The following is a 144,179-nucleotide window of genomic DNA, read 5'->3' as shown; positions in this document are numbered from 1 at the left end:
TGACTGAGAGAAGGCTTGCCATTTCCCCTCAGACACACTAAGAGAGACTATCCAGAAAAGGAAGGGTGATGTTACAGTTTAACCAATGGCCAATTGTTGATCCACTCATTTTTAAAGTTACTCTGTAAGTCCTGACGGTCCAACGGGGAGGCATAAAAGAGTTTGTGATGTTTGCTATTAGGCAACCACAAAATACATACAAAATCCATTTAAACACCCCAACTCCAAACAGACTTCCATTTCTTTAGTGAAGTTATGTTGTTAAATGAGAATACACTACAGAAAGAAAGTAATTTAACGGATGCCCAGCCTCACCATGTGAAAGCAGGTACAGATGTGAAAGAGTGTGCTGCACTGGCCACTGTGCACTGGCCACTCCCTCCCAGACTTCTGCTGCAGAGACGCAGGAGCAGATTCTCATGGCTTTTCTGCCTTCCTTCTCACCGTTTAGATTGGGAATGGGGGTGGGAAATGTGGGTTGTACAATTCAAACATGAGAAATATTAAAGCTCCCGTGTGTGTGTGTGTGTGTGTGTGTGTGTGTGTGTGTGTGTGTGTGTATTTACCAGAAAGAGATACATATCCTGTAACAAAATAGGAAGCTATTTTTCAGAAACATTTTGTAGGAAAAGAATGACCTAATGAAGATAAAAGAGTCCTTGCATATGTCTGTGATGCCCTTATGGATCTAGGTTCTGTTTTGACTGCTGTTTGCAGACTGTCTCAGGCTATAGCTTTATTAAAGTAGCCCTTTTATTATCTGTTGCTTTATGTTTATTCAGTCTTCACTGCACTGGAGTGCCTCCATAGCAGAAGTGTCATAATTGAGGATATAAAAGAAAATGGACTATAAAAAGAAAAGAGGCACACCTATGAGCAGATGCCGAGTATGGGCTGGCCTGAGTTGTCACTCTCAGTGTGAATATCTCTATAAAAGTGTACTTTTATATATAAAAGAGTGTGAATGTCTCTATAAAAGATGTACTTGCTTAGTCTTACTTGTCTCCATAGGTAGGCTGCAGCATCCTTTTCAAGGATAGTCAGTCTTAGTTTTCTTTCCTTCTGGCTTACTGTTTCTATTGCAGTAACAAAATGCCCTAAATACCTTCCACTGGGCCCTACTTTCAAAGGATTCCCTACTTCTCAAAGCATCACACCCACACCAGCATCTAGTACCCAAGCTGTGTGGAAGCTACACCTTCCCAGGGAAGCATTGGTCATGAAGTTACCATGTTTTGCTTAGCTCAGCCCTTTTCTGTATCCTTTCCTTGTGTCTGTGATTTCTGCCTGGACATATTATTGTTCTGGCTTTCAAACAAGCAGTGGTTTCTTGTGGAGAGGATGGTTATCATTGTATACTTCTTAAATATATAGACTTGATTTTAAAGTAGATTTGAAATTTTCTTCATATGTAAAATTTTATGTATTGTATTTTCTGTAACAAAATCAAAAGTAAGACATTTCTTTAGAAACAGTATGAAAGGACGTATAGATTCCAGAGTGACTCACAGTGGCCTTTCTGTATTTTCGTATTTCTGAAGCATAGTTCTGTGGAGGTCACTTCGGTTATGACTATGAAGACATTGAGAGTTCCTCTGTTTGCTGGGATCCTGGATAAGCTTTCCATTCAGGTCATCTCCCCACTCTGACCACAGCCATCCCTGTGGAAGGGCAGGTTCTGTGTAAACCCTTCACCATGTGATAGAAGTAGGGCTTTGTAACCTTACATTAGTGGTGATGGAGCCTAGGAATGAAAGCAGGAGAAGCAGTGTCTGCCTTAAGGAATAAGTCTGCCTTTCCCTTCTTGACTCCTCCTTTGTTTTCCACTTGTGACAATGACTAAAGCATATCTTTTCTGTAGAGCTTTGTCTTAGTTCTTTTCTATTGCTGGGAGGAGACACCACAATGAAGGCAGCTTATAGAAGATAGACTTCACTGGGGTTCTGAAGTTCTAAAAGGACTCTCATGGTCTTCATGGAGAACATTGCAGCGGTTAGGCAGGCAGGGACAGTAGCTGAGAGCTCACATCTGATCCACAAGTAGGAGGGAGGGAGGGAGGGAGGGGGGGGGGGGGAGTGCGTGTCGGAGAGAGGGAGAGTGAGAGAGAGTGAGAGAGAGAGAGAGAGAGAGAGAGAGAGAGAATTTTTAAAGCATGGGCTTTAAAACCTCCAAGCCCACTCCCAGTGACTCATCTCAAACAAGGCCACACTTTATAATCCCAAACATTTCCACCAGCTACGGACCAAGCATTCAAATATATGAACCTATTGGAACCATTCTTTTTATTATTTTTTTAAACTTTTTATTGGTTCTTTGTGAATTTCACATCATGCTTCTCAATCCCACTTATCTCCCAGTCTGTTCTTAGCCACCCTCCACCCTTGCCACCTCCTCCCAAAGGAAAACAAAATAAATTTTAACTAAATAAATCAAACAACAACAAAAACCCCACATCTTGCTGATTCAAAACACCACAGTTGCCGAGACAAAATACCCTGGGGGAAAAAAAATTAAGCAAAAAGGTGTTTGTTTTGGCTCACAGTTGGAGGATGCAACCATCACATGGCTATGAGGCAGCAGGAGGAAGATGACAGGTAGAGAGTGCTCCTCTCTGCCGGTTACTCTGAGTGCAGGGCATGCTGCTACCCAGAGTGGGTGGGTTCCACCTCTGTAACCTAGAAGATAATCCCCCGTGAGCATCCGTCCCAGGCCAACTGTCCCAGGTGATTCTAGAGCTCATCAGATGGATTTGTGACTTATGACTGACCATCAAAGGCCTTTTCCTTGTTCTCTTGTACATATTTGTCCTTACTGCTTTCTATCCCTCTCCTTTTATACAGATTAGAAGAAGGGGTGGGTGAGTGAGCTGCTCCCATTGGAGCAGGCAGGCAGGACTTTCTTATAACTTTTCTTCCTTTGTTTATCATTCAGGTAAGCTGTGTAGACATAGTGGTTTGTATGTGTATCTGAGTCATCAAACATACAGCAAACAAATTCAATTTTAGCAGTTCATCACATTGATTCTTTTCTGCTATTAGTACAAATTATTCTCCTAGTCCAAACTCACAGTCTGTTTTTTATTATTAATTTTGGACCATTTATATTACTTGTAACAAAGTACTTCTAAGTTGTTCTAGAAGGTATTTCAGGATGCTCTGAAATGAATGTGGCATTCCTTTCTTTAGGAGTTGCCCACAGCTTATATCACCATGGGAAATATCCTAACGAAGGTGTAACCTGCTTTCATCTTAACATTTGCTGACATTCTAGGACCCAGATATCTGCACCCACTGTCAGCCAGCAGCACCACAGCGGCCTGAAGGCCCTGGGTTCACACTTGATCCTAATTCCTCCTGATTTCAACACAGTGGAGTAATAACAGAATTCTTTTTAAAGAGATACATTATACAACTAATTGCATGTTGACCTGATCTCCACATTTTTTACTTGATTATTTTAGTATTGTAGTGGAGCAGCTTAGTTCAGCGTTGTGTGTCTTTCAAGTTCTTCAAGTCTCTGGGAAAGTTGTAATGACTCAGTCTGTCTGCGCTTACATTTGGAAATGGAGTTACAGTGCAGAGTTCCTGCTTGGACCTTTTATAACCTCATGGTTAATGTCCTTATTTATATGATGATAATTTAACTTTGCAAGCCAGTTGTTTCCTTTATTCTGTGGTGGTGGATAATTCAAGTCAAAAGTGTATTTTTCAAGCATAGATTTTTTTAAAAAACATTTATACGTTGAGGACTATGTAGAAAATAAAAGGCAAGTAGAAGAAAAAAATAAGAGTACACTTAAAGAGAGAAACTTTAAGAAAAATAGGTTGTAATGATAAAAATAGTCAAAAACTCAGTAGCATTATTTTTAAAAACCAATAAGGGCAATTTTATTTAAATATTTTCTTTAAAAAATAAACATAGGAAGAAAAGGAAAACACAGTACGTCTTTGCGCCTCATTCTGTGGTTGTGAGAATGTCTGAAGCTTCAAGCAGCAACTTGTGCCTGCAGCTGTGGGACTCCTGCCTTGACCCCAGAGCTGCAGGCATCATGATTCCACCCAGGTTCCCTTCTCACACCTCTTCCAGAGCAAACCTAACTCCTATTTTTGTTTGTTTGCCACAACCAACACCATTGTGACTCATTCTTCCTCCACTTTAAAAAAATTACCTACATGGGAACAGTATAAGCTATTTTCCATTCTTTGAAAGTGGTTACTGAAATCACACTTCCATTTTATATAAGTTCCCTAATTAAGTTAGGGACTGACATATGGTTGCAAATAATGAGCATGGAAAACTTTGCCAGCTAGTATCTAAAAATCCACTGAACCCTCAAGTCTTCATCCCTGTCTCCTTTCCTCTGTAGATTTGACCTGTGATGGGAGCAGTAAGTAAAAAGCATTTTATATACTTTGATGTATGTACATAAGGCTGAGTTTTCATTGGCCAAAGGCTGACTAGTTCTTTAAGGATTGCTTTGTTAGCTATCTAGTAATTGTGTTCTTGGAAAATTTACATTAGATAATTTTACATTCAAATAATAGTCCTTTCCTAAGACTTAAATTTTGAATTTCCTAATTTGTTACTCAAACATCAGTAACATTAAGCACGTTAATGTTACTGATGTTTGAGATTCTGAGTATGTGAGCCAAGAAGGGTTGCTAATCACCAAGGCATGATTGAATAAGCAGTTCCTTAATTATTGTGGTTGATTAAGTCAGGCTGGATGTAAAAAAGTAAGATTTCCTTAATGTCTTAAAGAGACATTAAGGAAAGATTCATGTAATAAATACTTGGGTTATATAATCATGTTTCTTTATTGTCTAATCTTCCTAAGAGGAATCTTTTCTTTCTTGATGTATCCAGAATAACATATTTTTCTTTTTATGAGTTTACTGAGTACTCAGACATTTCAGTTACCTTTAGAGCAACCACATGTAATTTAATCAGAGTTTATTGTTACATTTAATTTCATGATTTTTTTTTTATCTGCTCAGCCCCTGACCTTTGTCCTGAGAGTGATTTAATGGTTCATCTGCTAGCTCTGCTTTAGAAATACCCTTTCCATTTCTGTTTCCTTGCAAATTTCCATTGGTGAATCAACATTTTAAACTATTAACTTCCATCAGCATATTTTCACAAATAAAACCAATTAAAAATAATAGCAAACTTGAGTTATACATTCCTCAGGTATTCTTCTAGAGTGTATTTGCTGTGACTCTTTGTTCAGCCAAAGTAAATTATTTGCCTTCTTTGAAATAACCAAGAATCTAAACAGATAAATTAAACATTGTTGGGAGATGTTAGAAACATATACACCAAGTTGGTTCTGACAAACTGAGTTAGAATTCACTGTATGTGTGAATAGATGTTTGAAACCAGAAGTCTCATTTCTTAACTTCGTGCTTTATACAGTTCCATACTTTCTGAACTTCAGGTTTCTCTTAGCAAATGGGGATTAAATAGCCTACCTCAGAGTCTCACTATCATGTTGTTTTGAGAATATTATAGAGTAATATCTAAGAATGTGCTAAAAAAAAATAGCACTGTTGAGTACCCCTTATTCTGTTAGAATGCCTATATGTATCTTTTAAATTTTTTATAAAACTTAAATATCAGTTACTTTGGGGTTTTTATTTGTTTCATTGTTTTTTGTTGTTGTTGTTTCTGTTTTTGTTTTGTTTTTATGCCCGGGTAACTGCCAACATTTTTTATTTGCCCTTTGGACTGAAGGTTCTTGTAATTTTCTTTTTTGAAGTGGTTTCTACAGTATAAGTGAACAAGTCTTGGCTGCCACCCAACAGTGCCATGCTGACCATGACCTCTGCCATATACCATGATAAGAACTGATTTGTCCTTACTTTTGAAAATAGCTGTTAGCAACTGGGAATAGGCTTGGTTGGTTCCACACACAGGAACAGCAGGGTTCTAAGGCGCCACCATCCTCAGCCTGCCTGAGAATGAGGAACTTGGTGTGCGAGGCACCAGCTAAGGAGAAAAAAACTTTATTAGCTTAGGATCATGGATGCAAGGCAACAGAAGCTTTGAGGAGATATGAAGTGTTCCCTGTGGCTAGATGTGGTAGGTAGGGCACCAAGGGAAATCCATTTTTAAACTGTGAAGGATGCAGAACAGAGTGTTTATTTCTAAACAGCTGCATGCTAGTCACCTGGGAGCTCAAGATGTGTAGTCCCAAACTACTTCATCTATGGATGAATCAGGTTGCTGTGGTGAAAATGGGCACCTGGAAAGCGCAAGAATGGCCAAGATGTGCTGCAAAGCTAGGCCTCCCTGGGTACATGCAGCTGTGGCCTCTGGTCTTTTACTATATGATGCTGTTTAACAGACTTTAGCACAGTTCATAAGGTTTTGATGATTCCCACTCTGAAAACAAAGTCATTCTTCTCACCAGACTTGTGTGCTACATTTTAATGAGTATACACTGTTCTTAGTTTTTGTTGTTTTGTCTTATGGAGTCTAAATTTCACCACTGGTCTATTTTTTACATATTTATGTTATTTTTACTACTTATTATAGATATTTACTTAAGAATTTTAAAATCTTTTGTATTTTTTAACCTTTTATGTTTAAGGCACAAAATAAAGTTATCTTTATAGATGTTCACTAGCTATGAGTTTTGTTGATTCAGAATAAGCTACTGAGAACCAGTTTGCTTTTCCTGTCTAGTTTTCACTTTTCCCCATTGTAGTAATGAACTGTTGCAAGCACATCAGAATGCATAGACTCCGTAGGAATCTGAAGAAATGGATGGCTTAATTCTACCTTAAGCACGTTAATGTTACTGATGTTTGAGATTCTGAGTATGTGAGCCAAGAAGGGTTGCTAATCACCAAGGCATGATTGAATAAGCAGTTCCTTAATTATTGTGGTTGATTAAGTCAGGCTGGATGTAAAAAAGTAAGATTTGAAGTGTACGGAGGGGACTTTCTAATTGCTTTGGTTATCATTGTTGACAAGAGCCAGAGTTTTTGCCTTTATATTTTGGGGCATTTACCTAAGTTTACATAAATTTAGTTGGTCACAATATTTTTAAAAGGCATTCAGTTTTTGTTTGTGAAAAAAAATGTGTTTCATAGTCCATGTAAGATGTGTGTGAAAATACAGAAAGTGAACTGATGCTCATTGGACTTTTAAAGAGCACTGCTGTCACAGGATCAGGATCGTAAATGAAGGAAATGACAGCGTCTGTGTTTGACTTAAGTTATACCATTCATTCGATCATCCAGTTTTGTTCTCTTTGGTTTTTTGTTTTGTTGTTTTGCATTTTCTTTTGTTTTGTCTTCAGCCATCATTTTGTCTGATCATCTTCAATCCTAGAGCAACCTGAGAGCAGCAGTGCCACTGCTGAAGCGGGCATCCTTGTCATTCCTGAGATTAGTGTCACACATGTGTCCGGAGAGAGGACCGGGAATGGGGAAAAAGGCAGAGCGCTAGGAGACATTGATGCCCAGCATATGCAGGGTGTGCAGGAAACAGCCACAGACCCTAGAAGTGAGAGCAGAGGCTTGCCCGAACTCAGAAGGCAAAAATCTGTAAGAAAAATGATGGAGGATGGAATGTCCACAGCTGGCAGAGTGCAGTTTTAGCAGACGCTTTGTAGCCGCAGCCCAAGGTACCTTGAGGCAAGGGCACCGTGCATGCTACGTGAGCGACAGTTGCACAGTCACAGACGATTTGCATGTCATCTGATAAAGTGCATGAATTATGCATCATAATTTCTCAATGACCTTTAATGCTCTTCAGAATAATCATCCCCATGTGGTCGCAGGAATTTGTTAGAGAAACTGAGGCAAAAAATTGCTTCTGAAGTAATTTTCTGCTTAAGTTTTGGAACTAAAATGATTTTTCCTTTTCTTAAATATGAAGGGTAATGTATATGGACTGTTAATAAGTTTTGAACTTGTGATATTTATAGTATATATATGTACATATATTTTTTTTAATTCTGAGAGTATCTAGAATGGAGAACACAACCTTCTTAAAAATCTCTTTGCATATACTTCTGTTTTAACTTAAGTTTATTGGTAGGAGCTATGATACAGAGGTAATCAACAGCAATTGATGTTTAATGTCTGACCTTTCTAATTGCTTCTGCTCTTTGCATGCATATAGGAGGATTCTTCATAAAACTGTAGTGTGGGTAGCTTACAGCATGCTTGTGGTTTAATATACTCTAAATCACTGTCATTTAATAACAATGAATGTTTGACATTTATAAAATGTTTCAACTTATCCTTTGATTTTTGTTCTGTAATCTATTGCTTTAAGAAATTCTGCTAAGATATTGATTGAAATATAATTGATTTGGTATTACTCTTTTAAAAGTTACTTAAGATACTTAATGTTAATTAATCTTTGTCATTTCTTTGTTTAGGAGATACAGAATTAACAGGTCAAGAAGAACTGATGGACATAACTGAAGTTGACGAGGGATTTTATTCCAGGGCTGCGTCTAGCACCAGCCAGTCGGGTCTATCAAACAGTAGTCACAATTGTAGTAACAAGACAAGTGTAGGAAAGAACCAGAGACGGTCGGGAGGAAGCAAAGCTGGAGCAAAAGAGAGAGAAACTGCAGGGGAATCTTGCAGAGATCACTTTGCTCGCAAACAAACCCAGAGAGCCCAGAGTGAGAACCTTGAGCTTCTCTCTCTGAAGAGACTGACCTTAACCTCCAGCCAGTCCCTGCCCAAGCCCAGCAGCCAAGGCTTAGCTAAGACTGCGGCCACTGTATTTAGTAAATCCTTTGAACAGGTCAGTGGTGTCCCAGTCCCACGTAGCCCTTCTCCTGCCATTGGCTGTGTTGCTGGGGCAGATGCCCATAGATTTTCTGCTTGTAGTCTCCAAGAAGAAAAGCTTATTTATGTGTCAGAAAGGACTGAACTTCCAATGAAGTGTCAAGCGGGCCAGCAGGGGCCTCCTAGTATTAGCATCACTTTGTCTGCAGATTAACTTCTAACTTACTTCTCTCCTAACTAGCGAAGCTGGAAGATGGCTTTGCTCCCTTATGAAAGTACTGAGTCCTTTGTGCCTGGTCCTGGCAGGAGCCTGGTGTCTTCAATTCAAGGCTCTCCTTTGACTATGAAGGGAACTGTGTTTAGTTTGCAGTAAGCTGACATGTGGTCTTATTTCTTGGGTATTCTTCTCCCCTTGGTTTAAGTTCTTTATACTTTTATTCTCCTTTCCTGTTACTTGTTATTGTTGGTTACATCCTCAGTGAGGTTATTTTTAATACCTCGTTTTTCAGTGGTTGTGTATTTGCCCTGGGAAGTCAAAGAGAGTCTCTGTGTTCGAGGACTGGGCTGTCGAGCCCAGGTAGAGGAGTGAGTCCATGAAGCCATGTTACTAAACAGGCGTGTGAGAAAACAAAGCCCTGAGAGCCGTGGGGATGTCATGTGCTGTGGCCACATCATGCTTAGGATGGGGACAGTTTGTTCCACACTGCAAGTTGCTTGGCAGGACAGTTGGAAGGGGAAGCTGGGAGAATTTCTGTTGCAGTCCTTAGAATATTAAACAGCAAAACTGAGACTGCTAGTAGATGACATTCTGAAGTGTTTGATCTGATTGCAGGGGTGAAAGTCCCTTTCGGTTTCTAAAGTGTAACCAGCCATAAAGCCAATGGACTGTGCTGCTCAACTTTGGAAATCCTGGCTAGTTTGTATTTTAGTGGTCAGAGAGCACACATCACAGAAGACTTCCTGAAAACCCCTGTAAACCTTGTAGCACAGCTCCCGAGATACCAATATGAAATGTTTAATAGTGAAATGTCTGTGAATGAAGGAAACGAGTTCATTTTTTATCTAAAATATGATGAAAGAAAATACAGTAGATGTGGACAGAGGATATTTGTGCATTAGCTTAGGGTTGCTTGTGTTTGTTCTTAAATTTAACATAAGAAAAAGAGTGTGCTTCTTGTTTGTGAGCTTTAAGTGTTCCTGTTATAATGTAGAAAGAATTCAGCTACCACCCACTCCTGCCAACCTAGCACTAAGAAATGTGGTAAGGCAGAAGCTAAACTCTGCTGAGATGGACGCACAGACTTAGTGCCTGTGGTCTGCTCGGTTGGCCGACGCTCCTGTGAGGTGCATGTGCTGTGGTGCTAACTGGGACTGAGAGGAGCAGGTCAGTGAGAAGGCCTGGGACACTGTCTGCTTCATGGCTTCATTGACTTAGCACACCAAGGCCTTCTTTCTTGTGGTCCCTCACTGTGCCCACAGAACATGGCTAGTGTACCCTCTCAAACCCTGTGGGTCCAGCTCATGTAAATGAGAAAACTCCACGTGTTTCAGAGTGCAAAGCGTTTACACTTGAGATAGTGTAAATGCTTACCTCCTAGTTTAAACCTGATTATCCAAGGCCCTTGCTTGTTAGCATAAAATAACATTTTAGTTTCAGTAACAGAATGAACTGCTGGCTTAAATTGTCCTCAACACTTTTAAGGTAACTAGACAGTAAAAATCAATAATTGGAATAATATAATAGTAATCTTGTATACAGTTGAAATGTTTGTGAAATGTTTGTAAAATGTCACTGTGAATTTCCTGTTGTCTTTTTGTAAGTCCTTAAAAACTTTTTTAAAACATAGTTACTAACAGTGTTGATATTATTAAGAAGAAATTTAAAAGATTGTCATTAGGCAGGTTGAAGTGCTTGTTAGGCACAGAGTCAGTTTAAAGAAACAAGAGATCAGAATAATAGTCAGCTATCATAATGAAACCTCATTTTGATATTGTTGTAGACATTTGCTACTTGTGTGGTCCAAAGACCATTAGTGTCGCCTAGTATCTTAATAAAACTTTAAAATTTCAGGGGCAGACCTAGTAAATCAAAGCTGGCATTTTAACAAGGTCCCCAGTGATGCTGTACATTTGTCTTTGTGAAGACAGTTTCAAAGTGCTAACTACTTGTTTAATATGTAGGCTCCGCAGTGGTCTCACAGTTCTCAAGCACAGGTGTATTAGATACTAGATTGTCATAATTGTCATATTTTTTGATAACCAAGTAGCTTTTTAATAACATTGACATGTGACTTCTTAGAGGCTCTCATTTTAAATTCCCACTTCTCACTTGTTTCTGTATAAAAATGTGGCATCTTCTGCTTCGCTTACTGGTCATAAATGAACCCAGAGCTTCAGATTCAGGTTTTAAGTAGGAAAGCCCCCCTTTGTTCTTGAGTTGTTACATGTGATACAGCACATTTGCACATATGTCCGTTCTCTCTTACAAAATCAGTAACAGCTTACACAGTGGAATGAGTCTGAAGTTTTGTTCCAAATGATTTACACCAATTGATTTTCTGGAGTGGGGAGTTATGTGAACAATAAAATTCTTTTATACTACTTTTGATACTATTTCAAGAAAGAATTGTGTACATCGGAGGCTTTCATACCAGCTGTTAAAGTCGAATGCTGTTAACTGTGGCAATAGTTGTTCTAGTTACTCTTTCCTACTCATCTTTCAAATGTGAGAAGTTGTGTGGCTTTGTATTTGAGTTTTTATAAAGATGCTGATAGTGTAGGCATCTCATGGACCCAGGGGAATAGCTTTTACCAAGAGGATTCCACACAAAACGGGGTCTGGCACCCCATAGTTAGATCTAGATAGGGATTCTTGAATTGACCTAGCCCTTGCACTCCTGTGAAGCTGTGCCTGCCATGAACCTCTTTCTGCAATCCAAGTGAAGAGAAGAGAGAAGCAGAGTAGACTCTTCCAAGGATCCCACTGCTCAGGTGCTACCCTTCCTCTTCCAGGAGCCTCAGGAAAGCACCTTTGAATGGCAGGGACACTGCCTGAACTCTTTAAGTCCATCTCTGTAGCATTGAAGAGCAGGAATCCCAGAACAACTTGTTTGTTTTTAAAAAGGTAGTGTTTCATTGCCCTTTCAATTATAAACCAACAACTCTGCAGATATCACTCAGTTGTAAAAAGTTGAATTAAAGGGAAATATGTCTTTAAATCAAAATAGATTTTAAAAAAATCCCAGTTTAAAGGGATTTTTGCCTATTTTGAACTATCATAGTTAAAATGTTGAATGGTAAATTGTGGAGGAAGATACATACTCTAAAACATGATTTTAAGCCAAGAGTTAGACTAAGGCAGCTTGATGTCTACTTGACCTCCATAGAGGAAAGTGCACCAAGGAAGCGTAAGTGTTGTAACTGAGAAATACTGAAACACAAAATGTTGTTGCTGAGGCATTGTAGGTAGAAAGTAATGTACAATAGTGTCTTCCCAGCCCAAGTGAAAAGCTAAAACCCCAGTCCTTTAGTGAGCACAAGTTTACACTTGGACGTTTGCTGCTGAATGCTGGTTCACTGGGTAATCGAGATGTATGCTTTAATACTGCTCAAGTCTTTACCAGAAAGCACTCATGGGCTACCTTCTGGACTTTGTAACTTGCACATATCCAAGAAGACGGAGTGTGAACAATCTGAAGATGTTTTATGTTTTATAGTAGAGTGCTAGTGGACATGGACCTCAATGGTTGTATTTTCTGGGCCCCACACTGTCTCTCATTGGAACTGACCGTGTGCCTCTGACCTTTACTTCTGATCATGTGGTAATGCTAAACTCTTCTCACAAATACACTTGTCACTGTATGCCTAGTGTTTACATTCCTAAGAATAAACTTTGGATATTTTTATGTGCTCTTTATGTTTTTAAAGTATGAAATAAACTGGAGTTGAGTTCTTTAAAGTTTTGTACATTTGTATAAATGTTCTCTATATGCAGTACTTCATACATCAAGTGTTTCTTGTTTTGTTGAAATAAAAACTAAAAAAAAAAGGTGTTTTTCTAGATCATTTTATTCACTAAAAACTGTTATAAAAATTTGTGAACTTCACAGTGGGGCACAAGAAAGTAAGCTGTGTGGACAGAGCCACAGGGAGCTGTTGGGGTTGGCCCGTTGATAACCCCCACTCCTGGCTTTACACCCCAGGATGAGGAACTGGACAACCTCACTAGTATCCATCTAAAGCTGAGCTCCAGGGGCCTTGACCTGCTGGCTGATTTGTTATACCAGAAGCATGGGCAAAGTGAACAAGCATGAGCACAAGCCTTCAGTGCAGGGGCATGGAGACAGGGAACAACAAGTTGGGTTGCTGCTAGTTTCCTGACAGTGGGATACATCACAGTATTTTATTTCTTGGCTACAGTAGGTCACAGTGGCATTCCTGATCTGCATGTGTTTACTGGAACCAACCCCATTAGAAAGGAACTGTTCTAGTGGGCAGTTGGTTGTACAATCCCAGCTGATCTAAGGAGTACATTAGGAAATATTTTCTAAGCTACTCTTTGAAGACGACTTGTAGAAACCAGCACCTGACGACTTAAAGATTATTACTGTGCCTGTGAAATCTGCACTCCTAGTGACTTCAGCGTCTCTGACACATAGCTGGCTCCCCTAGTACAGTTTGACTGTTAATATCTGCATGCACATTTTATAATCATTAATCAGGACTATAGTCATTCCATAATTTCTCTTGGATTATTACTGTAGGCCTTATATAGAGGTTGATTTGTGACTTAAGTATTCAAAACAATGTTTAAAAGGAAATAGCACCCCATTTTACAAAAGGGGAAACTGAAATGCTCGGGCAGTAGGTGCCCAGGATTGCCAAATGCTGGGGATCATGCCCTGAACATAGGTCTTAAAACTCTTTCTTTGTTGTCACTTAGTCAAATAGGATCCTAAGTACCGTCAAATGAACATGTATTTCAAATTCACCTATTCCATCTCATGAGGTTAAAATTTAAAATAAAACACAATTTTCATGAAACTAAATGATGCTATGTTTTGTAGAATATGAGATAATTGTATTTCATTGGCAATCAGAATGCTAGTTATTGCTATATTAAAAGTATACTCATTTAAATTAAAATAAATGGTTCTTTAGGTTTTTTTTCAGATTGATAGATTGGAACTAGTATTTGCATTTATCTAGAGAATTCATTAGTGTCTGAGACAATTGGTGGGAAAGTAGATTGCTACAAATGAGTTAGTGAGCAGTTGAGTGGAATCTTTACCCGTGTATTCTGACCCTATATCTCTTCTACTCTGTTTTGCATTATATTGACCCAAATGAGTATACATTAAAATGCAAGGTATTCATTGTAGCATTATTTATAAATGTCTCAATTAATCCATATACTGGAACATGACATACCCATTAGAATACAAATGTGTGTGTGTGTGTGTGTGTGTATATATATATATATATATATATATATATATGTGTGTGTGTGTGTGTGTGTGTGTGTGTGTTGTATATATCGAAAGCCCATTTAATTATGTTGAGTAGCTGATGTGTATGCATATTCTATATACGCAGTTTACATGTGTGTTTGTTAATATGAAGGAAGAAATTTTATCTCAGAATGTCTAAAGACAGGCTTAGGGGTCAAGAAATGGCTCAGCAGTTAAGTGTGCGTGCTGCCGTACTATAGGGCCTGAGTCGAATTCCTAGCACCTACATCTGGTGGCTCAACCAGCTCCAGTTCCAAGGGATCTAACGCCCTCTTTTGGCCTCTCTGGAGGTCAAAGGACAATGCTCAGGGGTTGATTCTCTTCCACCATGTGAGTCCTGAGGATTGAATTTGGGTCAGATTTGGCTGCACATGCCTTAGCCCATTCATATCTCACTGGCCCAACAAAAACTTCTAAAAACAACTTCTCTCCTGGGGATGCTTGCTGGTACTAGAAGAAATGCTTAAGATATAAGCTTACTGTTGCTCTTCTTATTGATCCAGGAACCTAAAGATTGGATGACAGTGCTGCCAAGTCATGAGAGATACCTGAGAAAATGCTTGTGCCTTAGGTTAGGTCAGCGGTTCTCAACCTGTGAGTAATTTATCAGATATCCTGTATATCAGATATTTACATTATGATTATAATAATAGCAGAATTATAAAATAGCAACAAAGGAATTTTAAGGTTGGGGGTTACCATAGCATGAATAGCTGTTTTAAAGGGTCACAGCATGGGCTAGAGAGATGGCTCAGTGGTTGAGAACACTGGCTGTTCTTCCAGAGGTCCTGAGTTCAGTTCCCAGCAACCACATGGTGGCTCACAACCATCTGTAATAGGATCTGATGTCCTCTTCTGGTGTGTCTGAAAACAGGTTACTTATATACATAAAATTTAAAAATCTAAAAATATAAATGTAAAATAAATCTTTTAAAAAGGGGTGTGTGTGTGTGTCACAGCATTAGGAAGGTTGAGAACCACTGGCTTAGGGCTTTAAACATCTCTACCACAGGAGGAAACTTGAAGTAAAGTTAAAACTCTCCCACAGACACAGAGAGAACTCAGGAGGCCTTCACTCATCCCAGTCCCAGGGGAGGTGTGTGCTGCTGTCTAGCACTTGAAAGGCTGAGGCATGAGGAAGGACATCGAGTTCACAGTCAGCAGCATCTGCATACATAGCAAGACTGTCTCAGACCCCTCCCCAGATCATCTCAATTTCTGAAACCATGTTGACACTCCTCTAGCTGCTGTTAAAACACGCCTACTCCAGAGGATTGAGCAGTTCATCATCATGTCTAGGTTTGCAATTTCTCAAAAACAACACTTAACAGGAAGGAGAAACAACCCGAGGTTTTATAGCAATGCAACACTAAGAAAAATAACTGCATAAAATTACTTGACACCCAAGTTTGAAGCCATTGAACTTTTAAGTTAGGCTTTGGCTCTGGTCTGGAAACAGCTTTCTAAAATGCTCCTGCCTTCTCTACTCTGCAAAATGCTTATACTCAGCCATGGAACTTATGCTGAATGCCTTCTTTGGGCATTCAGTACAGACCCTTTAATAGAGTAAGGAAGCGTACAAGACATAACACAAGCTTTGGACAGTAAGTGGCTAATAAGCATCCCTAGCTGAGTGTGGTGCTGGCTGAATCAAGTATACAGGTGTGGAAAGGAACCTTGGCCTTGTTTCCTCTGGATCTCACCCTGTGCATCCCTTTGTTGTTCCCTTTATTGACTTTGAGCTCTGTTGTTTTGCTGTAATAACTAACCATGAACACCAGTGTAAGCTGAGCCCTTGGAATCCTCTTGTGAAATGTGAGGGTCTGCCAGTGCAGAGGATAGTCTGAGGAAGGGCACGTATTCCACAGCTATTTCTTCCATTTGGAATTTGCTGGAGTTTGGGCACAAACTAGGGCAAAGGGTCCCTGAAAAGAGTCAGTGTTAAGTATCAGAGAAGCAAGCATACTATAGCAATATCACAAAGACCTAAAAGCAAAGGAAAGGCCATCAAACCAGCCAGTACTTTAGAAAGCCAAGATTCCAGGAAGGGGAAGACTCAGAAGCGAGTCTGGCCTTGGTGGCTGTCCCTTGAAGTGGCTGTCCCCTCATATGGATGTGTTGCTGTATTCCTCAACTGCTCAGAGCAGAAAGACTGATGAAAGAGGAGAGAGAAGCAGAGAGATACAGAGACAGAGAGGTTGAAAGCCAGACTCCTGATACTGAATGGCCAAAAAGGGAAAAGTCTGTACTTAAGGACCCCTCAAGAGGAAAAAACAAGTGTAATTGTCAGAGGCTCACTTAACACTCAGAGCTGGGATAGAGCATGGTGCTAAGGCACAGGTTCAGCGTGTGCGAAGCCCTGGGTTTGATCCGCAGCACCAGAAGACCACAACAAACCCACAGAAAAACCTTGAACACCAAAGACCTTTACCCTAGAAACTGATGGGTCAGAGTAAATTAAGCCTTATAAAGTTGCAACCTGGATCAAGTCAACTGAATTATTGATTAGACTAATATAGTCTACACATCCCCACTCTCTTCTCACTAGGACATACCATGACCCCTCTTTGTAAAATGTGTCATACACAATTCCAGAATTATATAAGAATTACAAATCCTGAGAATCTCTGAGGTGACAACAGAGTTAAAAATGGATTCACAAAGCTAGGTGTGGTGGAGCACAACTGTAATCCCAGAACTTAGGAAGTTGACACAAAAGAATCAGGAGTCCCAGGCTAGCCTGGACTTCATGGCAAGGTCCAGGCTACTCTGGGCTTTACAGTCAGGCCCTGTCTCAAAACAAATCCAAAAAGAAGCTGATCCACAGATGACCCAGCTGTTTGTGTTGCAAGATTTGAGTGACATCACATAGAGAATCTTAGGAGAGTACATTTTCCAAATATGTTTTTTAAAGGCATTTGGAGGCTAGAGATGTTTCAGTGGTTAAGAGTATGTGTTACCCTTACAGAAGACGAGTTCAGTTCCCTTCACCTACATTAAGAGACTCACAACCACCTGCAACTCTAGCAGTGGGAGATCCAATGCTCTCTTCTGGCCTCTGCGGATACCTAAAGATACAGGTGTGCATGCATACACACGGTGCACATGCACTCTCACACATATGCATGTACCTTAAGAAAATAGTAAGTCATTTGGAGCAAGGCATGTTGCTGCACAGCCGTAATCCCAGCACTCAAGAGGATATAGAGCTGAGGTGGACTGTGCTACATAGTGAATTCCATCCAGATTGACTTGGATTACATATTGAGACCCTGTCACAAATCCAAAATAAAACTGGTACAACCACAATGAAAATCAGTGTGATGGATCCTTAGAAAGCTAGAACAGCCATGTGAGCCAGCTTTACAACTCCTGGATATTTACCAAGGACTCTGTACCCTACTTCAGAGATTCCAGCATATACGTGTTTACCGTGGCTGTGTTCACTATCTGGGAATAAGCCTCATTATCCATTAATGATATGTTCCAGAGACTTTAGTCAATAAACAAGAATAACATGAAATTTGAAGGAAAGTAGATGGGTCTGAAAAACATTATATTGAGTGTGTAGCCTGGATCCAGAAAGACAAATGCTGCAAGTTCGCTTTTATAGGCAGGTCCTAGCTACAAGCTTTAGAGTAGTCTGCTAAACAGTGAATACTGGTAAAGGCCTGGAAGGCAAAAAGGGGCCGTTAGAGTAATAGAGTGTACAGCAGAGCACATGACCATGACAAGAGGGGGCAGAACGCTGTGGGCAGAAGGGTCTAAGCAGGGAAGGGTGAGGGGATAGAAAGGAGGGAGAGGTAACTGAAAGTAAGAATCTGCGGAAAAGCTATACACAAACTTTCTATTTTATGTCTATTAAAAAATATAATCTAAAGACAAAAAGTTGGGTCCACAGATAAGCTGATAAGCCATTAATGTTATCAGAGATGGTTAATTAAAACTGATTAATGAGTCATGAGGACCAGAATCATGTTGGGGGGGGGGGAAGGTTCATATGTATGCATGTATGCTTTGGAGGCCCAGAGGTTGACCTCAGGTATCTCTTATTGCTCTCCAATTTGGGGTGAAGAATTCCTTTTTTAAGGGGCAGGGAGAAGCAGGAAAATTAGAAAAAAAAATGGTTAGATTTAAGAAATCTAGCTTTAGCATTTGTTATCCAGTCTCTGTATGCTTAGAAAGTTCAGGGCTTAACTCAAGCCCTGATTGGACCCATCTGAAAGACTGGATGAAGCAAGTCTCTGGAAACAGCATCAGGTGAGACAGGACCAGGCAGGGAGCTGGAACAGCAAGTCACTTGATAATCCCCAAGGTTTAACCTTGTCAGAGCTGCATCTTAGTATTTCACTCTGTAATATATGAATCTTACAACCAAATTTTTAGTTCTGTAAAGATATTTGTACGGATTGTGCAAGGTGCACAGATTGGCTAAGGATGAATTTTTGCTCCTTGTTTGAGCAGGGGAAAGGCAACTGTCTTTTTTATGAGTTAGTTTGATCAATAACTAAATTGTAATAAATATTCATTCATGCCATATGAAAGATGGCATTAAGAATTTTAAGGATTCTTTAACCAACATGATTTATTGGCTACATTTGGCTGAAGTTTTGGCTAGAAACATTTTTATTTCTAAGACAGTTTCAGGGCTGTTCCCATGTAGAGGAATCAGCAATTCATGTTATCTGTCCTGTTTGGTCTTCTAGAATTTTTCTTTCCTGTCTGCAGTCAAGATCTTCAAGGGGTCTCTCTCTATCATGTCTGATCCAAACTGCTTTGGAAAGGGTCTAAAGCCTTTTCTCCTTTCCTGTTGACACAAATACAGAGCCTCTCTCCACGAACAGTGTGTCCTTGGTCCAGCAACCTGAAATCAATTAAATCAATTCAGTAGCCTTTTTTCTTTATGCTGGTCTACTCTGACCTCTCTCTCAGACGATTAGTAACGTCATTAACACCGCCAAACTTAAAACCACCTTCATTTTGATAATTAAAACAACTAAAAACAATTAAAACAATTCTAACCAATTATTACTATTTGTTGAGCTAGGGTTTCTCTCTATCTCCCTCCGTGACTTTGTTTCCTACATTTGAGATCAAAGGACTAGATTTCTTTATTCTTCCATGTATACTTAAAAACCCTTTAACAATTACCATTATTTCTCTCTTCTATCCTTAAAACAATTAAAGCAATTATTCATTTATTTCTCCCTTCTTTGGAGATTCATAACTGTGAATATATAATTATATCCCCCTTTTATATAACTTGAATTAATATTCTTTCCTATATGTTACCATTATTTCTCCCTTTTATCCTTAAAACAATGCAATTTTCCTTTGGTTCCCCCTTCTAAAGAGATCAGTATCTGTGGATATCTAAGTGTATCCCCTTTCTCTTTATAAAAGTTGAATGAACAACCTTTTCTATGTATTTAAATTCCATTAAATTCCTTTCTATTTTCTCTATGAGCCTATTTTTAGGCCAATTTATGGATCGATATCAGCTGTCAATTCCAGAATTCCTTCAGAATCTACGTTCAAAGAATCTGGTTGCTTGCAATTTAAGAAGTCTAAGTATTTAGTAGTTTTTACTAACTACTAGTTTTCTGAGGAGAAGGTCCTCAGAATTCCTCATGCTGTCACCCCAGAAGAAGCATCATCATCTGAGTTAGGAAGAAAAACTGCCATCAACTCTGGGCTTGAGAATTGCCAATGGCCTTCTGTGAGACCAATGGATGTACCTTTTTGACACTATCGCTATAGCCAGTCTTCAGATGCTATCTGAACATCCTTTTGGGAAAAAACAAAAACAATGGGGATGTGACTGCTTTGCTGAAATGGGGCTATGTAACCAGAAACATTTAGTTAGGATAGACTTAAGGACGTAGTATTGGGACCAGAAGCATTCCAGAAATTTAGAGGTGAAGGCAGATATAAAAACAGTAAGTAGTATGTGGTTTTAGTGGTGAATGATTTTGTTGCCAAAGCCATTGCTAAAGTTTATGTTTGAAGCATAAAGCATGCCTGTAATAAAAACAAAACAAGACTAGTCCCAACATACCAATTTATGACTAACAGTAAACAAATGAGCCAAAACATAAGCATAAAACTCCACTTTCTCAACAATGCTTTCTATTACAAGATTCTCTTCTAGGGTTAAGGCCTTTGAGCAGCCACCAAATTGTTGGCAATCACTAAGATCCAGGTACAATAGGCTGCTTATAAAGGCTGTCATACAAAAGTGTCATGGATATCTGCCTCTCTCTGCTCATGAAGTCAAAATGGTCATAAATGGGCACTTTATACACTAGTTACTTTACTACTGTTAGGAAATGTTGTCTGGGGGCATCATTAGAATAAAATCAAGTACTCAAAATAGAGATGACCAGAAAGACAAGTACCAGCTATATAAGCTACCCCAACATAATAAACATTCAGATTAGCACAAAATAATGAAAGCACCATAATTTCTGTAAGTTTTGTTTGTTGGTTGGTGACAAGTGCTTTAGAAGTATTTAAGCCAAGCATGGTGGCTTATCCATTTGTTATTTCAACATTCAGAATGCTAGAGCAGGTATCTTGACATGAGTTTGAGGCCAGTCTGTACTATATAGTAAGTTCCAGCCAGCCTAGGCTACAATGTGAGACTCTTGTAAAAGTAACTTTTATTCACCAAATGTAATTGTCCTCTCAGAGGCTTACTGGTGAATAACCTCACCCTTTGTAGTTTTTTTCTGAACTCTGGCTGGCTGGTTTAACTCAGCTGTTCTGACTCAAACTCCTCTCTAAGCTGACTGATTCAAACTGGCTTCTCTCAGCTTCTTATTGAATTGCTCTACTTGGAAAAACTGCCTCTGAATCTACAAACTGAACTATACTGACTGCATGAACTGAACGGAACTGAATGGAATTGAATGGAGTTGAATGAACTCAGCTGCACTAAAACTGAACTCCCCTGAACTCCACTACCTTGCCTGAAGTCAACTGCACTGCACTGACTGAACTGCCCTTCACTGCTGACTCACTCTGCACTGCTCCTAAGTCTCCTTTCTTGTCTGTCCTTATGAATTTTGGGCGTACCCTATGTTTGACTTATTCTGTCAAATCTTTCTCTGATTCGTCATTTTGTCTTCCCCTCAATTGGACATTACTTTCAAAGATGGGTGCTTCCTTCTACAAACTAACTTTACCATTGTTGTTTGGGATTAAAGGTGTGTACTAAGGGCATGTCTATATTCCAGGCAGATGGATTAAAGATGTGTCATTCCAACCAGATTGCACAGATCTAGAAAGTCTTTGGATTTAATCCCTTGCCAGAGAAGCCATGCTGCTGGATAAAAATTCCTTTATAGACTCTATCTCAAAAGAAAAAGAAGAAAGCCTGCTCTTAAAGTTTTTTGTTTTGTTTTGTTTTGTTTTGTTTTGTTTTGTTTTGTTTTGTTTTTTTATAGAAACTTCAAACTAGAAGTTAACTAAAAGTAATTGGCTGAGAAGAATGGGAAACCGGGCAGTGGTGGAGCATGCCTTTAATCCCAGCACTTTGGAGGCAGAGGCTGGCAGATTTCTGAGTTCAAGGCCAGCCTGGTCTACAGAGTGAGTCCCAGTACAGCCAGAGATACACAGAGAAACCCTGTCTCGAAAAAAAACAAAAAACAAAACAAAACAAAACAAAAAACATTAAGAGAAGGATGCGACATTGTGATGATATATTTTCTTGCTAAAATTAACTGGACAGATACAAGAAATATGCGTATGAACACAAATACAGAAATTTAACTCCTTTTAGTAACATGTTCACGTCACATTTTAACATTCTGAACCTTGTACTTACACATGTGCTTCTTTGGTAACTAGTTTTTACTATATCTGTCTGTTTAGGTCCTTCATATAAAAAGAAACCTTTTTCAAATGAGAGAAAGCAACAATTAATGGGGTGCATTATTATTGTTGTTGTTGTTGTTGTAAGACACAACCTCACTATATTCTCTTGGCTAGCCTAGAACTTGCTATGTGTATCAGACTGATCTTGTGTAATGAGAACTCACAAAAGAAATGGAATCAGTGACAGGATGATCATGGAGAAGATGTAGGTGGATGAGATATAAGAGTAGAGGTCTGGGGGCAGGAAAGAACTTGATGTTAGACAGTCTCAGTTCGGAGGAGTGAGAGAGCCTGAAGACCAACTTCAGGTTCAGTAAGGCACTAGGACTCCAGGCAGTTCACACGCGCTGTTGTGGTTTGTTCCAGCACAAGGATACACTAAAACCCAGCCAGTGGAAGGGACACAGAGTCCAGAAGTCCCCATGTGAAGCCTCCTTTCTCCTCTGGGTCAACTTAGCACACAGCTGATGTCTCCTGCAATGGTGTGAGACAAGATGAAGACTTGTCAAGCAGGATGGCTCACTCAAACTGAGCACACAGAGTTTTTACCACAGTGAGTTGCAAAGCTACTGTTGACTGTCCCCATAGCTTTAGGCTCTGACATGTCTCCAGAGTGAGCCAACACTGTGTGGTCAAAATCACATGATGGAGGGACTAGGGGTCACTTTTCAGGAGCTAAGGACAGGGCCTGATCTTTCTTTGGGGTAATAAATGAGCTCTTTTCTCATCCATGTCCAAAAGTTCTGACTAGCTGGGAAGGTAGTGAGACCCAGATGAAAACACAGTGGGCTAACAAAGAAGGGGAAATACCACTAAAGGAAGACAGTCAAAAGTATGCATGAAATTAGCACATGCATTTGGGCAGAGTGGTTTTACCATTGTTTCCCTGAGTAGGAAGAGCAAGAATAAAACCAAACTCAGAAGGGGGTTGGTGAAGAAGGAGGAGGAAGACTCAGCCTAGTGTACTGTGTGGTAGAACAGAGGGCTGAGTGTATCACACCAGTGCCAGGTCAAAGCATGTGATTTCTTACATTGAAGAAATAATGGAAGTGGGAGTTTCAAGAAAACTATAGAGCCAGGATGTTGTAATAATAAATGATTAATCCTGATGGCGGGTTTGCTACCCGCCTCAATGGTTTATATTCCTGAATGAAAGACACACACACACATACACAGCCTTTATATTTTAATATGCCTTATGCAGCACAATAGCCAGGCCACTGCTTAACCTCCATGCTGTTAATCCTGAGTTATTGCTTACTAATTCTATGTTCCATTTTGGCTGCTCCAGACCCACTCTTGACACTCTCTGGGCCTTGCTTTCTTAGCCTAGAGCCCAGGGTGCTCTCCCTGCTTTTCTAGCCCATCAGCCTCTGTTTCACACCTCTGTCCACACTCCCCACTGAGCATCAGGCATCTCCTCTTCTCCTACCTGCTCCCAGTCCCCAAGCCTAGGAAATCCTAAAATCCTGCCTTTGTCTGTCATCCCCAGCTATTGGCTGTTGGCATCTTTATTTACCAATCAGAAACAGCTTGGAGCAGGTTCCCAGAAGCTACATGCAGACACTCATGCAGACAGGTTTTTTGAGGAACATAATTAGCATGTGTAATACAAGTAGCTACACCAGGAGTCATGTATATTCCTATAATCCTAGCTCTCAGAAGGCTAAGACAGGGTGATTCCAAGTTTGAGGTCATAGGCTATGAGGTACCAGGTAACAAGACATAGAAGGACTATTGCAAACAAAACAAACAGCTGAATGTTGGCCAAATACCTGAAATCCCAATATTAGGGAAGTAGGGGAAAGAGAATCAGGAGTTCAAGGTCAGCATCACCTACATAGAAAGTTCAAAGCAAGCCTGCACCATATAAGACCCTGTCTCTCATTACCTATCAATCTGTCTTTGTCTGTCTTTATGTATCAACTATCTTTCCTTCCTTCTTTCTTTATGTATAGATATAGCTAGAGATAGAGATAGAATCTATATATCTAAAGAAATATTCAAGTTGGTGAGATGGCATAGTGATAAAGGCCCTTGTCATGAGAGTTTGGTAACTTTATGTGCATCTGTGTGTGTGTGTGTGTGCGCGCACGTGTATATACACGTGAGGTTGTGCGCAAGTTTGTTGAGAAATAAAAGAAAAAAGAAGCCAGCTAATGAATCATGGGTGGGGCTTCTGAGTAGCTAATAAAACAGTTAAAGACTTCCAACAGGCCTCTCTGTCTCCGCTGTTTGAAGTTACACCTTATGAAATTTGCATAGCCCAGCAACACATGTACTGTAATTCCAATCTCACCAACCAGTACTTCCAAACCTTGGGTTTTATTATTTTAAACTCTTAGTTTAATAGATTTAATAGATGTGTAATAGGTTGTATATTTATTAAAGACTCTCCACAAGGTTACCCATTTTACATTTTGCAAACTAATGTCTGTAAATCTGTATGAGTTTGGTCACATTGACAATAAATGTGCCAATTATATGCTAAATATATACATATACATATGTAAATATATATGCTTTCTTATCAGTAATTTGTTGTATATTTCTGCTCCTTTCATTACTTTTCTTTGGATAATTTATATTAGTACAAATTTTTCATGTATTAGGCATTTCTGAAAATGGCCTCTTTTTATAATGTATCATCATTTTTAAATAGCTGAAATAAATGCATACCACTTTGTTTTCCTAATTTTGATAATAGTTTAAAAACTATTATCAAACTATTAAGTGATTAATGTTACCTCTCAAAGGTTTCTTTGAGAGTTAATCCAATTTTTGTTTGTTTGCTTGTCTGTTTTTGAGCAGGATCTCATGTTGTAATCCAGACTGCCCTGGAGCTTCACTGTCTAGACTTATTCTCTCAGTAGTCTTCCTGCCTCACCCTCCCAAGTACCAAGACTGTGGGCATGACCCACGTGTCTGGCTTGATCCATCAAATGTGATGGTGTAACCCATGCTCCATCCTTCCTCTTGAGTTCTTCCTGTTTCACTTCTTAGCTGTCCACATAGGCATGTTAGATGTCCTCTGCTTGGAAATGAGTCAGTAACTAAGGCAGTGAGTGCCACAGCCACCATTGCGTTAAAAATGTTGACAGTATGTGACTACTGATATTACTCCTCCTTACCACCACACTCACCTTTAACCCCATCACCATCATCATCACCACCCTCAACATTAACCCCATCACCACCATCATCACCACCATCATCACCACCATCACTGTCACCACCATCACCAGCAATAGCAGCAACAGCTCTGGATATGAGTTTTTGATTAATCTTACTGAAAAAAAGACATAATGCGTTTTGTCAAGAAGTAGGCTAGAGACTGTAACTTGCATTTAATGAAATTAATGAACATGATATACCTTACATAGTTTTCTGTGTAAGAAAAGGACATTTGTCTTCAGGAGTTCATTTCTCTCTCCTCTTAAAGTTTGTATTTTCATGTAAATAAACACCATCTGTTAAAATGTAAAGTTACGCCTCTTTCTTTCTTTCTCTCTTTCTTTCTTTCTTTCTTTCTTTCTTTCTTTCTTTTTCTTTCTTTCTTTCTTTATTTCCTTCCTTCCTTCCTTCCTTCCTTCCTTCCTTCCTTCCTTCCTTCCTTTCTTTTTGGAACAATGCCCTGCTGTGTAACCCAGGCTGGTGAAGTACTCACAATCCTCCTGAGTACTGATGTTACAGCTGTGGGTCACTACACTAGGCAAATTGTGACATTACTAATCATACCAAGAAATATTCAAGTTGGTGAGATGGCTTAATGATAAGAGCCCTTGCCACAAAAGTTTGGTAACTTGAGTTAGAGACTCAAAATCCCAGCTGAGGTAAATGGTGAGAACTGACCTCACTCACATTCATGGGCTGTGGAATGAGCACACACACACAAACACACACACACAAACACACACAAACACAAACACACACACTACAAAACAAATAAAACAAAAAATAAAAACAAAAATTCCAAGAGTTTGGAGAGATGGCTCAATGGTTAAGAGCACATGTTGCTTTTACAGAGGATCTGGATTTGATCCCCAACCCTTACATGGGGTTTCATAACCATCTGTAACTCCAGTTCTAAGGGATCCAATGCCCTTTCCTGAACTTTATGAGCACTAGGCACACATGAGTTGCACATAACTACATGTAGGTGAGACACTCATGCACATAATAAAACAATAAAAAGAAAGGAAGTAAAGAAAGAAAGAAAAGGCCGGGCAGTGGTGGCGCACGCCTTTAGTCCCAGCACTTGGGAGGCAGAGGCAGGTGGATTTCTGAGTTCGAGGCCAGCCTGGTCTACAGAGTGAGTTCCAGGACAGCCAGGGCTACACAGAGAAAGAAACCCTGTCTCAAAAAACAAAAAAAGAAAAAAAACCAAAAAAAAAACCCAAAAAAACAAAAAACAAACAAACAAACAAAAAAACAAAAAAAAAGAAAAAGAAAGAAAGAAAGAAAGAAAGAAAGAAAGAAAGAAAGAAAAAGAAAGAAAGCAAAAGCACAGCCCAGTGGCTATGACTTGTGGATCAGCGGTAGACTGCTTGCACACACAGCATTGGAGAGCAATAGATTCAGTGCCCAGTGGCAATGAAAACAAACACTCTATAATTAATATATGTTATGTTTAATAAATAGACACAAACATTTGATATATTTTATAAAAAATCCAAAATGCTGATGCCACATAAAAGTGTGTATATCTGGCACATGACTGGGCATAGCGGCATTGGTCTTTAGTCCCAGCACTTAGGAGATAGAGGCAGGCAGATGGCTATGATTTTGAGACTAGTATAGTTTTCATAGAGAATTCCAGGCCAGCCAGGGCTACATAGTGAGAGTCTCACTATGTAAATAAATGACCTTATAATAACTTTAAAAATTTTCTCTACCCGAGTGTGCTTTCTGTTGCTGTGACAAAAGTGACCAAATCCAATTTAGGGAGGAAAGGGTTTACTTCATCTTATAGGTTACAGTTCATTCTCAAGGGAAGCAAAGGCAGGAACCCAAGGCAGGAACCTAGGAGCAGGGACTGAAGCAGGGGCCATGGAGGAGTGCTGCTCACTGGCTTGCTTTCATGGCTTCCTCTGCTTGCTTTCTTATACATCTACAGTGGGCTAGGCCCTCCCACATTAGTCAGCAATCAAGAAAATTCCCCACAGAATATCCACATTTTAATCCAATCCTTCTATTTATTTCTTCTTCTCACATCTCTACTGTGTGTCAAGTTGAAAAAACTAGCCATCACACTTTTTGATAATTAAAAAAAAAACTGTTGTTAAATTAAATCCTTGGGGTGGGGATACAGCTCAGTGGTAGAGCACTTTTTATTTCTGTCCTATGCTAAATGAGCAAGGCTCAGTCCCCAGGACCACATGCACAAAAATAATTTTTTTTTTTTTTTTTTTTTTTTTGGTTTTTTGAGACAGGGTTTCTCTGTGTAGCCCTGGCTGTCCTGGAACTCACTCTGTAGAACAGGCTGGCCTCAAACTCAGAAGTCCACCTGCCTCTGCCTCCCAAGTGCTGGGATTAAAGGCATGTGCCACCACTGCCCGGCCAAAAATAATTTTTAAAGAAATAAAAATATGGTAGTTGGAATGAAAATGTTCCCCATAGGCTCACAGGGAGAGGCACCATTAGGAGGTGTGGCCTTGTTGGAGTGGGTGTGGCCTTATTGGAGGACGTTGTCACTGGGGGTGGACTTTGAGGTTTCAAATGTTCCAGCCAGGGACAGTGTCTTCTCTCTCCCCCCACTGCCTGCTTATCTGGACATGGAACTCTCAGCTACTCTCCAGCACCATATCTGTCTGTGTGCTGCCATGTTTCCTGTCATGATGATAATGAACTAACCTCTGAACCTGTAAATGTTTGCTTTAATAGGAATTGCTATGGTCATGGTGTCTCATCACAACATAAGAATCTCTACCTAAGACAGAAATTTACTTAGGTACCAGGATTGGGACTGGAATATTATTTGTTTTTTGGTTTTGTTTTGTTGTTTTTTTTAAAGAATGATATTGAGACTTTGGATTAGAAAAGCAGTTGAATGCTTTAAGCATGGTTTAATGGCCATCCTAGTAGGAAAATGAAAGACAGAGGTGCTGAGAGTGATTTGAACTATGGGGGCCCAGATAATAGTTTTTAGAGGAGAATACTAGCATGTATAGAACCTCCTGAGGAAAGCAGCTAACAGGGAGTGGAACCAGCCCAAGAGAAAGAAGTGTGTTGCAATCAACAAAGCTGAAAGGAGTTGAGGAACTGAAGACCGTTTTGACATCAGACATGAGATGCAGAGTTTGGAGCTTGCCCAGGCTTGCCCAGATGCATCTTATTTCCTCACTGTGCTCCCTTCCTCCCTTTTGGGATGGTAATGTATATCCTGCACCATTATATGTTAGAAGTGACTTGCTTTTTGATTTTGATTTAATAGAGATTACAGATAAGAGATTGCCATCAGTCTAAGAGCCTTGAAACTTTTACACGTTGTTGAGACTTTGGTAGGCTGTGGTGACTTTTGAAGTTGGACTGAATGCTGTTACAAACTGTGGTTTGTCTACAAGTCTATGGGGGCCTGGGAGTGGAATTTGGTGGTTTGAATGAAAATGGTCTCCATAGGCTCACTAGGAGATATGGCCTTGTTGAAGGAAGTATGTCCTTGATGGTGAGCTTTTAGATTTCAAATGCTCAACCCAGGTCCACTGTCTCCTTGCTTACCTCCCCCCCCCCATCTTTCTCCTGATGCCTGCTAATCTAGATAGAACACTCAGTCTCCAGCACCATGTCTGCCATACTGCCATACTTCCCACCATGACAACCATGGACTAAACCTCTGAAACTGTAAGCCAGCCACAATTAAATGTTGTCTTTATAAAGGATGCTATGATCATGGTGTCATTTCATAGCAATAAAAACCCCAACTAAGACAGCATACACCTGTGATTTCAGCACTTTGGAAACTGAGGAAAGAGTTTGAGGCCAAGATAGGCTATGTATGAAATCCTGACTCTAAATAAGCAAACAAAAAATAAGTAAATAAGTGAAGATGAAGTTAGATAAAGGTAAAGATGAGATGGCTAGATAAAAAAACACACACACACAACAAACAAAACAAAAACAAAAAATCCACACAAAATAAAACCAAACCAAAAAAAACAAAATGCACACAAAACAATCAAACAAAACAAATAAAATAAACCCCCCCCCAAAAAAAACCCAAACAAACAAAAAACCCACATATACAAAACAAGTAAAAATAAAATAAAAGAACAAAGCACACAAAATACTCTGCTCTTTAAGATGAGGTCTTTTCCTCCCAGAATGGCAGTGAGTTCTTTCTCTCTGCTTTTCAGGAATAAGAACTCAAAGATAAAGTGTATGGTGATAATTACTACCCTTCCTTTAGGATGTGACAAATTTTATGCTTTATTTACTGGTTTTAGTTTTAGTATTGGGTTTTTGAGACAGGGTTTCTCTGTAACAGCCCTGGTTGTCCTAGAACTCTCTATGTAGACCAGGCTAGCCTCCAATTCACAGAGCTCCACCTGCTTCTGCCTCCCAAGTGCTGGGAGTAAAGGTGTGTGTCACAATGCCTGGCTTAATTTTTAATACTTTCTGTCCTTTTGGCCTTACCATGCTGTTTAATTTATCTTATCAGGTTTAATAATATGTTTGAGGTTCTTACAGCTGTCTACATCTAGGTAGAAATTAAAAATCTATTAGAATCTAAGGAAATTATAATTCTCCCATTTTTCCTTCAACCTCTTATAATAAAGTAAAAAACCTTCAAACACTGAAGAAACGTGGCTTCTGTGTCTATACCTTCACTCAGTCTGGCTCCTCCCACTTTCCTGTCAGCTCCCACATTGTGAAATATCCCCAAGAGCGGAATCGTGTAGCTCATGAAGGACCTCACTATGTGAGGCCTCTGTAAGGATCTGCAAGTTTGAATCTTAAGTATGAAAGATTGGTGTTTCTGCCTTTACTTTCCAAGGAATTCCACAGGCAATCAATGTTCTTTGTTCCCTGACTGCAAATTCACCACTAAAACCATGTGGCCTTGAGTTCACTCTGTGTGATGGTGGACAGAACAGTCAATTCTTTTAACAATGGTGAAGGCACTTGTATGTGGCTTTAACTTGGATTTTTACAATTCTCAGTATCAGTTATTCATGCTTTCTCACCATTTTCTTGATCACCCAATCATGATTTGTCAATTTTGTGTTGTTTCTATTCGGGGGCAACCAAATGCCATGAAATTCCTGTGCCAGTTTTTACATGAACAAGCATTTTCATTTGTCCCAAGAGTGCCCAGGAGCTGGATAGAGCTGCTAGGCTCTGTGTAACACTATACTTCCTTCCGGGGAGTTTTGTGCTGCACTCTGGTGTCCATGCTGCTCCACGCTGGCCGCAGGCCCTGGCAGTCCTTCCACCTAGCCGCTAAGCCAGCACTGACACTTCTGTTCTTGAGGCCCCAGCACATTGCAAGTGGTTTTGCCATGCACAGCACTTTTCTGTGTTTGGAGCTGTGTGTCCCCCATGACCATTGCACTGGACATCTTTCAGTCCTTACCTAATGACTCTCCTTTCATTGGCTGCTAAAATCCAACATCTTGTTCTTCCCATTGACTTTGCATATCTTTGTGTTTTCACCTAAGAAACTGTTTAATCTGAGGTAACTGTGTTTTCTTCTAGAAGTTTTATAGAAGTTGTATACAATTCAACTTAATTTTGTATATGATTTGGAGGATCAGTGATTAACCCCCACCCCCATAAATAACAAGCATCTTCTGTTAAAAGGTTACTTTACCTATTGAGTTTTAAGTGGCTTAGCATTAAAAGTAAATGTGACCCTGTGTGGGGCTCTATCTAATTGATCTGGTCTGAGCTTTCTACTCCAGCAGTCCCTGTTATCAATCTTTTGCCAGTAGTAACTTGTTTTCATTACTGATGCTCAGGGTCACATCCAGCTTAAGGCTGGGAAGGAGAGACAGAGTCCAGACACTCTTTGATCTCAAGGCTCATCACTATAGTGACAAGCATCAGTCTATAACACATGCATGGGGTATGACTCTGAAGCAGGTGGCAAAGGTAGCCTTCACAGACAAGGCTAGCAATCCATTGTTCACTCACCTTGTCTCAAGTGGCAGCTCCTTCCTCTGGATCCTCTTATCTCAATGCAGACACAGTGTCAGTCAGTTGTCCTCTGGTCAGAGAGCAAGACAGCATGACAGTCTTCACTAGGTCTCTGCCTGCCTGCTGCCAGCCTCTGTTTTCATTAGCTACAAGAGGCAGCCACACTCTAGCTAATCACACTCCAGCATTACATCATTACACACAGCTGGCCTGAGCTGGCTGCTCCTTACTGTAACATCCACCCAAGTCCTGTTCTTATTTCTTATTTACATTCTCTCTACATTCCATATCCTGAATACTCACAGCACTCAAGGTCATGAGGCTACACAAGGGCACGCAGGCCAGGGGTACCAGAGTCATGCAGCACCTTTTCTGTATTAATCAGTTTTGCAAAGCTTGGAATAGTGGCCTAATCTTAAAGTAACCTCTCCAGTCTTGGTGGTAGGTTATACCTTTTGCACTTGTTAAATTGTGATTGGAGGAGGAGGGTTCCATGTAATGTAAGCATTAAGTTGAAACTTAATTAGAGGCTTAATTAGAGTCTCTCTTCTAAAAATGGTTTTACCAGTTGTCTAGTACAATATGCATCTAATGTTTTTGGATAATGGGGTGATATGGGAAATAAACTCTATACCAGTCTCCATGGAGCAAGGCTTCTGCAGATTCACCATCACGTATGATCAGAGCTTTGCACAGATCATGTTGACAATGGCTGCCATTGTTATATAGACTACAAAAATGGAGGCTATGCAGTGGATTGCATAACTGTCTAACTGGTTCCTTATATAGTGGGTATCTGGTCATTGGCAAGTTGAAGCCAACGGTATTGCTGTTTTGCTCAGACAACTATAAGCTATACTGGGGGGGGGGGTTGTCTGTGTACCTGCAATGTTTCCTTCTCCTCCTACTGGGTGGCACATGTATGTTGTAGTGCTGTACATGCAAGATTGTGGTTTTCTCCATGGTGTCCATAGTTGTGGAAGAGTGTCAGTAAGCACTCAAGGCTGTCTGTAATATTGTAGGCCCAACACCATTGTTTCTCACCTTGTTTTAGGTCTGGGAATTTTTTAGTTTTAATTCCATAGTCCCAGGATGGTGCATTGTATGGCATTTGATTGCCACACCATGCTAAATTAGGGAATTTTACTTCGAATAGCCAATTAGTTGAGTTCCATTCCTGTCTTTAAAGTTTCATCTAGTTTTGCTTTCAAGGAATTGGGGCATCTGTTCCCATATGGCTTGGGCAAAGGTGGCATCCCTAACTGTAGGGGCCAGGGTTAAACAGGTATACTAGGGCAGTGTGTCTAGTTCATTGGTTTGCATAAATTTATTGTAGTTGTGGTGGTTGTGGGTTGGGTGATTGACTATATATCACCAGAATCATCCTCATCTACGTCTTCTTCACAGTCATACTCATAAGCCTGTTCTTGTAGTGCTAGAGTTGTGTGGTTATACTGATAACCAATTTCTTCCAGGCCATCTTTGGTTGTGGGTACAAAGTACAACTGTAAGAATGTGGAATCGTTGGCCACATCATAGTCACAGGTTGCTTCTGTTTTTATGCCTATAAATGTGGTTGAATAACCTTTTGATGTTTTATAGGTGTTGTATCTTAGTTGTGAGGAGTTTCTCCAATGGTTATTGAATATAGCTCTAGCATGGGAAATATTGGTATACAATTCATTATGATGGCATTTTAGTGGCTTTTGCTCATGAATGTTAGTATCGTTTCCATCCTCATTGTCTAACATGTAGGTCTTAAAGGGATGTGCTGGTTTAGTTGTTTCTCTGAATTGGTTACATTCTTTAAACTATCCATAAATTAAACAATAAGAATATTCCTGCTAAACAGAGTGGATGCTACTAATGAACTGTGTCCAGTATCTCTCATCTGTCCAAGAACCTGGTAATTTTTTTAATCTGGTCCTGTAATAGTGGGGTAGCTGGTGGCATTAAACTTTCTTGGGAGGGAACATTGCAATATTTAGTACTATGGTGGCTCACTTTGTTGAGTAGTGGTTTCTGTGGCTCCCGTGCTGACCATTGTGCCTGAACCTGTGGTGCTTGGTATGGAGCTGGTGGCTCCTGCATTTGTTGGTGCACTGGCTGCAATGCTGCCAGTTGTATTGTTGCCTGATATTCTCTGACATAATCCCCAAACAATAAGAGTCACAAGCATAGTGGTGCTAATATGCTTGTGGCTATACTCATCTGTGGGGAGGCCATAGTAATTATGGCTGTTCCCGCTGTTACTCTCAGGAGCATATACATGATAGGCATGCTGAGATGTTTCCACAGTCAGGTTAGTATTGCTGTTATCCAGTATGGTGCTTGTGAAGTCAATACCAATACCAGGAGGATTGCCAGGGTACCTTAACTTGTTTTATGATGTAAGAACCCGGTCCAACAAATAGTCCAATTGGCGAATTTTATTCCTGCCAACTTGGTGTTGGTTATGTTTGTCCCTTGACTTGTTATTTGGTTGCACAGTGTGTTGGAAAATTCACCACTGGCACTACAGTATAAACTATAACTATTGCTAGGCTTGTATAATAGAAGCTTTTACATCACGTTCTACTAAGATACATAATGTATCATGCAATATTTTCCAGTCTGGACAGTTTTAGGTTGGCTTTACCTTGTGTAATCCAGTTTTCCCTGTCCTTGGGTAACCACTTCTTTTTGTTTGTTTGTTTGTTTGTTTTTTGTTTTTTTTGTTTTTTGAGACAGGTTTCTCTGTGTAATCCTGGCTGTCCTGGAACTCACTCTGTAGACCAGGCTGGCCTCTCAGAAATCTGCCTGCCTCTGCCTCCCAAGTGCTGGGACTAAAGGCGTGCGCCACCACTGCCCGGCTTGGGTAACCACTTCTGCTGCTTCAAGTGTCTGATCCTTCTTATTCCTATGAATGCACTTATAGTCTCTAATTAGTACTTTATCCTCCGTTGGGTAATTTATATCTGTGCTTTATTTAATTGCCTCTGTATCCAGGGTTCCCTATTCAATCTTGGTCTAATGTTTAGTTCATGTATGCACTTCATTAGTTCTTGTGCCAGGGAGCTACTCTTATCTCTACTTGCTTAGTGTTGAGGAGGCCATTAAATCTTTCAATCAATCCTGCTGCTGTTGGCTGATAAGCCATGTGATGTTCCGATTGTATACTCATAATCTTATAAAAAAATTTAACCTTGCTCCATGTGAAATCCTTTCCTTGATCAGATTGCATAAAATTTGGGGTCCCATAATGGGAAATCCAATCCCATAATGTGAGTATGGTTAAAGTTGATTTGGGTGTGGTCTGGTTTTGGTGGATCCTAATCCGGTGCATATGTCTCCCAAGGTGCGTGCATATGCTCCTTTCCACTGTTTTAATGGTTCTATCAAGTCTATTTGTAAGGTCTGAATGAAATTCAGCCTATGCCCCATGTTTTCCTTATAATTGTGTGTGAGTCTGTATTATCTCTTGGGCAATGTTTGCATTGATTTATTGCATTCTTAATCCCTTTCCATTTCTATCTGAAAACCAATGGAATGTGGCATGTGTTCCTGCATGCCCAGGGTCTCATGTATTTTTTAATATTTCTTCAGTGGTAATCTCCAAGTCTCTAGTTGATATCAGATTCCATTCTGCATTAAGGCTTAACTTGTTGGAACCTATCTGTTCTGCCTTCCAATTTCATTTTAATCTACCTGCTAGGCTGGCTAATTTATTCACTGTATCAATATGTCTATATTGGTCACCTTCTTTATTATTAGTATGGGTGTGCACAAGATATACATGTGCCTTAACTTCTTTGGCTATATTATATAATTCCATCCAAAATTCCTGGGACCATATATCTTTGCCTTAGTTTTCCAATCGTTTACTTTCCATTTTCCTGACCACATGGCTATACCATTGGCTACACACCATGAGTCCATAAACAAATGTAGTAGGTTTTGTTTTTCTTTGAGGCTTTGTCTTGCTCCTAGCATGGCTGCTATTACTTCTGTGTGCTGTACAGATTTAGCTGTTCCTTGTCCTATGATCACCATTCCATCCCCTGGTCTATAAGCTGCTGTCTTCCACAAGACCATTTTCTGTTTAGTGGTTGTGGAGCCATCCATAAACCAGGCATTAACAAGAGAAGGCTGGTACTCTCCTGTTCCCTAATACCCTCCTGGTACCTGTTTCTGGGAAGGTCTGGCATTTGGGATGATTGATAATCCCTGTGGAGTCATAGGGCAGTTGGTCTGAAGTATCAACTGTGATGCCTTTGGCACCGACCCCTGTGCAGACAGGGTAGCAGAGCGAAGGAGCTCTACTAAGCACCATTTCCATTGTAGTATTTTCCTCTCCATGGGTAGACCGGCCCAGGCTTCCTCTGATGCCTTGATCCAATCTAGGATCGGTAAGGTGGTTCTGAGTATTACTTGGTTGTTCTGCAGCATGCTGTGGCAAGGTGTTAAGGCCTCATATGCTTTCCAAATTGTTTTCTCAAATAGAGAGAATTTGTTTTCCAACCATGGGAAGCATTTACAATAGAAGCCTACTGGCCATTCTCTACTATTTCTTTTTGCAAAGATATTCCAGTTTCCATACTGTTTTAGATACGTCTAAATATACTTGATCATCTGGTTGGATGCATTGTGCCTTAGAATATTCCCTTACATATTCTAGCACTGTTTCCACAGCTTGTTCTTGGGGTTTATCCCAAATAAAATCACTTGCTTTTCTTGTAATATTATACAAGGGTTGTAGAGTGACTTGTAAATATGGTATGTGTTGTTTCCAATATCCAAACAATCCTATAAGACATTGTACCTCTGTTTCATTTGCTGGTGTTTAAAGATGTTCTAATTTACTTATGACTTCTGTAGGTATTTTTCGTCCTGTAGTGGACCAAAGAACTTGATCCAGGTTATATCCAAGAACTTGATCTTTGTATCCAGTTCTGATACCTTATCATTATTGATGGCACAACATTATCTTTCAATACTTGTATAGTTTGGTCTACTGTTTTTTAGGGTTTTGTTAATGTTGTTATTGTTTCGTATATATTGTAACCATATATTATGTTGCCCCTAAGAATTGAGAATAAGAATATAAATGTTAGATAGCTAATTGACACAGGCACTGATGTGAATATATGTACAGGACTACCAGACGTTATACAAGGAGTAGCAGGAGAATCCATAGTACTAGTGTGTAAGTTAGAATTAATGGTGTATGACAAAATGATTTCCATGGATTTTGCATGTTGCATTGCACTGGAAAATATTTTAGGCTTCTCAACAATTTTAAAAATTTACCCTAATTTTCTAAATTTTAAAAAGATTGCCAAAATAGAAGATACTCAAGCAGAAGTAAGAATAGAACCTACCAGCAGTTAAACCCTCATTTACCCCTTTTCTTGTTTATTATCAGAAGGTCATCAACATATGAATACAGTTAGGTGCTGGTTTGACTTTATCCAGTGACCATCTTACAATGCCGTGGGCAATTATGTATCCTTGTGGTAGTCTTAGACACTGGTACTATCTTCCTTGCCAAGTGAATGTGGTTATTCTCTGCTTTGTGGGTACAGTGGTATGCCACAGAACACATCTGTAGTTGTCAGTCATTTTGATGCTGCTCTCTTAATCCTTATGAAAATATCATCTGCATCTGGCAGTTTAGGGCACAATTCATTAATTCTCCTATAATCTACCATCATTCACCATTTACCATTTGGTTTTAAAACTGGCCAAATCGGACGCTTCAAATTGAAGCTTTGAGTTGGTTCAATTACTCTTCCCTTAGTGGGTTTCAATGGTCTCAGATATCTCCTCATTTTCTCCTTTAATTGGGTAAAGGAGGGTTTAACTGCTGGTAGGTTCTATTCTTACTTCTGCTTGATTATCTTCTATTTTGGCAATCTTTTTAAAATTTAGAAAATTAGGGTAAATTTTTAAAATTGTTGAGAAGCCTAAAATATTTTCTGGTGTAATGCAACATGCAAAATCCATGGAAATCATTTTGTCATACACCATTAATTCTAACTTACACACTAGTACTATGGATTCTCCTGCTACTCCTTGTATAACGTCTGGTAGTCCTGTACATATATTCACATCAGTGCCTGTGTCAATTAGCTATCTAACATTTATATTCTTATTCTCAATTCTTAGGGGCAACATAATATATAGTCTTTATGGTGCCTGTCTTGATTCCTGTCGAAAGGTATACGTGTTTGCCTTCTTATAATGGGGCAGGCACTGATATTTCCTTTATGATGGCCTTCTGTTCCCTAAAAAAGGCTTAAGTTTGTTCCTTCCAAAAAAAAAAAATCCTATTTTGTGTACCCCTTTATGGGGTTCTGTTTACAAATGGCATTCCAGGTTTTCTGCCAAAGGATCTAATGTTTGTAAATCGTCTGAAAAATCTGAGTGTTCTCTTTAATTTAAATGGCATTCTTTTTATATTTAATGTTACTACTTTTTCTTGGTCTAACTCCCTGTATCATTCAAAAAGATTCAATTATCTCAGAAACAGTTCTGCAACTTAGAAGTGGTCCTGCCAAATTAATTCTGTGTGGTGGTACTCCCTTAATTAAAATTCTTTTGAATTGTGGTATAAACGGAGCTGCCTGTGGTGTAGCTGCTTCGTTATACATAAACTGCAGCACTCCTAGTTTTCTCACTAGCTGAAAGGCCTCTTGGAAAGTGCTCCATTTTGCTGCTGCCTCAAGTTGTGTAAGGTCTAAAGATGGAAATGTGTATCTCCAGGCTGTGGTTATCTGGTCCCAGAGAGGGTGTACCTTGAGCAGTGTCTTCTACTTGCTCTAAAGCATCACACAGAGCTGGGTTTTCTACTGTATTCTTGATTTTTCCTCCTCTCTAATTCTGACAGCATTATTGTGTCTGCCCCTTTTCCCCACAGCTTTATCAGACAGGATGCATCCTTCATTCCATTCTGGGCATATTCTGGTCTCAACTGACTTATTCCTTGAGGAGTCTATGGTTTAATTTCTGTTTGTTGCTCAAGCTGCTCCTTATTGTTACCAAATACTGTGAATCTTCTAGGTGTATTAACCTTGGAAGATGTCACTGGGAGTGACATGGCTGTCTTGCCCCAGGCACTAGGTTAGGTCAGCTTTTTTAAAGGGATTGTCCATGCCCCTCCCCCTTTTCTTAGTTATATTGTTGGCTAGCCGTTTGCTCATTAGTCTGTTTTTATTTATGTCCTCTATGGTTTTCATCAGAATTGCTGAAACTTCTTTACTAGCCACATGCTCCAGCAGTGGCTCTGCTCCTTGTGGACTTGTTAGAGGTAGCTCAGTCTTCACTTCTTCAAACCCAGCTTTCCTTTTGGCTTATTCTTTGTTCTAAGCCATTCCTCTCTGGTGTGCTCCGTGGCATCTAGACTCACTTTCATGGCTTTGAAACCACTAATTAGTGTCTTCATTCTTGTGTTATATATGCTAGGGGGCAGTATGGGAACTCTGGCTTAGCTCATTGGCAGTGTTGTCTGGAAGTGCAGAGAAGCCTTCTATGGGCGACTTAAGCTGAGGCTCTATAGGTGCTCCATGCTCCCTATGGCGGTGGTAGATGAAATACAGTCTTTGGTTCCAAACTGTTTATTGGTTGTTCACCGTGGAAAATGGATGCATACCAACTTCTCACAGTGGACCAGAGATTAAATACCTTTTGCAGGGAGGAATGTCTGGGAAGGGAAGGCTACACCCTCAGGGCCTTTAGGAACTTCTAGCATGGAGCTGCTCAGGTGTGTACCTGAGTTTCCAAGGACTCAGACCTACTCTACCAAGTTTCCTAGCAAGGTCCACTGTCCCACAAGCTGTCCTCTGGTCAGAGGGAAGGACAGCCTGACACTCTTCACTGTGGAGCATCAAGGTCTCTGCCTTCCTGCTGTGAGCCTCTGCCTTTATTGGCTATAAGCTAGCATTACATCATCACATAGTCCTTCATTCTTATGCTACACACACAGGTGACATGAGCTAGCTTCTCCTCGATGTAACATCCAACTCAGTCCTGTTCTTATTTCTTATTTACATGCTGTCTACACAAAGGGAGTCTCAGTTTTGGCTTCAGCAACCCTTGGTGATTGCTGCTTTCAACCAGGCATTGTCTCATCCTCTCTCTTTACTCCGTTTTACTGACTTCTATTCTAGTAGATATTATCCCCTGCCTTCTTTGGGCTTGCTTTTCTGATACTTTCAAAGCTTACAGTAGAATGATTGTGGCCTGAGAGCTTCTCTAACAGGAACATTTGCAGCTCTCTGGGCTGGCTAGTTGTATGGCCACAAGCTAGTCATCTGAGAGGAGAGCACTTCAACTGATAAAATACCTCCATTGAGCTGCAGGCAAGCCTGTAGGGCATTTATTAATTAGTGATTGATGGGGGAGGTTGGGTGGGGCCATCCTTGGGTTGGTGGTCCTGGGTTCTATAAGAAAGCAGGCTGAGCAAGCAACAGGAAGCAAGCCAGTGAGCAGCACCCCTCCATGGCCTCTGCATCAGCTCCTGCCTTCAGGTTCCTGCCCTGTGTGAGTTTCAACCCTTTGATAATGAACTGTGATATGGAAACCCTTTCCTAACCAAGTTGCTTTTGGTCATGGTGTTTTATCACAGCAATGGTGACCCTGCCTAGGGCACTGCCCGTTGCTCTCCAGGCCTTGCCTGGTCTGCATCACAGACAATCTTATGTGTTGGATGCTGACCACTCTGTACAAAACAGTTTTTCAATTCTCTTCTAATTTTTCTTTAAATTTCTAAATATTTAAGATTTCCTGGATATCTTTTAAGACTGATTTCTGTTTTAATTCTCTTTTTCTTTTTGGTACTAGAAATCAAACTCAAGACCTTGAACATTTTAGGCAAGCTAAAGCTGCCCCTAAGCTCCAGCTCCAGACCCTAGATCTGTTTTGATCAGGTAAATAACTTGGCTGTCAATGCCATTAAAGTTCTTGAGATCTGTGTTATGGCTTAATAAATGTTCTGTCTTGGTGAATGTATGTATTTCTAAAGAGAATATTTATGCAGTTACTAGATGTAAGACTAAATATGATTATCTTAGTGTAGTTTTCAGTATTACTCAAATCCTGTCTTTGCTGAGATTTTTCCTCCTTGCAAGCCCTGCCCATCTGGGCTTCAGTGCTGACTGACTGGCCCTTGTACCATAACTGTTGTGGGTGAGCAATGGTTGCTGAAATTTCAACCTCAGCATGTTTTAACACAACTTCACTTCACTTTATTTATTTATTTGATTGACTAAGGAGAGGAATACTATCTTCCTGGAGTAGTCAGAGGCAATATTTTACTATATTTTGTTCAGATGCTCCAAAACTATGGCTTGTTTTTGATTTGTGGTAGAGTGTCTTTTTAAATTTTAAAATGTGTGTGTGTGTGTGTGTGTGTGTGTGTGTGTATGTGACTGTGTGTATATTTGTAAGTCTGTGAATGTGTGTGTGTGTGTGTGTGACTGTGTGTATATTTGTAAGTCTGTGAATGTGTATGTGGGAAGTTTTTTTAAGTGTATGTATGTGAGGGGAGATGAGTTTTGTGTGTGTGTGTGTGTGTGTGTGTGTGTATGTGTGTGTGGTGTCCCCAAGTGTGTGGAAGTCAGAGGTCAATTTTGGGTGTCTTCCTCATTCTTTATCTTATTTTTTTTTCTGGAGGGGTTGTTGTTGTTGAGACAAAGTCTCGATGTGTAGACCAGTCTGGTCTTGAGCTCTCAGAAGTCTTCCTGCCTTTGCCTCTTGATAATGTTGTGTGCAAACACACTTGGCCTCCACCATATATTTCAAGTTAAGGTTCTTACCCAGTCATCATTCTTATCTAGAGGGCTGTCCATAAAGCCCCAGGGATACTCCTGTCTCAGCCTCCCAACACTGGGGTGATTGACATGTGACTGACACACTGGGGTGACTGACAGTTGCTAACAACACTGGGGTGACTGACAGTTACTGACAGCACTGGATGACCGACAGTTACTGACAACACTGGGGTGACTGACAGTTACTGACAACACTGGGGTGACTGACATTTACTGACAGCATTGGGGTGACTGACAATTACTGACAGCATCTTGCCCTTGTTTACATGAGCGCTGGAGATATGAGCACAGGTCCTCATGCTTGCATAGCAAACCTTCACTACCAAAATCATCTACCCAGGCACCATTATTTGCTGCAAACGAAACTGAATTTTGTGGACTAGAGCACTTGTTCTTGCAAAGGGCCCAGGTTTTGTTTCCCAGTATCCACATGGCAGCCCACAACCATCTCTAATTCCAATTCCAGGGGATCTGACACCTTCTTCTGACCTCCTCACATACCAGGCATGCATGTGGTACATAGACACACACACACATAAATGCATACATACATACACACATATACATACATACATACATACATATATACACATATACATATAGGTATACATAAAATAAAATAAACAAACCTAAAAACATTGTTTTTCCATGATATTTTGTAAGAGAGTAGTTTAGTTTTATTTTAGCAGATCAGAATTTCTCCCAATAAGGTTAATTTGCTGTACAAGAATTAGTAATATTCTCAATAAAAGCACAGCAATAAAAGGGAGTAAAAGACATAAAAACCCAAACACCAAGAAACATCCTGGATATCTTTGAGTTAATATATTTTAGTATAGTATAAATAATGCATTGGGAAAATATCCTTTGTCAGAAAAGGAAAAGAATTGATATTAGCAAGTCTAATTAAATCCAAGTTGTTTGGTCTGTGTAAACAGCCCTATGATTTGGAAGGCATATTTCCTACTTTGTCATCTAATAAAGGCTTGTAACTCTTTAATTCTGCTTATTGAATTACAAATTATCTGGGGCATAGACTGCATTTCTTATCATGTTGAAAGCTTGCATGTGCAGAGGGGTAGGCTGCTTAGCTTTATGATTTACAATGTAATAAAAGCATGCACAGTACACATCTTAATGAATTTCTGCAGCCTTCCAAAGAGGTGGTGAAAGGGAGACGTTCATATATTATGAGTCAAGAAGCTGACAGAACTAATAGCTACAGTAAAATATCTCAAGCTCCCAGGTCTTCAATGTTAGAGATGACTCTGGTATTCCATGCAGTTTCCTCTGGGGCCTAGGCGTCATAGATTCCCTAGAGTTGGAACATGAACAACCTACACACAGGACTTCCTGCTGTCTGTATGCTTCCCAGAGGGATGACATGGGAATTTCAAATGGGAAAAGCATTTGGTGTGTGTCAGATCCTAAGGAAACTCCATTTCCTCAAATTCAGGCAGTTAGACCAAAGGCAGCATTCCTCAGGAATTTGTGAAGCCAAGTTCCTCTCTACCAAAGGAGCCACTTCTTTTTTTTCACTGGAGGGAGAGAAAGGGAAGAGAGAAACAGCTATTTGTGGTGCCTGTTAGCATCCAGGCTCCCCGACTGTCACAAGCATCCATTTCACATTTCAGAGCACATGCTAATATCATGGCTCTCCTCTCCTCCAGCTTCCCTTCCCCCAACTCCCCATCTTCCCTTATAACCTATGAGCTCTCTTGATCTCTCTCTTTTGCCCTTTTAATCTCTCTCTCTCTCTCTCTCTCTCTCTCTCTCTCTCTCTCTCTCTCTCTGTGTGTGTGTGTGTGTGTGTGTGTGTGTGTGTGTGTGTGTCCCTCCCATGGCCATATGCAGTCTACCATTTTCTAACTCTGCTCTGGACTCTCCCAGATGCCTGTAGCTGTGCACTCCCTATTATCTACAATAAAAACTTTCCCCTTAGCCATACTATGGAGCATCCATGGCCTCAGTTTATACACTGTGCAGGACTGTCCCACCTAGACACCAGCACAGGCCCTCCTGCACTGTGTTCCAGATACTCCCCTTTATATTGCCAGATGCCTCCTGGAAGGTGTTCTGAGTCAATCCTGTAATACTGCTCTGACAAATGGCAGGATTTACAGCCACAGGACACAAGTCTTCAAAATGCTCTGGGGACATTTTGTTGCTTTGCTTTTTGTTGTTTGAGTTGCGGTTTTCTTATGTCATTCTGGACTGGCCTGGAATTGACCAACAGAGCCCCCCAAATGCCTCTAACTCACAATCCTCCTGTCTTGGCCTCCCAAGTAGTGGGATTACAGCTGTGTACTACCATGCTCAATTGCTGTGGACAATCTGAAGCCACCTCATATCCCACACCTTGGAAACATATATTTCTGTGTTTTTAAAAGAAAACAAACTTCCAAATTGTCACTACACAGCTGTCTCTTTACCATAGCTTAGGGTGAGACTGCCTTCTTAGGAGTGGTCCTATTTTCCTGACTGGTGGTCCCTTGACCAGGTGATTGGCCTAACTAGATTGATTATGTATAGTTAGGACTCCTCCCAGAAGACCAGTTGACCTTAATGGATCCTGTTGACAAGTTTCCCTTAATGGATCTTTACTGCTGCTGGGTCATGGTGGGCAAAGATTAGAGAAAAGGTCTACACTAGGCAGAAGAATCACATCCACGTAATAACCACAAGCGTGACATTCTCCCAGAGTCCCTGCTGGACAGAGTAAGCCACTTCTACCTCTGTATTGAGCTTCAGAAAGGCACTGTGAAATTCCTCTGCTAAAATCCTCTTGTTGTCTGGGGCTGGAGCCATGGCTCAGTGCTTGAGAGTACTGTTGCTCTTCTAGAAGACCTGAGATCATTTGATCATTTCCCAGCATCCATGTTAGGTGGCTCACAACCACTTTAACTCCAGCTCCAGGGTACTCCATACCCTTTTTTCTATCTTTGAATATACCCTAAAGATCCATGTGGCCAAATAGGACTCACATTCCCTGGCCTCATAGACATATCTGACCTTATCTACTCTGCCCACACTGTGTCGCAACAGCCATGTTGTCTCATTGTCTTTATGGAACAGAAAAAAACTTGTTCTTACCTTGAATACTACAGTTGCTGTCCCTCCCTCAGTCACAACTCTCTTTCCTCATCTGATGTCTGACCAAACCTCCTCTCCTGGAGAGCTTGTTCTTTCCCACCAAGCCAAACCAAGACTTCCATCTTTATTCTCTTCCCTTGGCTCTGCCTTCCATGTTACAGCACTTGGTGATGTGCAATATAATACAGGCTTTTTAATTATGCTGTGAATTGTTTCTCTCTGATGAGAATTCAGTGCATGAAGTATTCAAGTGTCCATCCTTTAGCAAACTCCTTGGCAGCTACAAGCTTCTTAAGTATCTGTTGAATACATGCAGCTTAGAGAAGTGAGACTGGAGTTCAGAGATAACATGGGGGTAGATTTATATTCTGAACTGCCAGCCTGAAATTTTTAAAAAGAGATGGCAGAGTTGGAGAATAAAAAATAAGAACAGGGTAAGACATTTTCCTCTGTGTCTGGAGTGCCCAGTAGAATGTCTCCCCTCCCCTCCCCTCCTCTGCCCATTTTCTCTCATCTCCCCCCTCTCTCCTCTTTCTCCTTTTCTTTCTGTCCCCTCCCCTCTATTGTTTCCTATTGCTTTAAAAGTTGTGCAACAACCATAGAGAATTGTACAGAATGTATCTAAGGCACAGACACCTGGACAAGGTGGGAAGCAGTAAGGATACTGGATACAAAGTCTACTTCTCTCCTGGGCTTTGTAGCTGCCGAAAAGCTCTGTGGTGAAACCTTTTGTAGTGACAAGTTTTGAGAACTCTAGAATCTCATGGTTTCTACACACACACACACACACACACACACACACACACACACACACACGGAGAGAAATATTGTAAGAATGTGTTTTTGTTTTAATCCCAGGTGTGGGTATATGGGCTGCTTTGGACTGTCCACAACAGCAGACTATGATTTGCCTCGTGCTCTAGCAGAGGCATGGTTTTTCCAGCTGCAGTTAGTTTCTGCAACTGTGTGACATTTGGAATTCTGGGAATTTTTCAGAGGGTATATACATACTAGATAGAGTCCTGATAGGCAGGGTGGGTGGCTGTTCAGGGATACTGGTTGTGGTTGTTAGTGGTTGTGCTCAAAGAAGAGACAAGAAGAAAGAAGTTAGATTCAAGGATCTCAGTATCTTCCTTTCTCCCTCTCTCCTCTCCCCTCTCCCCTCTCTCCCCTCTCTCCCCTCTCCCCCCTCTCTCCCCCCTCTCTCCCCCCTCTCTCCCCCCTCTCTCTCCCCTCTCTCTCTCCCCTCTCTCTCTCCCCTCTCTCTCCCCCCTCTCTCTCCCCCCTCTCTCTCCCCCCTCTCTCTCCCCCCTCTCTCTCCCCCCTCTCTCTCCTCCCTCTCTCTCTCCCCTCTCTCTCCCCCCTCTCTCTCCCCCCTCTCTCTCCCCTCTCTCTCTCCCCTCTCTTCTCTCCCCTCTCTCCCCTCCCCTCTCTCCCCCCCCCTCTCTCCCCCCCCCCTCTCTCCCCCCCCCTCTCTCCCCCCTCTCTCTCCCCCCTCTCTCTCTCTCCCCCCCCTCTCTCCCTCCTCTCTCTCCCCCCTCTCTCTCCCCCCTCTCTCTCCTCCCTCTCTCTCTCCCCCCTCTCTCTTTCTCCCCCCTCTCCCCCCCCTCTCCCCCCCCTCTCCCTCCCCCTCTCTCCTCTCTCCTCTCTCCTCTCTCCTCTCTCCTCTCTCCTCTCTCCTCTCTCCTCTCTCCTCTCTCCTCTCTCCTCTCTCCTCTCTCCCCTCCCCTCCCCTCCCCTCCCCTCCCCTCCCCTCCCCTCCCCTCCCCTCCCCTCCCCTCCCCTCCCCTCCCCTCCCCTCCTCTCCTCCTCCCCTCCCCTCCCCTCCTCTTCTCTTCTCTTCTCTTCTCTCTCTGTCTCTCTCTCTCCTCTCTATCCTTTTCTTCTATCTAGTGGTTCAAGGTGAAACTGTTTAAGAGGGGGGTGAAGTAAAATGTGGGAAAAAGAATCCAGAAAGTAGCAAAGACAAGCAGAGAAGAAACAAAAAGGAAGAAATGAGATTCATAGATCTCTGTCTCTCTCTCTCTCTTCTCTCCTATCTAGTGATATGGTGTGAAACCAGGGGGTGGGGATAAAGGGCGGGAAAGAGAACCCACAAAGTAGCTAAGTCTATCTACAGCTCTTGATGTCTGATACCACAGGAAAGAACTTCATGCCACTAAGTGTACCCTGCTGACTTCAAAAAGTCCTGTGGTAAGCACTTTGAACAAATTAGTCCCAGGTCAGTTGAAAAATAACTGAAGCCTCTAGAGTAGCCACAGCTGTAGCCTGCCCCTTGAGGCTCTGCCCCATTGCTTTAGAGTCTTACTAGAATCTCGCTTGAACTCTGCCTGGTGCTGTATGGTTTATCCTTTTCTCCTCTGCACCATGATTCTCAAGTGGTTAGCTGTATGTTGAATGCCTAAACAGTTTTCAAAGTTAAGTTATACTCATGGAAATGGCTTCTCTTTTTGACTAGGAGGAAACAAGGGCAGCCGGCAGAGCCGGCCCAACATCGATTCGGACACAATCTCCTGCTGGAATCTGCAGAGCCGGTTTAAGTATGATCATAGTGTCCAGAAGTCTGTTTCTAAAATATAGAAAGGCAAGATGACAGCTCTGAGGATGCCAGTTTTGAAGAACTTGGAATCCTTTTATTTTGCATTAAATCTCGGGCTTATCTAGCTGGGTTTCATGGTGTGCACAAGAGAAAGAAACAGTAATAAAAATGGCTTCCTTGATGTGCTGGTGTTTACTGACATCTGTGACCCACACCAGGTCTTATATGTTGTTAGCTAGAAAACCAGCCTAGCCTGTGAGAGATCTAAAGGGGGAGGGGAATTAAGTTATGACCAAAAGCCAGGCAGTGACTAGTGTTTTTCAGCACCTGAAGTAGAATGAGTTTCTATCTGAAAACAACACTTCTAAAAATCTTTCAAGGTTGTTTACCTCATTCCCAGGGACAAAATAAGGTTATATAAGGAAAAGGTTGGGAAAGGCTCAAAGCCACGGAGAGTGTAAGAGAGAAGCTCAAAGAGCCTCACAGATCACCAGCCTGTATGGAAGACCTTCAGCATGCAGCAGCAGAGATCTCAGGCCCGAGACCTGAAGGACCACCCAAGTTGTCAGTACACATTGGTCCCTCCCCAGGACTGTGTGTATAAAATTCATAGTTCTGTACCTTTTAATACATCTGGAAATCTTTTTGTGGGATAGCATTTATATATAAGTACCTGAAACAGAACTAAATCTTAACAAAGCTTGATCCTGCTTAAGTGAAATTAGGAAGATGGAAAATTATATCCTCATTTAGCTATGTCGTCCGTTGCTAAGAATGGTCTTGGTCTCTGTGTAAACTTGTTGCTGTTCTAACAGAATACCTGTCAGAGATAACTTCCTGTAGAAACAGTAGGTTCCTGGCTTCAGAGATCTCTGTCCACCATGTTGAGGGCAGTATGGCAGAGCCCAGCAACCACATCAAAGTGGCCAGAATGCCTCAGCTGGCAAGTTTTCTCCTCTTCCCCTTACCTGGGCCCTTGGAGGGGCCTTGCTCATATTTAGGGTGAGTCTTTCACACCAATTTTATTCTCTTTCGAAATTCACAGAAGCACCCAAAGTTGTCCTTTGCTGTTCTCCTAGGCCCTTTGCAGTCCAGTGTTAAACTAATATACAAGCCACTCCTTAAAACATACATTACTGGCCTTGCAATGCGCGCGTGTGGTACATACTTAAAATACATGGGGCACAAAGTAAGCACCACCATTCTAAAAAGGAGGAACAGCAGGCAGACAAGGGTGAGACTAGACCAGAGCAAGACTGAAACTGGGAGGGACAGAAGTTAAGCCCTCTAGATTTTCACAGGACACTGGGCACAATGCTATGATGTGAACTTCACATTTGGTCTTTGTCTAGTTAAGTAGTCCACTTTCCTGGGCTCTGAGTCAACACTGTGTCCTCTACTTCCTGTGTCACTTCTCAAGGGCTACCTGAAAGGATCCTGACCTTTACAGGTTCCTTTTGAGCAGAAGCCTCTGTGACTATAAAACTAGCAGCACTCAGATGCCCAGTTCTGTATCAGCCTGTGCAATCCTTGGGCCCTTTGGGTAGTGTTGCAGTGGCCTCTGAGTGCCTAGTTGGAAGATGGGGTAGGGGGTTGTATATACATGCTCAAGGAGTTCAAGAGCAATCTGAGTTCCCCAGCACTCTCTCCTCCATGGAATCTTCCAAATGGGCCAAAATGTTTGCATCCTTGAGCCAGGCATGCTGGCATACACCTCTAATCTCAGCATTCAGTGTCATGTTGATGCAGGAAAATCATCATGAATGAGGCTAGCTTACATAGTTCTGGGCCACCCTGGACTACATAGTAAGACCTTCTCTCAATCCCGTCCACAGAGACTAAGCCCAACTGCAACAGAAACCTTTCATGACATCAAACCCGTGATGTGTGGGGTCCAGCTAACCCCACAGATGTCTTCAAGGCCTCTTTCCTGTTGTTGTGAATCTTCAGCAACCACATCTGCCTTGGCCCCAACTGTCCCTGCTTCTCCTTCCTTGGAACCCTGTAGATTTCCATAGCTTTCATGTTGTGTATTATTCTCACTGTAAACTTGGCTAAAAGCAATCATCAAAACCTACACCATAGCCTGAATGCTGGGCCACCTTCAATGCTGCTTTGCCAGATTAATTATTCCACTACCTTTCAACTCAAAGCTTCCAACCATCTCAAGACACCAGGCAAAATGTAGACAAATTCTATGCCAGAATCTAACACTGCTGGCCACTAAATCCAATTCTTAATTGAGTTTCATGTCTATCTGAAACAAGCATAGGCATTGCATTTTGGTCTTCTTAACTACCACCATAATAAACCATGAAATTGAGTGTACAGTGTTCTCCATGGCTTCCCTAGCATGCCTCTCAGGACTGTCTCAAATTTCTCTCGCAAATTGGTTTCAAGGGCCACCAAGCCACGGTGAGGTTTAGCCATGTAATGGCAGTACTTCTGTATGAATGTGCTTTGTAATTCAGACTGTCTCTCATTGTGGCTCACAATTTCAGAGGTGTCAGTCCATCTTGGGTGGCTGAGAAGTGTGGAGGAATAGAACAGCTCATGTCACAGTGGCCAGGAAGCAGAAAAGAAAGAGGAGGATGGGATCAGGGTGGGCGGAGACTGCCCACACAAATAGGCTTTCTCACTCCCTTTTGCTTTATCTAGGTATCCCAACCCATAGGATGGTTCTGATCTTCCCCTCTTGGCTAATCCTCTCTGAAAACTCCCTCACTGATTTACTCAGGGAAGTTCTTCCTAATTCTCCAGGCATCTCTAAGTCCATCAATACCAAATATTACATTAGTGAAAAATAAAGCACATTCCTTTTTGTTTGTTTGTTTTTGTTTTGTTCTGTTTTTCGAGACAGAGTTTCTCTGTGTAGTCCTGGCTGTCCTGGAACTCACTCTGTAGACCAGGCTGGCCTCGAACTCAGAAATCCACCTGCCTCTGCCTCCCAAGTGCTGGGATTAAAGGCGTGTGCCACCACTGCCCGGCAATAAAGCAAAGTCCTAAAGGAATTACTTCATTAAATATACATATGTGCAAAAGAAGTTTTAATTCAATCAAAAATGAAATTTAATTTCAATAGCTCATTTGTTTGCATTTAAACAGAGCAAATTTAAATTAGTCCACTGTTATTTCTAATGTAAAATTAATAATAAATACAGTGATTTATCAGAAAATGAGCATATGCGTATCAGCAATGTACATAGAACAGTTTTGAGAATTTCAACCCAACACAGATTTAGGGGCTTAGAGTATTTCTGCCAAAGTATACAAACATTCTAGCTTTAACTCACTGTGAACCCAGTTCACATTAAAAATAACTCACAGCCTGTAGTCTGTTCTGTCTTGACGAATCACAGGCATATGGCAACTTTATTCCACAATTCTTTCTCTCAAGTTTTAAGGTTGAAAAGAGAAATTAGACAAAGCCATAGAACTGCTGGTGTTAGCAAGGCACTTGGGGGAGATCTGAAGGGCTTCAGAAGAAAACAACAAACCAACCAAACAAACAAACAAAGCAAAAACAAAACAAAAAAAAACCCACAAAAGCCGTTTGACTTAAAATACCCCAATTCTCTCATCTGCATGCCATTAAAACCATTATTTCTACCAGGTATGGTACATGCCTGTACTCACTTGGGAGACAATGACAGACAGCAAAATGGCAAATTCAAGGGCAGCATAAGCTATGCAACCAGACTCTGTCTCAAAAACAAAAACATGGTTTTAATTCCAGCATTCAGGAGACAAAACCAGCTGAGTACAAGTTCAGGGTCAGCCTGGTCAACAGAGCAAGTTCCAAGGTGGCCAAGGGCTACAAAGAAAAACAAAACCAAACCAAAAAACAAAAACAAACAAAAGAACAACCACACCAAACAGTTTCCTCCAAGAACTCTCTAGAACAAATAATCTTACTCCCTTGGGGACTATGAGATAAAGAATGGACCAGTGTGGAGGCCACTGTTAAGAGGTCGAATGCAGCTGGTATTGAGTACAAGACTCAGAATGTGAGTTGGAGACAAAGGGGTTGACCTTAGCTTCCCCAAGGGCTTAGCACCAAAGTGTGCCTGAATTCAGAGGAGGCTGTGAGTGACCCATGTCTTACCTACTGCAGTTCCAAGGTGGAGCTGGTTTGAATCCAAAGGTTTACCTTTTGCTCAAGTCTTGAAGGCTCTGTCCCCAGTGCGGCAGAGCTAAGAGGTAGGGTGTTTGGGAGGCGACCAGCTCGTGAAAGGGCTGAAATCACCATTGGCATCGTAGTTTTAGGGACTGCGGAAAGCAGCAGAGACTTTAAGGGTTGGTGCATCTCTGGAGAAAGTCTGAGACTGGGCATGTGCCCTGGATGGGTCTAACTGCGCCTGGTCCTTTGGTCTTTCTCTTGTTTCTCGGTTGGCATGAGGTGATCAGCTTTCTCTCACTGTGATGTATTGTCTCATCACAGGTCAAAGGTCACCAGGCCAAGTAACTTTGGGCTGAGACTTCTGAAGGCTTGAGCTAAAAAATATCCTGCATCTTGTACATTGCTGACCTTGGGCTTTTCATCACAGTGACCCAAAGTTAACCCGGAAGTTAGAGTGAGAAAGAAGTTGACTTGACCCTTCCTCATCCAACCCTACAGCCTTCACAGTTAACAGTTCCACAGTCCCCACACTCAGGCTCATTGTTTGCATGACTGCTCTCCTCCTTACTGAGACAAAATTCACAACAAAGTCAGCCTGAGTTTGGCTCCACAGTTTGTAGCAGAGCCATGACAGCAGGAGAATGAGGCAGCTATCGACAGCCTGGCAGCTGCCAGACCCAGGACCTCAGCCCACGGAGTTTAGGCATGATCTTCCCACTTGATTTGGACTAATCTAGACACCCCGCACAGGGGTTTGGCTTGTAGCTGGTTCCAGATCTGGTCAAATTGACAGTATTAACGATCACACTGCTCGTTCATACCCTAACAGGCCGCTCTCTCCCAGTTACTGGTGAAAGAAAATCTCCTTTTTGCGATCAGTCATGGTGCTTTGTATGGTCTAAAAGCAATGATAAAGAATGAGAAGAAGGGAAAGGTTACTGTTGTTTTCCCCCTTAAATGACTAAGGAAGCAAACTGACAAGCAACTTTTAAAGGTGGTATCAGGATTCTTCAACAGCACATAGACACTTTTTGGTGATGGGCTGGGCAGCAAGAGAAAATCTCTGTAATGAACATACCCCACAGAGAGACAGCATTGATGACTAAGACTTTAAAGCTTTGCAGACCATTTTCTTTAATATTTCTACCTCTGCATGTAGTAGGTGCTCAATAAATACTGAACCAAAGACTTAGTACACCCTTTTGGGGCACTCAGACCCCTTCTTTTTATCACATACTTCTCAGATCTGTTCTCTAATACCCTTCAAACAAACAACCCAACTACATTACTTAATCTGGGAATAAATCAAAATACCTTGACTCTTGGAATGTAAACTAGGCCCACATCATATTGAGTACTCTGTATGAGTTATGAGAATGACGTCAGACAGACTCTCTGAACAAAGTGTGGAAGGCGTGTCCTTGGAGTGAACTGTCTCCCTGGGGCTATAAGCTTTTGCCCACTGACACAACTTTCTTTGTTTTGATTTTTAGAAAAGATTGGTTTTCTCTCTATCTCAAAACCTAAAACAGGGACTAGCAGAGCTATGTGGGAATTTAGAAACATGACCTCTCATCAGGAAAACTGAAGCTTGGAGTGGCTTAAGGAGGAGCTTGTGCTCTGTCTCCATTTAGATCTGGTAAAACCAAACAGTAGCTGGCAGTCTCAACAGACTGAGGGATGCAAGGAATGGTGCTTCCCACTGCTGATGCCAGCCGTCATGATGAGGGGGTAGAGACACACGTGGGAAAGAATCCATGAGGCAGAACTGTTTATAAGTAGTCACCTGGGAACCTCTCCAGACGCTGCCGACCGACATTACAGAGCAGGTGGAAGCTGAATCATTTAGGATATCCATAGCGCATGTTCTTTTCTGCACAGGGCATGGAAGAATGGACCTAGGTTTAGGATGGTGACCAAAGGAGCCTCCCTCGTCTGTGTTATTTGGGTATTTGTAAGGTGGCCCTGTGCATCTACGACATAAGTATTAAGCTCAAATGCTAAGACAATATTGTTTATGTCCCATGCCACACCAGTGGCTTTGTTCCTGTCACCGTGGGCCTGCTCTGTGGAACTCATCCTGTTTATATTAACCCCTCATCTTTGGGGCCTGACAGACAGGGAAGGAACAAAGGCTGAGTCATAAGCTTACTTTTCTGACTCATTGCCACACCCCCTTCACACTGACTGCCCTTTGATGAATTGAATGCAATACTGATGATGATGATGATGGTGATGGTGGTGGTGATGATGGTGGTGATGGTGGTATGGTGGTGATGGTGGTGATGGTGGTGATGATGGTGATGATGGTGGTGATGGTGGTGATGGTGGTGATGGTGGTGATGGTGGTGATGGTGGTGATGGTGGTATGGTGGTGATGGTGGTGGTGGTGGTGGTGTGATGATGATGACTGAATGTGGATACTGCTACTAATAAACATTATGTCCTAAGCTTTTTCAAGCACTAACTCCACCAGACACCATCTTCCCATCTGCTCTGCAGCACCATTCTTGAGGTAAGCACCGTTATCATATTCATTTTAGAGTTGAAAACCCAAGGCTTAAAGAAGCCAGCCTAGCTGACCATGGCTGTGTATGTTGTGGGTGGAGAAGCCCAGGTCTGAACTCAAACACTCTGATTCCAGCATGGGGCCAGAAGAGGGCCTTCCCTAGAGCAGTGCTGTCAATATCTGCAGGAGGAGTACACACACACACACACACACACACACACACACACACACACACACACACTAGAAGACAGATGCAGACTGGGAAAGACAAGGCTCTGGAGAACCCCACAATCTGATCTGTGCTCTGCTGTGCATCTTTGGGTACCTTTAACTTAAGTTTCCATTGTCCCTGGGTTTCTAAGTCAAGGGCACCATTCTATTAGGCAATGTGTATGGGGTGGGATTTTTAAAAATTATTTATTTGTTTATTTATTTACATCCCCAAATACTGGACCACTCCCAGTCCCCCTTGCAGAGTTGCCCCCTCCCCTTCACCTCTGAGAGGGCACCCCCAATATATCCCCCAACCCTGGTGCATCAAGTTTCTACAGGATTAGGCACATCCTCTCCCAGTGAGTCCAGACATAGCAGCCCACTGCTACATATGTGCCTGGGGACTCGGACCAGTCCATGTATGCTCTTTGGTTGGTGGCTCAGTCTCTGGGAGTTCTCAGGGGTCCGGGTTGTTGATACTGTTGGTTTTTCTGTGGGGTTGCCATCACCTTAAGGACCTTCGGTCCTTCCTTCCCCTAACTCTTCCATAGGGGTCCCCAACCTCAGTCTAATATTTGTCTATGGGTATTTGCATCTGTCTCAGTCAGCTGCTGAGTGGAGCCTCTCAGAGGGCTGCTATACTGGGCTCCTGCCTCTGCAGGCTGTCCCATGCAGACCAGCCGGGATAATGGGACAGGATCTTAACTGGGGAGTAAAGACTGTCTACTACCACATACAAGGGTTTCCCATCCCTGGTTTACTTTATGTAAAACAATGACAATAAACATCCTTTAATGGCAATGGGGCTAGCCCACTTCTTGTTTTTTCTTTTGATTTCAGTTTGGATGTCAGTTTTACTTCTTAGTGCTAAAGCATAAGGTAACACACTTTGAAATGATTCCTATGTCTTCCTTTTTTTCAGGAAGCTGGCCATCTCACACTAAATTATATCTTCCTCTTTGTTCTATCTCCATCCATATTTGAGGATTTATTTTATTATTTCTATGGTCATGGTCAAAGCATCCATGTTTTATCACTAAAATTTTGAGTTAGATGACAGGAATCAGAATTTAACTGCATTTACATACACTTATGTATATACGCACATAACACATTCAATATCATCTGTGTATGTTTCTATAATGAATCTATCATAAGAGAAGAGTCCCAAGATGTCTTCAACTAGAGGAAAGATGTGAAAACAGATAAAGGAGGTTAATCAGCTGGCTGCTGTCGGGAGAACCAACCAGGACTGTTCCATATCCTGAGCGTATTAATGCACTGAAACGGTGATTTTCTGGATGGTCAAACATCAGGAGCCATGTCTTAGCTTACTTGCCTGTTGCTGTGATAAGTTGCTAACAAAAGCAGATTGAGGAAGGAAGTGCTTATTTTGGCTCATACTCAAAGTGCAGTTCATCGTGGCGTGAAAGTCAAGACAGCAGGAGATTGAAGCATCCGGTCTCTCCATGTTCACAATGAGGAAACAAGGTGATGAATGTCTGCTCGTGCCCAGCTTGCTTTCTCCATTTTATGCAATCCAGAATCCCCTGCTTAGGGAATGATCTCACCCACAATCACAGTGGCTCTTTCCCACTATTGCTGAAGACACCACACACTTAAGTCACAGAGCATAGAAGTATCAATCTGGTACCAGCCTGGAAGGCTCATCCCTACTGGTTCTTTTATGGTGCTAGAAGGTGCTGTATATGCTACGTGAGAGAAACACAGTCATCAGTGTTACCAGCTGTGAACCCCGTGAGCTACAATAATAACTGTCTGGCAAGATATGCCAACTGTTCGAGTAATGGCATGAATGTTATGGGAGTAACCAAACACTTTCTGATTAGGTTTAAGGCCCACTCCACAAGACTGAGCTCAAATGTGGCACCACTGACAGAGCCAGCCTGAGGCTAGATAGTAGAGGAGAACCTTCACTATTATTCTTCTAAATATACATAGTGTTAAACAGTCTGCTAAAGACATCTCCTTATAACCATAGCTAAGTGAAGTTCTCAGGCTTCATCAGAGAACCTTCTAGTGACAGTAGAAAGTGCAGAGAATGAGAGATTGTGGAGCAATCAGCCCTAAATGGGACATTCATGTGGCACTCTCTCCTCCTAAGTAAGGCTCAGGGATCAATGTGGAAGATGGTTCAAAAGAATTTTGCCAGAGCCAGAGCCAGAGCCAGAGCCAGAGCCAGAGCCAGAGCCAGAGCCAGAGCCAGAGCCAGAGCCAGAGCCAGAGCCAGAGCCAGAGCCAGAGCCAGAGCCAGAGCCAGAGCCAGAGCCAGAGCCAGAGCCAGAGCCAGAGCCAGAGCCAGAGCCAGAGCCAGTGCCAGTGCCAGTGCCAGTGCCAGTGCCAGTGCCAGTGCCAGTGCCAGTGCCAGTGCCAGTGCCAGTGCATGACTAGCAAAGCCCAACGTTTTCTTGACAATTTGGAAGCTGCACATATAAACTGTGTAGTATACAGGCCTGCACAAGATCAAGGCAGACAAAACATCACGGATGTGGGAGATGGTCAGGAAATCCCACCCCTAGCTGAGGCACTATTGGCAACTAGTGGCTGTTGATACAGAGCCTGTTTTCTCCAGGGAGCTATTCTGGGAGAGTGTGTATGTTACACACACACACACACACACACACACACACACACACACACGCAACCTGCTGTTAATGATAGGAGAGGTAGACTCTCAAAACAGTTTCATTTTCCTGATGACTAATTATGGTAAACACCTTTTAAAATATTTATTGGCCATTTGTATTTCTTCTTTTGTAAACTAGCTATTTCCAACTCCTGCCTAATTCTGCGTGGGGAGACCCATGTTGCTGCAATACCACACTGGTATCTCCATATGTCTTGGTAGTGTTTTTCTGGGTGAAGCGAGTCTGCTTCCTCCTCTTCCCTTCCCTGTAATGTACATGTACATTCCTCAAAGATGAAGCTAGAACATGTTCTGTTCCTTCTTAGCTACCTCTCCCCCAAGTCACTCTTGTAAATACAACAAATGGGGCCCCTTCTCTATGTCCATCTTTTGGCTGAGGTCTAAGTTGGGTGGACATATTGGCTAAGAACCTCACTACAGTTGAAGTTAGGTGTTCCCCTTATCAGCCTGCAAGACTCTCCTCTCCCTTCCACTAAGCTCCCCAGTCATCAGGAGTACAGCCCTTCTAAATTGAAGAGTTTTGGCAAATGCATGCTACTTATTTCTAAAAACAAAACCATTTATGTTAAGTTAAAATGTTTGCAGCAAAAGCTAAATACTGTGTTTTTTAATGTGTTAAACGTAAGCCTTTTGCAAATCTTATTTCTTTGTAAGTGTTGGGGTCCAGGAATTGCCTCACAAACTACACAAACACTGATCTCAATCAGGCAGTGATTGTTTATTGAGCATTTGCCCCAGAACTGATCGACCAGGGACACAGTCCAAATTCAGGAACTGAGTTAAGGTCCTACAGGGCTTTTTAAGCCTGAGATCTACAAACATTTGTGCCAAGTTGCTTTACCAGTCAGGATTTAGGGATAAGGGATTTCCTTAGGAACATGCCTTTGTTGCACATTTATCCTGTTTCCACTGGTCAGGGTATTCAACTGTGGTGGGACATTCCTTGTCTAACATTCATGTCTTAATTTGTATACCAGGATGGGACATGTCTAGCATTCATGTCTCAACTTGCCAACCAGGATATCAGTTACCAACATACATGTCAGTTCCCAGGGAGAACATAAACTTTACCTGACCCCTACCCAAAATGAAAGTCTTATTCCAAGTAGCTTCTTATATTGGTGCAGGTGTCTCTCTTATGTTGGGGTCCATCCCAGGGGCAGCTTATACCATAAAAGCATATACACGGATGCAGGAAGTGCTGTTGGGTGGTTGGTTTGGGTCCAAGCTTATTGTGGATAACTATACAAACCAGATCTACTGACTTCTATTATGATTGGTTTCCAAGAGCATAGAACATAATAGAATATGTAATCAATCTTGGCTTTAGAAAGTTTCCTAGTAATAGCAGAAACATATGAGAAAGTTTCCTTATGATGGCAGGCTAGCCAGGTAACTGTCACCTAGGCCTTAGCATTTTACCTAGGTCCTAACAGTAAGAATATTTATATGACATGAAAACTTTCTAAGGAGTGTGTATGTGCCTGAAGGGACTCTCTTAGGTAATTATTGAAATGAATCAAGGCATCCCATTACTCAATACTGAATGCTGGGGATAGAACAGACATTTTTATTGGGCCCCAGTACCTTGCAATACTCCCCATTGTATTGTGACCCAAAGACCTGGAGACTGTGGTTTGAATCTAAAGCCCCCATAGGGCGTGGTTTCCGTGCTTTCTCCTGATGGCGATGGTATTTTGGAAGCTCTGGAAACCTTTAGGAGGCATAGATGATGGAAGGAGGTGGAACCTTTGAACTGTCTACCCACCTCCTGATTCCACTCTCCTCCTTTGCTTCCTGCCCTCTGTGATGTGAACAGTATCTGCTACATACTTCTGAGTTGTGCTTTGCCTACTACCATATTGGACTAAAACCTTCTGAAACTATAGACCAAATCATCATCATCATCATCACCACCACCACCACCACCACCACCACCATCACCACCACCACCACCACCACCACCACCACCACCACCATCACCATCACCACCACCATCACCATCACCACCACCATCACCATCACCATCACCACCACCACCATCACCACCACCACCACTACCACCACCACCATCACTATCACCACCACCATCACTATCACCATCACCATCACCACCACCACCATCACTATCACCACCACCATCACTATCACCATCACCATCACCACCACCACCACCACCACCATCACTATCACCACCACTACCACCACCACCACCATCACCATCACCACCACCACCACCATCACTATCACCACCACCACCACCACCACCACCACCACCACCACCATCACCACCACCACCACCACCACCACCACCACCACCACCACCACCACCATCATCCCTGCCCTTAAGTTGACTTTGTCAGGTTACAGCAGTGTTAAAGTAACCATCACATTCTCTAGTTTTACATCTCCCCCAAAATACTGTGCTAAGAGTAACTAGAAATAAATATTGGCTCCTGAAATTCCAATTTCAAACTGGAACTCTTTAGGTTTGGTTGGTACTACTCTCCCCATGGAAAACCAGTTCAAAGCCTGTGGCTATTGTATTGTAGTGGGATTCATCTGGCCAGGGGCTGCCTGCTTAGTTGACTTAGGGGAGAGTCCAAGCATTTTAGAGTCAGAAATGGGTGGGGGAAGGGTACTAGGTAACCTTGTTCTGGGAAGCCCGGGAAGCTGTGGCTCTCCAGAGGCAGTCACTAAGAATGACAGAGGTCTTGTGACATGTTGTCGACCCTCCTGACTCTACCAAGGACCAGCTATTTGCTTCTAAGAAATCTCTGGCATATTTCCAAGTACCAATAGGCTTTTTTTTTTTTTTTTTTCTTTAAGAATCTATCTAGGTTTTATATGTTGAGAACATTTGAGCATGTCTTTGTCTAAGCTGCCAGAAGTAGCTGAGCTCCAGGTATCCTTGTAGTTCACATACCTGTAGGCCCAGAAGGACCCCCACCAGAGCATATTATGCTGGACAGTCAAGGGAGGCAGAACCTGCTGGCCTCTCTTTGCACAGCCCATGGGACACATTTGCACCTCCAGAACTTTCTGTACAAAGCAGTGCACGGTCCCTGTGTGGTTTAGAAGTAGTTCACATGCAGTCCCTGTGTGGTTTAGAAGCCTTGCACAGAGTGCTTTTCTGCCTTTGCATTTTGTGTTCTGGTGAGAGACTTGAGCCCTACCGCTGTTTGTGTTTGGGAAGCAAAATGCCTCAGTGTTCACCCTACTTAGAAATAAAACAGGCATTAGCAGAAACAAGCATGTTCCTCTTGTAGACAAATGTTAAGGGAAAAGAAGCTTTTATCTATAACTTTCATTAATTATGATTCACGGGCCTTAATATATTTACCCTACTGGAAATTTAAAGTTGGAAAAAATAACCTGTTAAAGAAGGATAAATTGCATAGACTGTGAATTCTGGTTGGATGGCAATGCAGATAACTTGGTCAGAATCTATCTTTAACCTCTGTTTATGTTTAAATTTAATTTAATAAAATTAAATTAATCTGTTGAGTCTCTCATTACTGCTGGATGAATGTTTCCCCAAATAATAGGCTTTGAGCATTAATAATTAATAATAACAATAAACTGCTATGGTCTTATTTGTGTATAATAAAGCCCTTATAATAGATCACACACTTAACTCTCCACAGTGACATGAGGGTGATTTTTACTGCTGTAACAGAATCCAGTTGGAATTAAGCAGGTTTCCAGCTTCCAGTGCACAGCCATATTGTGGTCACTGGAATGTACTTCTTATATTTGAGACCTGTTTTCTCTTAGCAGCTAATTATGGTGGGAAAATTGACCAATATTGACAATTCCAGAAATGAGGAAAGATGGACTAAAGCCTCAGACAACAGCACGTGAAGGCAGAGATAGGTAAGTCTGTAAGTCTGCTAGCTGTAGCACCCATAAAGGGGGCATCTGTGCCTTTGTGTGGACAACACTGCCACACTCACATCCATCCAGGCTGCAGTCACTCTGAACACAGCAGCTGGGACTATGCAAAAATGAAAGACTAAAAAACAAGCAAAGATAATCAAATAACATTTGTCCTTTTATGTAAGACTAAACAAGTGATTGCTTTTACTAATTTAAATGCCACAGCACAATTAGCTTTGTTTTCCCATCTCTTTCTTCCAAAGTTTGGGCTAATTCTACTTTTTAATTATATTCATAAACAGTGCTGACTGTTCCTTATACATAATTAGTGGTATAATTACCCCTAGCACAGCATCAAAAACACCGTCTTCTGGTCCTGTTTTCATGTTGCTGTTGGGAACTGTAGCCTGTGGCTGTGTGATCAGGAAAGAGTCCACACTCAGAGAGGGCACCTAACTCTGCATTAGGCATTCAAAGTGCTTTCTGTGGCTATCTGTCCAGATGGCTGGCTGTGTGTCCTTCTGAGAAGAGCATGCACTCCCAAGAAGTGCATACCACCCTCCCAAGTGGGAACTTCCTTGCTCAGTGCATGCAGTCTGGAGATTAGTTACAGCCTTCACTCCAACCCTTTCACAAATTGTCTTTGGGCTTCACAGGGACTCTTTGGGCCCCAGAAGCCATCTTGCACTGGGAAGTGACTTTAACCTCATAAGAAGTAGTGACTTTTCCTTTTCTCCTTAGAAGGAAAGGTGAAAATTTTCCAAGACCCTTTGTCTCATTTACATGACAAGTCTCTCCAACCACAAAATCACAATAAAGGAAAGTGAATCTGAGCAGGTTCCCAAATGGTGTCAAAGAACTAATATCATCTGCAGAAGGTAAGTGGGTTTGAAGGAAAATGTTTTCAGGAGACAACCACTAAGGGAGTAGAGCACCATGTCACCCCCAACCTATTCTCCACATTAGGAATGCAAAGGTAGTGCTCATAGATGGCTCAGCACTGAAAGGCGCTTGTGTCCAAGCCTGACATGCTGAGTCCAATTGCTCAGACCCATGAAAAGGCAAAAGAGAGAACTGACTCTCCAGAGTTGTCCTCTGACCTCCACATGCACTACAGGCATGTGATATCTTCTCTGCGCTCTCTCTCTCTTACTACTACTACTGTAGAGTGAAAAATTATAAAGACCATTTTATGAAATAAATATACAGGCTTTTTCTTTACCGTAAACCTGAGCAAGAGAATGCAGGTTCCAGAAAGCGGAACTGAATGTAAGATTTCAGGCCATCAAGCCTCAGGGAAAAGAATCCACCTGTGGGTGAGGAAGGCCCGAAGCAGGAAGACACATTCCTGACCACAAAAAAAAGATACAAGTCATCTAGGTGGGGCTATGGCTGGAGCAAGTGAGAAATAGTTAACCTGAAATAGTTGGTAATGACAGGGTAGGGCACAGTGACATGGTAAAACTACATTCTTGAGAAGAATGAGTGTGCAGAGTAATTTTCACATGACTCTAAATCATTTAGGGTGAGTTCCTCTGAAATGTTCCACTATTTTTATGTTATGTATCCTTGACAACCCCTCACCCCCCTTCCCACTCCCCTGGTTTGTGGTTTTCCCCTTTAAAAACCCTCCTAAGACTGACTGGCTTCGTCAAACTCTACTCCTGCGGGAGTGTGCAGTTTGACCACTGGCTGCCAGCTCTCTTCCCTAATAAACCTCTGCTGATTGCATCCAGGTATGGTTTTCTTGGAGTTTGTGGGTGGTCTGGACTTCCCGAGACTTGAGTAAGGGTCTCCCGAGACTGGGGGTCTTCACTACTACTACTATAGGTAAAATGCAAAAGTACACACAAAGCATATTGGGAAAATATTAGAAATGTGTTTTATAAAAAATATAAGGAGAAAAGGAATATGTTTGGTGGATATGCAGTCAGGTGTGGGGGAAGGGGGTGTCTCTGCTGGCCCATGCTGAGATATCCCTTCCCTCTGAGGGACCTGAGGGACAGTATAGTATATAATAGAGTTTATTCAGTAAATGGGGAGGGGAGTTCAGAGGGTAGTAGAGACAGAGAAAGGCAGAGAAAGAGAGAGGAAGAGAGAAAAAGAGATTGGTAGTTTGGGAGAGAGAGAGAGAGAGAGAGAGAGAGAGAGAGAGAGAGAGAGAGAGAGATTGGTTGGTCGGTTGGTCTGCATTTCCTCAGCAGACTGGCTTTTCACAGTCATGACTCCATGGTAGGCAGCTGCTGGAGTGAGAGGCACAGGCCATAGTGGAGGACAGGAGGTGGTAGGGTAGAGGGAAGAAAAACATTCCTCTTGCACCTGAAAGCAAACTCTTGCTGAGAGGTCCCAGTCTGTGGCACCGTCAGAGTCTAGAACAGTTTCTACCAGATCTCAGCTCCCAGGCAGTCAGAAATTAGACTCACCTAGGAAGACTGAGTCCATTGTGATTCAATGCCTCTGGCAAGGCTGCATTGTCATGCACACATACTGGCCCTTTGTTACACAGAAAAGGGGGAAGTGATGGCCATTTGTCACTTCCTGAACTGAATAGACGCCCCTTTTCTTAGAAAGGAAATGGTGTTGCTTCACTAGATAGTGAAGTGGTGTTAGATGAAACCAAAAGCTAAAGTCATGCACAGTGTCCTTGTTGATGCCTGACTGCAGATAACTGGGGCCCAAAAGGAAACTTGGGTTTCTAACTGTGAACCTAATGAAATGGACACTCACCCTCCACAGAAGCCACCTTTGTATCATTTCTGTTGGAAATCCATTTCCAAATATAGTGAACTTTTAAAGTCTGTTTTCATTGTGGTAGACTCTACAAACAGAATGGAGTCTGTTCATTCAGAATGGAAACTATTCCTGGCCTCAGCGTTAGCCACAGTTGGTCAAGCGTCTTCTAAGTACAAGGCACTGTATTAGGCGGAGTATGTTCCTTCATTTATGCAAGAAGAATGTTTCTGGGTGTTCCACAAAGCCCTAAACTAAATCTGAGTAATTTCTTTAACTAAGAGAAAAATGAAAGTTTCACTAATCATTCTAATCTCCCTGTCCATCCCAAGTAAGCTTACAACTGGAAACTCATGACACTTGAACTCTTTTAAATTAATCATTTATTTATTTGTGTCTGTGTATGTGCATGTGCATTTGTGCCCGTATGAATGTGTATCTGTGTGAGTTCTTGTGCACCATGTGTCTGTGTGGGAACCCTTGGAGGGTGAAGAAGAGTGTGTTGGATACTCTGGAACTGGAGTTGCTGGCAATTGTGAGCTCCCATTTGGGTGCTGGAAATTGAACCTAGGTTCTCTGCAAAAGCCGAAAGTACCTTTCATGGCAGAGGCAGCTCTCCAACCCCATCTGGGTTCTATCTATTGACCATAACAAGAGCCACAGTTAGATCTCTAGATCTGCCCAATGCCCCCTTACCTTCACTCTTTTTGCTAAAAGGTGCAATACACTCATTGAACAGGTGCAGGGATGAATTATCAGATCATTACTAAGCACACAAGCATTGGGAGGGTGCAGAGGAGACAGTCCTGTTGAGCAGGCAGATGGCCTTTGTCACCCAGCTTTTGCCTGATGGTCTAGTGTACAGGGTTCACCTGAGGTCTGTCCTGGTCTGTAGTTGAGCACTATCACGAAGTTCTGTGCTCTTCTCTGGAAGCAACAAAGAAAAGCAGCTGACAGGACTCTAGGCTGTTCCTGCCCTGTGGCCATTTGTTGTCTGAATTATGTGTAAGAAACCCAGTAAACTGAGGCTGGCTGCGCAAGTCTCAAGTGAGCCAAGCCCTAGAGGCCAGGGTGGTGTGTTGAAGTTCAGGCAGTGAGTTCATCATGGAGAAACTAGAAAAAATGTGTTAGAAAGAATGGACACATCACAGCAAGGGGCTGGAAGAAAGTAAGACCAGCCAGGCAGAAAAGGAGCTTCAGAACTAGTTAGCCAAGAGCCAGCTTGAGTTACAACAGAGTGTACAGGTCTTACTGTAGTTTGTTCATTCACTAAACAAATTCTCCTTAAAGTATAGGCCATGTGCCAGAATCTGTCCTAGGTGCTGAGAATTTGTCTATGAACTTTTCTCCTCGGGGAGCTTACCTTGTAGCAGGAAGAGCAAATTATAAATATGACACAGAACCAAATTACATAGTGTAGTGTAGTATATATAGAATTATGTAGTATATTACTGACAGATGGTAAGGAACTACTAGCAAAGGAGATGGCAAGTGTGTAGGTGCTGAAGTTAGAAAATAGAGGTTCTGTTAAAATGAAAAATTCAAGCTAAACGTGGCAGTGCATGTTTTTATCCCAGCAGTCAGGAGGCAGAAGCAGACAAATCTCTGAGTTTGAGGTCAACCTGCTCTGCAAAGTGAGTTTTAGGATAGCCAGCTACACAGAGAAACCCTGTCTCAGAAAGAACAGAAGGAGGAGGAGGAGGAGGAGAAGGAGGAGGAGGAGGAGGAGGAGGAGGAGGAGGAGGAGGAGGAGGAGGAGGAGGAGGAGGAGGAGGGCAAGCAAGGCTGGTAAGGTCTCTCACCTTAGCTGGACAGCCTGAGTCACATCTCTGAAATTCACATAAAACTGGAAAGATGAAACTGACTCCACAGGTTATCCCCCGACCTCCACATGAGCTCCTCATATGATAAAACAAAAAGTTCAGCTCCTTATCATAGCAGTCTCATTTCCTGTTCTCAAAAGCCACACAGTGCTTTCCCAGCAGTCAATGGGGCCACATTCCTACCATTCCAGAAAGTTCCACTGGTTGGTATTGGTGTAGAAAATATTTTCCCCTTCCCTTCCATCTACCCCACTTCTTCTCTCTCTTTTTTTGGGGGGTGGGGAGTGGTGGGGCGGTCAGGCCTTAGATTGATCTCAACCTGGTAGACTCAAACGGGTTTCCTGCCTCTGGCTCCCAAGTAGTCAGAACTATAGACCGGTGTCCCATGCCTTTCAGCCTGGGCGGATGGAGATGACCTACTGGGAAGATGATCTTGGGGTAAGGAGTTGAAGGACTTAAGGTTGATGGAGTCCAGTGCATGGCTAGGAGAATTCCAGACAGGGAAGAGCAAATGTAAGAGACAATGTTGTTTCTGCAGCTGGGAAGTCATCAAATGGAATGGTGTGGTGAAGGATGAGCCAAGAGTCAGGGTTAGGGTTAGGGTTAGGGTTAGGGTTAGGGTTAGGGTTAGGGTTAGGGTTAGGGTTAGGGTTAGGGGAAACAAAACATTTTGAACTATTGTGAGGACTTCAGGTTTTTCTGGGTAAGATGTAAATGTTGGAGGCTCGAGCAGGGGAGTTCTGTCGCTTGCTTTCCTTCACCCTGGCTGCTATGATGGGGACAGATGAAAGTGTGCTGCAGTGAAGTGAGGGTAAGGTAGGGAGGGACCTCTGCGCTCATCCCAGAGAGAGACAAGGGCACCCCCTTCCGTTTCCCTGTGCTTTCTTCCTTGGGCCAAGCCTTCTACCTCAGCCCCCTGTGTGGGGGGATTCCAGAGAGAGAGCACCACACCAGTTTCTCATCATCCATAATTTGCACTTCACCCCCTAACCTCGAGATCCTCTTGTGCCTCCGTCTCCTCCAGACTTCTGCAGCACCGTCCTCCCCACCCAGAGAACTAGGTCCACCCCAGTCTTGCTCGTAGCTCAGCTCCTGTGTGCTTTTGGAACTGTTCAGGAGTAATGTCCACTGAAGGCACCTGTACTACCTCTCCAGACTGGGCTGGCTGAGGCTACTATGCTTTTCTATTATCCAATAGGCCACAACTTTTAAAGTATGCAGTAACTGTCTCTCAGCACTTGAGAAAGGGGGCATAGCTGAATATTTTACCAGTGTCACTCAGAACAAGGAGAGACGACTACTTTAAGCCAATGGTGGGAAAATCGGGGTTATTCCCTAATTTGTATATATTGCATGTATTTTCTGTTGCCTGCATTTTTATTTAGTCTAGGGAACTTTCTGAAAGTATATTAATGCTAAGCAACACTGGAAAATTTGCTTTGAATATATGTTCATTTTAGATTTAATAATAGTGATTGGAATGTCTATGTTTTAGGAGCAACTTTGATCTACCTCATGAGTCCAAGATTTTATGTAAGCTGTGCCTTATCAATATAGGTAAGATGAATTATAAAATTAATGTTTTATACTGTTAAGAAAACTTACATTAAAGGTATTGGAATGTCCCAAAATAATGGGTGTAAAATATAGGTGTTTGTTTCAAGTAAGACAGGCACAGTGGTGCACACCTTTAATCTCAGGATTAAACTAGGGAGGCAGAGACAGGAGGATCTCTGAGAGTTCGAGGCCAGCCTGGTCTACAGAGTGAGTTCTAGGACAGCCAGAAACAGAAGAAACCTGTCTGGAAAAAAAGACAACAAAAACAAACAAACAAAACAAAAAAAAGAGGGAAAATGTTTTCAATGACCAACTGTAGAATGAATAGAAGAAAATGCAAAAAACATATGTATAAAGCACAATTCTAAAAAAAAAATTATAAAGTGGGCAATGTGGAACCCCAGGGAATAAGGGCATAGCTGGCTCTAAGCCACCTCTCTGGGACCATTCTCAGCTACACCCTCCGCACCCTCAAGGGCTAGCAGTGAGCCACATCACCCTCAAGGACCAGCTGTGAGCTGCATGGCACCCATCCTTGCTATGTTTCTGATGTTTCTTTTCTCTGCTGTAGACAATCCTCAGTGGGATAGTCGTTTTGTCTTTGAGGTTTTTGTAGATGGACTCCTACAGTGAACATTCTCTCTTCTTTTTGCTCACTATCATGTTCATGATAATTACATTGTCAGAAGCAGCCCTGAAACACTTCATTACTGTGCAGATTTCCTTGTCTAACGTAGTGTAATTCACTTTATTAGCATTTCCCAAAAGCCAGCTTTGGCTCCATTGGCTTTTAAAATTAATTTATTTTTAATATTTTATTAATTCTTTGAGAATGTCATGCCACGTGTTTTGATATTTGCCACCAGATTTCCCCTTAACTTCTTCCAGATCCCCTTCCTGCCCCCAGGCTTCATATCCTCCTTTTTGTGTGTCCTCATTTTCATTATATTTCCATTATATTTCATTATATTGACTAAGTTTGGCTCTCTCCTTTGCTCCTTCTCTCACCCACTTCCTTCTCTCCCTTCCTCTCTCCTCCCTCAGTCTTGCTTCCTTCTTGCTTTCTGTGCTTGAGACAGAAACCACTGCCTTGTTCTCTCTCGAGGCAACTGCAGCAGTTCCAGCCTCCAGCTCTTCCATTTCTCACTTTTGTTCAACCTTTCCTTTGCTCTCTTTGAGTTTCATTTGCTGTTTATTTTTTTCACTTTTTTTTTCTTGTGTCAGGCCATCAGCGCTCTCTCTCTCTCTCTCTCTCTCTCTCTCTCTCTCTCTCTCTCTGTGTGTGTGTGTGTGTGTGTGTGTGTGTGTGTGTGTGTGTGTGTGTGCGGGCTCCCAGGCTGGCCATGAATTCACAATCTTTCTACCTCTGCCTCTTAAAAATTAATGAAATTACAGGCATGGGACATCATGTCTGCCCCCTTTCTACCTTTCTAACCTTTTTTTTTTTTATTATTATTTTAATTTATGAATGCACTGTTGCTGTCTTCAGACACACCAGAGGAGGGCATCAGATCCCATTACAGATGGTCTTGAGCCACCATGTAATTGCTGGGGATTGAACTCAGGAGCAGTCAGTGCTCTTAACCACTGAGATATCTCTCCAGTCCCCATTTCTAACTTTTAAACACATGTAATTTGCTTATTAAATTTAGCCTTTCCTTTCTAGTAGAAACACAGAGGATACAAATTTTTTCTAACCATGCATGTGACAAGTTTGTTATATTTTTGTTAGAATATGTTATTATTTCAACCTATAGACTTGTTAGAAACTAATTTATAAGCCCATGGGAGTTTTCTGGCTTCTTCAAATAGTGATTTTTATCTTAATTGCTTTTAGGTCCGAGAACATCAAGATGTCTCACCCCATCTTACCCCCATCATATGTCTAATTCCACGATGTGCTTCATGTACCATATTCTGTACATGTTTTTCATAAAATCTAGCATTTCTTGTGCAAGCTTTACATGTCTTTATTTTCAGTCAAGACAATTTCTATGTGTAAAAGATACACCCTGTACTGAATATCTAACCTCAGTACTGGGAGACTTACTTGCTTAAATGGAGATCTTTTAGTCTTTAGTGATAATATCTTCATAAAATCTCCCTTGCCCAGAAAAGACATAGGCTTTCCTAACTGTCCTGTCCATGACTAGTCAGCATGGCTACTTTTGGTCACAATCAGTGGACTTGGATAGACAGATCATAGAAAAGCCAATTGTTTTTATTTTTTATTTTTTATTTTTTTTTGGTTTTTCGAGGCAGGGTTTCTCTGTGTAGCCTTGGCTGTCCTGGAACTCACTTGGTAGACCAGGCTGGACTCGAACTCAGAAATCTGCCTGCCTCTGCCTCCCAAGTGCTGGGATTAAAGGCGTGCGCCACCACCGCCCGGCAGCCAATTGTTTTTAAACCCTGAGTTAGGTCTCAGAGATTAAGTCCAGGAGAGTCAGATGCAGTCTTAGAATTTCATATTCTTTAAATTAGCTGGAACTCAGGTTCCTTTTGTTTGTTTGCTTGTTTGTTTTTTATTTTGTCTTTTTTCTTACCAGATATGCTTTCATTCACTTGCAAAGTTCAGCTCTGGCTTTGGTTGGTTGGTTTGGGTTTGGTTTTAAATTTGTTGCAGAGGCTTTAATGCTCATGGAACCTGCCTTGAGCCCTGCCTCAGCCTGGGACTGCTGAAGGAAACAATGAGCCTGGTGGGTACATGCATGAGGTCAGACATAAAGGCTCCGCATTAGGTGGTGACACAGCTGCGATCTGCCTCCTAAAGCCAACAGTAAATACCCATCCCTGGGGGAGTCTGTTTGCAGTTGCTCATGTCTTGGTCTTCACTCAGAACGATGGCCGAGTGGTCCTTAAGCTGGTGTTTGCCTACAGGAGGAGCAAATCTGACAAGGCTGCCTCACAGGGTGTCTTCCCTCTCACACCTGTGCTGTAAGAGTTCATGCTATCAACACATCCAGGTGTCTGTCAGGAGGCGCTCTCTACCTAGCTGTCTCACCATGCCCCTTTCATCAGTGACTCCCAGGCCCCTAATTTCTGAATTGGAACTTAAATCCCACAGAGGATGAGACAGAGGAACAGCAGAGTCATCTGCAAGGTACAATTAGCATTGCATCTGGTCTGACAGGGGAAAGAAACAAAATGGGTTTAGCTTAGACTTAACACAGGACATTTTCCTCTCAAAGGTCACAGGCTCCCTTTACATGTTCCTCAAGCAGTCAGATAAATGATCATGTTCTTTCCTGGGCCAGAAGGTCTATACTTGACCTCCCTCCAGCCTCTTCTTCCCTCCTTTGGTAGGTGACCTGCTATGCTGTGGTGGTTACCCTAGTGGCTGTGGCAAACCTGCACATTACCATCCACAGGGGCTGAATTGCAAGCCTTACAGGGGACAACACAGGCCAGCTGTGGGCAGTGCCACCCTCACCAGTTGGATGGGCAGAGGAGGTGACAAGCCATTCGGAGCTATGGGAAAGGCAATAGAAGAAAGTCTGTAGAAGAAAGGCATTTGGATCCAAACAGATCTGGGATTGAATTCAGCTGAAACCTGTTATCACTTTTACCAGCTACACATCCAATTGACTTAACCTCTCTGAACTTGACTTTCCTCATCTGTAAGCATGGTGCAAATACACAGGCACGCACACACACACTTGCATGCGTGTCCACGTACACGATTATTTGCTCTGAGCTCACTTTGGGAAAGGAAGTATTTCATGAAACACAGTTTTTTAAAGTGCTTAGCAGCCGGGCGGTGGTGGCGCACATCTTTAATCCCAGCACTTGGGAGGCAGAGGCAGGCGGATTTCTGAGTTCGAGGCCAGCCTGGTTTACAGAGTGAGTTCCAGGACAGCCAGGGCTACACAGAGAAACCCTGTCTTGAAAAACCAAAAAAAAAAAAAAAAAAAAGAAAAAGAAAAAAAAAAAAGTGCTTAGCACAGATCTGCACAGACGTAACGCCCAAGAAGTGACCATTGCTGCTATCACCTAATGCACAGGTAGACTATGTTTCTGGAGGGAAGATTTTTTACTTACAGACATTATGGAGCCATTTTATTTTATTTGTTTATTTTATTTATTAGAAAATAAGTGAATGAGAAGATTTCTAAATTCTTGCCAGTGATAACCTCCCACATTCCCCACAAAAAAGTATCCCCCAGTGTGACCTTTGATTATTGCTGATGGTGGTGATAGAAATCAGTTTTGTGTAAATTGGGGAGTACAACGAAATGCTCTGACAGTGGGGTGGTCTGACGGCTTGTCTTTTGCTTCTATTTACGAAGTACGCTCGGCTCCTGGAGCAGTGTGGTCTAATTGCCCACTTAGAGCTGAAGATCTCAGGCTACCCTATACTTGAGCAGTTGTAGTGCCTGAGTGTTGACGGCCAAAATAAAGGAAGCTATTGAGGAGTCTAAAATTTGTGCCTTGCAGAGTAGAACCCCTTATCATGTTTTCCTTCCAAATCGCTCTTATTTAGATGTACTGCAGCTTCAATAATGTCACCCAGAATAAGAAAAGCCGGGTGAGACTTCAGTGTGTCCTCTGCTTGGGGTCAAGAAACCCTTCCTTCTCTCTGTTAATTTATTTTAAAGGACTTCAGGGTAAATTTTGGCTCAAGTTTATTACAGGTTAGAAAATGAACTTGCATTTTCCTCAATGGTGGTAGAACCCATAAGCTTTGGAGTCAGACAATCTGGATTTTGAGTCTTGGCTCCATCATGTTCTTTCTCTGCAACCCTGAGAAAATAGTTTCTTGTCTGTGTGCCTCAGTTTCCTAGTTTGTAAAACGGGAGGATAGTTGGCTTCTTAGAATTGTGAGGGTTAACTGAGATGAGTATAGGTATAAGGTTTGGGACTGTATGCCTGACACAGAGTACGAATTCTACCCATTTGCCTCTATCCTCCTGTGACCTTCCTTCCCACGCCACTGTGCTGGCTATAAATTGGTGGCCACCACTGTTATCAGCATTGCAAGGACTGTGGGTAGCCCACTCTCTCTCAGTTTACTAATCTGATCATTCACATCCATGACAGCTGGCCTTGCAGTTGTTATTCAGGTGGAAAGGGCCATTGCTAATCTGCAGACAAACCTGCTGTCCCCATCATTGACCCTGGGGACAAGCCCAGGGAATACATGGTGTCAAGGTCAGCAGAAGGAAGGCAGCATCTATCCACCGAGTCTCAGTGTTTCCCTCTCCCCCTTGCAGGGAAGGACACAGAAGTGAGACAGCTGGACCAGGTAATCAGTATATTTGCCCCCAACCCACAGTGAGCTAGGTGATAACATGGGCATCTCATGTGACTGGGTGTGGTTTCATTCTCAGATGGATCTTGGTTTCACTTGTACAGGTTCTATTTCTGTCCAGTGCTTATCAGCTGTAAAACCCCAGTATCAGACATCAGGGTGCTTCCTTAGAGAGGCAGCAAGATGCTGTGCCCATCCAACCTGATGCAAACTCAGACAGAGCTCTAATCTGTCTACTCTTTCTATGCTACTGTTTCATTTATTCTTTTCAGGCCCCATGTCTAACCACATTTTTTTTTTTTTTTTTTTTTTTTTTTTTTTTTTTTTTTTTTTTTTTTTTTTGGTTTTTCGAGACAGGGTTTCTCTGGTACTCCTGGCTGAATGGATTTCATCAGGATACTGTGATATTTCGGTAGTGTAGTATACACAAAGCCTGCTTGTATCTCCTCTCACACAGTAGGGCTGATGCTGATGTTCTCTGTTGTTCATCGTTGTTGTTTGGTTATCATCTTTGTTTCTAGTTGCCTGGCAGTACACTCATTTGTACAATGAACAGCTCCCACCTCTTGCCCCCTTGCCTCACTTTCCTTCAGAGCCCTACTTGGCTCCTCTAGACTTTGCAGGACTACTTCTTTAGAAAGAGTAACCAGTGAGTACCTGTGCCGATTTCCAAGAGCTCACATTTTGAGCATGTTACAATTTCGTCTTCACATTCCCTGAACTAGCTCCTCCCTTTCCCTATCCTCTGTGCCGTCGCTTGGTTCTCTCTTGAGCCCATCTTAAGACAAGACTCTAGGGTAAAAAGTGATCTGTTTACAATGGATCTGGGTAGTGGGGTGGAGAAAGGGAAGTGGGACAGGAGAGGGCAGGAGAAGGAAATGGTATGAATGTATGACTGTAGGGAGAGTGGGGAGCCTTCAGAGACTGTAGCATGTACCTCAGGACTGTCCCACTGAAGGCCAGGAAGGTATTCATCCAGCAACTCCTGTCACTCATTGGTCAGATTTGTTCCTTAGGGTCTTACAATACCACTGACATTCCAGCAACTGTAGCAAGTTCCAGATCCCTGAGGAAGGAAAGATAGAGGTACACACAAGAACCATTCAACACAGAAGCAAAGGCACAGAAGCTAGGGGCACACAGAGAAACCGTCCAACACAGATGCAGAAGGAGGGAAGCCAAGGGCACACACACAAACTGTCCATCATAGCAGAGGGAGGGAAGCTAGGGATACACACGGGAACCACCCAACATGGAAGCAGAGGAGTCTGTCATGGACAACTGAGGGGGTATGGTTGTATATCTAGTTGAAGCTTATCTGGATTTATTTTAGGTGAAACAAAGTTTAGGGAAGCTATGGATAGATTCATCAACAAATCCAGAGTCCTGGAAAGACTAAAGGGCCACAATTCTAGCCTTGAAGAATAACAGGCCACAACCAAAGGGCTTCTCTACTGTCTGCAAGACACATAGGCTGCTCCACACATACTGACAGGCAGTTGCCCTGGCTGGAAGGTTTGGCTTTCCTCTACATGACAGTTCTGGGGTTTGGCTGCATTGCTATGGGGTATGCTGACACACAGGGCATTGGAGGCTCCCTGCTCAGCATTCTCACAGCCCTCTGGCCTAGTAGGAACAATTCCCCTTACCTGGCTTTGGAAGCATTATGACTTGGTCACCAGAGGAATCATTGCCAGTTGGCTCCAAGTAGGGAAACTGACACTCTATGTGTTTTCTGGTTTTGTTCTCCTTTTGATATGGCTACCTTTTTCCTCCCATTAAATAAGAACTCCCCTTCCAACCATGAGTTGCTAAAAGATGACCAGGTACATGTTTATACCTTTGGAAGGAACCTAAACCAACCCAAGTACAGTCCTGTTTGATGGTAGCAGGACCCCGAGCAGCCTGAGTCTTACATCTCTGCCATCTTGCTCTTCTCAGGTGTGATCCTGGCAAGAAACAGTGAGCAGTGGGTCACATGGGGTGTGGGGTTCTAGAGCCTGTGGTGCTGATAAGTGATCTTAGAAGCATTGGTCTCCCCACTGAAACACTGTATATATTTTCAGAGCCAGTCATAAAAAATGTGTTATGTGTGAAGATAGGCTTAACGAGTAAAAGCTTGAAGATTTGGGGAAGTGGAGGCACCACAGTTATTTCCTGGAATGTCAGGCAAGTGTGTACTGCAGATGGCATCTATAGGAACGCTGTGTTTCTACTGAACCCTTCTCTGTAGAACAGGGATGAGGCAAGATGAGAGATGGTAAGGACATGGGGGAGAGATCAGGGTACCCCTTCTCTTCTCCAGAGATGGGGGTGGGGTGGCCAACCATGAGTCTCCTCTTTCTTGCACAGCTGTTAACTGCCCTTTGGTATCATACCATGCCTTTCATACCTAGCAGTAAGAACATACCTGTTTTTTTTTGTTTTTTTTTTTTTTTTTTTTGGACGTTTATTAAAATGGAAATAACTAAACTTTGGTCCTTTGATGCCTGAAAACCCAAAAATGTCACCATAGATCAATGGTGATGCTGACAAAAACCAATCAGCAATACCCTGGCTCTTGTGATTACACCCACAGGTGTGGGAAGAGTCTGGGAAATGGAGACCTGTGAGTAGGTCTCCAAACAGGAAGTATCATTTCTTTGCCAAATTAAAAAAATTTCCAAATTTAAAGTCATCACAGTCAAAGTCCAGTTCAGTCCCTGTCGGGTCAGAAACTAGGGGACATGGAAGATGTGAAGCAAAGACCCAGTTTCCTGTTCCTTTGCACAGACCTCCCCTGGATAGTACTTTTTTTTTTTTTTTTTTTTTTTTTTTTTTTTTTTTTTTTTTTTTTTTTTTGGACTTAACTAAAGTGAAATCTTTGCCTTTTAGGGTATTGGCGCATCACCTTCTCATCTCTGGACCTTGAGGGGGATGGGACTGTAGAGTGAAAAATTATAAAGGCCATTTTATAAAATATGTGTAGATTTTTCGCCTTACAGAACGTGGAACTGAAAATAAGATTTCAGGCCTTCACATTCCAGGTGAAGGACACTTGCTGGATTACATTCCCCAAACCTTGCCCAAGGCAGGAAGGCATTCCTGACTACAGATAAAGATGCTGCCACCTAGGTGGGGCTATAGCCGGAAGATAGTTCATCTGAAATAGTTGGTAAATGGCAGGATAGGACACAATAGCATGGTAAAAACCACATTTTTGAGAAGAATGAGTGTGCAGTGATTTTCACATGACTCTAGATCATTTGGGCTAGATTCTCTGAAATGTTCCACTGTTCTTGGTTACCCCTCCCTTGGTCTTCCCAGTACTATGTTCAAAATTTGTAAAACAACCAATCGTGTAAGCGCGTGAAAATGCAACCATTCATGTGTAAGCACGCAAAAATGCCTTCCTCCCCCCATCCCATGCTATAAAAGACCCTTTAACCCACCACTCGGGGCCAAAACCCTGCTCTTGGAGCTAAAGAGCTTGTCGTTTTGACCGCTGGCTCTTCCCCTAATAAACCTCTGCTGATTGCATCCAGGTATGGTTTCTTGTGATTTTTGGGTGGCCGCAATGTCCTAAGACTTGAGGAAGGGTCTCTGGAGTTTGGAGCTCTTCAGGACCATAGGACTGGAATAGTTCTTGCTGAGCTTGGGAACACTGAAAGAGAAGAAACAGATTTTGCAGGTTGCTTCCAGAGGCTATAAATGGGCTAGCCATGGAGCCTTGTTCCTTTAATGTCATGTATATGCAGGGAAAGAAAAGTGTGCCTCCACTTCACTTCTAAACCAGTTCTTGCTGGGTATGGTGGTGCATACCTTTACCCCATCACTTGGAAGGCAAAGACAAGACAATTTTGTGAGTTCAATGCCAGCCTGCTCTACGTAGATCTAGGATAGCTAGGATTACATGGAGACCCTGTCTAAAGCAACAACAAAAAGCCAGTTTTTTTAATCCTGAGATTATTTGACCCTCAAGTACTTTGAGTGAGGTACCTGACAGGTGAGTTATTTTTATTTAGCTTTCATTTCTACCCTTCTATCACACAAATGAAAGGAGGCTGGCCAGAAAATATTTGTGTAATACATAGTACATTGTGAAAAGTATTTATTTGATTTCTTTTTTGTTTGTTTATTTGTTTGTTTTTTTGAGACAGGGTTTCTCTGTATAGCCCTGGCTGTCCTCGAACTCACTCTTGTAGACTAGGCTGGCCTCAAACTCAGAAATCTGCCTGCCTCTACCTCCCAAGTGCTGGGATTAAAGGTGTGCACCAACACTGCCTGGCCAAAAGTATTTATTTGAAAATGGAAAAAGAAACATTCCTAGCAACTCCTGCCTACCAGGATGATTCAACTTAACTGAGGAAAAGGAAATGGTCACATCTGAAAAGGCTGAAAGCAGAGCATGCCATCTGGGAGTGTGTTTAGTGCTCCAGAACCCTGGCCCCAGCAAGAAGGTCTCTTACTATACTCCAGATGAGGATTCCAGAGCTGTCTTGACTCTCTTGGGGGACATTCAGGACCCAGAGCCTCACTGCCTGATGTTAGCAAGGCACCTTGGTCTCTGTTTGCTGACCAGTAGGTGGGACATTGACAGTGGTGCATCTGTGAAAATAAAATTTGAAAGCAGCGTTGAAACAATAACAAAATTCATGGTCAGCAAAACCCACCAACAATTTGTTAAATTTAGTCATAATAAAATATTAAGTCCCTGCAGGGGCAGGGTGACCAAAAATAAAGGCATGCAAGGGCGTGCCCAGACAAGTCCAAACAAGCCCAAGTGAGTAATGGGCTATCTGGTGTTTACTTCTCTCTCCCTCCCTTTTCTGGGAGGTCCGAGGTTCTGCAAGTTCTGCCAGTTCTGCAAGTTGCTGATGTTTGAAATATCCAATCGTGTAGCCGTGCAAAAGTGCAACCAATCATATGTAACCGTGCCAAATTTTCCCGCTCTCCCCAACCCCTACCGATAAATATCCCAAGTTTCCTGGGTCCTGGGTCGGAATCTCTATCTCCTGCGTGAGATATGTTCCGGCCCGAGGGCCCTCGTCATTAAACCTCCTCTGCAATTGCATTAAGATGGTTTCTCGTGTGTCTTTGGGTTCGTGCAGGTCCGGACTTGGGTGAGGGTCCCTGTTTGGGGGTCTTTCACATCCCCATCAAGCAGGTCTTGAGATAACTCCTGTAGGCACAGCATTTATAAAGCTATAGGGCTTTGCAACTGTTAACTCTTATCCTTGGTCATGACTAGTGTCATGACTATATTTTAGTGCTTTCATGAGTGCTGTGATATGACAGTGGAGTGTGGAGTGGGCAGCAAGATACAGGGACCCCTAGGCTTCCTGACTCCTCCCCCCAATGCCCTCAAGTATCATTTACACTTATTCCCATTATGCAGACATTTTTGGTGTTGGTCAGTGCTATGATACTGAAACCATAGACATTAAGAAACCACTGCCCAGGAGGACACAAAGGCCTCTGATAGTATGCTCACTAAAGTCATCCTGGGAGTCAGGATCAATGGCCCCCTCGCTGGGTACAGCACCACACACGGGGTCCATCTTAGGCATTTACTCAGTAGGCATTTCTACTCCAAGAGACCAGCAGCAATAAAGACCATGACAAAACACAGCTTAGAGGAGGAAAGCGCTCATGTAACAGCTTACAATCCATCACTGAAGGAAGCCAAGGCAGGAACCTGGAGGGGGGGGGGGCTGGGGGGGGGGACTGCCTGCTGGTGTGCTCACAAGGCTTGTCTGCTTTGCTTTCTTATACAAGTCAGGACCACCTGCTGAGCAAGGCCTTCCACATCAATCATTAGGAATTCAAATGCCGGAGACAATTCCCCCCCCCCCCCCCCCCCCCCCCCCCCCCCCCCCCGAGATAGGGTTTCTCTGTGTAGTCCTGGCTATCTTGGAACTCACTCTGTAGACCGAGCTGGCCTCGAACTCAGAAATCCACCTGCCTCTGCCTCCCAAGTGCTAGGATTAAAGGTGTGCGCCACCATTGCCCGGCCATGGAGACAATTCTTAACTGAAACTCCCTTACCCCAGATGACTCCAACTATGTCAAGTTGACAAAATCCCCAACCAGTACAAGTGGCTTCCCTTTTAAAAGTGTAAGCATTGTAATTCTTCATGCCCTTATTTTAGAACTAATTCTCAGTGTATAATTAGCCCACACTTAACATTGTACCACTGCCGCATCTTTCTATCTTTGGAAGCACTTCTTGCTGAGGGCCAGGGTGGGGGAATTAAGCTCTGGACCACAGCCCAGCACTGGGGGATGTCCTTTACCAGCAAGCTTGGGGGGGATCTAGAGGCCATGTGGTGTAACAAGGATAGCCCAAAGGGGTAGGGAGAACATCAGAGCTGGTGGTGGGTACCATAGCAACATAGTTAGGACAGCCTAGCCTGGGAACACCTACATAAGCAAGGGTCTGCAGAGATAGACAACAGAGAGCATAGAATATTATTTCCATATAATTGTTGAATCCAGAGCTAAGTCCAATAGTTGGAATAAAGGCAAACAGGAGATCCCGCAGAGTGCGTTGGAGAAGAATCAAGAAGGTAGTTGTCAGGGAAACCAATCAGGCTAGAAGAAGCTGGAATGTTGGTCTCCAAAGAGGAATGAAACTGAACACCCAGAGAAGTTGTTGCAATTGAGGGGCAGCATCATCTTCAGCACAGTGGGTGGCTCTGACCCTGTTGGAGGATAGAGCATCAGGTTCCCAGGCTGATTCTGAATCATATTAGAATGTAATCTCCTTATGGAGTTGAAAGAGGGAAGAGAAGCCTGACCCTCCTTTCATCTCAAGGGTGAGCAGGAAACACTGGCCAATACAGTCCTTGCAATGAACCAGGGGATATCTATTGATTAACTAGTTTCTAAGTAAGTGTTGGGCTATATAAGGTCATCTGGAAGTGAAAGCATTATACCTAGCCATAGGGCCCCCTTAGGGCTCATACTTCACACGGAACCTGTCTGCATGCTAGGAATAGCCTGTAACATATGTACCTAGGCAGGTAGGTGGGTACCAGGTGCCAGCCTGGGCTCATTGACTGGGTTCTGTCCCTCGAGAGGAGATAAAAAAGCCAGTGAGGGAGGGTGAGTCAGGCAAGGTGGTCAGGGGAATCTTGCAGCCTTGAATGACCAGCAATCAGCTTGCTTCAGGTTTCACAGACAGACTAATGATTATCCAAGAAGTACAGACTATATCATTTTATTTCTAGATGTGTGTTTGATATTTTCATTTCTTGTCTGACGTCACAAGTTCAGTCACAATTGGAACAAATTTAGTTTTATTATCAGTCCTATAACTCCAATTCAAAGAATCTAAAGAAGGTCTCTGTCAAAGCAAACACATTTATTATATGGCAGCCTGCTAAACTCAGGCAGTATTTGCAGTTTTAAAACACTCCAGACAGAGAATGTCTGACCAAGTCTTTTTATGAATGGCAAATACTAATCTGTAGCTTCTTATATCTTATCATCATCTATACTATAAAGTAGGAAAAGGCTATTTTAATCAATCTATCTTATTTTAATCAATTCACTGAGTTCTCTTCCTCCAGGTATGGCCTGTATGACTCCCTATCTTTAAACTACGTTTCCAGAGAGCTCTGAGTGTGTTGTAAAATACACTTAGAATCTGTTACTAAGTATTCTGGCCTGTCAGAGTTTGTTAATTGTGTCTGTTTACTCTGTACCAAGGATACTGTTTGAGATTGCTTAGGGGCATCCCAAGAATATTCCTGGAGTCTTGCCCTCATTTAGAAATTCCTAGCTTTTGCTTCTCTGAACTTATCACTGTCTCCAGGGCATAAGAAAGACTTCAATGTCTAGACGAGGCCATTTCTCTAAAAACAGAAATAAGTTTAGGACTTCCGTAATAAGACTCAGACATAATCTTCTTGGGAAGGTGAAGTATAAAATGAGTCATAACACAGAAAGTCCACAAGCATGCAGCATAGATAGAGAGCAAACCCCAAAAGTTAGACAGAATGACAGGGATCGAAGTGTTTGGCTCAGCTGTGCTGGAACCGTGCCGCAGCTGTGCTGGCTTCATGGCTTTCTCCATTGCAGTGGCTATAGCTGTGCCCGGTGGCATGCCATTTCCTAAGACTGAAAGTTCCAACTTCTGCACTAATGACACTTAGGATCAGCCCTCCTTTGTGGCAGGGACCCTGTGGGAGACCTTGTAAGACCTGTCACTACTCACTAGATGCTGCTAGCCACGTTCTACGCCCACTTGTGATAATCAAGTGGCGGTGGTGGCGCACGCCTTTAATCCCAGCACTTGGGAGGCAGAGGCAGGCGGATTTCTGAGTTTGAGGCCAGCCTGGTCTACAGAGTGAGTTCCAGGACAGCCAGGGCTACACAGAGAAACCCTGTCTTGAAAAACCAAAAAAAAAAAAAAAAAAAAAAAAATCAAGTGTCTCTAGATGTTACCAAGTAGTCCCCCAGTTGAGAACTCCAGTTTAGAGGGCCGGGTACACACCTTTAATCCCAGCATTCAGAAGGCAGAGGCAGGCAGATCTCTATGAATTCAAAACTAGTCTGGTTTACAAAGTGAGTCCAGGATACCTAGGACTCTGTTACACATTGGAACCTGGCCTTGACTGAAGTTAATGAAATTTTTGTGTTCTGCCTCCCATAGGGTGTGGTAACGCTGCTGGGCACGCACAATGTGGAGTGCTAGACTGCATTTATCCTGTGCCACCCTGGTACTGTCTAGCGAAGTGCTGATACACTGCTCAGGGTATTGGAAAAAACAGCCTAAGATGTGGGAGGCCGAAGTTGGGGTCCTGACTTCCAGGTGTCCAGTTGCTGCTGGAAAGCAGAAGAGCTGAGAACAGAGAAGCCCTGTGGGCTCAGGATGTGGCTGGGGCTGGGAACTCACAAACTCTTGGACATCTTTGCTGGGTCACAAGGAGTTGGGAACGGATTTGGGTCAGTGAACAGAGGAACCTGGGGCCTGGGGTAGGCGAACTCTGGCTTGGCTCAGTGGTGATGAGTCCAGGAGCATAGAGGGGCCGTATACACAGAAGGCTGTTGAAATTGTTTTGAACTTCCTTTGGTCCTCTGAGGGGAGAAATTGTTTCCAGTTTCCATCTGTCCTCTTATTAGAATCCAGTGTTTTGAAAAATAATTAACAATTTTACCCTTAAATGATGCTTGGAAAAAAAGCAAAACTTCAGTGGACACCAGTCCTCCTGTCTCCTGATGAATTACTTCAAGTTTTTCTCAATTTAGGAAAATGTTGGCTGTAAGACTCTCTCTGTCTTTCTCTGTCTCCATCTGTGGGGGTGGCAGAGGCAGGCAGGGCAGACTTCCTGGCTGTCTTGGACACACTTTGTAGACTAGGTTGGCCTCGAACCTGTAAGAGCCCGCCTCTGCCTTTCAAATACTGGGATTAAAGCTGTACACCACTATGACTGGCTAAGATTCACATCTTTTTTTTTTTTTTTTTTTTTTTTTTTATTAATGATTCTAGCTTTTGCCAGGCAGTGGTGGTGGCAGAAAGAGGTGGATCTCTGTACATTTGAGGCTAGCCTAGTCTACAGACCAAGTTAGAGGAAAGCCAAGACTAAACAAAGAGAAGCTCTTTCTAGAAATGAAGCAACAAAATATTTTGGCGTTTAATATAGAGAGACATGATTTGTTTAGCCTTATTGTCTGTAGAACTTTGGTAAGGAAGGCCAGTTGGGTTTTATTAAGGACTTTTTGACTGATTGCATTTCACCTCTGATTGTGTGTCTTCCTTAGGATAGGAAAGTAGAACCATAAATGTGCTCTAGGAAATTATTTTACTATCACCTGTTTGTAGACTGTTTCTAAAGGTTGGTTACATAGACTGAGATGGTGTTGAAATTTCTCTCCATGTATTTGTGGTTGCTTGGGAAGTCACTGCATAAACTGGCTTAGTCTTGAACCATGGATATCTGAAACCAGGTCTACCTAGAAAGATTCATGGAGTTCCAGGACAATGAATGATATTTATGTTGATATCCTTTTTTATGTATTTTCACTGTCTAACTAAGTAAGTTGGCCTGGCATACAGAGTTCTAGGATGACTGATTATATTTATCTTTTATTATGCATTTTAATTAAAAAATAGATAATAAAATGATCTAATTGACCTGATTTTATTATTCAGTATTATTCAGTCTCTCTCTCTCTCTCTCTCTCTCTCTCTCTCTCTCTCTCTCTCTCTCTCTCTCTCTCTCTCTGTGTGTGTTGGGAAGGAGGTAGGGGTGGGGTGAGGGTGGGATTGTTGCCTGCCTGCCTATCTGCCTTTCTGTCTGTAAACCCTGTGTATGTCTGATGCATTCGAAAGCCAGATGAAGGGGAGAGTTCTGTTGAAATTAGAGTTATGGATGATTGTCAGGCTTGCCCTGAGGGTGGTGGGTCTTTAACCTATGCAAGATAGAAACAGGACTGGCAGGAACAGAACTAGGATGTTCATTAAGCTTCTGTCGTCCATTTTCCTGTTACAGAGTTGTGTCTGAGGACACTCCTAGTTACATGGAACAAAAACAACACTGGGGAAAATCATACCCGTGTGAGCTAGATTTCCCACTTTACTTAGAGATACCTGATCATCTCTAAGGTGTGCAGATCAAAGAAAGTATATTTCCGGGATATTCCTACAAATAAACAAGCAACCACCACCACCACCACCACCAACAACAACAACAAAGTATATTAGGATTGTCAATTTAACAGCCACTTCCATTATTCTGGTCCAAGACTCTCCAAGCTTCTGTGGAAATTGTTTAATGTTCCCCTTCCCCACACTGTCAGGAGCCATAATGTGACAAGCTAATAACTAGCAGGCGATCCTCCTCAAAAAGCCTGCCTTGGATTATTGTATAATTTGCGACAGGCCTGACCTTATTCAGCAAGGCTGTAAGGGACTCATTTTTAGGAAAGATTCCTGCTATTAATATGCTTGTCCCATTATTATTAAACATATATAACAATCACTAAGCAATAGCACACCCCTTTGGAGCAGTTCTCTGTAGATCCACGAAGATGTACTGTCTTGTAGTAATGCTATATAAACAAATAGATAACTTCTTTAGTCTTAATGATGATCCTATAAGAATTCCTAAAACTATATCAGTGATTATTAAGCTCTTTTATAACAGGACTGCTATTAGGTCCCTCTCTGATAGTCAAAACTGCAGTCTCCCAAGTGTCACCAAGTGTCACCAGTTAATTGCTCTTAGATAGTAACCAGACTTTCTCTTACTCAGAGCACTTTCCAAGAGGTTATAAAACAATTAACCAAAGGTCACTAATAGGGAACTAACAATTTATTACAGGTGCCAAGACAGAAGATAAAATATTGCCTGGGTTTATCTATACAAAACTTCACTAATAACTTAGTTATGGTTTTAAACCTTCAGTGAACCTGTGGAGCTAGACAGGTGATGGATGTTTAGTCAGATAATTACTCCTAATGGATATCCATGTAAACATTCTCTGTTGTAAACTTCTATTTCAATTTATGATTTGATTTTTTGGTGTGAACTTGTGATGAACTTTGTAACACGTGATCATGTATATGTACTGAAGACAAAGACAAAGAAAAAGTCATTGTTCCTTCCTCTCCTGCCCCCCACCCCCGCCTAGAAGAATTTTTCCCCTTAGAAGACTTATTCCCTTATTAGAATTTTTTCATTTTCCATATTTAGGAGCTTTCTGCTTTTCCTCTTAGCCTTCATAGGAAACTTTTTACACTTAGTAATAAAGTCTATAATAACTTCTCTAAGTGTCTTTTCTTCCTGAGACCTCAGACTAGCAGGCATAAATTAGAGCCCAACAGTTCCTGCTGAGATAGTACAAAGGCTATTTACTTTGTTATGCCCAGGTCTAGGGATCTCAAAGAATTGCCATATCTGCTGTAGAGATACATAAGAGCCCTTTATTTCAGACCCAGGTTTGGACCACAAATTGCACAAAGCAAAGTTGTGGCCCTGAGTCTAGAAGTGTAGGGAATCTATACACACAGGTTACACAAGGGGGAGGGAAGCGGATAAGGGAAGCTTTAATATTTTTACAAACTGGTCACAGCTGCCTGGGAACTCTTAATTGGCATGATTAAGAACAGGAAGAAAGAAGACTTTTCCCCCACACAGAGGCTGGCCCCCAGCACCACATCCATACTGTGTGTGTGTGTGTGTGTGTGTGTGTGTGTGTGTGTGTGTCTTCATGGTCAAATTAGGGACCACCCCAGATTTGTATTTCAGAGATACTTACTTATTTATTTCTTGTGCTTGGGCTTGTGTAGACCCTAGGTAGGCCACACTTCCAGAAAAACAACAACAAAACAAAACAAAACAAAACAAAATCAACAAACCAACCAAGCAAACAAGTTTGCCTGCTGCCTGCCTATACAGAGAAATGACATCTTGGTTCAACCAACATTACCTCCTAAGTCAGCCTGTTTCTCTTTCTCTCTTCTCTTCTCGTTTTTTCTCTTTCTTTCTTTGATTTTATTTGTTTTCTATTTTATTCATACAGGGTTTCTTAGTGTAACCAGCCCTATCTGTCTTGGACACACTTTGTAGACCAGGCTGGCCTCAAACCTGTAAGAGCCTGCCTCTGCTTTTCAAATGTACACCACTATGACTGGCTAAGATTCTCATCTTTTAAACATGTGGCTGTGGATAGGGATTAGAGATAGCCTGGGCTAGGTGCAGAGAGACATGTATTAGCCTGGGCTACATAAAGAAAGACTCAGGAGAGCCAGGGCTGTGTAGAGGGAGAAGCAGGACAGGCTGGGCTTCATGGCATGAGATGTGGGATATCCTTGGCAACATGAGGAGAGACATAGGCATCCTGCACTATGCATGTGGCAACCTTCGATAGTCTGGTCTGCATGGAGGGAGACGATGCACAGCCTGGGCTACTTGGAAAGTGATGCAGGGTAGCCTAGGCTATGTGTAGAGAAACAAGGGACAGCAGAAGCTACAGAGAGAAGGACTTGAGACAAACTGAGGTATGTGGAAGAGGAATGCCATACATGGGATAGCCTGGGCTACATTGATAAGATGTGAGATAACCTGGACAACATAAAAAAGAGATGTGGGTCAGTCTGCATGTAGCTCATGCTATCACCCATCTCTTGCCTAGGTAGCCCAGGCTTTTCTGTGTCTCTACATAGCCCAGACTGTCTCACTTCTCTTTGCAACTAGTCCAACCTCTTCTGAGTCTCTCTCCACTTAGCCCAGACTGTTCCAATCTCTCTCAATTTAGGTCAGGCTATCCTACATCCTGTCCCATGTAGCTCAGTTGGTCCCATGTGTCTGTCTGCACTGCATGTGCTTTCCCAATCCTTATGCAGCTCTGCATAGACCAGGCTGCCCTACCTCTTTTTCAAGGTAGCCCAGGCTGTTCTGGGCCTCTCTGCACATAACCCAGACCATCATGAGTCTCTTTATTTCTATTTAGCACAGGCTGTCCCACTTCTATTTTCATATTACCCTAGTTCTCTCACATCTGCTTTCTATAGCCCAGGCTATCCCAAGTTCATCTCAACATTGCCAAAACAACCACAATGTTTTCTCTGTGTAGCACTGGCTGTCTCACTTCTTCCTGCACATAGCTCAGACTGTACCACATTCTCAGATTGTGAAGCCAAGGCTATCCCAACTCTCCCTCCAAGTAGACCAGGATGACCCACATCTCTTTCTCTTTCAGTATCCAAGGCTACCCTATGTCTCTCTCCATGTAGTTCAGGCTGTACCACATTGTGCTCCACATAGCCCAAGATATTCCAAACAAATAAATGTCCACATTGCCAAAGCTATCCCAGGGCTACATGGAGGCTCTTTGTGGTACAGCCTGGACTATGTGGAGGGAGGGAGTGGTAGTACAGCATGGGTTCCACTGAGAAAAACACCTTGGGACAGACTGGGCTAAGCAATGAGAGACATGGGAGGACCTGGGCTACATAAAAGTTGACCCGGGATATCCCAGTCTAAAAAGTGGTTGCAGAGGGGGTCCAGCCTGGGCTATCAGGAGAGAGAAGTCAAACAGCCTGGGCTACATGGAGCAGAACTGAAAGCCCAGGCTGACCCATGTCTTTCTCTTCTTAGCCTACACTGTCCCTCTTTTTTGTTTGTTTGTTTTGTTTTGTTTTTCAAGATGGAGTCTTTCCGACCTTCCCTGCCACTTTGCCTAACTCTCTTTTCTGGATCAGGTGATCCTGGACACAGGTGGCTGTCCTTATCTAATAAATACCTTTTTGCAGAGAGGCTTAACCTCAGCACACAAGCCACATCCTGGATTCCCTGTGCATATGAAGCACATGTATCTGCTGCATTAGAAGAAAAGACAGTTGAAGTTCAAGGGCATGAGATAGGATACCTGAATAATCCTAAAAAACTGTGCATTTGATGGCAGAAGCTCATACATCACATTTAAATCAGGCAGCATGCATGGTTAGTGTAATGAAGGACACAGTCTATTAGTGAGAAGTTCTCTTTGATAATTAGATGGTGTTTTATATTTGGTAAATGTAGCTTTTAGATTTGGCCTCGGTATTTAATAAGATTGTTCAGTTTTTCTCAGCTGTATATAGATTCTGCCATGCTGAAGTATTCCATGATTTTTTCTGTCATCTGGTATATTGAGAATCATCTATATATGACAAAGAGAATCAAGAGTGAGAATTTATTTTCTAAATAACATTTCACAAGATCAAACATAATTTTTGAGGACTCTTGTCCCTTCAATTGTTAAAGAGACACACTACATTTTGAAAGTGATTATACTTTACATATGCCTGCTTAAGATTACATGTTTAGCAAAATCAACTTCTGTTTACCTTCTGTTAAGGTCTATCAAAATTTCCTGTCTAGGTTATCACTTGATCTTCTGAAGAATCTCTGTATCTTCAAGCTTTTCTTTCTACTATTTCTCTCTTAGTGAACGTTACTTGATATCCTTGCTTGGACTGAGTCTGACTTCCCTTGAAAGCTCTGAGGGAATCATCTCTGTATTTTGACTCTCCTCAATGTAGACTGGACACAGGATAGGATAAAACTTAGATTATAGCCAGTTTGTTATAAATGTTGATCGAAAGACAAATACTTTAATCCCATAGGTATTTCCCAAAACTTTTATGATCTAAGTGCCTTAAATACTTCATTTATTCCTTCAGAACTTCCAAAGGCTTTGAATGCTTTCTTCTCATTTGGAAAATTTCCATCGTAATCTATATATAACTCCTTCTTTATTGAAACCATTTACATCTTTAGATCATTCTAACATTATATAAATGTTTATAACATAACATACAATAGGCTTAACAAAAAATTCACAATCAGCTGGGCAGTGGTGGTATACACCTTTAATCCCAGCACTTGGGAGGCAGAGGCAGGCGGATTTCTGAGTTCAAGGCCAGCCTGGCCTACAGAGTGAGTTCCAGGACAGCCAGGAATACACAGAGAAACCCTGTCTTGAAAAACCAAACAACAACAACAACAACAAACAAACAAACAAACCAAAAAAACACAATCTATTGTGAGAATATTTATTCATGGGTGGGAAATAAGCAATTTTTATCCCCTTTTTCTAAGTTCTCAGTGGCACCACATTTCAAAATTATCATAGTTCACTCTAGGATAACAGTGAAATAAGTCATTTTACATACAAAAAATTGACAAAGTGTTTCTTCTGAGACTGTAGACATCCTTCAATCAGTCACATTAAAAATACTTTACTCAGTATATCTGGAGACAAATTTACATTACTTAAATAGCTATTACCCTTCCAAGTTGTACAAATACTGGCCAGCCATGTCATGTTTTTTTTTTTTTTTTTGATGGAGGTTTAGTAACGTTTAAAAAGCCCTGGTGTGATTATTTTAATTCAACAAAGCTGAAGGTATGAAAATGGCTGTGGTTTAATTTAGAAGATAAGATAAGCCCTGTGCTGGATCTTCCTATCTTTGTATATTTATTTGTTTTTAAAGAGGTTTTACTAATATTTTTAAAATTATTAACATGTTTATGCCTGCATAACATTTAAAATATGTATATATCATAGTTAAAAACATATATATGTTATTCTTGTATGAGTGAGGACAATGTCCAATATTAATAACATCTTCTGGTCTAGGAGTAGTAAACTCTTTAATACATGTTACCTATTCCAAGGAAAGATTCAGACCCATATTATTATTTTATATTTATTGTTCCTGTGTGGATATATTGATTAAATATATTTTTGTCCTTTCATATCACTTTTTAAATTTATTTTCATTATGAACAAATTGAACTAGGGTCAAGTTAACAAGTTTAATTTACTTGTAATTCATTTGCTATTAAGTACATCATGTGAATAACAAACCATGTCTCATGTGTATATTCTACATGTAATTAATAAAAAGTCAAATTTTATAAGCCATGAATTTGTGTCTATTGCTTGTCTGGGATTCCTGTTTCAGAATTTTCATTGTCAAGTGAAAACTTCACATAGAAATCGTTAGTAAGCATATTTTTAGGTTGGGCAGAAAGTAAACCAGACATGTCTAGAGCAGAAGAGTACTGAAGGGCATTTTATCTCAGAGGAATAGCTGACAGTGAGACCCAGCACAGGGTAGCATAAATGTTGTTTGCTGACAGCAGTCTGTCTGGCTCTTGGCAACTTATCCTTTGATTATCTGTAGAGTTCTGTGAATATCAGGCTTTGCTTCCTTTGTTAGTATGCTAGTTTTGGAGGCAAATGGCTGGAAAAACTTTTAGGTTCTTTTGAGAAGCCTTTCTCTAAGTAAGAGAGAAGCTATCAGAATAATAATAAAAGAAACCATTAAGATATAAAATGAATACCTTGTAGGCCTGATATTTCTTCTTTGTGTAATAGGGATAATATTGATAAAGTGGGATCATCAATAATAATGATAGCCACCTTAACCTTAACCCTGAGCCTAACCCTATCCTAACCCTCACCTCTTAATTTCCTAACCTCCTAAACCTAATTCTAAAAACCCTTATCTTAATCCTTACCATGTCTGTTTAATCCCCTAACCCTAAGTCAAATCCTGCTTGCTGTGGGGCATATTTCTTAATTACAACTTTTGAAGTGAGAAACCCTTTATTAATTTTGATCTTTTGAGATGTTCAGATCCGCCTTTAATCTGGGCTACAGATTCTTTTGACAACCTACATATATAAAGGACATTGAACAGGGTAGTGTTTTTGTTTTTTGTACTTACCCTACTTTTTTTTTTCAAAACAAAGGTGATTTGTTTGTTTATTTGTGTTTTAAAACTGGCATTAGTAAGTACTTAATTCTTCAGAATTCTGGTGTACACTGAAGATCAGCTGTAATACCCTGCAGCATGAAATTGACCAGCCCTTTTTCTAATTTCCCTTGCCCAACAGACTTTACTGGGACATTCTATTAAATAACCTTTCTGTATACAAAGATTTATTCTCTCTAAGATTATATATATATATATATATATATACACACACACACACACACACACACAGAACATGTACTAACTGTTGTTTTTTCTTCACTTTGCCACTGATGAAGATGTGCTGGCTAACAATATTTTTCAACTGTGTTTCCCTTATGATTCTGGATTTTCTTTAGGGTTGATTGATACCTGTCATCTGGTGAAAGGAAGCTGCAGTTTCCCAGAGTCCAGCATGAAGCCACAAAAAGAGAAAAGAGAGGGCAAGAGAGCAAAAGATTAAGAGATCAAAAGAGAGGAAGGGGCAAGAGGGTCACCTTTACAGTGGGTTAGGCCTACTGGGCTGTTGCCAGGTAACCGTGGGGAGGAGCACACCTGGCTATTGCCAGGTAACTGGGGTGGAGTTTAGACAGAATGCTAAGAAATAACCAGGGTTTCCTTTCTTTTGTGGGTCAGATTGATACCTCCACTGCACCTTGAGTACTGGGCTATGCAAGCTATTCACCTTGCTTACAGGAAGAAGACAGCATTTGTTGTGACAAAAGCTCAGGTAAGGTCTGGAGTCAGATCCTGGTAAGTGTAGGATCATTGCTCTCAGAGGGGAGGAGCAGGCAGCTGAACAGCCAGAGCTGGAATGCTGGGTTCTCCCGCAGGGCTAGGTGTGGTGATATTCCTCTTTGAAGACAGAAACAAATGCTAATTGGGTGTAAACCACTGCTGAGATCTGGGAAAGGTTTGAACCTGATCAGGAAGCACACTTTAACCTTGAGGAGTGGTAGGACTCACTGGCCAATCAAGGCTTCCAGGCAGACCTGCCAATCAGACAAGGGGGTGGGTTCTTCTGGGTGCCATTTTGCAAGTTTGCCGTGCCTGTGCCCTGCCTTGAGCTCTGCTGTGTGGAGACCTCAGGGAAGCTCTGAAATCGTCATGGTGAGCACAGGATCACTGCCCACAATTGGTAGGAGCATGCAGCTGAGCAGTGGATCCTCTCTGGGGCTGCATGGGAAGTATCAGCCAGATGTGACCACCTGTGAGGTCCCCGGTGATGCCCTTCACTTGTTAGATCAGGAGGTGACCTCTGAGTAACTTCACTGTCATGACTGATTCTGAATCTGCCCAAAACATTTGGACCAGTTGCTTTCTTGTAGAAACATGTGTGATTTCTTTGACTCTGCAGCACATGTGTCCAAACCCTTTGTCTTTTATAGTATACATTAAGAAGACAGCTATAAACCTATTAGATCTCCGTTTATATGTTACTTGGGTTTTTGTTTGTTTAGTTTTTGTTAATTTTTTTCTGTTGCAGGTTTTTTATGTTTCTTGACTTTATATGTTTAGTGTTTGATTATAATGTGGTAAACAGATGTTTTTTTCCCAGTTTATTTGGCATTTTTGGATGCTTCTTGTACCTTAATAGTCATCTTCTTCTTTGTTTAGAAAATTTTTTCATTTATGATTTCATTAATAAATTTTCTAGACTTATTTGGGTGGGAGTTTTGTTCCTGGGTTACTGTTTAATGTATGGATTTGCAGAGAGCCTTGGCTGAGTGTTGCCTCTTTTACTGACCTGTTTGTTATGTTCAAGAGGCAATGCTTGCTAATGTTGAAAGCTGGGAGAAGAGGTGGGCAGAAGAGATGATCTTAGTAATCTATAAGGAGACTTTGTCATTATCGAGGTTAGGCTGCGTCTGGTGTTTAGTACAGTTCTAGAGGCAACTGTGAAAATTGCATTTGTGATAACAAATAGTGTGGTAGATCTGTGGAAAAGTTACCTTGTATCCTTTTGGGCATGGCATGTGGGTAAACAGAAACTATCTGCCCAAGTGGGGGCTATGATAGAGGGATGAGGCAGGAAAGAAAGGGCAAATAGGGATTGCTGCAGTATCTTTAGGAGGCATACACAAGGGTAATTTCCACTAGTATTCTTTTCCAATGGTGAGGGCCACTGGTGTTCTGTGCCAGTTGTAAGAGCAACTGATATTAGGATTTGCAGTAACAGATAGTGAGGTAGGTCTTTGGATAAAGTACCTCTTCTACTGTCAGGCATGTCTTGCAGGTAAGCAGTAGTATCTTTTGATAATAAGGGGCTTAGTAAAAAAGATGAGTTTGTGAAGTCCAACCAACTCTGTTTTTGAGATTGCACAAAGTCCACATGAGCAAACATCTTATGACAAAACCCTCTTATCAACAGCCAGTCAAGGTACAACAGCAGGGTTTAGCTACATATGGATAACTAATAAACCTTAAAGAGGAAAAAAAAGTTAGCCTACCCATCATAGTTGTCAGATGGTTTTGCCCCCTTTTTTGCTCTTGCCAATTATACCAGACATGCCGTTTCTAAAAAAAAAAAAAAAAAATTAAGTTGCTGACCTGTATGTTAATGCCCCAATCTTGTTGTAGCTGCAATAAATACCCCTAGACTTGGTCTCTTAGTTTGGATCTGATATGAGATTGACTGGGGAGAATCCTTGTTACTGAGCTCATAATATAAACCTTTGTATATTTGCACTGCAATAGGTTCTTGGTGGTCTCTGGGGTCCCAGTGACTTGGGCACAACATCTTGGTGCATAGACTGGAACCCCAAAACACTCAGAAATCCCAGCTGAAGGATTGAAAGGCTGCCTGTTAAGATGTGTCCTTGTTGCCAGGCAGTGGTGGCACACACCTTTAATCTCAGCACTTGAGAGGCAGAGGCAGGCAGATTTCTGAATTTGAGGCCAGCCTGATCTACAAAGTGAGTTTCAGGACAGCCAGGGCTACAAAGTGAAACCCGGTCTGGAAAAGAAAAGAAAAGAAAAGAAAAGAAAAGAAAAATAACAGATGTGTTTTTGTTGTTCTTTGTGTCAGTGCCTTGTCTGTCAGATTTTTGTCTGTGTGCTTTGGTTTTTGGATTTTTTTTTGAGTATTTGTTGAGGGAGATGACTAAAGGGAATGTGGAAGCACAGTATACTGTATGCACTGGAGAGTTGAAGCTACAAAGGGCTTGGAAGATGTTTCAGAGCCTGGTGTAGGGGATGATGTGTCCATGATCTTAATTTCTGGGAAAGTTAGAGGAGACTTAGAACCCTGCCACATGGCTCACAGCTACCTTCCTATGTTTATTTTCCCCTCTGTACAAGTGTTGGCATATGCTGGCTGGTCTTTACTATCCCCTTGTGGCTATCTATTTTGTGTGTGGCACTTTGTTATTCTCTGACTGAGGAAATGAGACAGAGTCCACCCTAGTCGATTTAGTTACTAGCCCCACACCTTGTGTTAAATCCTTCTTAACAACAGGACCTAGACCCATTGACTAGTCCATGACAGAGAGCTCTTCAAGACAGCATCCAGGGCAAAATCAGGCTCTGACAACCTTGTTTTACAGTGTGGAAAGACAAAGACCTGATTTTCCACCTCCTGAACTACCCTCTGCCCAGTTCATATGTGACTCTGTAGTTTGGAACTTGGAGCTGTCATAAGATGGAAGGTCATTCTTCATCGATTCTCACAAATTTAGCATATCTTCTTTGCACCAGAGTTCTTGTCCTTTGTTGGTGGCCATTTCCAGTTGTGTGTTACAATCTGCTTTTCTGTCCACCTTCCAGCTGTTTTAGCCTCCTCTTTGATAGCACTGGCTTGGGAACCCAGGGTTAAAGACGCTCACCCCAGGTCAGCACAGTCTCTGAGCTCCCCATTCCAGTGTATCCTTCCCTGCTCTGAGCCAGGTGCCCTCCCTATTTTGTCCTTGCTCAGTCACAACTCCAACTCCCTCTTGTGGGGCATCTGTAATTGATATGGTTAAATCATTGGTTTTGTGTTGTAACAACTTCCTCATTTTTTATTGTGTCTGTGTCATAGTTGTTTTCAGTTCTCAACATTTCAGAGCTACAGTCATCTGAAGGGTCCTCAATTTAGGGTGTGCCCTCATCTGAATGGCTGGTTGCTATGTCTGTGAGAGATAGTGTTGATGATTGATTAGAAAGGCTCTTCCACTGAGGGCAGCAATATCCCTAAGCAAGCGGTCCTGGGCTGGATGAGAGAGCAGGATGAGCATGAGACAGTGACCAAGCAAGAGAGCAAGCCAGGAGACATGTTTGTCCATGTTTTTTTGCCTTCAGTTTCTAATCTAAGCTCTCAAAATGATAGACTGATCTGACAGACCCATGTACAACAACCATTTATTACCTGAGATGCTTTTGCTTAGAGGATTCAATCACAGCAGCAGAGTAGCAGTTAGAACAACAACAAAATGGTATCAAAGAGTTATTTTGCTGCTGGATAGAATCTAGGTTGTAGATTGTATTCTTGTGGCCAGGACAAGTTTTGAGGAGAAAAGTATTTGGATTGGTTGGTGTTTTTAACTCTCCACTGGGGGTCCTGCCTGACTGCAGGATGTGGCCTCTTCAGAATCCATCTCTCACTGCTGTGTGTCTCAGCTAAGATCAACCCCATAGACTCCTTGGTGCCCTCCAATTCATGGTCTCTGGCACATCCTAAATGTACCCCTACCTCCCCCCTCAAGCTGCAGATTTTGATTCATTTTCCCCCTCTGGCCCTCTCTTGTCTCTTGCTCACCTGTTGCTAGTTCTCCTGGATTCTCCTTTCTTATCTGCTCTCCCATCCAGTTCTCTCTCTTCCATCTGCCTCCTATGATTGCTTTATTCCTCCTTCTGAGTGAGATTCAACTGTGCTCATTTTGGCCTTCCTTCTTGTTTAGTTTCTTTGGGTCTATGGAGTATAGTGTGGGTTTCCTGTATTTTATGATTATTATTCACTTGTAAGTTAGTACATACATACATGTGCTTTTATGCATGTGCTCACTGAGATGATAGTATTTAGCTGTATCCATTTGCCTGCAAAATTCATGATGTCATTGTATTTAATAGCTGAAAAAAGTTTCATTTTGTAAATGAACCACATTTTCTATATTCATATTTTGGTTGATGGGCATCTGGATTCTTTCCAGTTTTAAGTTGTTATAATTAAAATGGCTATGAACTTAGTGGTGTCCCTACTCTAGGTCACCTGCCTTCACAGAGTTCCTCCTGTATCTTCTGTTTGTGCTTTGAGAGGGTGTGGGCCCCTGGGTATCCATGATGGTGCATCAAGTCTCTATTAGGTTAGGAGGATCCTCTCCACTGAGGCCAGACGTGGCAGCCCAGTTAAGGGTACAGAGTCCAAAGACAGACAGCAGCTTTAGGGACAGCTCCTGCTACAGGTGTTGGAGGACCATCATGAAGACTGAGCTGCACATCTGCTATTTCTGGACCAGGATCCTTTGTCCAGCCTGTGTGTGTTATTGTTTGTGGCTCAGTCTCTGAATGTCCCCAAGGATCAAGGTTAGTTGAGTCTGTTGGTCTTCCTGTAGAGTTCCTGTCCTCTTCAGGGCCTTCCATCCCTTCCCCAACTTTTCCATCAGCATTACCAAGGTCCATGCAATTTTTGACTGTGGATCTACCCTTCTGCTTCAGTCAGAAGCTGGGTGGAGCCTCTCAATGGATAATTATGCAAGTCTCCTGTGTGGGAGCATAACAAAGTATCCTTAATAATGTCATGGATCTGAGCTTGTCCATGTGTGTCTCCAATTGAATGAGTTTTTATTGCCCATTCCTTCAGTCTCTGCTCCAGCTTTACTTCTGCATTTCTTTTAGACAGGATAAATTTTGTACTGGGTGTCTCCAGTGTTGTGGTTGAATCTGATCCTTCAGGTGTTGTGGTTGAATCTGATCCTTCAGCTTTCTTCCCATGCTCCCATACATTGACCATTTGGCCTCTGTCCCTCAATCACATAAGATACTGTGCACACATTTGCTGTTCAATGCTATGCTATTTTGCAAACCTGGTGGTTTTATATTTTTAACTTTATTCATTCTGTTTTTGTTTTTTTTAGACTAAATTTCTCAGTGAAGCCCTTCCTGTGCTGATTGTAGATATAGAAACCACATAAGCCACGTGACATGTTTTTGTTCAATAAGCACATGCTTTTGTGCTGCTCTTAATCCACATCTTCATTTTGAAATTCGGCCAAATATCTAGATTATATTCTATTTCTCCAGATGGCTTATGCTCATGTCATCAATATGATCTGATGCTTAAGATTCACTGAATTGCAGGTGTATGATGTTCTGCCTAACTCTTGTGTTTGTTGTGAAATTTTTGAATAAATAAGTGTATTATGGCTGGGTGCATGAATAGGAATATCATATGTGCCTCATCTTTAGTGTTGTCAGAAAATGGCCTCAGAACTCCTGATCTTGAAGAAATGGACAGGTGTTGGTCCACATGTGTATGCTAGAAATTGACCACCATTATGTGGAAGACCAGCAAGATCTTTCAACTCCTGAGCTATATCTCCTGAACTACAGTCTCCATTTCTGATCAACATATACATTACTAATATTTTCATCTGTCCATTTTTAACTGTTTAAACATACATTCACTTTTAGTAAAATTTAATTGATGTTGCTGTTTAAACTGGTTCACTTCATGTTTATGCAAGATAAATACAGAACTGCAGTGAACACATAATTTTTTGCAGGAACTTCAGTAAAGAATTGTGAGTTAATTCTATCATTTTTGTTTCCTGGTTTATTTTTGTAGCACAGTGAGGTTCTTAACATGTAACTTTTGCTGTCCTGAAACTCATTGCATAGACCGTGCTGGGATCCAGCTCAATGACATACACCTGCCTGTACCTCTGTGATTAAAGACATGAGCAAATATATGCAGCTTGCCCATCACTTTTGTAGTTAGCAATTGTTGATACAATTTTTTCAGATGTGTGCTCAGTACTGTTGATTTGTTTCCCCCTGCATATCTCTCTCAATTGCCATTTGTGTTGCAAGGCTATATCCTATTCAAAAGAGATCAGAAGGGACACAGGTGAGCCTTATATTTCAAGTGCCTTCTAAACTGACATGGTGATTATATTATAATTCATATGTCAGCAAATAAGTGGAGGAATCATGTGAATTATATGATTATATTGTCTAGGAAGCACACATTTACTTTGTAGTGATGTTACAATCACACATCATGCTTTGTTTTGTATACATGTTGGGATATTTTAGGATGCAGTGACTTATGATGATGTGCATGTGAACTTCACTGCAGAAGAGTGGAGTTTGCTGGATTCTTCCCAGAAGAATCTCTACAAAGATGTGATGCTGGAGACCTACTGGAACCTCACTGCTATAGGTAAGACTGAATTTTCTTTTTCTTTTCAAAATAAGGGGAAAAGATTTCTTGGTTACTGATGATCATCTCTCATTTCAGTAGAGAACAAGTAATATTGATTTGAATAAATCAGGTTCATTGCTGTGAAAATTCAGAGTAACTTCAATTTTGCCTAATACCAATACCATATCATTCATTTTCTGGTACTGTGTTTTAGGCTATAATTTGAAAGATCATCATATTGAAGAACAACATCAAAGTTCTAGAAGTCACAAAAGGTAATTTTAATGTTTAAGCTGATACAAATATGCCTGTGAGGAAATTTTAATTTGATCTGAAAGCTCTAAAGGAAAGCAGGTGTGTAAAATATCAATCCTTTTATTGTAGCTATGATTATAATATTCCTTCAAAAATATGTACCTCAATGTCAGTTACCTGATCTGTGTTTGCAAGGCACTTCTGTAAGAAAGAAGAGAAGGAAACAATGCCTTAAGAGATTCCTTTATTTGATTTGTATCTCCATTAGAGCTATGTTGTGGAACTACCAATTTGTATAGTCTCATAATATTTAGTAGTTGCAGAGTGAATAGTGAAAAACATGTATCCATAACCTTCTAATAAGCAAATACTCCATGATAAAGTTGGTGACACTCATATTCTTTAGTGAAATTTTAAAGTTTATTGCAAAGTCATCATACATCATATAGAAATCTCATATAGAAAAAGGATGTCATGAATGTGAGCCATGTCATAAATTTTCCCACCATCACAGGTATTTTCAAAGATGGAAAACAACCCAGAGTGAACAAGAACACCATGAACATCCAAAGTGATGAAAGCTTAAGATCTGAGTGTTCTTTATTATTAGACCAACTGTAATATTTATTCATATTGGTAAAATGATTGATCAGGCTAATGAATGTGGTAAAGCTTTCACATGTGCCCATTATTGTTGCAGGCATGAAAGAAGTCATACTGGAGAGAAACCACATGAATGTAATCAGTGTGGTAAAGCCTTTTCACGTCACAGTAATCTCCAAACTCATAAAAGAACACATACTGGAGAGAAACCTTATGAATGTAGTCACTGTGGTAAAGCCTTTTCACATCACAGTCATCTCCAAAGACATAAAAGAACACATACTGGAGAGAAACCTTATGAATGTAATCACTGTGGTAAAGCCTTTTCATGTCACAGTAGTCTCCAAAGACATAAAAGAACACATACTGGAGAGAAACCTTATGAATGTAACCAATGTGGTAAAGCCTTTTCATGTCACAGTCATCTCCGATCTCATAAAAGAACACACACTGGAGAGAAACCTTATGAATGTAATCAATGTGGTAAATCCTTTTCATGTCACAGTCATCTCCAAACTCATAAAAGAACACATACTGGAGAGAAACCTTATGAATGTAACCAATGTGATAAAGCCTTTTCATGTCACAGTACTCTCCGATATCATAAAAGAACACACACTGGAGAGAAGCCTTATGAATGTAATCAATGTGGTAAAGCCTTTTCATGTCATAGTCATCTCCAAAGACATAAAAGAACACACACTGGAAAGAAGCCTTATGAATGTAATCAATGTGGTAAAGCCTTTTCATCTCACAGCAGTCTCCAATGTCATACAAGAACACATACTGGAAAGAAACCTTATGAATGTAATCAATGTGGTAAAGGGTTTACACAACAAGGTCATCTCCAATATCATAAAAGAAAACACACTGGAGAGAAACCTTATGAATGTAATCAATGTGGTAAAGCCTTTTTATGTCACAGTCATCTCCAAACTCATAAAAGAACACATACTGGAGAGAAACCTTATGAATGTAACCAATGTGATAAAGCCTTTTCATGTCACAGTACTCTCCGATATCATAAAAGAACACATACCAGAGAGAGACCTTATGAATGTAATCAATGTGGTAAAGCCTTTTTATGTCACAGTCATCTCCAAAGACATAAAAGAACACACACTGGAGAGAAGCCTTATGAATGTAATCAATGTGGTAAAGCCTTTTCATCTCACAGTAGTCTCCAATGTCATAAAAGAACACATACTGGAGAGAAACCTTATGAATGTAATCAATGTGGTAAAGGCTTTACACAACAAGGTCATCTCCAATATCATAAAAGAACCCATACCAGAGAGAAAATTTAGTTATGTAATCAATGTGGAAAAACCCATTTATAAGTGAAAAGTCTCCAGAGACATAAATGATCACATACTGGAGAGAAACTGTGTGAATGTAATTAATATGGTAAAAGCCTTTTCACAAAGTTTTTGTCTCTAAAACCATAAAAGGACACATATTGGGAAAAAACCTATGAATGTAATCATTGTGGTAAAATCCTTTCCATAAAGATTTTCCCCCAAAACATAAAAGAACCCATATTGGACAGAACTATGAATGTAATCATTGTGGTAAAAGCCTTTGTATGTTCCACTAGTCTCAAAAACATAAAAGATCCCATATTGAAAGAAACCTCATGAATGTAACCAATGTGGTAAAGACTTTTCACAACTTTACTGTAGAAGACTGCTCTGCCAAATGTTGGAACCCATACTGCCAGAAGCTTGGGGGCTAAATTGTTCTGGCTTATACTGCTGCTCCAGTCTGTGGGTCAGGGTTCAGCAAGAGAGAGAGAGTGAGAACAGATGCAAAGAATGGAGACCAGACAGAGTGTGATTCAGTCCCATTTATTCTTGTCTTTCTCTCTCCTCCCTTCTCTCTTCTCTCTTTCAAAGTCTCAAGTCCCAAGTCCCTAATCGCAAGTCTCAAAATCCCAAGTACTTTCTTCTGTCTGCCTCTTACTTTTTATACCACTCTTAAGTCTCACTTCTTAAGTCACACCTTTAAGTCTCACACACCCAAGGGAAAATCCTGGCTATCTAAAACAAGATGTTATCAGAGTGTGCTTAACTGTTGTAAGCTATTGAAAACAAGTCTCTTGTCAGGGTATATGGCTCAAGATGGCTGCAAGGATGGTAGCCACTCTCTGTTGGCTCCCCACACTTTACAGCCTTCATTTTTATAAAGACCATGTACAGGAGAGAAACCTTATGAATGTAGTCAGTGTTGTAAAGCATTTGCAAGTCACAGTCATCCGCAAAGACATAAAAGATCACATACAAGAGAGAAACCTGCTTGTATATTAATAATGTGGCAAAGTCTTTGTATGTCATAATTCTTTACACATACAGAAAAGAAATCACACAGGAGAGAATCCTTATTAATGTAATCACTGTGATAAAACCTTGACAATTCACATTTATCTGTGACTACATAATAGAACACATTCAAAAGAGTCACTCAGTGTCATCAAGGTGCTAAGCCCTTGCATGTGGCAGTCATTGCTTGATACATAAAAGAATACATACTGTAGAGAAACTGCACGGATTTCATGAATGAGGTAAAGTCTTTGCATGACACTGTACTCTCCAAATACTTCATGTAACACACCCTTAAGAGAAACCTTATGAATGTACAAACATAGAGACGCCTGTGCCTATCACTATAGTCTCCAAACACATAAAAGACCACAAATTGGACAGAAATGTTGTGAATGTCCTCAAGTTGGAAAGTCCTTTACATGCCACAGTATTCTCTGAATATAAAAATCAACACATACTAGAGAGAAACCTTCTGAAAGTAATCAATGTAGTAAAGCCTCTATGTGTCCTAATTATATTTAAATGCATGAAAGAATTTATAGTAGGAATAAACTGTGGTGGTTTGAATATTCTTGGCCCTAAGAAGTGGCAATATTAGTATGTTTGGCCTTGTGGGAGTAGATATTACTGTTTTGAAGGAAGTGAACTCCTAGGGTGGTGGTCTTTAGAACTCTGGCCAGTATAAAACAGACTATCCTACAACCTGGCTGGATCATGGTCTCTTCCTGACTGCCTTCTCATGAAAATGCAAAACTCCCAGCTCCTTCTCCAGCATCATGGCTGCCTGCATGCTAACATTCTTCCTGCTATGTTGGTCATGAACTAAACACTTGAAAGTGTAAGACAGACCAAATTAACTATTTGCCTTTAAAACAGTTGTCTTGGTCACAGTGTCTCTTCTTAGCAATGGAAATTCTATCTGAGACAGAAGTTGGTACCCCAGGATTAAGTATTTTTATTGGTAGGCCTGACCATGTTTTTGTTGGAAACAATGTGGGTTTTTAGACTTTGGATTTGTACTTTTATTAAGTGGAATTTCATGGGCTTTCCTAGGAGAACACATATGTACTAAGGGTGGCTTGAATTTTGTATGTAGTTTTTATGTTTTGCTGAAGAATGTTGCTGTCTTTTGCTCTCATCTGAAGGTAAAGAGGTTTATTTTGTTAATTGCATTGATGAAGTCTCAGGAAAGACAAGCATAGCCTTTGGCCTGTGTCTACTCTCATGGTGATTGTTTTGATCATGCTTAGTAATCTTAGAAAGGAAAAATATGAAATGTTAGCTTCAAGAGAAAATCTCACCAGGAAGTTGAATGAAGGTATATCTTGTGATCTAAGATACACAATGCTATTAAAGAAATGGTGATATGGCAAGATTCCATCCACCTAAACATATGGATGTGAAGTTGTATGAATGAGAACTGTATAATGTTAGGCATTATTTTTATGTGAACATAAGAAGATACAAGTATGTGTCAAATTGACAGATTGTGATTACTATACTGGGTTTTCAGTTTAAAATCTAAAAGGATATAGGATATACTTAGGTCCAGGCATGGTGGCACACACTTTAAATCCCAAGAGATGAACATCAAGCAGATCTCTGATTCAAGTCATCCTGGTACAGAACAAGTTTTAGGTAATAAAAAGCTTAGATATGGGCAAAGTGTTATGTTGGGGTTCACACTAGCCCCACGTTGGGGCGGCCAAAAAATGTTGCGGCCCAAGCCGGCCCACATTTGGGAGGCCACTGTATCCCGGCCCAAGCTGCCGCTCCGGTCCGCAGGTCGGGGTTCAGCAAGAGCGAGAGTGAGGATGGACTCGAAGAATGCAGACCAGACAGAGTGTAATTCAATCCTGTTTATTCTTCAGTCTAAGTCCTAAGTCTTGAGTTCCTAGTGCCTAGTCCCTAGCTCCTAGTCCCTCCAAGTTCCAAGTTACTTCTTCCAAGTTCTCTTCCAAGTGCCTGCTACCTGTCTTCTCTCTGCTGTGTCTGGTTCTCTCCTCTGTGTCTCCCTAATGTCTGATTCTCTACTGTCTGCCTCTGCCTTTTATATGTCTTACTTCTAAGCCACGCCTCTAAGTTACACCTTTAATCATGCCTTTAGGTCTTGTCTCTAAATCTGATCTCTACACTTCTAAGTCATACTCTTAAGTCACATACCTTTAATCTCACACACCTCTAATCTCACGCACCTTTAATCTCAAGGTATCTAAACCAAGATTATCAGAGTGTGCTCAGCTGTTGTAGGCTATTGTAATCCAAGTCACATGTCAGGGTATATGGCTCAAGATGGCTGCAAAGCTGATAGCCGCTTTCTGCTAAAAGTTGGCCCCCAACAGTGTTACACACGTATTACTCAACATTCAGAAGATAGAGCCATGCAGATCTCTGAGTTCAAGATTCATCTACAGAGAAAGTTCAAGGACAGCCAAGCTTAGGCAGTGAAGTTGTTGGAAAATAGAAAGCTGGTGATGAAGTAATAGAAGGGGCCATGTTTGGGCCCCAGCAAGCAGAGGAACTCAGGAACTTTGTCCATGTGGCTCTGCTTTTAGAGGAAAGAATAGAAGGGAAGACTGAGACAATTGATGCTGGTTGGCTGTAGTTAGAAAATTAATGGTGATGAAGAAGATTTTCACTGAGGTGAAATCTTCTGCTGTTTTCTAAGAGGAGAAAGAAGTTGTATTCCAGAGGTAGCCAAGGTTGTACTTTGTGGTGCAGCTTGACTCAGTCCTATGTAAGACTCACCCAGGTGGCACTGGTTTTAAGGCATGAGTGTTTCATGCAGTGCAGCTAAGGCTTGACACCATGAAGAGAGCATGAGAGGAATGCAGTCAAGAATTTTGTCACAGAAGAACCCAGCATATTGAAGATGTCAGTCCCATGGGATGAGCAGAAAGAACAGCAGCAGCAATTGAGTGGAGCCAAGCAGAAGCTAGTGTACTACAGAGGGAAGAGCTGGAGATGAGACCCAGCTTCTTTTGAGGAGCACAGATCATCTGTGGATCCCAGACACTGGAGCAAGAAGCTATAATTTTGAAGTTACTTTGGAGACCCCAAGAGTTTTAGATTCCTGAGCTATGGGATACCTTTTCAGGAAAACTACTTTCAGGAAATAAAATCAGCCAAAGAGAAAGCATTGTGTTGCAGTGAGCAAAGCAGGAAGGAGTTGGAGATCTGAAGAACAGTTTGACATCAGACATGGAGATGCAGAGTTTGGAGATTTCCTTGCTGGCTTTTGGTCTTCTTTTGGCCCAGTATTTCCTCACAATGGTGATTAGGAATGGTGACCTATATTCTGTGAATTTGGATGGATATTATGTGCTATATTTATGAACGTATAGGAGATTACAGTTACATGATTGGAATGATCTCAGAAGAGACTTTGAACTTTGGACTTTTAACATTTATGAGACTTCTATAGATGATGAGGACTTTTTAATTTGAACCTCACATATTTTGTATGTATGCTATTTTTAAATATGGTCCCCATACACTCATGTGTTTGCACAGTCATATGGGGGCCAGGCAGTGGAATGTGGTAGTATAAATATGCTTGGCTCAGGGAGTGGGAGGAAGTTATTATGAGATGTGGCCTTGGAGGAAGTGCATCATTGTGGGGGCTTTGAAGTTCCACCCAGTGCAGAATGGGCCCTCCTACTAGCTCTCTGGCACACAGTCTTTTCCTGGCTGCCTTTGGATCAAGTCTCAGCTTCTTCACCAGCATCATATTTTCTTTCATGCCTGCCTTGCTTCCTGCTATGACAAAAAAGGTCTAAATCTATGAAACTGTAAGCTAGTCCCAATTAAACTGTTGCTTTTATAAAAGTTGCCTTGTTCATGATTTCTCTTCCTAGCAATGGTAACACTAAGACAGACACCCTGGAAGTGTATTTAATATGGCAAGTGTTTGCACAATTCTCTAGTCTTCATTATCATGAAAGAATGTGTATTAGAGAAAAACCTTATGGATATGTTTAGTATAACGAAGCATTTCACACCTCTGTAGTCTTTATCATTATGAAACTATTCATACTGGACAGTGTTTACATACTGTGCTAAAGCTTTTATGTTATGGGGTCCACTGAGATCCAATACAACTCAAACACAGGACAAGGCAAATGATAAGAATTTATTGTAATCAAGTCACTGCTGATACATCAGGGCCACCAAATTATACTCAGAAGCTTAGCTGCAATATCCCAAACTCACCCCCACCCTGAACCAGAAAGTTATATAGCTTCCAAAAGTCAAACCCACAAAGTCCTGTGCCAAGTTACAGTTACATTTTTCTCCCAATCACATTTTTTTTCCTGTTGTTACTTTATGTCAAATGAAACAGAATGTAGGTTGTATGGTCTACATTATCAAAGCCATTTGTTCTTTTGTGGTTAGGAATATGCATCATATTTTGAGAAATAAAACATGAATAACAAATTATGTTAGGAACAGTTGTTATGTTTTAGGAACAAACCATAAATAATAAAAGCTGGTCAGATATTATTAAGTACACAGGTCCCCTATGACCTGGAACTTAAACTTAGTTTCAGTTTATGATTAAATGAAGGGTGGTAACAAAAAGGCAATCTTTAGGGCAAGTTTCTTTTGCTTCTTCCCAATATTTGTATATTATAAACTTATTAGAATATATAACAGAGCACATATTGAAGATATATCTTACAAATGTAATCAATGAGATAAAACCTTTTCACAACACAGTCATCTATGAACATAGAAGAACACATCCTGGAGAGAAATGCTATGAATAAGCAATGTGGTAAAGCCTATGCATGTGGCAGTAGTCTTAGAAATCATGAGATAAAGTCATAATGCAGAGAAACCCCATAAACGTGGTCAGTGCGTTAAAGTTTTGTACTTTCTGGTATCTTTATATAAGAGTAAACTCTTCAGCATGAAATCAATCTATTAAAGCCTTTGTATATCTATCTCAGTAGTCTTTGAGGACCCTCAAGAATACCAAAAGTAATCTGTGACTACAAAGAATTTGGTAAGATCTTACCCAACATACTGAGTTACTCAAGATTATTTATTATGAGGAAAAAAATGTGACAAGCGTAACAACCAATTCAAACTTTATGATGTCTCTCTATTTTGTTTGCATTTGCAAACTCAATTGTAATGCCACTGCATTTTCTTTGTATTTTTTAAGTTAATCATGTATCCAACAATGTTGCTGAAAGGGCTTATCAGCTCTAGGAATTACATTTGGGAAGTTTTGGTCTACTTGTATCATCTGCAAATAAAGATAATTTTGGCCAGACAGTGGTGGTGCATACCTTTAATCCCAGCACTTGGGAGGCAGAGGCAGGTGGATTTCTGAGTTTGAGGCCAGCCCGGTCTACAGAGTGAGTTCCAGGACAGCCAGGCTTATACAGAGAAACCCTGTCTCAAAAAAACCAAAAAAAAAAAAAAAAAAAAAAAAAGAAGAAGAAGAAGAAAAAGATCATTTTACTTCCTTCTTTCTAATCTTTATTACCTTCATTTTCTTCAGTTTTATTGCTCTTGCTAAACTTTTAGATAGTATTGTAAATAGATATGGAGAGAATGGATCACCTTGTCTTGTTTGTGAATTAGTGGAATTAATATGAATGTCTCTCCATTTAATTTAATGTTGGCTATAGGTTTGCAGTAAAGTGACATTATGTTTAGGTATGTCCCTTGTATCCTTAATCATTCCAAGAACTTTATCATAAAGTGGGATTAAATATTGTCAGAGAATTATTCATCATCTAATGAGATGACCACTTGTTTTATTTTCTTACACATTAAGCACATTATATTAAACCATTCCTGTATCTCTTTAATGGAGAGCCTGCCTCATTGATCATGGAGGATGATCTTTTGATGTGTTTTCTATTTAATTTAATTTATTTTGTTAAATATTTTTCATCTGTGGTTTTAAGGGGAAATGGTCTGTAATTCTTTTTTGTAGCCTAGTCTTTATATTGATTGGATATTTGATTAACCATGGGTTCACAAAATAAAATCAGCTAAGGTTTCTTCTTTTTCTATATTGTTGAATACTTTGAGGAGTATTTTCATGAACTCCTCTTTGGAAGTCTGGTAGGATTCTACCCTGAAACTCATGGCCCTGGCCTCTATTTGTTGGCAGACTTGTAATGACTTCTCTTTTTCTAGGTATTTAGGTCTGTTTAAGTTATTTACCTTAGTTTGATTTAACTTTGGTAAGTGGAACCTATTGAGGAGAATTGCCTTTTCTTTTAGAATTTCCAATTTGGTGGAGTACAGGCATTTTAAAACTGTCTTTACCATTCTCTGGCTTTCTTCATTGTCTGTTATTTTGTCACCATTATCATTTCAGATTCATTAATTTGGATATTCTCTATCTTTTAATAAGTGTTTCCATTTTGTCTAATAAAAGGCTCAAAGGACCTACTCCACATTTCATTAATTCTTTGTATTCTTCTCTTTCTATTTTATGGATTTTGGCTCCTGATTTGATGATATCTTGATGTCTACTTCTGTTCTTCATTGCTCACTCCCTTCTTTCTGTTCTAGACTTTAAAGTGAGCTGTTAAATTGCCAGTGTTGTTATGTAGGGATTTTGTGCTATGAACCTTCACCTTAGAAAAAGTTTTATTTTCTTTTATTCCATAAGATGTGCTCACAACAGTCTGTAACTCCAGTTCCTGGAATCTTATATCCTCTTCTAGTCTCTATGAGCACCAGGCACACACATGTTACAGATATGCATGTAAGAAAATACTCTCATAAACTAAAAGTAATAAAGTCTTGACTCAACCCTTAAAAGTACTTGTCACCCCTGCTATAGACCCAGGTTCAGTTCCCAAAACCCACATGGCAGATAATAATCATCTGTACCTCCAGTTTCAAAAGATCCAATCAATGCCCTTTTCTGACCTCCACAGCACTTCTTACACATGCTGCACAGATAGATATACATGCAGGCAAAACACCCACACACATAAAAAAAAAGTAAATAAACCAATTTTTAAATAATAAACTGAGCCAGACATAGTGGCACATACCTTCAATTCCAGCACTCAGGATGCAAAGTCAGTCTAGCCAACATACTGAGCACCAGGACAGCCAAAGCTACATAGTGAGACCCTGTCTTAGAAACTGATAGATAGATAGATAGATAGATAGATAGATAGATAGATAGATAGAGCTCTTGTTTAGGCCATGCACAATCTTGTGTTCAATCATCCACATACATGTGAGTATAAATAAATGTCCATTTCCACCCTTTACTTTCTCTTCTGTTTTAAATTATTTTTTTTTATTTATTCTTTGTTCTAGAGATCAACCTGAGGACCTTAGACAAGTTTGCTACTAGTGAGCTACATTCTTAGTGCAAGCCCTGTTTTTTCTCTTTTCATTTTTAAGTGATTTAAAACAAATGCAAAAACAACATTTATGGAGAGGAGTGATAGCTCAGTTGCTAAAGTGTTTGCCCTGCAAGTACAAGGACCTGAGTAGTATCCCCAGGACACATGTGAAGAGCATACAGTGCCAATGTGGGAAAAAGCAGAAGACTGGTAATGAGGAGAGATGACCCTGTAATTAGGAGTACTTGCTGCACTTCCAGAGGACCCAAGTCGGGTTTCTTAAAACAAAACAAAACAGAAAAGCTGGGCATGGTAGCAGGCACACACCTGTAATCCCAGAAGTGTGGAAACTAAGACAAGCAGTTCCCTGGGGCTCACTAAGCAGCCAGCCTGTCCTACATGATGAGTTCCAGGCCACTGAGAGACCTTCTCCCATTAATAAATACAGAAAATAAAGAAAGAGAGAAAGAAACAAAGAAAGAAAGGGGGAGGGAGGCCACTGAGAGACCTTCTCAAATAAATAAATAAGTAAATAAATAAATAAATAAAGTGGATGGCCACTGCAGAACAACACCAAGGTTGACCTCTGGCCACATGTATATGTGTACATAAATGTTTACATATGCACACACCTAAACAAAACAAGCAGAAGAAAACCAGCATTTATGGGAGAACTAATGTTTTGTGTATGTATCATAAAACCTTACTGTAAGGCTCAGGAAGCCCCCAAAGGGGACCCCACTCGAGTCACAGGATGGCACGCACCCAAAGGACACGCTAAAGACCAACTTGCTGCAAGAACACGAGGTGGTTTAATGGTGGAACGTTCCGGGCCAACACGTGTCTCAATGTAGGAGCCAGGGGCATCGACCTCGTGGCTCCGGGGTTTAGGGTTAATATAAGCTCGGAGTGGGGAAAAGGAGAAACTTTCGCAAGGGTACACAAGATTGGTTGTTTTCCTATTTTTGAACATCTGGCCAAACCGGTCCATGGGGGCGGGGAGCAGTTCCTGCAGGCGGATGTTTATCTCTTATCTTCATTCCTGGGATGACTCAGTAGCCCATTGTCCTGTAACTCTGCATTCTTTGTTTATGGATTAACTGGCCTCTGGTTGGCAAACCAGAGTGGCAACTTTAGCTACCCAGGTTAGGGAGAAGGAATCTATAAGGCCGTTTTCTTTTATATATGTTTTTCATGGGACCCATAAAATTCTCTTTTACTACAGAATTCTAACTGGCCAGTAAATGGACTTTTTAAAAAATGTTTTATTGGGCCGGGAGGTGGTGGCGCACGCCTTTAATCCCAGCACTTGGGAGGCAGAGGCAGGCACATTTCTGAGTTCGAGGCCAGCCTGGTATACCGAGAGAGTTCCAGGACAGCCAAGGCTATACAGAGAAACCCTGTCTCAGAAAAAAAACAAAACAAAACAAAAAAAACAAAAAAAAACCAAAAAACAGAAACAAAACAAAAAAAAATGTTTTATTGGCATGTATTAGTTATGCATGATGATTGGTTTCATTGTGACTTTTTATGTGTTAATATAATGTGTTTTGTTCATATTTATCACTCATCACCCTTTCCCTCCCCTCTCCCACTGATCCTTTCCTCTTCTCAACTAGTTTCTCTTCTACTTTCATACTGCTCTTTCAAAGATTTACTTACTTTATCTGTATGCATGGATGTATTATGGGTGCATGAGCTTGGATAATATATAAAATATGTATATGCACACACACATATACAAAACACACACACATCGTGTATGTGCAGATGCAGGAGACAAGAGCATTAGTTCCCCTTGAATTGGAGTGACAGGCAATTGTGAGCTTCTAATGTGAGTGCTGAACCCTTGGAACCTCTGGAGGAGCAGCAAGTGCTCTAACTGCTGAGCCGTCTCTCTCCAACTGCCTTATCTTCTTGTGTCTTTGGGGTTGCTTACTAAGGAATGGGCAATTTACCAATGACTATAGGGCTGAAAAAAGGCGTTCCTCTCCCAGCAACTAGCAACTGCCTATAGATCCTCACATAGGGGCAGGTCGTTGTGAGCGCCTCCTCCTCTTGCTTTTTTCCCCCAGCATGTTTGTTTTTCTGCTTTGCATGTGCCTGGTGCTGACAGAGGTCAAAAGAGGGCATTAGATTCCCTGGCACTGTGGTTACAGACAATTGTCAGCTACCATGTGGGTGTTTGAGTTGATCTCAGTTCCTCTGCCAGTGCTCTAACTGATGAGCCATCTCTCCAATCCCCTTCAGATATTTTAAGTATTTAAGTCTTGGGAAGCTGAACACTGTTGTAGCACACACCTGAAGCAGGGGCATCATGAGTTTGAGGCCAACCTGAAGTTACATAATGAGACCTAATTCTACATAATAGTGTAAGAAGTTGAATACTCTATTTAAACTTTACTAAATTAGTTGTATATCTTCTAATGTTAGAAAAACATTGATTAAATTGTCTAGGCATCTGATAATGTCACTGGGTTTATAACATGGTATAATTTTGTTATTTACCACAGTCTTATTTTGGAAAACTTACCATGTGAATATCTGTCAACAGAAATCATTGGAAGGGAAACATCAAAGTAGTTTATCCTCTAATTCCCAGCCACACAGGTCACTGGTGGGGTGATGGTATGCCAGTTCAAGATCAACTGAAGCAACTTACAAAACCCCACAGGGAAGGAATATTTATAATAGTTTCAACTCTCTTGTGGTGCTGTTAGCATGAAACCCAACCCCACTTGTAGAAATTACATAGCAAGCAAGTTACTACAGCTACCTCCTTATTGAGCCTCCTCATCCCCCAAAGGAAATAACAGCAAATCTGACAAGAATCTTTTATAGTACTGTCATTATCTATGTGACCTCACAGTCTGTTAATAATGACAAGTAAATTGTAGCTTTATAGGAAATGTCTGTTAGGTCACTTACTAATGAACTTTACACAGTTCTTATCAATGAAATCCTTAGAAGGAAATAGTCAGTATGGAGCTTTAAGCTGTAGAATACACATTTATCGTCACCAGCATTTCTGAGATAAGTTCCTTACCTAGTGTCCATGTAGAGGAGCAATACTCTATTCCAACCCCTGCTGTTACTGATATTAGCAGCAATCAAAACTTTGATTACTAACCCCTCATTACTTCCTCTTAAACTGCTCAGTTTTCATCTTTTGAAGCTTTAGGACTGTTGTACAGCTGTGAGACCTGACGGCAGTACCTCCTCAGCCATCTGGCTCAGGGCAGAAGGTACCTAACACAGACTATAGAACAAAAAGTCACACATAAGTGAGGACAGAATAGTGTGCGACCTTAAACAACAAACAGGTAAAGAAGACATGAGGACAGCCTGAATGGCAGCAAAAATATAAACAGTATGAAGAGTTTTAATTTTTTGAGATCCTATTTTTGCTGAATAAATATCTGCCTTTTGCTATCTAAAACAGAAAATAAATTAATAAATTGTTTCTAATTACAAATTAAATGCTATTGGCTCAAGGAATCAGAAGCTTTATGTTTGTCTTTGTGTCCTTACTTGTTCCTAGCATGTGAGTCTCCTTTAAAAACATATTTTGGGCCAAAACCTTGCTCTTGGAGCTAAAGAGCTTGTGGTTTTGACCGCTGCCTAACTTCCCTAATAAAGCCTCTGCTGATTGCATCCAGGTATGGTTTCTTGTGATCTTTGGGTGGTCGTGATTTCCCGAGACTTGAGGAAGGGTCTCCCAAGTATGGGGGTCTTCATTTGGGGGCTCGTCCTGGATTTTCGACCACCTTAATTCAAGAACCACGCTGGGAGGTGAAGGGATACCACGGTTTTCTGTCTGGTTGTTGTGTGACCTTTTGTCTAAATTGCCTGGTTTCTGGATGTGCTGGGTTGTCTAAATCGTCTGATTTCTCGTGTGCTGTTTTGTCTAGGTTTGTCTAAGTTGTTTGGTTTCTAAGTTGTTTGTGCCCGTCTGTCTGAATTATTTGGTTTCTGAAAAGTGCACTTTGGTTTGGACTGGCAGCTGTTTCTGTCTTGTTAGGGGCAGTAAACCATTTTTGTCTCGAGAGGAGATAAATGAGTGATTAGCAGACGTGCTGGAGAGTCACTAGCTGCCGCACCCCCAGAGACGTTTGGGGGTCCATCTAGGTGCCAGAGAGGATGTGGAATCCCTCTCGGCTGGCACTGGTGATTGAGACGGGTTTTTTTGTTAGTCTTTTTGTGTATTAACAATGAAACTAGAGAGAAAAGGTCAGAAATGTCCATCGTGGTTGTTGTGCTCTCATGGCAGTGTGTCTATTTTTGGGTTGTTCATTGCTGGCATGTTAGAAATCTGTTAGACTTGGTCCAACATAGGCTGGCCAAGTTGTCTGAATCTGTTAAATCTGAATCTGTGAAGACTGACTGCATTGTCTGGTTATTGGAGTCTTACTTGGAAGGCAGAGGCAGGCAGATTTCTGATGCCCTTCCTTATTGTGTAACTTGGTCCCTGTGCCCGTAGCAGGGGCGAGAACTGTCTGTAAAATACCTGGTTTATGTGCCACCCGTGAGAGGGGTGAGCTATTTGTGTTGTTGCTATATATGTGTGTGTCTTTTCCTGGCAAATCATCTGTGTGTTAGCTGTTAATCTACTGTGTTAAACATCTTGAGTTAAAAATAGGTAACATGATCGCTGGCAGAGAAAGCCGCCAGTGCAAAATACTGCTGCAGAAAGGCGGGCAGGTCCTTTAATAAGGGGCAGCTACCGTGGTTCATGCTCGGACAGCCAGCCTACTGCATGTAGGGTATGCTCCAGGTAACAGCACATGGAGGGCACCCTCGCCCAGCCCGCACTTGGCGGGTGACAACTCGTGGTTCCCCAGCACAGCAACAGCGTGCAACAGCTACCTAGTTTGGTGTACGTGGTTGTACTAGGTACCTCGGGGTCACTACTGTAACAAATCGGTGGTTTTCCACCTGCCGCCTATGAAGATAGATGAGAGCCTAGGTGATAAAAAAAACCTGGCAGTGGAGCCAGGGCAGCTAGACAAACAGCCCCAGCAAGATTATTCACCTGAGAGTTATAATTATATATTTTTTAAAAGTGGTGAGTGAATAGCGCTGAGATTTTTAAGAAGGGAAAAGTGAATAAGTATCGCTGAGACAAGTCACATGACGTGACTCTAGCTTAGAAACGCTGAACTGACGAACCTGCCTGCAGACAGGTCAGACAGGTCAGACAGGTTGCCTGCTACAAGGAGTTAAGACTGTCCTGTATCAGAGAGCCAAAAGAATAGGCCTCCATTTTTGGTACAGATACAAAGTTATAATAAAAAGTAAATTAGTAATTAAAGCAATAGATAGGCCAGGATCCCTCAGACACCTAGATCTAGTGCCCAATATAGTCAAATCTATAGATAAATCTAGTGGAGGAATTTATAGATTTATAGATAAATCTAGTGGAGGAATACCCCGATAAAAGCCTTTTTTCCACAAGACCCTTGCAGGTTCTGGTCTTCAGAAGTGAAGAACAAGAGGGGACACCAGAAAAAGAATGTTCCCTCGGACATGGAGACATTGGGGACCCCATCAATTGATCAGGCCGTGGTCAGCAGCAGGTCAATTCGGACCAGATGTGACTGAGACCTTCATGTGACAGAAGGTAAGGGACACCCAAAGGCCCACGCCAGATCCCGCTGATAGATCTTGAGAGAGAGAGAGAATTACATGAGACCCCACTAATTTTGATCAAGGTACAGGAGGTTAAGCAGGGATCAGATGAGTTGCCCATAGCCTTTCTAGACATTCTGTCAGTATAGGCAAGGCTTCAGAGACTAGAGGAGAGAAAATAGAAAAGATTAAAGGATTTAGTGTAAGTTGCTAAGAAAGTCTAGAAGAGCGGAAGAGAGGAGTAGAAAAGGTTTAGTGTAAGTCTGGAGAAGAAAAGTGGAGAAGGTGTAATGTAAGTCTAGAAAAAAGGATCTAGTGTAAGTTGCTGAGACTAGAGAGAGGTGAAGAAAGAAAAAGGTGACAGGAAAAGGATTTACAGAAAGCAGAGAAGAGGGGCTCCAATCAAAGGGAGATAAACTCTTTGAAAAAGACCAGTGTGTACATTACAAGTAAAGGAGCCAGCTTCGGGGTCCAAGAGGGCCCTAACAAATAGAAGCCAGGGCCAGGAAATCCCAGGCCTTGAAAAACACCAGACAGGGCAACTCGAAGCCACCCAACTCCTGATAAACACAGGGTCTTCCTCCAGGCCAATGGGCCAAAATGTATTCATGGACTACCTGAAAATGGTGGACTAAGAGATGGGCTGGGTATCCCATTCATTTATGGTCATCCTAGGCTGCTCCTATCCCCTGTCCGGTTGAGACTTATTCCCTAGGATGGACATCCAGATACAACACTTCCTATCCGACGGGCTGCAACTAGCTGACAAGAATTCAATGGGTAGAGGACTGACTCCAGCTGGGAGCCGAGGTAACCTGCTTTACAGACCAGAGCAGTTTTCTCCATGCTGGTCAGAGACAAGCCAGCGCTACTGTGGTGGACACAAATGTCATCTGGACTGACTCCCCACCCCTGAGATCATCGGTGCAGAGAGCAACCTTGGAGCCTAGGGCGGACAAGCAGGTATGCATTTCCCACAGCCCATACCCGCAGGGCTATATACCAAGGGAGGAGGCTCTGGCCTGAGACAATAACCGGACAGATCAAGTGACTTGATACAGGAGCCCTTCCCGGTTTTGGGGCCAAAGGGATGGCCTCACTTAAAACACAGTAAGAGAAAGAACTCAGATTGCTAGCCATCCTGCCAGCTACTATCTAGAGAAAAAGAGACAATGGCGCACACAAGAAGGGAGAACTATACTCCCCAGAAAGCAAAAGACTTACCAAGCTAAATGCACAGATGGACTCATAAGATATGAGTGCAACCAAGCAGCCAAGAGATTTAAAGTGTATAAGGGACCTCAGGTTTTGAGCCAGAGAAATAATAAGACTTAGAGTAAATAAGAAATACCTAGGAGAGAACAGCCTAGAATAGGGACCTTCCCAAGGTTTCAAGTGTCCTAGGTAATTAGATCAGATAGCAGTTTTAAGGTAAGTCAGGAATTGTCAGAGATATTAGGAGCTCCACTGTTTATACTGTCTCCAAAGCTCAGGACAGGTAGAGAGAATATACAGAACCCTAAAATTAAACTACCCTTGGGAACTGGCGCTGGCTAGAGTGTCCTTTGTCCTTGTTCCGCACCCAGAATGTCCCTTTTGTGTGAGAAATCATTTTTCAGGCTACTAAGAGACTTCCTGGCGCTGCTGACGATCCAACCTCCTTGAAATCCACCAACACGTGTGCCTGAACATCCAGACGCCAGAACAACCTCCTGCTGTTTAGCTCAAGGTCGTCTGCTATTCTACAAGGCTAAAGAACTGCAGGCCTTGACTCCTGAGACATCCCACCCTAGAGGCACAGGGATAATGCTGCCTTAGAGGGTAGAGATTAGGGTATATACACCCAAGGTTAAATGACAGCTTGTGATTCCAAGATTGAAATTGAAATGTGAATCTAGAGTTATACAGATTTGTTCCTTTTTACAATTTCTCTTTATTATATATGTTATTTTATGTGTATGTAGACAGCTATGTGCCACAAAATATGTAAAAGTCAGAGGACAACTTTGAAAGTGTGTTTGAAGGAAATAGAAATGTTTTGAGACCCCTAGCAATAAAATAGAGCCCGGGGACCCCTGCTAACAGATACTTAGTGCCTAAAATTGATAAATGGTAGACTTACAGCTCCAGGATAACACCATGTGTTTCCACTGCTATCTTTGATGAGAACAAAGATTATTGTGTACTTGTCCAGCTAGACCCTGCAGGTACTCTTAAACTGAGTTTGAGATACACCCTAGACACTTCTGCAGAGAGCCTATTTTCCTTGACTCTAGCTGTTACATTAAGACTAGGAGTGGCCACAGGTACAGAGACAGGTGTGGCTACGTTGATACAGATACCTCATTATTTTCATCAGCTGAGAGCTGCCACTGATGTAGATTTGAAGAAAGAAGTCTGTGTGCTGCTTTAAGAGAAAAATGTTACTTCTATATAGACCATTCAGGGGTGACTAGAGAATAAATTCAGAGAAAGGTTAGACCAGAGACAAAAGATAGAGAGACACAACAAAGTTGATTCGAGAGTTGGTTCAATCCTCCCTTGCTGGACCCCTTGTGATTTTACTCTTGCTTTTAACCATAGGCCCCTACATTTTAAATAGATTAGTAACTTTTGTTAGAAAAAAGATAAATGCTGTTCAGCTTTTTGTGTTGCGCCACCAATATAGAGCTTTAGGTCAAGAAAATGATAATTATGATGACACTGGAGTTTAAACTTTTCTAAAGATCCAAATCAGAAAAAGTGGGGTGAGAATAGACTTATTAATTATTGAGTTTTTATGATTAAAAACATAACCAAATCAGAAGAAGTGGGGATGTAGAGTGAAAAATTATAAAGGCCATTTTATGAAATATGTGTAGATTTTTCGCCTTAGACCTGAGCAGAAAAGTGCAGATTCCAAAACAAGGAACTGAAAATAAGATTTCAGGCCCACCTATGGGTGGGAGAGGCCCAAGGCAGGAAGACACATTCCTGACTACAGATAAAGATGCTGCCATCCAGGTGGGGCTATAGCCAGAAAAAGTAAAGATAGTTTATCTGAAATGGCAGGATAGGGCACAATGGCATGGTAAAAACCACATTTTTTGAGAAGAATGAGTGTGCAGAGTGATTTTCACATGACTCTAGATCATTTGGGCTAGATTCCTCTGAAATGTTCCACTGTTCTTGGTTACCCCTCCCTTGGTCTTCCCAGTGCTATGTTCAAAATTTGTAAAACAACCAATCATGTGTAACCGCGCGAAAATGCAACCATTCATGTGTAAGCACTCGAAAAATGCCTTCCTTTCCCCACCCCATTCTATAAAAGACCCTTTAACCCACCACTCTAGGCCAAAACCTTGCTCTTGGAGCTAAAGAGCTTGTAGTTTTGACTGCCGGCTAACTTCCCTAATAAAGCCTCTGCTGATTGCATCCAGGTATGGTTTCTTGTGATCTTTGGGTGGTCGTGATTTCCTGAGATTTGAGGGAGGGTCTCCCGAGTATGGGGGTCTTCAGAGTGAAAAATTATAAAGACCATTTTATGAAATATATATAGGCCTTTTCTTTACCCTAAACCTGAGCAAAAGAATGCAGGTAACAGAAGGTGGAACTGGATGTAAGATTTCACTGCCCCGGACACATTCGGGTGGAGGACATTATCCCTGAATCAGAGGACACTTGCTAGATTAACATTCCTCAAACCTCAGGGTGGGGCTATGGCAAGTGAGAAATAGTTGACCTGAAATAGTTGGTAATGACAGGGTAGGGCACAGTGACATGGTAAAACTACATTTTTGAGAAGAATGAGTATGCAGAGTGATTTTCACATGGTTCTAAATCATTTAGGGTAGGTTCCTCTGAAATGTCCCACTGTTCTTGGTTACCCGCCCCCTTGATGTTTTCCCAGTGTTACAGCCTGCTGATGTTCAAAATTTGTAAAGCAACCAATCATGTGTTACCTTGTGAAAATGCAACCAATCATGTGTAACCGCTTGAAAATTCCTTCCTTTCCCCACCCCAGGCAAAAAAAAAAAAAAAAAAAAAAAAAAAAAAAAACCCTCAGCTTGCTGACCTTTTGTCAAAATTCTGTTCCTGCATGGACGAGCAGTTTTGACCTTGGCTATCCAACTCTTTCCAATAAACCGAGGTGGCTTCAGTGGCGAACATCACTGGCTGCTCTTCCAAAAGACCTAGATTCAGTTTTCAGGATCCACATAGTGACTCACAACCATTTGTAACTCCAGTTCCAGCATATCTAACACCTTCTTCTGATCTTCATAGGCACATGGTACACATACATACATGCAGGCAAAACACTCATACATATAAAACAAATCTACAAACATTTTAATAAGTAAAATATTTTTTAAAATTAAAACTACTTTTGCCCATTCATTTAGATATGAAAGCATATTCCAGCCACTGTTCATCTTAGTAAATCTCTTGTTAGTCAGATATGGTGTTTCATGCCTATAATCTCAACACTTGAAGAACTGTTATGAATTTCATACCAATCAGGGTTACCAGACTAAGACAGACCCTGGTCTCAAAAAATGAAGGAGGAGGAGGGATGGCAAAAGAAGAAAAAAGCAAGTCTCATGGACATTAAACTTGAGAGCAGTAAGCTACCTACCTATTTAAGGAAGTGGCAATGTTGTGGTTCCACATGGGAAGACTTTTATCTGTTTAGTTATTTAATCAATGAAATTATGACTGTTTGCTCAATATCTTTTAACTTTTAGAATTTGACCTGCTTAGTGGCTGCTGAAATCACATTAATGTGGAAGCTGAAAGGTGACTCCCAGTTTTTGGTTGGCTCCCTCTCTACTCTTGGTCAGTACAGGTTTTCTTTCAACTGATGTGTTGGTTCATTAGTGGAAATGAATGCTATCACAGTACTATTTCTCAGTGCTTTGTAGCAGTTGTTAATGTCAACTTCCATACAGAAACCCTGTGGGAACACTAATGTACTGGATTTTGTTGTTGCTTTCTGTTGCTTTACCTTTCCTTCCATATCTTGCTGTCATGCTTCCTAATGCCTAAACAGACTACATCATCAGAGCACAGAGGAGAGTGGGAAATCCAGCCCAGCCAGCAGACAAATACCTCATACCTGACATCTCACGTGGCCGCAGACCGCCATTGGGGGTTCAGTACAGGTACCTACTGTCTTCCTGGTCTTCTTAGCCTGGCTAGTAGAATGTTGGCTTGCTCTTGCAGTTTGGGCTCCTTTCAGATGAATGCTTACAGCAGGGGTGAGTTGCTTCTGTTTAACTGATTATCTCTGGGCTGATTTTCTCTCTATGTAGACCTTGGTAAAAACCATTTTGGGGGATAACTGCTACATTTTTGTCATTGACTTAAAAGCATCTATGTGATTTCTGCATTGAATTAACCTACCCTACAATCTTGGTCTGCTCATGATCTGCAGAATACCATCAAGGTAAAAGTGTGTCAGTATCTAAATTATAAAGTCCTGAAACTTAAAAGTGGAGCCTTCTAGTACTAGAGGTCTGGTGTGTAGCTCAGCTGATGGTGATAGATTATTTAGCACCTAATAGCCTGGGAGTATTGATTGCAGGGATTTCCTGAGTGGATACCCAAGAAGTTGAACTGTTTCCTTTTTTTTCTCTCTGGAATAAATTTGGTCTTGGAAATTATTTCTGTTTTTATTTAGGCTAGCCTGAATTTTTCTTCTCTTTGTAGAACCAGGAACATCTTCCATCTCACCAGTTTTCTTATATATAACTTTTAAAGTCATAACCAGAAAAAAATGCAGCTGAATATTTTTCTCATACTGATGACTTACTAGTAGAGCCATAGAAACAAACTTCCTTCATGTAAAGAAATCTTAATAGGCCTGATCTTCTAGAATATGCTTTTATAAGAAAAGACTCACTGAAAGTCTTTTTATTCATAGGAAGTTAACACACATTTAGCCCTATAGAGTACTTCATAGAAACATGAATGTAGAATGATAAATAGACACAGATTTGCTTTTATCTCTTCCTGAAGCAGTGGTAAAGGAGCGTGATGGCACAGGCAGGATTGAGGCCAGGCTGGTCTGAACATTGTGTAACAAGCCAGGCAAGAATACATAGAGAGACATTGTCTCAAAAAAAAAAAAAGATAGATAAAAACAAAAAGATAAATAAAAGATAAAATAATTGTTTAGAGAATTATTTACTCAGCCAAACTACCAGTCATATGTGACTAGCAAAAAGATAATTTTTGAAACTCAGTATTCTTGGAGACAGCAAGATAGCTCAACAATTAAAGAGACCACCGAGGCTTGATGACTTGTTCTCAGAAAGAGAGAACTGACTCCTAAAAGTTGTCTTCAAACTTCCATGTATTTGCAGAGTCTTACCCTCATAGAAAGTACACACATAACATATGTTTTTAAGAGAGGAGGTACTTAGAAGGAAAGTAAGGCAAGTGAGAAGATGAGTGTGGACTTTTAAAGACCATTGCCATGACCCTGGTTTGTTGTTTTGTTTTAACCAACTTAAAATTTCTATGCTTTATAAACCTTTTTGTATGAATCCACACAGGATGTATGTTATCAAGATGTGTAAAAATAAGAAAGAAGCATATATTGGACTTAGGGATCAAGACATCCAACCCAACAAAGAAAAGACACTCACCAGTATAATGAAAAGTTAGCGATTCCTTGGGTGACACCTGTTGCCAGTACAGAAACCTAGAGTCATGAGTTTGGGGAGCTATGTCACCAAAATGATGAAAATCTAGGATACTGTGATATGTCATAATATTTAAGTAAGTGGCAGACCTAGCTCAGTGTATTCTGCTTGTCTAGCATGTATATAATTTTGGGTTCAGTCACAAGTATTGCAATAAATAATGACTGAATGAGCAAATTAGACTTTGGACATAATTAATCATTTGATATAGTAATTAAGTTAGTATATAAAATTATTTTGCTTTTAACTTGTTTACAATTATGTTTTAGAAATTGTGTGTCTATATGTATGTATATACATCACATATTAGTGTGCCCAGAGAGGACAGAAAAGAGCTCAAGATCCCCTCAAGTTAAATGTGGCTGTGAGCTACTAGACATGGGTGGGTGCTCCGGACTAAAATCAGGTCCTTAGGAGGAGCAGCAAGCGCTCTTAACTGCTGTGCTCTCTCTCCAGACAAACTTTGGGTTTTTGAAACAGAAGTGTATATAGTCCTGGCTGGCCTTGTACTTATTATGAAGCCAAGACTATCTTTGACCTCCTAATCTTCCCGCATCCACATCTTGCATAATGCAATTACAGACATATGCTACCACACTTGGCCAAGCATATGCTTTCTAGTAAACAGATGTGCACGTGTTTTCTTTGATATCAGATCTCATAACAGATAGTTGTGAGCCACCATGTGGTTGCTGGGAATTGAACTCAGAACCTCTGGAAGAGCAGTCAGTGCTCCTAAGCAATGGGACATCTCGCCAGACCCCTCAGTGACATTTTGAAAAATAGGAATTATTATTCAAATTTATGAGATTTCTACAAGGGATATTAGCAATAGTATGTGTGTATATGTGTGTATGAATATATGTCTGTATGTATACATATATATTGAATATGTGTCTATGTATTCATTCATATATATAAATATATGAATAAATAAATGTATGTATATATACATACATTCATATATACATATGTATATATACATATATGTATATTACATTTTCTTGGTTTTCCTCAGAGATAGTCTTACATGGTTTTGTATAGCCTAAAAAAATGATGTGACTAAAGCTAATACGGTTACAGCAAAATAAATTCAGGACATCTGGAAGAGCAGTTAGTGCTCTTAACTGCTGAGCCATCTCTCCAGTTTCTACAAGCAAATATTTTAAGATGACTGCTTTCATAAGGTGAGCCAGTTACCAATGTTAACAGTAGTGTATGCTAGAAAATATGTCCACAGGAATCGTAGCAGAACTGAGGCAGTCTACAGAATGTTATTCTCAATCAAGTTAACCTTCTCTGCCTTTTTTATTTGCTGGGCTTCCTCCAACTTCTATTTTGAAAATTTCAAGTCTACAGAAAAGTTGGGAATACCCTTAACCTAGATCAACAATTTTTTAAGATTCTGCCACATTTACTGTAGTTTTCTATGCTTGCATGTGTGTGTATGTCTGCCTGTATATGTATTTGCTTTCCAGGCCTTTTGAAAGTTAAGACAGTATATTTTAGCTCCATACACTTCCACCTATGGCTTCTCAGAACAAAGATATTCTTTCATGTAAGCAATGACAACTTTGTTTTCTCCAAGAAAATAATCTCATAATTCCTAACAACCCAAATTCTGGTTGTCCTTAAAATTTTATAGTATTCAGAATCTAACCAAGATTCCTGCATTCCATTGGTTGGTTTACCTCTTCCATCTCTTTCAATCCTTTCATCTCTCCCTGTTTGTTTGTTTATTTTGGTTGTTTTGTCAATCTTACTCTGTAGCCTAGGATAACCCACATCTCACTGTTTAACCCAAGCTAGCAGTCTCCAACTTATGGCGATCCTCCTGTTCTAGCCTCCTGAGTCCTAGTAATATTAGGTGTTTACCACACAGCATAACTCCTTAGTCTCCTTGTTCCTCTGCATGAATGTAAGGGCACCACATGTGTGCCTGGTGCTCTCAAGGTTAGAAGACATCAAATGCCCTGGAACTGGAGTTATGGATAACTGTGTGCTCATTATAGACACCAGGAACTGAACCTAAATCCTCTGCAAATACTACTGAGTCATCTCTCCATCCCTTTAATCCCTCTAAATCAGTATCAGTCCCCAGGGATTTTTTAAGGTCTTTTTAATATGGTTCTTTTTGAAGAGTCCAAGTTAGCTGTCTTATAGAATTCTGGGTTTGCCCAATTTTTGAAATTGTGACTAGATTCAGAAGAAACCTTCTTTCAGAGAGAGGAAAATACTGTGTTGTATACTATCCATAAAGTTAGGCTGTCCACTAATCAGAGATACTGAATTTGATCACTAGCAGAAAATTGAGTCTTCCTCAGGTAAGTCCAAATTTAATGTAGGTTTCTTTTTTCCCCATTAACCATATAATTATTGTAATTTTCTCAATCATGTCTTATTAACTAGAAAAAAGTTGGGCATGATGTTCCAGACCTGTCATAACCTACCTCTATGGATATTGAGTCAGGAGCAGTGTGAGAAATTTATATAGGACTATAAATTTATATAGCTTAGGCTATATAGTGGGAACCAGGCCAGGTCTACAGCATAAGGTTCTTGTCTCAAAAATAGTAGGTAGATTCTCTTAGTCTGTTCCCAAAGTAGTGGACATTTCCTTCCACTTTCCTTTTTAGGATAACTTAGGAAATCTTGAAAGATTAGCTGCTAGAAAAAAAAAACCTGGCTTCAGGCAAATAAGGGTATCAGGTGAGCATTTTTGAGCCATTAGTATGGTATGTGTGGCTCTGGACTGAATACTTACTGTGGCTTATCTTGCATGGTTAGCCCAATAGGATAGGCATTATCCCCCCTTTGCCTGGATCCTGGTGGCTGGAGCAGACACACAGCTGGTCTGCTCCCGTGTGGAAACTGCATCCTGTGTGGAGACATCCTAGAGAGGTTACTGACCTTAGAGCAGCAGGTAAGATCAGTCGCCCACTGCCCTATACCCCAGAGACACAACTGGCAACAGGGAGCCTGCAGGGCACACCAGGCACACAAACCCGGCCCCTGTGGAATACCACTTCCCTTCTGCCCCTCAACTGGATCCTAGTGGCTGGAGCAGATACCCAGCTGGTCTACTCCCGTGTAAAAACCGCATCCAGAGACATCCTACAGAAGCCACTGACCTCAGAGCAGGGAACACCGTATCCCGAGGCATCCTAGAGGAGCCACTGAACTCAGAGCAGCAGACATTATATCCTGAGACATCCTAGAGGAGTGACTACACTCAGAGCAGCAAACACCTAGCTGGTCTACTACTGTGGAGACACCATATCCTGGGATATGCTAGAGGAGCCACTGTACCCAGATCAGCTGGAGCTCAGGATCACAGAGACATCTGGACCCTGAGGAGGTCTGACACAACCAAGATAAATGGAAAGGCAGGTTCCAGTCAGAACCAGTGAGCGTGGGTAGCACTAGAGCTAACCAAATGGCAAAAGGCAAGCACAAGAACGTAAACAACAGAAACCAAAGTTACTTGGCATCACCAGAACTCAGTTCTCCCACCATAGCAAGTCCTGAACACCACATCACCCTGGAAAAGCAGGATTCAGAATTAAAATCATTTCTTATGATGATAATGGAGGACTTTAAAAAGGACATAAACAACACTCTCAAAGAATTTGAGGAGAGCACAGGTAAACAGGTAGAAGCCCTTAAAGAATTGCAAGAAAACACAACTGAACAGGTGAAGGAATTAAGCAAAACCATCCATAATCTAAAAATGAAAGTAGAAACAATAAAGACATCTTAGAGGGAGACTACCCTGGAGATAGAAAACCTAGGAAAAAGATCAGGAGTCTTAGATGCAAGCATCACCAACAGAATACAGGAGATAGAAGAGAGAATCTCATGTGAAGAAGATACCATGGAAAACATTGACACAACAGTCAAAGAAAATGTGAAATGCAAAAATCTCCTAACCCAAAACATCCAGGAAATCCAGGACACAATGAGAAGACCAAACCTAAGGATAATAGGAAGATGAGGGTGAAGACTCCCAACTTAAAGTGCCAGTAAATATCTTCAACAAAATTATAGAGGAAAACTTCCCGAACCTAAAGAAGGAGATGTCCTTAAATATACAAGAAGCTTACAGAACCCAAAATAGACTAGACCAAAAAAGAAATACCTCCCATCACATAATAATCAAAACATCAAATATACAAAACAAAGAAAAGCTACTAAAAGCAGTAAGGGAAAAAGGTAAAGTAACATATAAAGGCAGACCTATAAGACTGTCACCAGACTTCTCACCAGAGACTATAAAAGGCAGAAGATCCTGGACTGATATCATACAGACCCTAAGAGATCATAAATGCCAGCCCAGACTACTAAACCCAGCAAAACTCTCAATCACTTTTGATGGAGAAACCAAGATATTCCATGACAAAACCAAATTTACCCAATATCTTCCCACAAATCCAGCACTTCAAAGGATAATGGATGAAAAACTCCAACACAAGGAGGAAAACTACAACCTAGAAAAAGCAAGAAAGTAGTCTTCCAACAACCCCAAAAGAAGATAGTTACACAAACATAATTCCACCTCTAATAAAAAAAATAACAGGAAGCAACAATCGTTTTTCCTTAATATCTCTTAATATCAATGGACTCAATTCTCCAATAAAAAGACACAGACTATCAGACTGGATACATAACCAGGACCCAGAATTTTGCTGCATACAGGAAATGCACCTCTGTGACAAAGACAGACACTACCTCAGAGTAAAAGGATGGAAAACAATCTTCCAAGCAAATGTTCCCAAGAAACAAGCTGGAGTAGTGATTCTAATATAAAAAAAATCATTTTTCAACCTAAAGTAATCAAAAAAGATAAAGAAGGACACTTCATATTCATCAAAGGAAAAATGTACCAAGATGAACTCTCAATTCTGAACATCTATGTCCCAAATGCAAGGGCACCCACATACATAAAAGAAACTTTGCTAAAGCTCAAAGCATACATCACACTTCACACAATAATAGTGGGAGATTTCAACACCCCACTCTCAGCAATGGACAAATCATGGAAACAGAAACTAAACAGAGACACAATGAAACTAACAGAAGTTAGGAACCAAATGGATTTAACTGATATCTATAGAACATTTCACCCTAAAACAAAAGAATATACCTTTTTCTCAGCACCTCATGGTACCTTCTCCAAAATAGACCATATAGTTGGTCACAAAACAGGCCTCAACAGATACAAAAAGATTGAAACAATCCCTTGCACCCTATCAGACCACCATGGACTAAGGCTGGTCTTTAATAATGACAAAAACAATGGAAAGCCCACATACGCATGGAAACTGAACAATGCTCTACTCAAGGATGACTTGGTCAAGGAAGAAATAAAGAAATTAAAGACTTTTTAGAATTTAATGAAAAGGAGGACACATCATACCAAAACTTGTGGGACTCCATAAAAGCAGTACTAAGAGGAAAACTCATAGCTCTAAGTGCCTACAAAAAGAAACTAAAGAGAGCATACATTAACAACTTGACAGCACACCTGGAAGCATTAGAACAAAAAGAAGTAAATATACCCAAGAGGAGTAGACGACAGGAAATAGTCAAACTCAGAGCTGAAATCAACCAAGTAGAAACAGAAAGAACTATACAAAATATCAACAAAACCAGGAGCTGGTTCTTTGAGAAAATCAACAAGATAGATAAACCCTTAGCTAGACTAAACAAAAGGCACAGAGACAGTATCCAAATTAATAAAATCAGAACTGAAAAAGGAGACAAAACAACAAAAATTGAGGAAATTAAAAAAATCATCAGATCCTACTACAAAGGCCTATACTCAACAAAATTGGAAAATTTGGATAAAATGGACAATTTTATAGACAGGTACCAGATACCAAAGTTAAACGAGGAGCAGATAAACCATCTAAACAGTCCTATAAACCCTAAAGAAATAGAAGAAGTCATTAAAAGTCTCCCCACCAGAAAGAGCCCAGGACCAGATGGTTGTAGTGCAGAATTCTGTCAGACCTTCAAGGAAGACCTAATAGCAATTCTCTTCAAGCTATTCCATCAAATAGAAACAGAAGGAACACTACCCAATTCGTTCTATGGAGCTACCATTACGATCATACCTAAACCACAGACAAACCCAACAAAAAGAGAGAACTACAGACCAATCTCTCATGAATATTGATGCAAAAATTCTCAATAAAATTCTCGCAAACCGAATCCAACAACACATCAAAACAATTATCCATCATGATCAAGTAGGCTTTATCCCAGGAATGCAGGGATGGTTCAATATTCGGAAATCCATCAATGTAATCCACTACATAAATAAACTCAAAGAAGAAAAAACCACATGGTCATCTCTAGAAGCTGAGAAAGCATTTGACAAAATTCAACATCCCTTCATGTTAAAAGTCTTGGAAAGATCAGGAATTCAAGGTCCATACCTAAACACAGTAAAAGCAATATACAGCAAGCCAGTAGCCAACATCAAACTAAATGGAGAGAAACTTGAAGCAATCCCACTAAGATCAGGGACTAGACAAGGCTGCCCATTCTCTCCCTACCTATTCAATATAGTAGTGGAAGTCCTAGCCAGAGCAATTAGACAACAAAAGGAAGTAAAAAGGGATACAAATAGGAAAGGAAGAAGTCAAAGTTTCACTATTTGCAGATGATATGATAGTATACTTAAGTGACCCTAAAACTTCCACCAGAGAACTCCTAAACCTGATAAACAATTTCAGCAAAGTGGCTGGATATAAAATCAACTCAAACAAATCAGTAGCCTTCCTCTACTCAAAAGATAAACAGGCTGAAAAAGAAATTAGGGAAATGACACTCTTCACAATAACCACAAATAATATAAAATATCTTGGAGTGAATCTAACCAAGCAAGTGAAAGATCTGTATGACAAGAACTTCAAGTCTCTGAAAAAAGAAATCGAAGAAGATCTCAGAAGATGGAAAGATCTTCCATGCTCCTGGATTGGCAGGATTAACTTAGTAAAAATGGCCATCTTGCCAAAAGCAATCTACAGATTCAACACAATCCCCATCAAAATTCAAAATCAATTCTTCATAGAGATAGAAAGAGCAATTTGCAAATTCATTTGGAATAACAAAAAACCTAGGATAGCAAGAACTATTCTCAACAATAAAAGAACTTCTGGGAGAATCACCATCCCTGACCTCAAACTGTACTACAGAGCAGTAGTGATAAAAACTGCATGGTTTTAGTACAGAGACAGGCAGGAAGATCAATGGGATAGAAATGAAGATGCAAAGATGAACCCCCACACCTATGGTCACTTGATCTTTGACAAAGGAGCTAAAACCATCCAGTGGAAAAAGGTCAGCATTTTCAACAAATGGTGCTGGATCAACTGGAGGTCAGTATGTAGAATAATGCAAATTAATCCATTCTTATCCCCTTGTACAAAGCTCAAGTCCAAGTGGATAAAGGACCTTCACATAAAACCAGATACACTGAAACTAATAGAAGAGAAGGTGGGTAAGACCCTCGAATACCTAGGCACAGAGGAAAAGTTCCTGAACAGAACACCAATGGCTTATGCTCTAAGGTCAAGAATTGACAAGTGGGACTTTATCAAATTGCAAAGCTTTTTTTTTCTGCAAGGCAAAGGACACTGTCAATAAGACAAAACGGCAACCAACAGATTGGGAAAAGATCATTACCAATCCTACATTTGATAGAGGGCTAATATCGAATATATACAAAGAACTCAAGAAATTAGAATCCAGACAACAAAATAAGCCCATTAAAAATGGGGTACAGAGCTAAACAAAGAATTCTCAACTGAGGAAACTCGAATGGCCGAGAAGCACCTTAAGAAATGTTCAACATCCTTAGTCATCAGGGAAATGCAAATCAAAACAACCCTGAGATACCACCTCACACCAGTCAGAATGGCTATGATCAAAAACTCAGGAGATAGTAGATGCTGGCGAGGATGTGGAGAAAGAGAAACACTCTTCCATTGTTGGTGGGGTTGCAAGCTGGTACAACCACTCTGGAAATCAGTCTGGCGGTTCCTCAGAAAATTGGACATAGCACTACCTGAGGACCCAGCTATACCACTCGTGGGCATATACACAGAAGATGCTCCAACATACAACAAGGACATATGCTCCACTATATTCATAGCAGCCTTATTTATAATAGCCAGAAGCTGGAAAGAACTCAGATGTCCTTCAACAGAGGAATGGATACAAAAATGTGGTACATTTACACAATGAAATATTACTCAGCTATTAAAAATAATGAATTCGAGGAATTCTTAGGTAAATGGATGGAACTAGAAAATATCATCCTGAGTGAGGTAACCCAATCACAAAAGAACACACATGGTATTTACTCACTGATAAACAGATATTATGTTGTATAGGGACTGTCCAGGTGTTCAGCGGCCTCTATAAATTGGCTATGTTTTAGAAGCTATGCTTTGTGCTTCCCATAATCTCAGTTAACTCAATCATTCTGGATTTCTGACGGGGTTGAAGACTTATAGTCTCATAGCCAATCCTGGCTATTTACTTTGAGAGAAAACATTTGAGAGGATGGTTTTCAGCTGACATTCATTCTAAAGCCAAGAAAAAAAAAAAAGCCAGGTTCAGAACTAAGTCTTTTAGTTAGGAGAGATGACAGAGGTTCTGCTTAGTCAACAAAATGATAGACTGGGTATTAGGTCTATCTTGCACCTTACTGAATAAATTGGTATAGTTATACTCTAACTGAATTGTGAGAGAAAAGTTTTATTTTAACAGGAAGGGTGATATGTAGGAGGAGCTAATGTGGGAGGAGTATGGAGAGGAGGAGTAAGTAGAGGAGGAGAAGGAGAGGAGGAGCTAAGTGATGAGAGAGAAAGAGAGAGGGGGGCCAGATATGGAGGCAGATGTTCACATGTCTCCACCAGTCAAAGATAGTTGATATATCTAGGTTGGGTATTAGGTTACACTTCTGATTGATATTGAGCATTACCAAACTTATAAAGCCTTTGGTTAACATTGAAAAAATTGTATAAAAGCAAAAAGTAGAAGGGGGCATGGGATAGGGGTATTCTAGGGAGGCAAATGGGGAAAGGGGATGGTATCTGAAATGTACATAAAACATCCAATAAAAATTAAATTAAAAAAAGGAAAATAAAGAAAAATAAGCTTCTAGATAGGATGATGTTATTTAACACTTTCCTGTCCTGTCTGGCTTTCTTTGTGGAGCTTGTGGAAGCTCTTGTAGGAGGGACTTTTTCAGATTCCTTTAGGGGGAGAGGATAGTGTATACAGACTTTTTTTTTCTTTCTTTTCTTTTATTGTTTCTAGAATAATTTATATATTCATTATTACCCTGATCACTGTCCCCATGGGAGGTCCCCTGCCCTCACAGAGTCCCTCCCCGAAACTCTTTTTTTTCTCCTTTGAGATGGTGTGGGCCCCGTGGGTATACCCACACCATGGTACATCAACCTTGCTGGGCTAAGTGCATCCTCTCACAATGAGGCCAGAAATGGAAGCTCAGTTAAGGGGACAGATTCCAGCAGTAGGCAACAGCCCCTGCTACAGTTGTTGGAGGACCCTCATGAAGACTGAGCTGCATATCTGCTACATATGTGCCAGGGGCCTTAGTTGAGCCTGTGTGTGCTCTTTGGTTGGTGGCTCAGTCTCTGAGTCTCCCCATGGATCCAGGTTGGTTGAGTCCGTTGGTCTTCCCGTGGAGTTCCTATCCTCTTTAGGGCCTACAATCCTTCTTCGAACTCTTAGTCCTCAAGGTCCCTTAAATGTTTCATTGTGATTCGCTGCATCTGTTCATTCAGCTGCTGGGTGGAGCCTCACAATGAACAATTATGCAAGGCTCTTATGTGGGAGAATAACAGAGTATCCTTAATAATGTCATGGATTGGAGCTTGCCCATAAGGTGGGTCTCTAATTGGACACGTTTTCATTCCCTAATTCTCTTTTCCAGCTATACCTCTGCTTTTATTTTATTTTATTTTATTTTATTTTATTTTATTGGTTTTTTTGAGGCAGGGTTTCTCTGTGTAGCCCTAGCTGTCCTGGAAGTCACTCTGTAGACCAGGCTGGCCTGGAAATCAGAAATCCACCTGCCTCTGCCTCCCAAGTGCTGGGATTAAAGACATGCACCACCACTGCCTGGCTCTGTGTTTCTTTTAGACAGGACAAATTTTGTTCTGTGTGTCTACTGTGTTGTGGTTGAATCTAACCTTTTAGCTTTCTTCTCACACTCACATACATTCACCATTTGGTCTCTGTCCCTAAATTACATAAGATACAGTATAAACATTTGCTATTCACTGCTAAGCTATTTTGCAAGCCTGGTGGTTTTATATTTTCAACTATTCTTTTTGCTTTTGTTTTTCAAGACAAAATTTCTCTGTGAAGCCCTTATTGTCCTCATAGTATACATAAAAACCACATAAGCCAGCTGACATAATTTTGTAATATAAGCACATGTTTTTATGCAACTCTTCACCCATGCTTTTAATTTTGAAATTTGTTTAAATATATAAGATATATTTTATTTCTCAGGATGGCTTATGCTCATGTCATCAATACTATCTGAAGCTTCAGAGTCATTGGATTCCAGGTGTGATGTTCTGCCTCACTCTTGTGTTTGTTCTGAAATTTTTAAATAAATAGGAGTATTTTGCCAGTGTGCATGAATATGAATATCATGTTTGCCTCATCTTTACTGTTGTCAGAAGATGGCCTCAGAACTCCAGATCTTGAAGTAACTGGCACTTGTTGATCCCTCTGTAAATACTAGAAATTGACCACCATTATGTGGAAGACAAGCAAGAGCTATCCACTCCTGAGCTATCTCTCCTGCCTTCTGTTGCTTATTTATTATAAACATTTATATTACTAGTATTGTCATCTGTCCATCTGTCCATTAAACATGTATTCTCTTTTAGTAAAATTTTATTAATGTTGCAGTTTAAACTGGTTCTTCGTGTTTCTGTAAGATGAATGCAGAACTGCAGTGAACGTATAATTCTTTGTAGAAACTTCAGTAAAGAACTGTAAGTTTTCTCTATCATTTTTGTTTTCTTCGTTGAACTTTGCAGGGGATCAAAGGTTTTAATATATAAATTTTACTGTCCTGGAACTCATTGCATAGACCATGCTGGCATTGAATTCAATGACATACCCCTGCCCATGCCTCTGGGATTAAAGACATGGGCAAATACACCCAGCTTCTCCATCATTTCTGTAGTTAGTAATTTTTCTTACAGTTTTTCAGATGTTCGCTCAGTACAGTTGATCTGTTTCCCCCTGCATATCCCTCTCAATTGCCATGTATGTTGCAAGGCTATATTCTATTCAAAGGGTTCAGAAGCAACACAGTTGAACTTTATAATTCAAGTTCCTTCTAAAATGACATGGTTATTATATTATATTATATTATATATTATATTATATTATAACTTCTGTGTTAGGAAATAAGTAGAGAAAGCACCCAAATTATATGATTATTTTGTCTAGGAAGCATGTGTTTACTTTATAGTGATGTCAGTATGTTGTATACATGTATGTAATATTTTAGGATCCAGTGACTTATGATGATGTCCATGTGAACTTCACTGTGGAAGAGTGGAATTTGCTTGAGCCGGGTGGTGGTGGCGCATGCCTTTAATCCCAGCGCTTGGGAGGCAGAGGCAGGCGGATTTCTGAGTTCGAGGTCAGCCTGGTCTACAGAGTGAGTTCCAGGACGACAGCCAGGGCTACACAGAGAAACCCTGTCTCGAAAAACCAAAAAAAAAAAAAAAAAAAAAGAGTGGAATTTGCTGAATCCTTCCCAGAAGAATCTCTACAAAGATGTGATGCTGGAGACCTACTGGAACTTAGCTGCTATAGTTAAGACTGTAAAATTTCTTTTGCTTTTCAAAATAAAGGAAGAAATGTTTCTTGGTTATTGATGATGATCTGTTATTTTAATAAAGAACAAGGAAGATTAAGGTGAATAAATCAGGTTCAGTGCTACGAAAATTCACAGTAACTTGTATTTTGCCTAATTTTCAGTAACATATTATTTATTTTCTGGTACTGTGTTTTAGGTTACAATTGGGAAGACCATCATCTTGAAGAACAATGTCAAAGTTCTGGAAGACATGAAAGGTACTTTTTATGTGCAAGCTGATACAAATATGCCTCTGAGAAAATTTTAATATGTTCTGGAAGCTCTAAAGAAAAGCAAGAGTGTAAAAAAATCATTCCTTTAAGTATAGCTATGATTATAATATTCTCATAAAGCCATGTGCCTCAATGTCAGTTATCTGATTTATGTTTGTAAGGCATTCCTCTAAGAAAGAAGACAAGAAAACAATGCCTTAAGAGATACCTTTATTTGATTTGTAGCTCTATTACAGCTTTGCTGTGAAACTACCCATCTGTTTAATCTAATAATGTTTAGATGATGCACATTGAATAGTGATAAATATGTATCCAAAATTTTCTAATAAGCAAATAGCGCATGGTACATTTGGTGAAGCTCATATTCTTGTAGTGACATTTCTAGGTTTATTGAGTGGTCAGTTAGTGAGAGTAAAGAATGTCGTGGAGAAACCTTAATTCATATACCACATGTCTACAACAAACAAAATGTCAAATGGTGTGAATTTAATATGGAAACCTTTCACTTGTTCTTCTTCTTTTAATGGGAATATCAAGTGTCAGAATGAATAAAACCTTCTGAGCATAGGGATATTGAAAGAAGCAATGTACCCCTTTCTACTCCAGAACAATGAGAAGATATGTAGCATTCTTTGGTAGACTTTCTGAATATGATAGGTGTTTGCAATTAATTGGTTTTCTGACTTTACTGGGAACATCCCAAAGTCACACTGCAGAAAATCTCTATGGGTACTAGAAGTTTGGAAATTCTTCTGTTTGTCCTGGCTCACAGTGTTCCAGTGATGTGATTCACACTACAGAAAAAACTAAGAATGCAATCAGTGTTTTAATGCTCTGAGTTGTTCCATATTTCTTTAGACACGTGAAATACATTATATAGAAATCTTATATAGAAAAAGAACGCTGTTCAATGGTGGCACACACCTTTAATCCCAGCACTTGGAAGGCAGAGGCAGGCACATTTCTGAGTTCGAGGCCAGCCTGGTCTAAAGAGTGAGTTCCAGGACAGCCAGGACTACACAGAGAAACCCTGTCTCAACCCCCCCCCCCAAAAAAAAAAAAACTAAAGAAAAGAAAAAGAATGTTATAAATATGAGCCATGTAGTAAATTATCTTACAATCACAGATATTTTCAACGAGGTAGAACAACCCACAGTGAACAAGAACACCATGAACACCCAGAGTGATAAAAACCTTATGATCTGAGTGATTTTTATTATTAGACCAACTGCAAAATTAATTCATATTGGTAAAACGATTGATCAGGGTAAATGAATGTGGTAAAGTTTTCACATGTGACAATTATTGTTGCAGGCATGAAAGAAGTCATACTGGAGAGAAACCTTATGAATGTAATCAATGTGGTAAAGCCTTTCCATAAAGTTTTTGTCTCCCAAAACATGCAAGAACCTATATTGGAGAGAAACCATAAATGTAATCAATGTGCTAAAGCCTTTGCATGTCCCACTAGTCTGGAAAACATAAATGATCCCATACTGGAAAGAAACTTCATGAATGTAATCAACATGGTAAAGACTTTTCACAACTTTATAGTCTCCAGTATTATAAAAGAACATGTACAGGAGAGAAACCTAGTGAATGTAATAAGTGTTGTAAAACACTTGCAATTCACAATCATCTAGAGTGACATAAGGGATCACGTATAAGAGAGAAACCACATGAATGTTATCAATGTTGTAAAGCCTTTGCCTGTCATAGTTCTTTACACATAAACAAAAGAAATCACATTGGAGATGACTTTTATTAACATAATCACTGTGGTAAAACCTTGGCAATTCACTGTTAACCTGCAACTACATAATAGAACAGATTTATGAGAGTAACCCTATAAATTTAATCACTGTGTGAAGCCCTTGCATGTCACATTCATCACTCAATGCATAAAAAAACACATACTGTAGAGAAACTGCATGAATGTCATGAATGAGATAAAGTCTTTCTAGGACACAGTCATCTCCAAATACACAAAAGAAAATGTGCAGGAGAGAAACCTTATGAATGGAGTCAATGTGATAAAGCCTTTGCATATCACAGTATTCTCCAAATACATTAATGATCTACATAGTGTAGAGAAGCCCTATGATTGTATGAATGTGATAAAGCCTTTGCATATCACTGTACTCTCCAAATACTTAAAGGAATACACATGTTAGAGAAACCTTATGAATGTAATGAATGTGGGAATGCCTGTGCATATCACTATAGTGTCCAAAGACATAAAAAAAACCACAAACTGGACAGAAATCTTGTAAATGTACTCATGTTGGAAAGTTGTTGATATGCCACAGTAGTTTCTGAATACAAAAATGAACATACACTAGAGAGAAACCTTCTGAAAGTAATCAATGTGTTAAAGCCTTTGCATGTCCTAATTATAGTTAAATGCATGAAAGAATTCATAATAGAAATAAACTGGTGATTTGAATATGCTTGGCCCTAAGAAGTGGAAATATTAGTATGTTTGGCCTTGTTGGAGTGGATATTACTGTTTTGAAGGAAGTGAATTTCTAGAGTGGTGGTCTTTGGAGCTCAGATCAGGACAAAAGAGACCCTCCTACTATTTGGCTGGAAGACAGTCTTCCTGACTGCCTTCTCCTGAAGATGCAAAACTTTTAGCTCCTTCTCCAGTATCATGGCTGCCTGCATGCTGCCATGCTTCCTGCTAAGATGGTAACAGACTAAACATTTAAAACTTTAGGACAGGTCCACTTAAATATTTGCCATAATTGGAGTAGCCTTGGTCAATATCTCTTCGTAGCAATGGAAATTTAATGGAAAATCTAAGACAGAAGTTGGTACCCCAGACTTAAGTATTATGTAATAGGCCTCATCATATTTTTGTTTAGAACAATGTGAATTTTTAGACTTTGGGTTTGTTTATGCATTAAGTGGAATTTAATGGGCCATCTTAGCAGACATATAGAACACATATGTACTGAGGATGATTTGAATTCTGTATATAGTTTTTAGGATGTTTTGCTGAAGAATGTTGCTGCCTTTTGCCCTTGTCTGAAGAATATCCTTGAAGTTAAGGTAAAGAGGTTTATGTTAATTGTATTGACAAAAAAAAAAGTCACAGAAATGCCCAGTATACGCTTTGGCCTGTGTTTACTCTCATTATGGTTGTTTTGATCAAACATAGTAATCTTAGAAAGGAAAAATATAAAATGTTAGGTTCAAAGAGAAAATCTCACCAGGAAGTTGAATGAAGCTAAATTCTGTGATCAATGATAATAAATGGTATTTTAAAAAATGGTGATGTTAGGGCAAGATTCCATCCACCTAAACATATAGATTTGGAGTTATACAAAAAAGAACTGTATCATGTTAGGCATTATTATTTCCTGGTTATTGTCTTCATGTGGAATGTAATGGACTCCACAAGTAATGGATTGTGATTACTATTCTGGGTTTTCAATTTAAGATCTAAAAGGAAATGCTTAGGTCGAGGCATGGTGGTACATGCCTTAAGTCCCAGGAGATGAGAGTCAAGCAGATTTCTGGTTAAAGTTGTCCTGGTTCAGAACAAATTTTAGGTAAAGAAAATCTTAGGTACAGGCAAAGTGTTACATACAATTTGTCCCAACATTCAGGAGACAGAGCCATGCACATCTCTTATTTTAAGGATAAACTACAGAGTAAGATCCAGGAAAGCGAAGGTTAGGCAGTGAAATTGAAAAATAGAAAGCTGGTGATAATGTAATAGAAGGGGCCATGTACCAGCCCCAGCTAGCAGCAGAACTCAGCAGCTTTGTCCATGTGGTCCTAGCTTTAGAGGTGAGAATAAAAGGGACTTAGCTGTAGCTAAGAAACTAGAGGTGATAAAGAAGAAACCAGCATCACTGAGGTGAAATCTTCTGGGGAGTATTTTCTGACAGCACAAAGAAGCTGTGTTCTAGAGAAAGCCAAGATTGTATGTACCTTGTGATGCAGCTGAACTTGGTCCTGTGTAAGAATCACTCAGGTGGTACTGGTTTTAAGGCATGAATGTGTCGTGGAGAGCAGCTAAGGCATGGCACTGTAAAGGGAGTGTATGAGAGGAAAGTAGTAAATCCTAGCTGCAGCAGGAGAACCTAGCATATTGAAGATGTCAGTCTCATGGGATGAGCAGAAAGAACAGCAGCAGTAGAGTGTAGAGAGTCCAAATGCATCAGATACATACACTAAATATGTGCAATTTTACCTTAAGTATAACCAAAGAACAGGGTTTTAACAATTTTTTGTTGATATTTGTGGAGATTCACAAAGTCTGTCATCAAATTTTATTTTGCATGCTAATAATAGCATCTCATTCATTTTTCATTTCTGAACCACGTTTAATTTTCACTTTTTTTCTTCTCAATTAAATCATACTTGGGATAGCTTTTATATAACATAACAATGTGCTATGCCACTAAATTCTATACTAAATTCCTTTTGCTATGGCTTTGTACACTTTTCCTCTCAGTTTCAGTTTTATACACTGAATACTGTGATTTGTGAAATACTGTGATTTGCAGAACAAGTGATTATATACAATAATGTTTTTACCTCTTTCTACTACACTAAACACTATGAAAATAAAGTATATTTTAAAAATAAAAAAAAGATGCTGGCTATGTCCAATTTGCAGCATAAATTCAATATAATCCAATGAAAATTCATAAGAATTTATAAAAGAAGAGCTGATAACAAAGCTATATAGAATGTCCAAGAACTCAATAAAACTTTCAATAGGATTACTAAGGATTGGTACACACATGGATATAATGTGACTTTTGTATTTACCACAAAGCTACAACAATCAAGAATGTGTACAGTATTTGAGAAAGAATGAAGGCAAGGACTAAAAAAGCCAAAATCATTAACCCTAAAAATACACACAAGTTTTCATCCAAAGAAGTAAGAAAAATCCACCAGGAAGAATATGAACTTGACCAATGTTACTTATGATTGTATAGGTATAGAAATTAAGTAAATGCAGACTTCCCAATTCATAAAGAAATACTTCAAAGTGACTCCTAAACTGTTATATTTCTGACTCTCTGACTACTACTAATCTATCTTTGAAGCAGAGGCCCATGTTCTAGAGCTCTCCTTGGGAACAGAGATGATCAGAAAAGTAGGCTATGGCTCTGCAGCCTTTCAGGCTCACTTGTGGTTTCAGGCAAACCCAGCTCCACTGAAGCATACACACAAAATCATGTTGAAAAATAACCTAATGTCTGCTCTCTGCCACATGGGTTCCTGCATAAGGAACCCACTGAACACCATGCCCACCTAGGAAACCTCTGCATCTCAGAAATTCCTTTTGTACCCTGAAATTGAATTTCCCTGAAGCATGCCAAGGTGGATGGTGTTAGTGGAAAGGTAAAAAGATTCTGATCAAGTATTACCAAAGGATGATACCATCACCTCCTTTATACCACTTTCAAAATGACAAAATTTGTCACTCAAAACTGAATGAGAAATGCATTTAAAAGTTTTAGAAACCAGACCTTCAGTTTTCCAATCTGTCTTCCTACTGCACACCAAAAGCAATGTTTATGTGTGCACACTGGAAAGTGATATTATAAGCACCAGAGCTTCCCACTGCCAGGGCTTCAGTGTCTTCCTGTCACATCCCATCCCATCCCCCCTTTCACCCACTCATCCAGGGAATCTACACTCAGGTAGGGTAAGAGGCCAAGGGCCTCTGCCCAAGTCAACACATGGACCAACTGAACCACAGTCTCACCCACAGGCTATCTCAGTCCAAGCAGATAAGACTCAGCGGACAAGCTCCTCCTGGTCTGGTGACAGTGATCCCATACTCATCATGACATGGCTTGTGGTCTCCCTTGCTGCTCCCTACAACTACATCAGGACAATCGTGGAAAGAACCTGCAAGCTACTGAAAGAACCTGGTGCTCCTGGTTGCTAGGCCTGCCCAGAGCCCCTCATTAGTTTAGACAACTAAGCTGGGCCTCAGGACAGAGCCAGTTCCTGTACTAGGGGATCAGAGATCAAATGACTCAGACAGCTGAGGCCTTCCCAGTTCTGCCCTTCAACCCTAGGGACAGACAGAGCCCTATTCTGCTAAATTTGTATTTTAGTAGAACTTTCCAGTCTTCCATAGCACTTCCTGTCACTCTTTTAAGGCACAGGGTCCTTTGTATGCACATTACATTACACACTCAATATCCAGTGGAGCCATCTCTACCTCATAGCTGGGAAGTCCTGTAGCCAAACTTCTGTCAAATCAAACAGTAACAACAATTAAAACAAAACGTGGCCATTAATTTGAAAGCAAGTGGTCAATGGGAGGTCAGTGAAAAAAAAAAAAAAGACATGGCTTCTCCTAGTTATGGTGTAGTAGAAATTTTATTATAGATAAAAGGGAGAGCATAGCAAGACATAGGAACATCTGGGAAACTTCAGAATGGCCATGACCCTAGCCAAGTAAGGAGAGAAAAGTGGGGAGAGAAGAGAGCCATATCAAGAAGTCAGTGTTCTAGACAAGGGGCTGAGGTGCATATTTTCCATATCAAAGCAGTCCTGGCCTCTAGATTTTTCCAGCACCCCTCATTCCCTATCTGGCATAACCTGGTCTTAACCCTGAACTTTTCAGCCCAGAGGCTGGGCTGCCTTCTCCAGAGGCCTTTCCCTATATAACCCAAACCTTTTGGTCTTCTCTTGCTCTTTTCTTTCCCTTCTCTCTCTGTTCATACAGCCTTTCTGTTTTTCTCTTTCCCCTCCAGCCACCCCCACCAAAGTGACTTCCCAGCCTAGGTCCTCGGGACCAATGAATTCACCCTGCTGCAATTTCCCAGTAAACATGCATTTAATAAAACCTGATCTGGATTCAATTGCCTTATTTCAAAAGCATAGAAATAACCTATCACCCGTGAAGAGAAATAACCTGTCAGGAGGGTAAATGATAGATAAAAAAAGACCAGGTAACAAAATGGAAGGGCAGTTGAGAAACAGACAGACCCACTAGGCAACAATTGCCTCTTTCCATCTACAGACAAAATACTGTCCAGAAAAGGACACACTTGCAGAATAGTCGACTGATTATATCTGCCCAGACAGAGTAATCAGCCCTTAATAATTCTGCATCACTAGGTCTGTCAGATGATCCTGGGCCAGAAGGCTGAAGATCAGATGCTCCAACATTCTGTAGTATAGGGACTGTCCAGGTGTCCAGCGGTCTCTATAAATTGGCTATGCTTTAGAAGCTATGCTTTGTGCTTCCCATAATTTCAGTTAACTCAGTCATTCTGGATGTCTGATGGGGTTCAAGACTTATAGTCTCATAGCCAATCCTTGCTATTTACTTTGAGAGAAAACATTTGAGAGGATGGTTTTCAGCTGACATTCATTCTAAAGCCAAGAAAAAAAAGCCAGGCTCAGAACTAAGTCTTTTATTTAGGAGAGATGACAGAGGTTCTGCTTAGTCAACAAAATGATGGACTGGGTATTAGGTCTATCTTGCACCTTACTGACATAAATTAGTATAGTTATGCTCTAACTGTATTTTGAGAAAAATTTTATTTTAACAGGAAGGGTGATATGTAGGAGGAGCTAAGGTGGGAGGAGTACAAAGAGGAGGAGTAAGGAGAGGAGGAGGGGACAGCCAGGGCTACAGGGAGAAACCCTGTCTCGAAAAACCAAAAAAAAAAAAAAAAAAAAAGGAGAGGAGGAGTTACGTGGTGGGAGAGAAAGAGAGAGGGGGGGCAGACATGGAGGCGGATATTCACATGCCTCCCCCAGTCAAAGATAGTTGATATATCTAGATTGGGTATTAGGTTACACTTCTGATTGATATTGAGCATTACCAAACTTATAAAGCCTTTGGTTAACATTTAAAAAAATTGTATAAAAGCAAAAAGGAGAAGGGGATATGGGATAGGGGTTTTCTAGGGAGGGGAAATGGGGAAAGGGGATGCCATCTGAAATGTAAATAACATATCTAATAAAAATAAATTAAAAAAAAAGAGAAACAGACAGACCAACCCCTGGGCTAGAGGGCAGTTTTACCAGGCACACCTTGTAAAGGTAGGAACTGAGAAATGTCAGGGAGAACTGACAGCCACATCTGCTTTATTTGTTAAATGGGCACCTCAGCCATTTGTCCCAGGGTTTGAGACTCATCAGTAGGAAAAAATGAGAAAGTTCAAAATGATTAAGTATAACCTCAAAAATTATTTTAAAAGTTTTAACAGGCTGGACAGTGGTGGTGCACGCCTTTAATCCCAGCACTTGGGAGGCAGAGGCAGGCGGATTTCTGAGTTCCAGGCCAGCCTGGTCTACAGAGTGAGTTCCAGGACAGCCAGGGCTACACGAGAAACCCTGCCTCGAAAAACCAAAGAAGAAAAAGAAGCAGAAGAAGCAGAAGAACAGAAGAAGCAGAAGAAGCAGAAGCAGACACTACTCTAAACAGAAACAAATATCAAAGTTTCTGAACAAAAGGAGTGAAATTCTTAGTGATGAGAAAAATTTGGAGAATAGAAACAAACGAGAAATTAGAGCAGTGATACATAAAGAAAATAAAATTCAAAAAGTAATACCACGCCAGGCGGTGGTGGCACACGCCTTTAATCCCAGCACTTGGGAGGCAGAGACAGGCAGATTTCTGAGTTCGAGGCCAGCCTGGTCTACAGAGTGAGTTCCAGGACAGCCAGGACTACACAGAGAAACCCTGTCTCGAAAAACCAAAAAAAAAAAAAAAAAAAAAAAAAAAAAGTAATACCAACAATTGAGTTTTTAAAAAGGTAAATATATTTGAAAAACACATATGTATACTAACATTCCCTGATAGAGGGAACAGCATTAATAAGATAGTGTTTGCTCTTGTCCCTATGTACAATGTTACTGATTGGTTTGTGTTTCAAGTTTCTGAGCTGACTGAACTATCTCAGTGAGCATTCCACATATCTTGACAGTACAGTCCCCTAATTGGTAATTCAATATTCACTGGCTCACCTACCCAAATTGTCCACCCCCACAATCTGGTCTGTTTTCCTTCACATACATAAATTAATGCATGACAAAATCACTCACCCTGCTTGTATCAGGTCTTTCTTCATAATAGTGCCCCCTACAGCTGACTCCCTTAAACTTTAATCTGTGATGTAACTATTGACTATCCTATTTCACTGAGCAGTGTACACAGTAACCTGTTCCTCATGCTCTGGTCTGAAGGCAGAAGCCATGCTTCACATGCAAATCCTTTTCCTGTTGCTACAATGTTAATCACATGACTCCAATGGGTAACTTTAAAACTTTGTTGTGGTACAGCCTTTTAACTAAAGAATTTAGGAAGTTCAGTCAAGGGGAAAGCAAGGTCATTTCCCTGGGGAGCAACAGACTGGCAGCAAAGTGACCTGAGTCAACTTAACTTTTCTTGGAAAAAATTTGTAAAAGGCTGAAGATACAGCTGTCTTAGAATTAATATACCTTCCCAGGGAGAAATCACTGTACACAAAATTAAAGATTACTTCTAAAAATTCTCTTTAATGATAGCATGAATTCAGCTCTGGCCAATGCTCTTTTAGGTATACTTTGGACAATTTAAATAGGGACAGGAGACTGTAAGTCTTGTCAGTTAGGTAGATGTGAGATTTATTCAGCAAAGATAATCCTGAAATTATTTCTTAAGTACACCAGTGCCCTAATACAAGGGGCCATTCTTCAGTGACAGGGTCCTGAGTTGAAGGTCCCAGAGGATGAAAAAGAGAAAAAGTAGTAGGTAGAATGTGTAAAAGTTGTAGTGGGGATGTCTTGCAGAAACCATGTCTTATGCTAAGCAAAACTCTTAAGAATAGCATCTTTTATACTACTTACAGAGGGAAAATGGAAAGAAATGGGAGACCTCTAAGAAGCCAGCAGAAACTATCATACAACAGGACAAACTTGGGAGGAGTCACATAAACAATGCTGTGGAAGGAGAATGCACCTTATCTCAAGAACATTCCTGACCAAGCCTATGGTGGCCTTAGGACTGATAACCACAGCCCCCTATGGTAGAAATAGTTGGGTTCTGGGGACATAAAATGTCATGAAGGCCCTGTCCCAGACCATTACCAGCTCTCCCAAGGATATTCCTGGTTTTAGAAAAGGAGCTCTATTTTATTCTCAATCCATTGGGGCCTTAGGAAAAGCTCCTAAGGCCCAGGCCCCAGACTGTTATTGGCTCTGCCAAGTATGTTCCTGGGTTTGAGAAGGACTCTGTACATGAGGGCCTCATGGAAAGACTTGCTTGATAAGGCTAGCCCCCCGTACATCAATCTCAGTCTCTGTCTCTGTCTCTCTCTCTCTCTCTCTCTAATTTTCTTTTAGTTGTTTTATTTATTTGCCACCCAAATGTTGCCCAACAATCTGTTCCCCCTCCCAGAGTTCTTTACCCTATTCCCCTCCCCTTTGCTTTTGAGAGTGTGCTCCATCACCCCCACCTCCACTCCTCTCATCCACCCACCACCACCTCACCTCCCTGGGGCATCAAGTCTCTGCATGATCAAGTGTATTGTAAATTTCAACATAAGACTAGCTAATAGTAAATTGTAAATTTCAATAAAGGACTTGTTAAAATTATTGAAAATTTCAGTATAGGACTAGTTAATATTAAGTTGTAAGTTTCAATGTAGGACTTTTAATATTAAATTGTAAATTTCAATATAGGACTAGTTCATATTAAATTGGAAATTTCAATATAGAGCTATTCAACATTAAAATGTAAATTTCAATAAAGAACTAGTTAATATTGAATAGGAAATTTCAATATAGGACTAGTTCATATTAAATTGGAAATTTCAGTAAAAAACTAGTTAAAAACAATTGGAAATTTCAATATAGGACTAGTTCATATTAAATTAGAAATTTCAATATAGGACTAGTTAATATTAATTGGAAATTTCCATATAGGACTAGTTTAAAATACTTGGAACTTTCAATACAGGACTAGTTAATATTAAATTGTAAATTTCAATATAGGACTAGTTAAAAATAATTGAAAATTTAAGCATTGGATGAGTTAAAAATAATTGGAAATTTCAGTTTAGACTAGTTAACATTAAATTGTAAATTTCAATATAGGACTAGTTAATATTAAATTAGAAATATCAAAGAATATTATATTTCAATATAGGAATATAGTTAACACTAAATTGGATATTTCAATATAGGACTAGTTAATATTGAATTAGAAATTTCGATACAGGATTAGCTAACATAAAATTGGAAATTTCAACATAGGACTAGTTAAAAATAATTGGAAATTTGGATATAGGACTACTTAATGTTAAATTGAAATTTTCAATATAAGACTAGTTAACATTAAATTGGAAATTTCAATATATGACTAGTTAATACTAAAATGTAGATTTCAATATAGGACTACTTAATAATAAATGGAATTTTCAATATAGGACTAGTTAACATAAAATTGAAAATTGCAATCTAGGACTAGTTAAGATGAAATTGGAAATTTCAATCTAGGACTACTTAACATTAAATTGTACATTTGAATATATGACTAGTTAACATTAAATTGTAAATTGCAATGTAGGACTAGTTAACATTGAATTGTAAATTGAAATCTAGTACTAGCTAACATTAAATTTTAAATTGCAATCTAGGACTAGTTAACATGAAATTGTAAATTTCAATATAGGACTAGTTAACATGGAATTGGAAATTTCAATATAGAGCTAGTTAACATGGCATTGTAAATTTCAATACAGGACTAGTTAACATAGAATTGGATATTGCAATCTAGGAAGTTAATATTAAATTGTAAATTGCAATCTAGGACTATTTAACATGAAATTGTACATTGCAATATAGGACTACTTAACACAGAATTGTAAATTTCAATGTAGGACTAGTTAACATGAAATTGTACATTGAAATATAGGACTACTTAACATGGAATTGTAAATTTCAATATAGGACTAGTTAACATGAAATTGGAAATTGCAATCTAGGACTCATCAACATGAAATTGTAAATTGCAACACAGGATTAGTCAACTTGGAATTGGAAATTGCAGTCTAGGACTAGGTAACATTAAATTGTAAATTTCAATATAAAACAAGTTAATGTGGAATTGGAAATTGCAATCTAGAACTCATCAACATCAAGTTGAAATTGCAACATAGAAATAATCAACTTGGAATTATAAATTGCAATCTAGGACTAGTTAACATTAAATTGAAAATTGCAATCTAGGACTAGTTAGTATGAAATTGTAAATTTCAATATAGGACTATTTAACATGGAATGGGAAATTGCAATCTAGAACTATTTAAGATTAAATTGAAAATTTCAATATAGGACTAGTTAACATTCAACTGTAATTTGCAATATAGAACCACTACAACCATGGAGTCTGAACCTCTGATGTCCTGGAATTCCACCTGGATGCAGTGAAGACACAACATCAGAGTCTTATCAAATTACTCTTTCTCCCCGCCCCTCTTCTAATATCTCAACGCCCGTAATCAGCTTGAAGAAGTTAATGAAGAGTCAGCGCCTCTATTCCCTGGGCTTGGGGACTAATGTGGTTAATATTGGGCTGTCTTTCTAGGGAAAAGTAGTGGTTTTGTTGTAACACAGAGGAATAGCTAGGAGGTATTACATAGCCATAACCTATTGGTAGAAACCTGTATAATTGTTATTAAGATGAAGTTATAATTTCTTAAATGGTACAAATTTACTTTGATTTCAAAGTTAAGATATTCATTGGTATGAGTTTCTTATTGATATAAAACTGAGATGAATATTGTTACTCTCATAGGCACTGTGCCTGTATAACACATTTAGGAATACAAGGCTTAGACCCAGTCCTTCTTTAACTTTTTTAAACTGATTTGAGATGGTTAGCCTGTGAGTTAAGGGCCTATAGCAAATTCATGGCTCTGAGATTATTCTTAGGGTGTCTTCTATATTTTATTTAGAAATAGCTGAGAGGAGTTAACAGACAACAGTCCAGATTGCCTTACATGGATAGTTGGTTTTCAAAACTTCAGAAGTCCACAGAATTGACATGACAAACATTTCTGTATTAATGTTCATTTTGATTAGAGACCTGTCTGCTCCTGACAGCTTCCTGTCTTGTATTCTAAGAAGAAATTGAGCATCTTTGGGGTTACTCCAGTTGTGGTGAG

The 144,179-nt window shown here is 40.8% G+C and overlaps 2 protein-coding genes across 5 annotated transcripts in view; both read left to right on the top strand.

The window, feature by feature from the left end:
- Positions 1-46,863, top strand: part of Hycc1 (hyccin PI4KA lipid kinase complex subunit 1) — a 156,499-nt gene extending 109,636 nt beyond the window's left edge. For 2 of the 4 annotated variants that reach the window (XM_076913225.1, XM_034519190.2), the window contains exon 11: positions 8,396-12,714. In XM_076913225.1, coding sequence (XP_076769340.1) covers positions 8,396-8,970 — 575 coding nt within the window. In that variant the 3' untranslated portion in view covers positions 8,971-12,714. Of the gene's footprint in view, positions 1-7,338; positions 7,634-8,395; positions 12,715-46,639 lie in introns of those variants that run through there. The other 2 variants (XM_034519191.2, XM_076913226.1) reach the window with 2 other exon arrangements.
- Positions 46,864-89,373: 42,510 nt separating this feature from the next.
- LOC143434485 (uncharacterized) lies at positions 89,374-132,237 on the top strand. Its single transcript, XM_076913208.1, has 7 exons — positions 89,374-89,433; positions 95,934-96,060; positions 96,257-96,317; positions 96,908-98,185; positions 98,265-98,307; positions 130,956-131,016; positions 132,158-132,237. Exons 1-7 carry the CDS (start codon positions 89,374-89,376, stop codon positions 132,235-132,237), a joined length of 1,710 nt encoding a protein of 569 aa, XP_076769323.1.
- Positions 132,238-144,179: the final 11,942 nt, after the last annotated feature.

This window comes from Arvicanthis niloticus, chromosome 15 (assembly GCF_011762505.2).
Source record: "Arvicanthis niloticus isolate mArvNil1 chromosome 15, mArvNil1.pat.X, whole genome shotgun sequence".
Classification (NCBI taxonomy): domain Eukaryota; kingdom Metazoa; phylum Chordata; class Mammalia; order Rodentia; family Muridae; genus Arvicanthis; species Arvicanthis niloticus.
This window is presented reverse-complemented; position numbering and strand designations above follow the sequence as displayed.

Bases quoted from the DNA above. Each gene is read 5' to 3' on its own strand.
- LOC143434485 (XM_076913208.1), top strand. From the start codon at position 89,374: ATGCAAGCTATTCACCTTGCTTACAGGAAGAAGACAGCATTTGTTGTG. The intron at 89,434-95,933 runs GTAAGGTCTGGA...GGGATATTTTAG, and splicing joins TTGTTGTGACAAAAGCTCAG to GATGCAGTGACTTATGATGA. The intron at 98,186-98,264 runs CCATACCAGAGA...CAGAGACATAAA, and splicing joins CTCCAATATCATAAAAGAAC to TGATCACATACTGGAGAGAA.